At 35.0% G+C, this 144,179-nt stretch overlaps 5 protein-coding genes and 2 pseudogenes across 5 annotated transcripts in view; 1 reads left to right on the plus strand and 6 right to left on the minus strand.

Annotated features, from left to right (window-relative positions):
• Nucleotides 1-3,212: 3,212 nt before the first annotated feature.
• LOC120250569 (transcription factor bHLH70-like) lies at nt 3,213-5,008 on the minus strand. Its single transcript, XM_039259397.1, has 4 exons — nt 4,775-5,008; nt 4,300-4,710; nt 3,809-4,153; nt 3,213-3,719 (listed from the first exon to the last, which is right to left on the minus strand). The coding sequence occupies exons 1-4, from the start codon at nt 4,796-4,798 to the stop codon at nt 3,636-3,638; spliced, it is 864 nt and encodes a 287-aa protein (XP_039115331.1). The 5' UTR covers nt 4,799-5,008; the 3' UTR covers nt 3,213-3,635.
• A 516-nt stretch (nt 5,009-5,524) lies between these two features.
• On the minus strand, nt 5,525-28,695 carry LOC120284136 (aminopeptidase M1-like). The gene is made up of 15 exons (XM_039290936.1): nt 28,408-28,695; nt 28,165-28,310; nt 10,888-10,978; nt 10,664-10,780; nt 9,977-10,090; nt 8,970-9,152; nt 8,029-8,308; nt 7,836-7,957; nt 7,663-7,760; nt 6,890-7,067; nt 6,687-6,801; nt 6,544-6,611; nt 6,382-6,458; nt 6,184-6,261; nt 5,525-6,093 (listed from the first exon to the last, which is right to left on the minus strand). The coding sequence occupies exons 1-13, from the start codon at nt 28,693-28,695 to the stop codon at nt 6,384-6,386; spliced, it is 1,875 nt and encodes a 624-aa protein (XP_039146870.1). The 3' UTR covers nt 5,525-6,093; nt 6,184-6,261; nt 6,382-6,383.
• Nucleotides 28,696-30,962: 2,267 nt separating this feature from the next.
• LOC120284138 lies at nt 30,963-42,461 on the minus strand (annotated as a pseudogene).
• Nucleotides 42,462-48,976: 6,515 nt separating this feature from the next.
• LOC120284139 (uncharacterized mitochondrial protein AtMg00810-like) lies at nt 48,977-49,459 on the plus strand. The gene has a single exon (XM_039290937.1). It carries the CDS (start codon nt 48,977-48,979, stop codon nt 49,457-49,459), a length of 483 nt encoding a protein of 160 aa, XP_039146871.1.
• Nucleotides 49,460-51,202: 1,743 nt separating this feature from the next.
• LOC120284140 lies at nt 51,203-56,317 on the minus strand (annotated as a pseudogene).
• Nucleotides 56,318-133,432: 77,115 nt separating this feature from the next.
• On the minus strand, nt 133,433-135,649 carry LOC120284142 (protein FAR-RED ELONGATED HYPOCOTYL 3-like). The gene is made up of 3 exons (XM_039290938.1): nt 134,971-135,649; nt 133,858-134,572; nt 133,433-133,436 (listed from the first exon to the last, which is right to left on the minus strand). Exons 1-3 carry the CDS (start codon nt 135,647-135,649, stop codon nt 133,433-133,435), a joined length of 1,398 nt encoding a protein of 465 aa, XP_039146872.1.
• A 4,209-nt stretch (nt 135,650-139,858) lies between these two features.
• Nucleotides 139,859-144,179, minus strand: part of LOC120283888 (protein DMR6-LIKE OXYGENASE 2-like) — a 4,894-nt gene continuing 573 nt past the window's right edge. Inside the window, exons 2-4 of the mRNA XM_039290680.1 lie at nt 141,396-141,643; nt 140,974-141,295; nt 139,859-140,257 (exon numbers count right to left, since the gene is read on the minus strand). Coding sequence (XP_039146614.1) covers nt 140,015-140,257; nt 140,974-141,295; nt 141,396-141,643 — 813 coding nt within the window. The 3' untranslated portion in view covers nt 139,859-140,014. The remainder of the gene's footprint in view (nt 140,258-140,973; nt 141,296-141,395; nt 141,644-144,179) is intronic.

Raw genomic sequence — 144,179 nt, forward strand, 5'->3', positions numbered from 1 at the left:
GGTAAGGTTATCGTTGAAATATTTCATAACTCTTATCCAATTTGAATTCACCTATGTTCATGCGCCTAAATCACCTATGGGATTATGTTATGATATATATATTGATGTTTTTATTCTTTATCAAATGTTCAAGGACTTGTGTGATAGTTCAAATTTGTATACTTCAATGATACAGACTATCTGTGATTGTTTAGTCTATATGTTTTTTTTAATCATTTCCTTATTGGGTGAAGTTTGTTATTGAAATATGTTTCGTAGCCCTAAATATGATTATGTTGTTAAATATTATTGTAGTTCTTTTGCATTAAGCTTCAAATAGCAACATAATGATTTAAAATCTATATACTTCAATGATTCAAATTTATTATTTAAGTGTTCACATTACATTTTTTTTTTATAATCATTTCCAAGCTGGGTATGTTTATTATTAAAATATATTTTATTATATTTGATGTGATTATATACTATCTGTTATTGTTCTCCATAATATTCAGAATAGCAATGTATAGTTTAAATTTATTTGCTTATATCATTTAGATTTATTGCGCTAAAGTGTTCATTCTAGATTTTTTAATCACTTCTAAATAATGTATGACTTTTGTTGCAAATACTTGAAAACAAGTTTGCTTATATTACAATATTTATATGACATAATAATTGTGTATATTAGTGGGACATTGATCTTTTACCTCCAAAAACTAAATGAAAGTATAGTCTCTACCTTCAAATTAAATCACAAGAGATTATTGAAAAAATAAATCAGAGGCCAATTTGTCCAAGGTGTAAGATCATTGGCCACAATTGTGCAACATGCATCCATGGAATATGATTTAATGCATGGTTATCCGTAAAATTACTCGTGACCTAAATATTTTTTAACATCTTATTGTTGGATTTCACCCTATTTTATAGGCTCAAAGCATTTGGGAAAGAAAACAAGAAGAGAAAAGAATAGGGTTTTCTGAGCTTTGGCAAGATGATTAGGAGAAGAAACAGTATCAGATTTTGCTTAAATTTCAAGAAGCGAATCCTTACAAATTAGTTTTCTTATTAACCAGCTTTGATTTCTCATTTAGTCTCCCTTTGGTACTCTTTTGTATACTTCTATTTTGATGAGACCTAAGTTCTTCTTGATGTTATTTTGGTTATACATCTTTGATCATGATTTCTATATTGCTCATGAGCCAAGAATAGTAATTCTTGATAATATTAAACTTGTTGTGAATCCCTAGTTTATTCCTAGGGAAACAATTTAAAATTCTATTATTGATACAGTGGAAGCTTTAAGTCCCCCATGGTCCCTTGGTTTTCCTCTCAATTGTAGGGCTTTTCCATGTTAAGATTGTTATCTTGCATTTGTAGATTATTGTACTCAGTTGATTTGCTTTGTTGTTAATTTTAATTTTAAATGGCTTAAGATCCTACTTTAGCACACAAAGAAATAATCTTTCATTCCGCAATGGCTTGTAGTTGTTATGCAAACACTTATATGTATTTTATCATACCTTTTCTTTTAAAACAATGTATCAAGTGGACTTGTTGCCTTCTCTTTTTTTATTAAATTTTTTTTTTATATCTTTTATATTTTTATTTTGCACCATTACATTGCTAACTTGAACTATTGCTCATCGAATTTGATTTAGTAATAATTAGGGTTTTCAACGTGTTATTCCATACTTGGGGAAGCAACGGTTCAAATGAATAAAATCCTTTCAAGTAATTTATATAAAACATGGATTCTACTTCATAAAAATTGAAATATTATATAAGTACATTAAATTATAATTCAATGTAAAAAAAATAAATAAAAATAAAACTACTTGAATCATCCAATACAAATAATATCATGCACATCTAAAGATTTAAACTATGTAGTTTACAACATGAAGTATTAAATAAAATAAGGCTTCTATAATTTTGACATTGACATTAAACCGTTTAATACAAAAATGAAAACATCACAAAAATTAAACAGCTAAATAATGAGGCATTTGTATTTTTACTATAATATAGCAAATAAAACTGTTTAATACTATCACATGAAATGACTTGTTGGAAAAAAGATGTGATTATATGTTCAATGCAACCAAACTATATTTAATCTATTTTACCAGAAGGATTGAATTCTACCACATTCATTATAAATTACACTCAAATCAAATTAAAATTTATTCAAATAAAATTATGATAGTCAATAGTAATTTTAACAAAAATTAAGAAATAATATCACCAGATGTATGGTAGTATTTTCACAATACAAAATGTGAAATAAACCATGAACTAATTAACAAGAAAAACTATAACTATAATCTTCAATTTTGATCGAATTCTATTATTGGCAAAATATTTTAACAAATGCAAGCCAATTATCAAAATAAAAAATTTTAGGAGTTCTTGAAGATTTTTTTTGATTTTTTTTGATAAAGAGTGAATAAACCATTGATTTATTAAAAGTAAAGATTCTTGAAGATTTTTCATTGATGAGAAAACCCTAAAAACTATGACAATACTTCCAATTAACAATCTACTCAAAATGGCCACCATCATCACATTTTCAGACATCAAATATTGAAGTTGCATTAGATACTTGCTGTGCTGAGATGATAGGCTAATGGAAGAGTGGCAATGACAAAAGTAACACCAAATGCTGACAATGGGGGTATTTTGGGTATACCCTCATTGTGGCAAAGATTGGGAAAGCAACAAAAAAAGGCAGCAATGGTGGTGAAAAAAAAAATGAAAAGTTTAATAACCAATTTGAATTGAATTTGAAATTCAAAATCAATGAGGGTATTTTGGGTATACCCTATCCACTTTATTCAAATATATATATTGGATATACCAAAATAACTTTCATCAAATTTGGGGGCAAAGAAAATGAGTTTTCTGTTTATTTTTCCCAGGATAGTTTAGGAGTTTCTTGGGTTTAAATTTTTGGAGTTAGATATAAAGAGTCCACCCCTTCTTTGGCTCAAAAATAAAAAAAACATGAAGTGGTATTATTTATAAAATAAAATAGAGATATTTTAAAGTTTATATTATATAGATATATATATCAAGGCACATGCATGTCAACGTTAGGCAAGAAACTTCCCTCAATCAACCACTCAATTAAAACCGAAAAATCCAATCCATGCTGACCCATTGCATTCTTTGAGCCCCAAAAAAACAAGAAGAAGGATACATAACAATAAAAGAAGGAAGAGAGAGAGACAAAAAAAGAAAGACTAGTTGTAGGAATTTACAAGAGGCGGAAGCGTTGAAAAGTGAAAAGTGAAAAGTTAAAAAAAGAAGGAAAAAAAGAAAGAAAGAAAGAAAACAAAAACTAGTGAGTGAGAGAGCCAAGAAGCTCCCAAAAAGCAGAGCTAATTAAAAACCAAGAGGACCAGTACAACAAAACCAAAAGGAAAGCTGCTCCTGCATCTCCTGCCACCTTCACCAGTATTCCTGGACCACCACCCATTCAACCCTCCCTCTTACCCTTTACCCCCACTTTGACTCTATCTTTCTCTCTCCACTGCTCCACCTTTTCACCATCCCAACAATGTCAAACACAACCAAACAAACTCTCTCTCTCTCTCTCTCTCTCTCTCTCTCTCTCTCTCTCCAAGAGTCAGCCACACCACCCACCTTGTTCAGCTGCCATTGATGCAGCAAAACAACTGGTACACTGCTGTTGCAATCTCATCAGCTGACCCCAACCTGCACTCCTCTTCCATCTGCTCAAAACTTTCAAACCAAACCATTAGAGACAGATACTTGCCAATAACAAGAATAACAAGAGTTAATGAAGCATTTTTTTTAAGACCTTGAGGTTGAGAGAGTAGAGCACTGAAGATGAATCCATGGAGGTGACGTTGAGGTGGAGCACAGTAAGACATAACTCTTCCAGTGCTGCTACAACCTTCACCAGTTGGCCAGGTCTACGTGCACTGACTACTTTCAGATTAACATGGCCCTGTACCACTGTGGCCTCTACGTCCACCCCTGCAGCACCATTCCCACCATTGGAGAAGCTTGTGTACTGTGGAGAGATGAAGAAGCTCTCTAGTGCTTCTTCTCTTAAGCGTTTTTCTGATTGCAAGGAGAGTAGCAGCTGCTCTAGCTCCTTCACTAGATCAATGGCCCCTCCCACAACTGAAGCTTGATCACCCTGCAATAATGAAGATATATATATATATATATATATATATATATATATGTGGGTGTAAGCATTGAGAGCTAGCTAGTGATAACAAGTTCAAGAAAACAATGAATGAATGAATGAATGAATGCATGGACGCATGCATGCATGCATACACGTTGGACGTAGGAAGAAGGCATCAGGGAACGGAGAGAGGCAAGGTGGTGGTTCATGAGGCGGCGTCGGTTGCGTTCTACGGCGATGTGAGTCATGCGTTGGCTTTCAACTTCTTCGGGGCTTTTACAGCATGTTGTTGGGCGTGAGCGCTTGCGCTTCTTTCTTGAGGCGGAGGGGGTGGTGGTGTTGGTGATGCAGCTCTCTAGTGGCTGGTGCTGTTCTTGATCATCAAGCTCTTCTTTTTGTTGTATTGCACACTGGAGAAGCTCCAGGAAAGGAATGTGGTGGCTGGAAATGAGATGACTCTCATAGCTAATCTGGTTGCTGTTGTTGCTATTGGTGGTGGTGGTGCTGAGGAATGGGATTAATGGTTCCCAGTAATCAGAAGCCATGTCCACATCTCTAAGAAACTGGAAGGCAATTGCATTGTGAGAAGAAGAGAAGGACAAATGATGTGAATATCAATGGACTTACAAAGGGGGTGGCGGTACTCTCCATTGGAGCAGCGGCACAGGAGCAGGAGCAGGAGCAGGAGCAGCAAACTCAGCGAGACTAATTCACTCTTCTTTTATCTTTGATGAATTCTGCAAGGAATTGGGAAACAAAAAATGGCTGGAGATTTAAATGCACAAGAGAGGCAGAGGAACCAAAAGAACGAACAAATAAATGCTCTTTAAATGAAGTAGTAATGAGAAGAGGAATGAAGGATATACGCACCCAGCCAGCACTGTAGTAATGACTGCATAAATGAAGAAGGGTTGCTGGGAAGTGGGAAGAGAGGATTGGGTTTAGGGATTGGATTTGGAGGCTGTGTGGCTAAGTCTGGAGGGTACACTCCCCATGAATTATTGCTGCCTTGCATGTTTGTCCAGCCCTGCAGACAACCAGTTGTGGGGACTGTCTTTCTCTCTCTAGAGATGGAGAGAGAGAGAGAGAGGTAGATAATTGGGATATTTGAATAGTATTGGGCAGCTTCTCTTGCTAGTCTAAATAAAATAGGCAGCTATATGGGAAATTCAACAGTCCATCACATCGTCTGGGCAATGTATAAGAAAGACATAAGAAAAAAGGATCAAATTGGGGATATGCTGTTTGGGTCTACTGTGCAATCACTACTAGCCATGGAAAAGAGTAGCAGGTCCTCTGTACAGTCAAACAAATTCATAGAACAATGTGATTCTGGAGATATGTCTGAAGAAAGAGTACAGAATCTGCGTATTGGAAGAAAAAAAAAAACAGAAAAAAGAAGAATCATGTATTTGTCATAAGCATGATATTTCAACGTGAACTCATTGCATGGAATGCACATAAATGATTAAAAGATTCTTCCAAATTTCCTTTGAAGATCAACTACCACCAGTTTTATGTCTGTAGCATGATGCTTTCCTTCATTTATAACAGAGGAATTCAATGACTCTACTGCCAGGTTTTGCAAACAATCTTAGATTCTAATACACAGCTTATTTTCGAGAATATAATTTATGCTAGAGTTCCTCTGATTCCGGAAGGGAAATGGTCAAGAAACGAAAGGCTTACAGTACATTTACAACATGCTTTCTTCGCTTTGACAGAGTGTGATGCTTTTAATTTTCGACGAGCACATGTTCGTTAGTGTTCTTTTCAGCCAGTTCTGTAATTAGTTCCTCTAGATTTTCTTCTTTTGCCACATTCATCGCCCATTTTGCATTGATTCTTGCCTGCTCCAAACTCTGCTTTACCGTCATAGCAACCGGTGGCTTGGTGTGGACAAGGAAAAACTCTTCCATCTCATCAACTCTAATTTCACTGCAATTCTAAGAGAAAGGAATTGGAAACAAAAGGAAAGAAGCATAAGAGCTCACAATTCAATCAAACAATGTCATTTCGGATGTGCTTTTACTCACAGGAATGACAATATCCCGGATGAAGTGTGTTAGAAGAAAATGATGGCCCCATCTGTCCATGATGATCTCCCAGTTGTCCTTCATTCAGCAAGAAACACATTGTAGCGAGAGTGGGGCCAGAAGAACATATTGATGTGTTGACATGAAAAGGCAAAGGCATGATAGTTAAAATCATTAAGTTGAGAAAAAGAAGTTTACTTTCACCAACGCCATGCTATTTCACTGCCTTCCAAGCTTATCCCACGGAGTCCATAAATTATATCTTGATCGCGAATCTGTTGTGTTTTTGAAAGTTAACAATTCCATCTAGAGGCTGCAGAAAATTTGGCAGCTGTGATGTTCAACAGAGTAAATTGATACCTCAGAAGATAACAGAAAATTTAGAGCTTCAACGACAATGTCAGGGTCTGGAGAAGACGCCAATGCACCTGCCAAAAGGAAAGATAAGGCAACATTCACTCATATAATAGGCCAGCTTTTAGTGTTGGTTTGGAAAAGCTCACTCAAAATCCGTGCCTTTTCTTGAGCTACATCAGTCTCCCTATAAAGTTTCAGAAGCGATTCCAGCCATTGCTTGTCTCCAGTGTTGCCACTTCTCATAACAGCAGTATATGTGGCCTTGAAGATGATAAGAACTGAACCATGTCAGTTGCACAAGTACTGCAAAATCAATCCAATTCAATCTGAAACAAGCTATGCTTCAGACCTTTCTTGTGTCAGGAGGAAGGATTGTTATGTTTTTATCTTCCAAGAATATATTGAATCGTCTTATTGCTTCCTTTGAAGTTATTTCATGATTTAAGATTGCCAGTGCAGTCAGTACCTCACCCCTCAACATTGCAGTTTGGTGATCTTCATTTGACTTTTGCTCCCAACCCAAGTTCCTGCAAAGAAACAAAGAAGTACAAATTCAAAAACAAAGGAAATGCGGTCTTCACAGTCCATAATAGGTTGAAAACACAAGACTAACACCGGTTCTCTAATTGAAGTTATACTCATGATCTTGTTAGTATGAAGCATAATCATTTATGTAAAGTTGGCATATATAACCCCTTGCTGCATCCTGATATTGATAAACATCCTGAACGTACAGTCCTCGACACAATGATTTGGAGCTCTTTTAAAGAACAAAGAAGTTTAATCACTCACATATTTCATTTATGCTGAAATTGCTTGGTGAAAACCAAACATATTATTCATGCCTCATTCAACACAAAAGCTTAAGCCCATAGGGAGAGGCCTAGACTTATATAATATATTAGTATTTACTAACATAATCAATGTGGGACTTTAGTTACTATAATACAACTGACAATTAAATAAAATATAGTAAAAGAATTGCTAAACATTTTCCAATTAATGAGAAACCAGAAGGAAGTTAAGACTAATGAGTTGATACCAAAAACAAAAGTAACCAATGATTTTGCATAAAGTGAAGAAAATAATAGCTATCATAAAGAAAAGGTCACAATGCATTACTGGGCTGAAACTTCAAGGAGACTGATGAAATACTGCTTTAATTTGTTGAATGAGTTGCTGATAGAACAGCTTGTGAGCTTCAAAACTTCCAGTATAACCTGCTTGAAAACATACATACTATAATTCTAAGGAACTTCAAGAATGTCCTTTAAAAACTGACAAACCAAACTTACGGTAATTAGCCTAGATAACACTATGTAGTCAAGCTCGTGTTTGTACACATCCATCCAAGAAAGCAGAGAAGACAACGGTTGTTGGCCAGCCATGCAGAGAGCAAACGAATCATCCAAAACACCTGTGGTCAAGGTTTATGTGCTGAGATCAACTCTCATAGAGAAAAGTAATCAAGTCTATTAATTGACTTACCTACTGCAGATAAGCTACCGCATTTTATTCCTTCCCGTAAAAGAGCAGTAATAGTCTCATCATAATTCACTCTATAAAATCCAGTTTGCTCAACATTAACTTTAATCAATACAGTCTGATTGTCATTCTGTTTTGACAAGGGAAGAACCTCAGATAGCTCCAACTTCAACATTTTAGAGTCCAAGAGAAGCTTCTTTTGTTTATCATATGAGGCGACAAATAATGTTATTGGAACAATCCAGTAGGCATCCTCAACAGAGCCACTAAGTGAGAAGTGAGACTGCAAACAGCAGAAATCCCATTTTAGAGAACATTATACGAAGAAATAAAAACACGCAAAACAAAAGACAAATGCATTGTGGTCATTCAGTCCTTCAAAAATATCAGAAAGCTTTTCTTCATGTTCAAATACTGAACTCTACAAAAAGGGACATGATGCAGGCAATTAGTTCAGTATGCTTTAAAACAAATTTATTGGAAGTTGCTAGATTGAAATAACTTGATGTCATTCATTTATTAAAAAATGTATAATTTAGTGGAAAAGTAACAGGATTAATGAAAATGCAAGTTAATTGCACTTTGGTATTTAAATGATTCTGCATAAATTTCTTAAGCAAATCTAGGTATAAATCTCAAGGTCAGAATGTTTCAACTCTTCATTTCCATGTCTAAAACTCCTACTGGCATTTCCATGTGAGACCATCTGATTAAATGATGCCATATACTTTAAATGAAAGAGTGAATATTTAAATTATAAATGGTTATGGACACTATTTATGATGTACACTTGCATATTTACTTGCAAATCTAAACATAAGTTTTTTTATCATGCTCCAAGAACAAGCTAAATTTTCAATTACTTTTGGTTCAAAACCCTTTGAAATTTTTTAGTTGTGTAATTACAGAAATTTTGTAGAAGCAAAGCCTTTTGAATTACAAACCTGCCTAAATTCCAAGAAACCGTCGTTGAATTTTACATGGATGACAGGATAACCTTTTTGCTTAGACCAGGTTTCCATCATCATTTTGACTGATATGCCTGATTCTGCTGAAAGAACTTCCCACAATTCATCTGTTTTTGCATTTTTGCATGCATATCTTTTGATGTAAGCGGCTAAGGATTTCTAGCATGACATTCAGGTCACAAAACAAAAGTAATCAACCACAAAAGATTCTAGTTACGAAACAGAACAGAAAAAAAAATTACTTATTGATGAACTCTGAATCAAAAAAACTTCTAAAAGAGTCAGGGAAAATCAGAATAGGAGGACAACAAGTGTGAATGCATGAAGAATGTATTATATTAACTTAATTTAAGATTCTAAAGATCAATTAAAGAAAATCTTCTAGAAAATTGTCCTAAAAAAGCTATTCATGCTATTCAACATTTTTCCCACTAGTTCAGCACTTAAAACTTGGCATTCATGAAAGAATGCCCAACTAAGAACAATCAAATCAGTTCATCAACTGTGAGCATCTTTTATATTCAGGAAAAGCACTCTTTCAGCCAAAAAATAACTCACTAAGATACTAATCAAATCCTCAGTTTTCAAGGATAATACACCAATTTAAGAAGGCCCCGCAAAAAATTGTATACTAAAAGAAAAGAATAATTAGAAAAAATGATTAGACAACAAAGTTGGAAAGGGCAAAAAACCAGAGAAACTTATGTTGAAAATCTTCATTCCATGACTGGATACAAATTCCTCTTGGACAGTGTCACACATTAAACATCACATTAAACAAAATCACCAGTATCACTTGCTTTCTAAAAAGCATGCTACAATATCTCCATGGCTCTTTACCAATAAAGCAGAAGCAATCAAATAGAGTGAACTAAGGCGGTGTTTGAATAAAGAATATGGAGCGGATTAGAGTGATTAGGAAATCCATCATTTGATTTCATGCTCGCTAAAAAGTTAGTAAAATGATCACATATAAGCTATACCTGAAAAATGGCACACCCAAGATAAGCTTCTAGCATCCGAATAATGGATGATCCTTTTTTGTAGCTTATTGCATCAAATATTTCATCAACAGCACGAGCATGGGCCACATCTACCTGGAATAGGTGCATTTGGAATATAAACTCCTCCCAAAAGCTGAATAAAAAAGACTATGGCATGATTTCAATAATATGATATATCAATAACATACACAAAATATTCACCAACAAGTTTGGTATGCCAAAAATAACTGTGGGAGGGAAAGGAATTTTATACAATAAATTTGCCTTTACAGCTCAATTTTGGTGACTGCAAATACTATGGTTTATTACAATTTCTATAAAAAATTCAAAATTTTCATGAATCAATTACTATGGCAGTACCAATCACCAAAAAAAAAAAGAAAAGAAGCTTCAGTATTTGCTGCATAAATTAGTTCCTATCCCTTGGGGAACATTCTTCGTTGAACACTTTGAGGAAAGGCATGGAGGATACTCTCTGGCATCACTGAAGCCCAGTGATTGTCATAGAAATATTAAAAGCAATTATTGCTCATGTGATGATTTTGTCAAACAGCATCAGACGTCATGCTTTCCTTGAAATATAAAATTTCAAAAGTTTTACCTGTTCTTGTATCAATGAAAGCATGCTAGAAGATGTACTTCACAAACTGCAACATTTTTTAATACCTCAATTGGATGTGATTCAGTTAGGGAATCCAATTTTAGACCTCCAGCAGTTTGCTCCAGAAAAAGAGCCCATATATTCCACTCAGGAAAAAATGCATCAGCGGCTAAATAGCTCACCTAAACAATACAGATTTCAGAATGTCAATGCTAATTGATGCTCCCACAAGTCAGCATTACTATCCAAGGCTTAGCAGATATATTTGAGAATACCCATGTCGCAAAACCTTCATTAAGCCACAGGTGAGTCCACCATTCCATTGTAACAAGATTTCCAAACCACTGATGTGCCACTTCATGCGTAACAACAGTTGAAATCTAAGCAGTCCAAAACAGGATAACAGACATTAATTTAAAAGAAATACAGATGTATAAGTCAATGAATTCCAACCAATGTAAATATAAGGCTGACATCATACAAGGACCCAATTGCATAAACAATGTAGCTATAATTCTCCATCGCACTACCAGAGAAGTAGGGTATAACAACCAAATCCAACTTAGGAAGAGCATATGGTACTGAAAAGTATCTGCACTATCCCAGATGCATCAACAAGGAAACTGAAATTTCATGGATAATATTTTTCCAGAGATACACATGAAGAGGATTAACGAGGAGAAAAATAAGGGCTCAGCGTACATGGATCTGAATCTAACTTTATCATGAACTCATGTTGAAATCGGGATTTAAAATTTTGAAAGCTATATGAATTTTATGGCTCTCCTATAAATATGTACACTGCTATAGAACCATCAAGGGGGGTTATAACAGACTTGCAGAATAGGAAGTTGTTTAACTCCAGTGACAAAGATACACCCCCTCTCTCAATTGAAGTTTCTCATTCCTTGATCTTAAATAACAAAAGATCAAGTCCAAAAACTAATTTCCATTTTCATCATGTCCAGGATAAACATCTGGTCCTCTCAAATATCTTTCTATGACCAAAAAAAAAAAACATAAACGGAGAAAAGAAATCTTAGAAGCAGAAACTTACTCTTTGTTTAGCGCTAATGACCTTACAGCAACATTTAGACCAAACTTCCCCTGATCACTCTTACCAATTGGACAATAAGACAATATTTGTGCATACCATCAGATGTCAAGTCTTCAATGTAGTCAAACATCCCAACAACAACAGCTACTAAATAAGTTGACATGGTTGGTGACTCCTCAAAATACACATTTTTCACCAATCCATCAAATGTTTCTTTGGCAACTGGCATATTAGACAGAACAGTCAACTCACAAGGTACTTCCACAGTTATCTTGAAAGTAGCCTGTGAGAATCATGTCAATAAAACAAAAGCAAAAGAATTTAATTCTCATTTTAAACCATGATAAAATTCTGCAATTATAGACTAGACGAAAGAAGAAATGTGAAGAAACACACATTGATCATGTGCAAACAATCTACATGGAAGCTAATTACTCAGGACAAATCTAACAACTAATGCAGGACATTATAAGAGAATGATGACTCATTGTTCAACACACTACGGCAGCCAATGGAAAGCATCAAGATTTAGGGGTAGCAAACAAAACTGGGAGAAAATGGAACTAAGATAATAATAGGGAATACCTTAAGAGCAGGTTCATCCCCGCATGGAAAGCATCTTCTAGCTTCCACCGCTTCAAATTGTGTAACAGCCATATTTTAAAGTTTTAAATATTCATAAACTCCAATTGAGTCTCAAAATACATACAACTTATACAATTAGCTAGCTCCTTGTTACTAGACCTGGCCTTTTTCTGAAACATTGTATCATTTGCAAAAGCAATTCTAAATTTAAACTTACCAAACTATGCATAAGATAAAGGAAAAGATTTACAGCATAGTAGTGACAGCTAGAAAAATATTCAGATTAATATGGCAAATTCAGCTTATCCTAACAATGCATGGAGGAAAATCCAGTCTGAGGACCCCGGAAATGATGCAAAAATCCAAGACCATGGAGATGATGTAGGAATTGGGAAATTAAAGAGGTGAAAAATAAAGAGGTGAATGTAATAAATTGCCATTAACTCTCATAGCATGAACAAGGAATATACACAATGGATACTAGTTGAGGAAAGCAAGGTGATGCAGCAGAAATTGGAGAATATTAAGAACTTGGGACTCAAGCTCACAACAATAAATCCATTACCCTAGTAAATCACATACTTGAATGCCCTCCTAGCTGTTAGAAGAAGAAAGAGAGAGTGGAACAAGTGTACATTCCTTGAACACATTGCATGAGTGACCCTTTGGGTCTACATATAGAACATGATAAGTATACATATACGTTTATACATATATATATACATGTATACATACATATACAATACAACAATACATCTAACACCCCCCCTCAAACTCAAGGCGGATTGTACGTCTTGAGTTTGGATAACATGAATAGATGGTGATCACGTGTCTGCGTCTTGGTAAAGAAATCAGCCACCTGGACCTCTGTAGGAAGATAGTGAAGTGACACAGTCTGGGCACGTATATGGCATCGTGTGAAGTGTGCATCCACACCAATGTCTTTGGTCAGCTCATGCTTGACCGGATCGGCAGCAATCTGAAGGGCCCCAGTACTATCACAGTAAACAGGAATGGGAGAGGTGATTGATACACCAAAGTCCTATAGAATCGAACGCAGCCAGAGCACCTCCTCGACGGTAGAAGCCAACGCACGAACCTCAGCCTTAGCACTAGACTTGGCAACGGTAGCCTGTTTCTTGGTCATCCAAACAACAAGAGAAGATCCAAGAAAGATACAGTAACCAGTGACAGAGACCAGATCATCAGGACAACTGGCCCAGGTAGCATCATAATAGGCCTACAACTAAAGAGTGGATTGACGTGAGTAGAACAGACCACGGGATACAGTGCCACGAAGATATCACAATACCCGAATAAGATGAGCATAATGAACAGAAGTGGGTGCCGCAACGAACTGACTAAGGATGTGAACGGCATGGGAAATGTCTGGACGAGTGACAGCTAAGTAGACCAACCTGCCAACCAGATGTCGATAGCGGGAAGGATCAGATAAGGGAATCCCATTAGAGGCACGAAGCTGTAAATGTAACTCCATCGGTGTAGCAGTAATACGAGTATTAGTCAAACCAGAGCGAGCAAGTAGGTCGCGAGTGTAACGCTGCTGAGAAAGACGGTAACCATCAGGATGAGAAATAATCTCGATACCCAAGAAGTAACGAAGCGGACCTAAATCAGTCATCAAGAAAGTCTCACATAACTTCTGCTTCACAAGGGTAATGTGAGCAGAGTTATCACCAGTAACGATCATATCATCGACATATAGAAGAAGAATGGTCTGCCCACGAGAGGAAAAGTGAATAAAGACTGCTGGGTCATGTATGCTCGGAGTGAAACCAGCAGCCTCAACCACTGTATTGAATCGCTCAAACCAGGCCCGTGGAGCCTGTTTGAGACCATAAAAAGCACAACGAAGACGACAAACAGACCCCGAAGGCACCCGAAGGCCGGGGGGAGGAGTCATGTAAACCTTCTCCTTCAAGTCCCCATGAAGAAATACGTTCTTCACATCAAGCTGATGAAGAACCCAACCACGAACAGCAGCAACAGCAACCAAAGTGCGCACAGTGTGCATGTGGGCTACTGGGGCAAAAGTCTCCTTATAGTCGCGGCCATACTCCTGCTGAAAGCCACGAGCAACCAAACGCACTTTACAGCGCTCAAGAGACCCGTCAGAACGAGTCTTCACACGGTAGATCCAACGACAGGTGATGGGAATAGCATGAGGAGGAAGGGGAATAAGATCCCACGTATGAGTCCGAGTCAAAGCATCAAGCTCCTCTGCCATGACAGTCCTCCACTCAGGTAATCGGACTGTTTCCCGGTAAGTACCTGGCTCAAAGACATCTGAAACACTGGTGCTAGCAGAAGCGTAACGGACAGGGGGATGTAAAGTAGAGCGATCGCTTAAAGAATAAGTGTGAGAGTGTACCTCAGGAGCTGGATCGATAGTAGGAGAGGTGTCAGAAATTACTGACCGAGATGGAGGCTCTACGGGATCCCGACGGTGGTATGTGAAACGAACAGGTGGGTGAGCAAGAGGAAGCTAGGGAGGAGGGGAAGACACTGTAGGAGACTCAATAGATAAAGGAGGGGAAGACACTGTAGGAGACTCAACAGATAAAGGTGGGGAAGACACTGCAGGAGACTCAACAGATAATGGAGGAGAAGACACTGCAGGAGAGGGGTCAAGAGAGGAGTGAGAGAGAAACTCGGTAGGAGGGTTGAATGACGGAGGAGAGGAAGATACAGGAGGAGTATGCTCAGTCGAAGGGGTAAGAAAAAGGAAGGACAGAGGGACAGAGGGAGATGGGGAGTCAGTGGAAGAAGAAGAAGCATAGAAAGGTGTGGACTCATCAAACGTAACATCACGGGAGATGCGAATACGACGAGTGATAGGATCATAACAACGATAACCTTTATGCTCAAGGCTATATCCTAGAAAAACACATGAAACGGACTGAGATGTTAGATTTGTTCCCTCCCGAGGTGAGAGCAAAACAAAGCAGCGACAACCAAAAACACGAAGATGATCATTGCGGGGAGGTGTCCTATGAAGACACTCACCAGGACTACGACTATTAAGGTGAGGGGAGGGTTGAAGGTTAATGAGATAAACAGCAGTGCTGACAGTTTCAGCCCAAAAATAAGGGGGAAGAAAAGCACCAAGAAGAAGAGCAAGTGTCGTCTCTAAGATGTGACGATGCTTACGTTCAGTGACCCCGTTCTGAGGATGAGCCCCAGGACAAGATAACTGAGGCAAGGTGCCTTCAGAAGACAAAAAGGCACGAAAGGCGTGAGAGGTGTACTCACCGCCAGAGTCAGACCGAAAGGTCTTAATAGAAGTAGGAAACTGGGTGTGGATCATAGCAGAAAAAGAGCGATAGATAGACAGTAACTGACTACGATGAGACATAAGATAAAGCCAGGTGAATCGAGTATAGTCATTAATAAAAAGAGCATAATAGCGATGCCCACCTTTAGAGATAAAGGGAGCTGGACCCCAAACATCAGAATGAATGAGTTTAAAAGGAGCAGTAGTCTGAGACACACTCAAAGGATAAGGACGTTGAAGTTGCTTACCAAGTTTACAACCAAGACAGACGACATCAGAAGGAGGAGAGACAGCCCCTAAAACGCCATGACGAACAAGAGATGACAGACGAGACGGACATAAATGGCCAAGACGATAATGCCACTTATGATGAGACTGAACGACAGTATAACAGTGATGAATAGGTTTAGGTGATGATGGAAGACGAAGGGAATCCAACGCATAAACTCCATTTTGACGACGACCAGTTCCAATCACCTTCCCACTGCGATCCTGCACACGACACGAGGTACGATCAAAGACAACATGACAATCATGATCAGTAAGCTGGCTAACTGATAGAAGATTCATGGATAAACGAGGAACATGAGAGACTTTAGGAATTGAGAAGGCACTAGAAGAGAAATGACCAGTAGAGGAAGTAGGAAAAAGTGTGCCATCAGCAGTGCGAACACGGGTGACGTGAGACGGTAAATGAGAATGGTGAAGATGGGTGGCATTAGGGGTCATGTGGATAGAAACACCAGAGTCAAGAAGCCATCACTTTTGAGTAACCTGAGTGGAACTCGCATATCCAGTGGAGTCCGCCTGATCGGACTGTAGAAACTGTCGGAACATGTCTAACAATTGCTGATCTGCAGGAGACGTCGGAGTGGGAGAAGCCTGTACAAAGCGTGCCCGGGTAAAGTGAGATGTTGGAAGAAGAGGTAGAGCCGGTGAAGAATCGCCAGGGTAAGTTATTTTTTTGTTTTGTTTTTTTGTTTTTTTTGTTATTTTTTTATCACTTCTGAAAAGTGGTCACCATGGAGAAGCTTTGTCTACCCATTGTCTGCCACCTTGTTGGTAAAATAATATATATATATATATATATATTTATATAGCAGTGGGTCCCAGCATATTTGGAAGTGGGTGTGTGGAAAGATGCTTCCAATTTTGTTTGAAATTGGAAAGAGGGGAGTCTTGAATGAACAAGTAGTTGATGTTCGGGCGGCCGACGTCGGATGGCAGGTTTTTTTTTTTTTTAATCTGAGAACACTAATGAATCAAGAACTGCAGCATGTGTACGTCGGCGTGTAAGTAGCGTTGGAGATCGACAACCTCGATGATGGTGAGGGTGATGATGGTGGCCGGAGATGGTAGCCGGTAATGATGGCCTATGATGAGTGAGGGGAAGATATGTGATGTTCATATATATATATTTTTTTAAATGAATGAAAGTTAGTGATGTAGAAATCTCCCGTGGGTGAAGAAATAAAAAAAAAAGATTGCCGATGAGAAACCGAGAGATAGAGGGTCGGAGAGGAAAGGAGGTGGTCAGCGAGAGTAGGAAAGAGTGAGGACTGGCACAGCAAGAGAAAAGAGGACCAATCGGTGCAGCAAGAGAGAGACAAGGAGGGCGAAAGCAGTGCCGGTGGCCGGAAAAACCTAGGCGTCTGATACCATGTTAGAAGAAGAAAGAGAGAATGGAACAAGTGTATATTCCTTGAACACATTGCATGAGTGACCCTTTGGGTCTACATATAGAACATGATAAGTATACATATATGTCTATACATATATATACATGTATACATACATATACAATACAACAATACATCTAACACTAGCTACTTGTCATTTGTCATTTTCATAAATATATCAAATAAAAATAAGTTATTTAATTATAAATTTATCAACTAGAACAAAGTCTTTAACAAAAAAGTAAGTTATTTTTGGGACATTTATTATTTTTATTTTTTCAAAAAAATGGATAAACCACATTCATTCTTTTTAAATTTGATAGTAAAAAAATAGGGGTGGAGAAGTACAAAAGACTAGAAAGAGCAAAAGTGTCCAAGGGCGGGAATAGGAAAGATAACAAATTGAAAAAAAAAAAACAGGGGAGCTGTCATATAATCACTAGAAGTTAAAAGGTGACATTGAAGAGGTAGCTAAAAGGATGGTATGAGGGTTGGTAATGCATAGGAGACATGTTGTCACCAACAACAAGAATCCTAGCCAGTACTAGTGTTAGATGGATGGTCGCCTGAGTCGGGGTCAAGGGAAACCAAGAAATTAATGGCCCGTTTGATAATGGGTATAGAGTCATCCATATTGGCGCTTTTGGCTTCAAGGGCTGCATAGATCTAAAAGTCCCATAAAATATTTCAAGAGTGACAGTAAGAGGAGAAAGAGCTATGTAATTAAAAATGTGATTGTTACGCTCACACCAAATGTTCTAACAAATGGATATGATTAGAAAACCGATTGATCTCCAAACCTTGCAAGTAAGGTTTTTTGCCTCCAGGCAACCCACATCTCATAAATTAAGGAACATGGGTGGGAAATGTTGAAAATTTGACAAAAGTGATCCCAAATAGGCAAATACAAGAGGCAAAAAGGCAAACGATGAAGAGATGACTGACAGACTCCTTAGCGGCATGACAAAGACTATGTCAGTGTAGGAAGTTTGTTGCAATCTCTTTTAGCAAGGTAGTTAAGTGTAGAGTTTTGTTGTCCCAGATTGGTCAGATAAAGAAGATGATTTTGCATAAAAAGGGGCTTCTCCACAAAATCTAGCTAATTGGATAACTCAATCCATTATTGTTGAGAAGCAAAAGAAAGCTTTAACAGAGAAGACCTCATTGCTTTGACCTACAAAGAAAAGGTTGTTCTAGGAAGTCTATTGCAACCTCATTTAGTAAGATTGTCGAGTGTTTGGATTTGGTTGCCCCATATTAGCCAAATAAAGAGAATGATTTTGAGTGGACAGGGGCTTCTCCACAAAATCTGGCTAATTTGATACCTTAACCCACATCCACATCTCTCCTTGTGAGAAACTATATCATCAATGTTCTGGCTATCATTTCTTTTAAGTATTTGGTTGTCAACCATACCCATTACTCCATGCTTATTACCATGATAAATTTAATTTTCACACAATAACTTATCATCTCCTTGGGTCTAGTCCTCATCACCTTGGGTCTAGTCCTCATCATCATGCTTTTATATACCTCAACTGTGTAATTGACAAAGTGTGTCATGCTTACTATCACAATCTTTGTCTACCAAGATAGGGGGGTTCAATACTTTGAAAATTTTTTTACTCCACTGTGATGGCCAACAAGTTGCCAAACTTGTTCTCAACTTTCTTTCCTTACCAAAACTCATATTAAATGATAGAATAAACACAGAGAATAGAGTCAAAAAATGTTTCATTTTATTACAAACTCAACTAGTGTTTTATACAACAGAGGTCAAGGGTCTTTTTATGGCCGAAAAAGAAAATCATCTCTAACCAACTCACACCTTTTCATTAAGCTACAATGAAAACTTGCCCAAAACTGGCTTAGTCCCAAGGTCTTTTGCAAGCCTTAGCCGGACACATGTACCCACTAGCAGCACACTCACCTTGCTGAACTTGCTTAGCATTTCATCATGTTCAGACATATCTGGCCATGTCTTAACTGTATGTAAACCCTGCATGCGTAGCGCCTCAACAGTCCCTCAACTACACTTGCAAATTCAACATTGCCTTGACCACACCTCTTGGGCACTTGCATGTAGTAGTGCCTCTGCAGTCTTGGCTACAGCTCTCGGCCACTTTTGCATAATTACCTAGTGATGCCTCAACCATGGCTCTTAGTTATTTCTACATAGTGTCTCAACAAAATCTTAACCACATCTCTTGGTCACACTTGGTGAGTTTGCCAAGCCAGTCAGGGCTTTACTTGTAAGCCATTATATGTATCACATTCAATTTGACGAAACCATCTTTCAATGTTGTATCGTCCACTAATGTCACCAATAGTTCATCTCCATCTTTATCTACTTATGTTAATATACATTGTTTTATGTCCCCACTCAACAATATTGTTAGATTTTTATATTTTGTACTAGTGGACCTTATATGGAATATACATAAACTTTGGGGTCTTACACCAAAAAGTCTCAAGACTTAGTGGCTCAACCCCTATACCTATATATAAACCCATTACATTTCTATCACACAACCGATGTGGGACTCTATTTCCAACAAATATCAACCTAATCTGATTGTTTCTACTCATCAACCTTTTCTACTTCCAATTCCCAAAACATCTCCCATTATCCCTTATATATCATGTTTCCTCGCACACCCCACTCCTGTTGGATGGAGGTGGGCTCACACAATGAATAGATTATGTGGGCCAACACAATTCTAAAAACTCACACAGTCACATGCAGTGGAGAAATATTCTAAAGGATAAACTTATAGTTCACATCTCTCATTTTTGCCTCACAAACTTCGTGGAAGAGCTTTTTATATAGGCACAACTATGGTTACATTTGTCAAATATAGAGACTGTTGCACTTGTAAAACATGGGCTGCTGCACTTGCAAAATATGGACTGCTGCACATTTCTTTCATGCAAAGTGCTTCACATGATGCATGCACAACACACATGTTCATGTTTATTACTCAACAACTCCCATTCTCACGCAGGACATCATTGATATTTATTATTTCAACAACCTCCTCTCTTCCCAGTGCTCATCCCCTGTTTTTTCGTCTGTTTCTCCTTCCCTCCTTGCTATGGCAAGCGGGGGGACAGCTCCCCAGCCTCCTTCTCCCCATTCCTCCCCTCAGTCTTGGGCTTAAGTTGCTTCGTTTGGCCCTCGCTCCTTTGATTCTTCTCCTCTCCAAAACCCTCACTTGTTGGCCAAGCTTAAGAGCTCTACTTCTGAGTTTATTCGCCTAGACAATGATGTCCTTGCTCGTGGCCCTTTCAAAGTTCCAACACTCCTTGTTCGGCAAGTTTTTTGGCAAACCCCCTCCATTCGACCAAGTGAAAACTTTCCTGAAGACCAAGAGGGCGGAGTTTGGAAAAGTTTTTATCTCCGATCTCCCCAACGGGTTTTTACTGATTTGCTGCGCTTCTCATTCCATAATGCAACATCTTCTTTGTGACGACCCGTGGACTATCAATGGCATCATCCTTCAACTTTCTCCTTGGCAGTCCTTTTTTGAGCCTGCTTTCGCTAAACTCTCCATGGAGGCTGTCTAGGTCTAGTTACATAACCTTCCTATCAAACTTTGGAAAGGCGATTCGTTGGATACTATGACTGCCCATATTGGTAACTTGTTAAAAATTGATGATCTTACTATATCTCTCTCCAAGTCCAAGTTCACTCGTGTGTGCCTGGAGATCGATCTTGCTAAACCTCTGAATCGTGGCCTCTGAGTTGGGGACAACTTTCACAAGGTCTTTGTTGTTGTTCTTTATGAGAGGCTTCCCATGTTTTGTTACACCTATGGAGTTATAAGGCACGGATCCAAAGCTTGTTCTCATTCAACGTCAACCGAGGTTAATGTAGCTTCTCCACCCCGCCGCCATCAGCGGGGGTCGGCGGTCAGTTCCCACAACCTAGTGGATGTCATTGGAAGAGATACAATAATGGAGCCCGTCCGTCCTGATCCTCACGCTCTGGTCACTAAAGGTACTATTGGTGCTTCTTCGGAGGATTCGGTTTTAGGGGTATGGCTGATCATGTCTCACCGGCGGGGCCGTGGCACGGTAGCGAAACTGGCACTCGTACCAATCAAGTGATCATTGGCGTGTTAGCCGATGAAACCCCTGCCAACCACGACTCCCGAAGCACTCAACGCCGAGGTAGGGCTCCATCCCGAGGTTCTAGGTATGGGGCTCGATTCCATGAAAGGGGGGCCCATATGTCTAGTCCCATTCACACACATTACGTCAACACAGACTCAATCCTAATGGATGAGAACATGGTTGTTCATGATCCAATCGCTATTCTCTCTAACAAAGCAATTTCTTGGAAAGGATTCTTCTGATAAAGGTGGCTCTTCTGTTCAGACGATGGAAGTTCCTATGTCTTTTACTCCACCGTCTTTTGTTCCCAATAAAGGCCCGCTTGGGAACTCCACCACCGATTTTACGGTCATCCATCCTCCCTTCTCCTTCTCATCTACCTTCCATTCCTGATATCTCTCACTCTATGGCAGTGGACCGGCTCTCTACTGCTTTAGGTGGAGACCCCTCGGAGGATGGAAATAGTTAGGAGGAGGATGTTTCAGATGATTCAAATAATGATATATCTGAGGGTGAAGGACCAGATGACTCCATGACGCTTGTCCAATATTAGGAAGAAACACGCCAAGATTCTTTGATCCGGAAGGGCTCCCATGTCACATGGCCTCTTCCTTGAAGAAAGGAAGAATTGAATCTGGCGGGACTAGTTCTTGAGCCCGTACCTGCTTCTTGCCTTCACTTCATGGAAGTGTTCTTATTAATCTTTGTTTGTTTTATTTTCCTTTTAATGATTATGAATAATCCTAAAATCATGTGTTGGAATTGCAGGGAGATTTTGGCGTCCAAGACCTCCACTCGGGTTATACATTTGATTCGCTCCCATCATCCTGTGGTTGTTTGTTTGGTTGAAACTAGAGCTAATTCTAACAGAGTTGATCATTTTTGTTCTAAAATCCCTCAGAATTGGGAGTGGGCTGCCTTGTTGGCCAACGGCTTTTCTGGAGGCATCATCGTTCTATGAAACAAGGCGCTTGGTCTTGTTTCCCCTATTACCGTCTCCCGCAGAGCCCTCCATCTTATTATCTCGCCCTACCATTCCACTAATTGGATTATCTCTGTTATTTACAATTCTAATCGTTTGCATTCTCAGCGCAGGCTTTGGCTTGAGCTCTCCCACTTGGCCAATTTTAGCTTCCTTGGCTCCTCATTGGCGATTTCAATGCTATCGTTAATCGCAATGAGCACAAGGAGGGACTTTATCGCTATTACTATCGCAAAGCTTTATCATTTTCTGAATTCATTGACGCTAATAATTTGGTTGATCTTAATTTCTCAGGGTTTAACTTTACTTGGTGTAATAACCAATCAAGTGCTGCTCGTTGGTGGGCTCGTTTGGACAGGTGTTTGGTAAACTCTGATTGGACCTCTACCTTCCCGTTTTACACTCTTTCTCATCTTCCGCGGACTTTCTCTGATCATGCCCCCCTCCTCCCAACTATTTCTCCTAACTCTCCTAGTCGTAAGAATTTTTTTTGTTTTGATAATTACTGGTGTGATTATATTGGTTGTCATGATGCAATTATGGATGCTTGGGACTTCTCCTCTCGGGTAATCCCTTACATGCCTTCACCCACTTTCTTTATCATACTCGTATTAAAATTAATTCTTGGAGAAGATCTGGTCTTACTCCTCTCGACTCCGCTCTAATGGATATTGAGTCCAGTATTATTGCTCTTGAATGCTTTGATTATTTAGAGCCTCTTATCTCCTCCCAGTTGTCTGAGTGGTATTCCAGGTATGTTTCTCTTCAAAAGCAGAATTCTACTCGTTGGGCTCAACGAGCTCATATGGATTGGCTTAATAACGGTGATCATAACACTACTTTTTTTCACAACACTATCCGTTTGCGGTCACACTGCAATTCTATCACTCAAATTTTGGATACTAATGGCAACTATGTTACTGACTGATCTGATATTGAGAACAAGTTCCTCTCTTTTTATTCTAATTTGTGGACAGATAGCTCGGACACCAACTTGTTAGACATTTATAATGCTCTTCCCAATGACCTCCCGACTCTTAGTGATACTGAAGGTTTAAATCTTATTCGGGACCTCACTCGGGAAGAACTTTATGCTAATGTCTGTGAGCTTCCTTCAGGTAAGGCACCTGGCCCTAATGGTTTCAATGCAGAATTTTATCATTATTTTTGGTCAAATATTGGAGAACATTTCTTTAATGCTATAAGGTACTTCTTTTCCAATTCTGTTTTGCCGGCCTCCTGGAGCAAAACCTTCATCGCTCTTATTCCTAAGGTTAATAATCCCAGGTTTGTTTTAACTTTCATCCTATATCTCTCTGCACTGTCTATTTTAAAATTGTTTCTAAGATCCTTTCTAATCGTCTCAAAATCGTTCTTCCCAACCTCATTAGCCATGAATAAGTTGGTTTTGTCTCTGGTCGTTGCCCCTTCGATAACATCATTGCCTTACAAGAGATTGTTCATTCTTAAGAGCATGACATTAATGGCCCCTCTAGGATTTTAATGAAAATTGATATTGAGAAAGCTTATGATACTATTAGTTGGAATGCAATTCTTGCCACCTTAGCTAAGATGAATTTCCCTAGCACTTGGATTTCTTGGATTAGAACTTGCCTCAATTCAAGCTCCTTTTCTTTTTTGATCAATGGCTCACTTTCCTCCTAGATTTCCTCTTCTCGTGGTGTTAGGCAAGGTGATCCTATTTCCTCCTACCTGTTTATTTTAGTTTCCCAAAATCTTTCTTCCATGCATAACCTTGCTTTGAGAACTGATATGATTCCAGGATTCGAACCTAACCTTTCTTATAATTTTAACCACTTAATGCATGCTGATGATTTAATTCTCATTTCTCGTGCTTCTAGGAACATTAAGTTGTGTTTGAATATCTATGCCCACCTCACGGGTCAAAATGCTAATATTTCCAAGTCTGCGATTTATTTTCCTTCCTGGTTTAATGCTAAGGTCTCTAAAAGTATTTCCTCCATTCTTGGTTTCAAACTTTCTTCCTTTCCTATTAATTATCTTGGTGCCTCGATTTCTCCCAAACATCTTGGTATTTCTCACTTTAAACCCATGATTGATAAAATCTCTCGGATGTGTTCAAGATGGAAGCACTATAAACTCTCTTTAGCATCAAAATCAATTCTGATCAATTCTTCTATTCTTGTTGTGCCTATCTATTATTTCTCCACTTATCCCATCCCTGATTCCATTCTCTGGTCAATCACCAAACTTGTTAGGAATTTTTTCTGGCATAAAGATGCCAATGAAAAGGGTATTCCAGCTGTGTCTTGGAATCGTATGACTGAATCTAAACCGAGAGAGGGGGCTCGCTCTTAAGAATCTTTTACTTGCTAAACATTCTCTGAAGGCTAAATTGGTTTTCAATTATCTGAACTCTGATGATGCCATTTGGGTTAACATTGTGCAGCATAAGTATGGCCACCTTAACTTTTGGAAAGATAATGTTCCTCCTAAATGTTCTTCGTTCTTTAGGGGGTTGTGCATGACTGCGCCCATCTTGAAACTTTATTATTGGATCAAAACCATTAAACCTTTCTTGTACTTCTTTGCTTTACGATCTTTGGTGTGGTGATATCCCCATTGCTTATAAACCAACCTTCATTAACATGAATATGGACTTAAATCTTATTAATTGTGGTGATTTATTTTCTGATAGCAAATGGGATTTATTTCGCTATTCTCAGCTTTTTGGCCCCTCTGCTGAAATGATTCTTCCTAACTTGGGCCAAATTGATCTCAATTCCTCTAATATGTGGGTCTAGATTCCCAAGTCTTACAAACATAAGATCGCCTCGTCTGTTTATCATTTTTTGAATAAGAGATTTGCTGATCCTCATCTTTGGATCGGTTGGAAACTTCTCTGGTCCCTCAAAGTTATCCCTTGGGTTAAATTCTTCCTTTGGCTTACCTTCCTTGGCAGGCTTTCCACAACTGACTTCCTTCACTCTATTAATCTAGGACCTCATAGCATGTGTATTTTCTGCAACCTTGTCAAGGAATCTTCTGAACATTTATTTCATGATTGCTGCAAATCTCAGGAAGTCTGGAATTTGATATCTACTTCCACTGGTAAGCGAATTTAGTTTCCTGCAGGCTTTGCTTTTGGAAATTGGATTTCCTTATCTTCTTATTCAATGAGGACTAAAGTTATCATTGCTCTCGTGGCCTAGTTTCTTTGGAAGGCCCGTTGCAATGCCATTTTCTGAAATATCAAGCCTAATTTTTCTGCTATTGCTATTAAAGATGTTTCTTATGCCAATACTAATTTATGTGCTCTCAGGTTCTTGACTTGTAGAAAACTAATCCTTTCCAACTTTACTAGCTATGATGGACTATTCCTTTTCTTGCCTTCTTCTTGGAACGAGACTCACCAAGTTTGTAGTGGGGGGAAAGAAGGGGGGTGGGGGTGTTCTTCGTATCATCTTTTAACTACAATATTTCCATTGCAGGTTGCCTCCCCATCAACGATGAATCCTAAACTGAGGCTAATCTACTGACTTTGGTTGCTGCCTTAAACGTTGTCACTTCCCTGGCACTTCATATCAGCAACTTATTTGTTAGCAATCCAATGATTTCGACTCTCATACACTCGGGAGATCCCGTTTACTCTTGACATCTCCGCTCGTGCATCGACCGTATGAAGAACCTTCTCTCTGAAGCTAACAGGCCTTGCATCAATTCTATCCCTCATTAGTCGCTGCAAGTTGCTTTCAAGCTAGCTAGACTTGGGCGTAATCTCCATGAATTGAGTCTCTTTCATTCTAGGAGAGAGTTACCTTAATGGCTTATGAAATGTTTTTCAATCTCTGGCTTTATTTTTGTTTAATGTTTAGCAGTTTGTTTCTTTTGCTCTTTGGGTTTTATTGTTTTTTCTTCTTGTATTTCTTGTTGCTTTCTTCCTCTCTTCAATAAAGTTAGCCTCTTTGGCTTTTTTCTAAAAAAAAAAAAAACTCCCATTCTCACATTAATCCTCTTCAACTCACCCATTCTCACATCACCTTAACCTTGTACCCAAGCTGCAACTCGAACGACCCTTGTCTCTTATATAAGAAATTGCTCCCTTAATCACTACCTCATGCAATGCTCCGTCATCTTCCTTCGATCCCTTCTCCCATGTGCTTTATCAAGGCTAATCGTCACTCACATGAGTGATCTGCCATGGTTGATGAAATAAATGCTGTTTTATGTAATAGTACTTGGCAACTTTTTCCAAGCAAGTCTTATATAAACGCAGTGGGAAGCAAATGGCTCTTCTAAACAAAAAGAGCTCCTAATAATAATACTATCTCCTCACTACAAATAACGGTTCATTGGCAAGGGATTCAGTTGACAAGAGAGTATTGACTACTTTAACCCATTAGTCTTGTGATACGATCAATCATTCATGTCACTCTCACTAGCAATCCAACAAAAATTAGCAAAGTTCACGAACTAGACATCAATAATGGTTAAAGGAGGTTTGCAAGAATAAGTATACATGGAGCAACATCTAGATTTAATCAACCTTCGTCTCTCTAATATTGTTTGTCCCATACACAAGTCCCTTTATTCCCTTAGGCAAGTCTTGTGTGCTTGGTCCACTTGGCTTAGCAATTTTGTATGTGAACTTGGCTGCTAAAATAGATGCTAGTTTATTCATCTATAAATATCATTCCACCATCATATACATGTTAATCTATATTGATGATCTTAGCATCTTCTTCATTATATCATCAAACAACTTGATGCACAATTTTGCTTGAAGAATATAGATGACTTACATTACTACCTCAGCATTGAAATATTTAGAACTACTAAAAGCATGCATCTGTCACAATAATGCCATGTTTTAGATATACTTCAAGGTTCTAATCTTCCAGAGGCAAAGGGATTTAATAATCCATGAACTACTCCAAGAACTTTCATCGTAGAAAGCAAACACTTCAAGATCTATTACTATACAAATAGTTAGTGCATCGTAGACCCGACATCTAATTTACAATCCTTTGAGTCATAATACAAGCAAAGGCCCCCCAAAACTCACTAACTACAAGTAGAACATATACTATGTTACTTGTACCAAACCTCCAACTTCGGCATAAAACTTACCAGTGGATCATCCTTGACCATCTCAACTTAACGTTGATCCAATTAAGCTGGTAACCCTCATGACTCCAAGTCCCTAGCAGTTTACCTCATCTATGTTAGGGGCAATCTCATCTATTGCTCTACCAAGAAACAACTAACCATTACTTATTCCTCCATCAAAGCCGAATATAGAGATGCTGCTAATGCTACTACATAAATTGTTTGATTCCATTCTTTTCTTACTAACTTGGTGTAACCCTCAAAGCAACAATCAACAATATTATGTGGCAATATTGGCATGCATCCAACCCAGTGTTTCATGTTCAATAAAATTCATCAAAATTCATTTGTAATTCATTCAAGTGTAATCAAAGATGATGTTTTAATCATTAATTTTATATCTCCACTATCAATCAACCAGTTGATACAACAAACAAAATACCTCAACCTCCTAGATTAATTACTCTTTGGTCCAAGGCTCAAGTCCTCCAAAAAGAGCCTTTCAAGTCAAATTTAAACAAGATCGATCTTAAATATAGGATATCAATAGATAAAAGAATTTAAAATTTATAAGTAACAAAAATTAAATATACAATGTTTTACTCAAAATAAATAAATAAATAAATAAATATACAATGCTGGCATGTACATCATCAAAATTAACTCTTTCCCCATCCTCTTCTTATTCTCTCTCTCTCTATCTCTCTCTTATTCCCTTTTATTATATTATTATCTTATTATCTTGTAAATACATCGCATACCTTCTATAGAAGCCCCTCATGTGATCGTTGAGAACCCCAGAGAATCCGAGCTCCAAAACGCCGGTGCCGGAACGAAGGTTCTCATAGAAACCGATAACAAGGATCTCATCATCCTCTTCAAGGACGACAACGCCGGGGACGAGCCGCTGAAAGAAGAATGCAAGGGCACAAACGCACTTAAGCGGTCACCGAATCAAAACAGAAGCAAAGGACCAGTTGGATTAGAGGTCGGGAAGAAGGTACCTGATCGCCGGATGAGAAGGTAACGGATCCGGCGGCGATGGCGAGGTCGAGAGAGTTCAGGACGAGGAAGCGGGAAGGGCGGAGGACATCAAGAACGATGCGGACAGTGCCGGAGAAAGAGCAAGCGGCGAGATCGTCGCGTTTAGGCAGGGACGGAACCAAGGGGGGGCTAGCAGGGGCTTCAGCCCCCCCTCGGCACCGGCAGGGCTCTTTTTTGTTTGGCCGGGATCCATGAAATCGAGCAACCAGCCCCCCTTCGATCATGCAAATCCAGCCAGCAGCCCCCATCTCTCTCCCTCACACTCATTCAAAGCAGTGCATCAGGTTGAGCAGCAGCACCCATCCGGCCATCCCAAGCGGTCGAGCAAAGACCCATCCCAAGACAGGTGGTCGGCTACCAAAGCGAGGCGAAGGGAGAGGGGGAGGGTGCGGCCTCCTCTCTCTCTCTCTCTCTCTCTCTCTCGAGATCTATAAATATCTATATCTATCTATAGATCTATAAATAACTATATCTATATCTATATATAGGTTGTTGTATTTTTTTATATTTTTTTTACATATCTCTATATCTTTTTTTAGCGTTTTTTATTTTTATATTATAAAAAATATCAATTTTTTATATACAAATTAATGCCTATAATTTAAAAACATACTAATTTTTAAATAAATTAATAAAAACTTATTATTTTATGTATTGATATTTTATAAATTACTTAATATATTTTTTCAAAAAAATATGTTTTTAGTTTTTTTAGTTTTTTTACCGATTAACCTATATAATATATAAAATTATATTTTTTTAGTAAAGTTTTTTTATAAAAAAATTTATTGTTTGATGCTCATTTTAAACTATAAATTAACATATAAATAAATTTTTTTATAAATTTTGTAAAAATTTTAATAATTAATTTTTTTTACAATTCAGTCCCAGCTAATCTATAATTTACGAGTACATTTTCGCTTTCAACCACTTCATTAGCTCGACGAGACTTTCCCAATACCGCATGCCGATCCCAGAGACCTCATCGATTTAGTGAGTGTTCTCGTTTCCTTTTTATTTTTCTTATTAGTAAATTAAGGTTTAAAAATTACTTTGTTTCATTCTAGCTTCTTTAATTGTTTTAGTGACTGTGTTTATAATTATTATAGATAAATATTTTATGTTTTTTTGTGATTGTTTTAATTAAATGTCACAATATCGCATTATTTTGTATCGAATACAATTGTTATGTTGACTGAAATATTTTTTTTGACAATTTGCCCTCAGCCCCCCCCATCAATAAGTCCTGGTTCCGTCCCTGCGTTTAGGAATTGCGAAATCGGGGAGCCGAGCACAGCCCTTGAACTGGGTGGGAGATTCCATGGCGAGATGGAAGAGCACAGTTGCGGACTCTCTGAGTACTTTTTCTTGTGGAAATTTTGAGTGACGCAGTTAGGAACTTCCATTGAAACAAACAAAAAGTCCTTTTTATTTTGTCCTCATTTATAAAATTTATTTTTTTAATAATATAATATAAATATCTTTAAATTATGAAATGACGCATGTGACCTTATAGAATTTGTCGTGTATATATTATCTATGTAAAAAACTAAATTAATCATGAGATGATTTAGTGATTTATCAATTTAAATTTGTGATTAAGCATTATTTTACTATATTCAACATTTTATTATTATTATTATTATTATAGGGTGATGTACCTGTCATTTAAGTTAGTTTAAAAAAACACCTTTTGAGTGACACTAATAAGTATGAGTGAGCGTAAATAGTTATGATGTAAGTGGATTTATATGTAAGTGATTGTTTGATTTGATGTAAAAGCTTAAATTACATTTAAGTGGCTTTACATACCAATTTTTTTTAGTATTTCAATTTTAGTAAAATGTACTATAAATTAAAACGCAGTAAATTAAGTAAGTGGTATCCACACCGTCATTTGAATATCATATTTAATTATATAAATATTTAATAAAGTAAGTTGTAAAAATTAATTATAAAAATATTAAATGTTAAATATTCTTATAATTTAATATTTATATGATTAAATATTTTTATGACAAAAATATTAATTATAAAAATATTTTTAAATAAAAAAATTAAATAATATTAGAAAGACTAAAAATATTAGAAAGACTAAAAAGACAGAAAGTACACAATTGTATGGACCTGTACGGCAATTAAACCTAAAACTTTTTATGACTAAAATATTTTATAATTGAAAATATTATAACAATAATTAGTACAGTAAGTGTTTTTAAAAATTAATTATAATTTTTTTCAAGTAATAAAATTAAAGAAATATTATATATTTTTAAATTTAATAAATAATTTATTAAATTAATTAATTATTTTAACTTAAATTATTTTTTATGAAGAGTGTTAGATGATGATGATAATATAAAGGGGGAATCTCACCATCTTACTTACATAGTAACTATAGTTTTCAACTTACATAAAACCAAATAAACAAAAAAAATAAATATATCATTTCTAATTACCACAAACCAAACAATAGTGATGTAAGTTGAAATACAACATTTTCATTTCGAGACAATCAAACAACCCCTAAATGCAAAATATAACACTTTAAACTTTGAGAGATTAAATTACATAAAAGTCTAAAAAGTCTCCAACATTGCACTTATTTTTATTCTACTAAATTAACATGACAACCACAGAAAACACAGCGGATGACAGAGAGTGGAGTTTGAGTTGAATTAAAAAAGATTGATTGGATCACACACATGGATATATATATATATATATATTGGATCTAAACTTTGAACAGTCCAAGCATGACTCAAATTGCAAGTCAAGAGCCCAAAATTGATCGTAATATTCTCCATAAGTGAAGGTCTTTGTGATTCTTGGATGCTCTTCATCCACGAGCTCCCTTGCTAGTTCTATAACAGCATCATAAGATGGACAGTAAAATGTGGCCATTGAGATCCTCTCACTATCTTTGTTTACAATGGCCCTATGCAACACACTCTTGTATCTCCCATTGCTCAACACCTCCAACACATTAATTAATGTTAATTAATATGTTACAGTTTGTGATCTGAATCATATTTGATTAAATTTGATAAAGCTTATGATACAACTTATATGGATTTTTGAATTATGAAATTTTTTTTGGGAATTTATGTGGTAGGAGAAGGATTGGGTCTATAGATCCTATTTTGTAGTCCACCATTAATCCCACTAGTAACATAGGGTCTATAGATCCTATTTTATAGTCCATCACTAATCCTACTGGTAACATGGGGTAGGGAGCCTCCTTGTTGTAGATTTGTTTATAGAATTTAAGCAATCAGATTGGATGTTAGGAGTAGAAAAGTTTGTCCCTAACTAATCTAGATCAACCCGACTTGTAATTGAACTAAGACCAATTTAAACATATTTTATTATGATAAAATGTTCTTTATATTCTAACAAAAGTTTAACCACTACCTAACACAACCTTTGATAAAGTGTGGAGCTAACCCTAAAACAGTTAGGAATACTGCCAATTGGTGTTGATTTATAATAATGAAATAATTTTTCCCAAATTAAACCATCATGATTGCACTTAATTTTTAACATAGTAAATCATCTTCTCTATCATTACTTGTGGTTTTTCCCGAGTTCAGGTTTTCCACTTAAATTGGTGTTTTTATTTTATTTTCTTTCACTTATTATCATAGGTTATTTCCTTTGTATTACATTTTCAATGCAAATTTGTCCAAGGGAAAAAAGGTAATTAAACAAAGTGAAAGAACATACCTAAATCTGATTCCCAATATTAATGATCAAAGTGTTTGGCAAAGAGTTAACAGCCAGCCATTTGCCATTCCTAAGAACGTGCAAACCAGGAACATTGTCTTGCAGCAAAATAGTGATGGCATTTAGATCATTATGTCCTGGCAATCCAAAGGTCAAGTCTGGTTATGGACATGGAGGGTAATAGTTAATGGACATATGTTGTGCTTGTGTTCCCTAATGCTTTCTGCATGTACTCCTTCTTCCTTCATAAACTCTCTGAAATGGCCTCAAGTAGTTTCAATGCCAACTCCTTCACTCTCTTACAGTACTCTCCAACTATTTCTTTTCATTAAAAAAAAATATAAAAAATATCTATATATTATTTATCGTTAATTAAACAATGAAAAGGTTGATAATGTATATTATATATATATATATATATATATATATATATATATATATCACTGAAAAGAAGGAGGGTTGGAAGGCCATTGATGAATGAAGTCTTAAGTAGTCTCTCTAACCAGATATTAACTCCACATTCCTCAGAGGTTGTCAAAATAGAGTGCTCATGATGAGTACATTCTATATCATATTTTGCATATCTCCACTACACTCCTTCACTTGTCTTTTAGCGCATTTTGTCTATAAATGATGCTATTCTGGGTATGTTTGTCCTTGTTCCAGGTTTTTAGGGCTCATAACACACATGGAGTGAAATCAGGGACAAAACCAACTAATGAAGATGATAAGTGCTTGTGTATTAGTAATACGAAGTATTCTTTTCTTACGACAAGCATTACTTTTCTCAGATTTTATCGATAATACATGTGTATTTGTGTTTTTTTGTGCATGCAGGGTTGTGGAGACAAATATAGAATAAAGAAGCCAAAGTAGATTGCAAGTGCACTTAGCTAATGAAATCTTGGAGTGAACAAACGTGAAGACGCAAGTTGTGCTCAAAGACATGTGATTGTGTGCCAACCTCCATGGTGTTCAAGGAAATATGCAAATTGGAGGGGCACAAAGGCAGTCACAATTATGTGTTCCGACTTGTGTAAAGCTAGCAAGATTATCATCAAATGTGCTTTTATTTGAAGATGCAATGCAATCTACAACGTATATGCATGTCCGTTTATGTTTCCTCGATGAAAAATGTGGATTTTGGGAGTATTTTGGTGGAGTGTTGTAGCAAATCACTGTAGCATTTACTATAGCATTTACTATTTACAGGCCACAAAATCGATTTCCTGGAGATTCACACAGCGTGTCTAAATTTCACATGCTCGAGTGGATGCCCGGTTCCATCCCTATTTAAGTCATGATTTCAGCCCGATTTGAGAATCCTCTTTTCCATCTTTTGGTTATCTTTTCTCCACCTTTGGAGGCACTCGCGGCTAGGGTTTGGAGAGGCTTTGGCTAGATTTTGGAGGGGTTTACGGCCTTCAACATCACGTTTCCTTTGGAAGAGAGTTATTGGGGGAGCTTTCGTCGCCCTAGGCTTGACGAGGGGACCTTTGGAGAAGACGCAACCACTCCACAAGACCATTGACACGAACACCAAGGGGGTTTTATTAATGGATTACATATTTTTACTTTTGATTTCATTATTGATTGTATTTTGCTCTATGGAGAGCTAAACCCCTAGTAGGTATTTGGACTTGTAAACCCTAGGATGATGTTGTCTCTTTGACCTTTTATTATGCTTCCTTTAATTGATATTTTAATTGAGCTCCAATCTTGAATGCCTGTTGAGTTGATTTTCCCTTAGAGTGACACTAGGGTTGAGAATCCATTTTGGTAATCCTTGTAGATAAGTGACACACCATGAAGGTTAGACAATACTAGATTTGAGAGGGTTGGGAGGGTGAGTCGAGAGGTAGCGGAGAGTCCCCTTTCCCTTCCAGTGTAATTTATCCTACCTCAACATTCCAAGAGTTCTTTGCGGTCACAATAGAGTGAAGTGCTAAGAGACAAACTCTGCTGCGGCTTAGTTACACAAGCAACAGAGTGAAGCGTTGAAGTAATCCTTAGTATCTGGGGCTTAATTGTGATTAGGGGTCTTTCGCCTGGACCAAAGGGTTAGATCCATCTTAGGGAATAGAGTTTATCATTTGGAATCCCTAGAGCCTAAAGCAACCTAGCACAGTGTGAGGTGTCGAGATTGAGAGATTTCTCCACTGGGGCATAGTGTAGGGTTAGTTACGGTTGACCTTAAATTTTGGGACCGTGTGTTTAAGGATCTCCACAACTCATTAAGCATTAGTTAGGGAACATAATGATTGGTCTTGCACTTGAAACAATAGTCGTAGGGTGAGCAATGTCCGGGCGCCCCATTTATTGTCGATTGCCTCTCCTATCTTTTATTTGCGCCTCTTTCTTTCCTTATTTCTATTTGCATTGATTCTTATTCACATCATTATCGATTCATCTTCATTCTAGTTAAATAGCAATCTTTATGTTTCTAATCACTATTCCCTGTGGATTCGACTACCCACTCATCGGGATATTATTACTGCGACAAACCCATGCACTTGCGATCCATACGCAAAAGGGCGTTTATCAGAAGACAATTCTTCTAAGTGACCAATGCAAGCATGGGTAGAGCACAGGCGTACCGTCTCCCCATGGTTTTCTCTATCTAGGATTTTCCTGGTTGTCAGTGAGAGCACGGGCGAAGCAGGGGGGTGATTTATCCCCATGATTACTTTGGGAAAAGAATGTCCTATACTTTCAGGGAAAGTATGGTCCGCATGATCCTTTCATGGGTGTGCTCAAGCTAAGCACGGGTGGAGCATGATCGTGCTCTCCTTTGGATTCCCTCTAGATGGCACTTACCCTTTTCACTAAGAAGCTTTAAGAAGAGCACGATCTAAACACAACCGTGCTTAAACCGTGTCGAGCCCGAAAAGTCCTTTTTAATGCCTAGATTTAGGGTTTCTCAACATCTCTTGTTCGAGAGTTTTCTTCTCCAATGGAGGAACCTTCGAAAGAAGGATGATCAGCCACTACCACTCAAGCTAAGGAGGCTAAGGGTGAGTTAGAGACGTCGAAGGAGTGGAGTTGCCCATTTCATGGAGCTTTTGAAGTACATTTGAGGAGATTTTATAAAGAGGGGAAAGTCTAGATATCTCTCTTCCTTATACTTGTTATTCTCTCTCATTTGTATGAGTTCATGAGGGGCTAACCGTTCTACGGTGCCCCGGGATTGTGAACTATGTTATTTTTTATACTTTGACTACTTGAGTTTCAATGCCTATGGAGTTATATTATTTTCTTGTGTTTATTCATGTGTTTGCATAACTTGGCATGCTTGATTTGCGTAGATGATTGTATAAAACTTGGCATGTATGTATTACCGTAGTTGCGATTACCTAATGTAGTTGCAAAACTTTGCGTGTATGAAGCCGGTAGTTATACTTGTAGAACTTGGCATATTTGATAGCCGTAGATGCAACATTGCTTTTGAGCACATATAAATATCTTAGAATGTACCGTGGTAGGCATTAGACTCAAATTAGTATCTTAGGCACTTAGGAATCATCCTGGGGCATTGTCCTCTTGTTTCGACACTCAACCCTAGTTTCCTTAATTCTTCCACCCCCTTTGTTTTTATTCTTGTAGTAGTTAATACCTTTATAACCCTTTCAGTTAACTAGACATTAGGGGATCAACTAGTACTAGAATTCTAGTCCCTGAGGTTCGACAACCCTACCCTCTCGTGGGGTACCACTTTATTACTTGTAACGATCCTTGTACTTGAGGAGAGCATATCAGCTCACTAGTTTCTCTATCTAGCTTCTTCCTATTCAAAAGAGATCTTCTTCTGATCTCAACAGAGTGGGAATGGGATGACCGCCTCTGGTTCTATGGCTCCTAAACCCTTGAATGGCACCAAAATCGGCATCTCCTAGGCAAACGTTGTTAGCTCATAGAGTAAGGATGTAGAATCTGACGTCCCGCCCCACCTCTAGAAAGAGCATTTTGATAAGTTGAGAAGCTCTATCCAATGTTATGTGAAGCTTGATCAAGATCTTTTTCTCCATGCCAAAGACAACATGTAGTTACCCTCACGCCAAGTTCCTAGGAAAGGCCCTTCCATTGGATAAAGCTAAACTTGCTTTTACCCATGCATAGCGAAGTTTGGGTGGCTTTATAGTTGCTGATCTCCCTAATGGTTTTTATTATGTTTGTTGTGAAACACAAGAGATGCAAAACATACTCCTTTTGGAGGGACCTTGGACAGTATTAGGCAGAATGCTACAACTCTCGCCATGGCATGAATCTTTTCAAGCAGCATTTGAAAAACTTTCTTTAGCTGCTGTTTGGATCCAACTGTACCATTTACCTATTGAACTATAGGGGAGAGACCTCCTGGAGATGGTCACCTCTTAGTTTGGAAGAGCCCTAAAAGTTGATGGTTATACCCTTAATAGATCTAGAGCCAAATTTGCTCATATGTGTGTAGATTTAGATCTATGTCAACCTCAGCAACAAGGTAATTGGGTTCAATATGGAAACAACTATGTATTTATCTTAGCCCTCTATGAAAAACTCCCAGTCTTCTGCTATAAGTGCGGACGAGTCAGACATGGTGAAGCAAGCTGCAGCTTTACTAGTAGTCGACAACGTATATTTGTTCAATCAATGCCCCCTGTGCCAGTAGCTCAGGAGCTAATGCAAACTGGCAAGAAAATGTAGCTTGATGGGGCTACTATAGAGTAGGAAGGTGTTACTGATGGCCATGAAACTCGTTCTTAAATTCCTAAAGTGAAGAGGAGATTTCCAATGATTTTAGACCCTGGTTAAAGTATCGAATGCGGAGAGGCTTTTCCCCCGTCCATGGCCATGGTGGAGGCCGAAACTTTCCTCCGATGAAGGCCCGGGAGAACGATGTCCAGGTGCTGACACGTGGCTTGACTCCCAACACGTGTTTGACAAATCGGCCCTTTTTGCTACACATGGAGGATATGCACGGCGGGGTAGAGGGGGTCATTTTTTTTCCCAAAATTCTTCTACTCAATCAAATGCGTATCTCGATGAAAATCTATTTGTTGGATACAATCTTAAAGATGGAGGAAATTCCATTAGGGATTTGACATCCTCTCTGCAGCCGTCTGACAATTCTCCTATGGAGTTGTTGCGTTTCTTGCAGCCGCTTGTCAACACTATCACCGCCACCTGCAAACATCAATGTGGTTCTTTCCGTAATTATGATGTTGAATCTTTACTTTTTCCAACTTTATTTGGGGTAATAATATTTTTGATTTGGGTTTCATTGGCACAAACTTTATGCGGTGCAATGGGCAAAGTGGTTTAGCCCATCCGTGGTTGAGATTAGACCATTTTCTTGCTAATACTAATTGAATTTTGAGTTTTCATTCTTATTTTGTTCGATACCTTGCTAGCATCAACTCTGATCACTCCACTCCCTAATGCTTCTCTTTGCTCTTTCAAAATTTTCCAATAAAAAGAAAAATTTTCAGTTTGAAAACTTTTGGTTAGACTATGTTGGGTGTCATGATAATGTTTTAAAAGCCTAGAATATCCACTCTTCTTCCTCTCCGATCCATGCCATTGCTCACTCTATCCCTCATACTAAGGCTAATCTCATCAGATGGTGTTCCTCAGGCATAAGTACTATTGATGCTGAAATCCAGAACATTGAAAAAGAGATTAGCAATCTTGAGGACGCAGATGTTGTTTCCTTCAATCCTCATCAAACTTGTTTTCGCGCCCCTCTATAATAGACGCAATGCCCTTTTGTGCCAAAATTCCATCTATTGGGCCCAATGTGCGAAGCTTCAATGGATGAACAATGGAGATCGAAACACCAAATACTTCTATAATTTTGTTAAATTCACTAGCATAGGTACATAATCAACGCTATCGAGGACAATGCTGGTAATATCTTCACTAATCTCCCGGATATTGAAAATTGTTTTCTTGATTACTATAAAAATCTTTGGTCTTTTAAAATGTCTTTCACTTTTGATCAACGGCTTCATATCATGGCAAACGACTTTGCTACAATCTCTATGGAGGATAGGGATGCTTTGATTAAACCTGTTTCCAAGGGGGGATTTTTCGCACCCTAAAATCCATGCCTTGTAGTAAAAGTCCAGGCCCAGATGGTATGAGTGTTGATTTATTTATTTTCTATTGGAATATTATTGGTGATTCCTTTTTCAAAGCCGTCTACCATTTTTTTAATACTTTTAAAATGGCCCACTCTAGAGGTTAAACTTTTGTTGCTCTTATTCGTAAGAATGATTCTCCTGATTTTGTTACTGAGTTTTGTCCTATCTCCCTTTGTAATGTCTGTTATAAAGTTATTTATAAAATTCTTGGGAATCAGTTGAAAATTGTGATTTTAAAACTAGTTAGGCCTGAACAAAGTGGATTTCTTCTTGGACATTCTACTTTTGATAATATCATAGCCACCCAAGAGATTGCTCACTCTATCAAAAATGACTCTCTTTCCCCATCCCTATGATGATTGCGAAAATCAATATTGAAAAAACTTTTGATTTTGTTGAGTGAAAAGTTATTCTTGCTACCCTCCAGAAGATTGGTTTTCCTGAGCGTTGGATCTCATGGATTCAAGTGTCTTTCTTCTGCCTCCTTTTCTTTTCTCATTAATGGTTGCCCCACCTTTTGGATAACTTGTCATACCCCGATCCACGAGCCCATGGGATACGACAACCACTATGACAACCCGAGGAGGGATACCCATGACACTTAACTCTTGAGTTGCAGCAAGGCTAACCGAATTTTGGAATTTCCCAATCCTGGATACAAATCTTGAAATAACAATACTACACAAATTATACAAACAAAAACTCAAGGGTATGTAAGGGAAGCCTCAACAACAAGACCTGATAGTAGAGTTTAAGAACTATACTGATCACAAGTACATCTAAGTTTCCAAGAAATTAGACAAACATACAAATCATACATATAGAGTTTCAAACACACTAATGGATCCATGCTCTAATACAACATATACATGCTCAAGGATAACATACATGATCTTAGAAATGAATGAAAATAGACAGTGGATGCCCAGCACACCGCTTCACTGCCACACTACTGCCTGCAAAAGTCTGGGAAGAGGAAAGAGGGTGAGTAACCTAGGTCACTTAGTGAGTGGGTTAGCATCACTATTAAAAGAATATACATAAATACACAATATAAATAACCAAGAATAAGCTTTTACCCAAGATATAACATGACTAAAACAATATGGTATATAATAAAAAAAAACAGGTACAATAATACCAGAGATAGCATAAAAGAAGCCTTTTCTTCAAATAGGTTTTCAACAACAAATTCTCAAAGTACTAAACAAAGTTTTATAACCCATAAAACAAGTTGAACATCAAGCCAAGCTCGGATGAGTAACCTAGGTCACTCAGTGAGTGGGTTAGCATTACTCTTAAAAGAATACTCCAAAATACACAATATAAATCACCAAGAATAAGATTTTACCCAATATATAACATGATTATATGACATATTATCAAAAAAACAGGTACAATAATACTAGAGATAGCATAAAAGCAGCTTTTCTTCAAATAGGTTTCGACAACAAATTCACGAAGTACCAAACAAAGCTTTATAACCCATAAAACAAGTTGAACATCAAGCCAAGCTCTTACATAAAAATCAGAATAGTTTGGTATATATAAAAAACTATATAATATAAGTTTCAAAATCTATAAAACATAATACTCGACGTCAAATCAAATTTGTGTGAGACTACCCTCCTAAGAGCGACAGCTGGGCCTCACCCCCTCATCACAAATCAAAATAGCAATGGAAAAGATATGCAAGAGATTACTTCTCAAACACAACTGCATAAAAAACACAAACTCTTTAAAATACCCCATTCATAACCCACCCAAAAAGTATTGGTCTGAAAATTTCTCCAAACCTTTGCCATGGTCATGGCTAGGTTTAGACCATTAAGGTTCTCAAGCCATTAATGTTGACCCATCAGTTCATCGTATGGTGACTCTGGCTCCCAGGTTACCATCCAATTGGGGTTCTACACCCCTCCTAAATTAGTTGAAAAGGATCAACAGGTCTTTCGTGCAGCCTCAAAAGGCTGGCCGCTAGGATCGTTTACTGCAGTAGGGTACCATCATACAACCCAAGCAATACAAAATAACAATATGGAGTCCATAGCCAGGACAATAATCAACAATATAATAACTGCCATTTCCACATAAAGGAAATGAAGAAAGCACAAGCATATCCAAAGTTTCATAAAAGAATACAATCCACAACTCATAACACAAATGTCATCCTAAAAAGCCTTCCCTTGAACCACTATTTTTCAAGTATGAAGCATCAATAAAGAACTTTACTTCAAGATGATCAGAGCTTTGATTCAATTATTAAAATCATGAAAAACTTCAACTCAAGCAATATAATATATAAAGGTATCATTCTACTAGAATTATGAATAACAAACCCACTCATACTTAGATGATTGAGCTCCCTAATATCTAAACCTCCGCTGGCTCCTTGCCTCAAGCCAAAAGTTCACCGCCTTGCCAAAGCACCAACACAAAACAACAAACAATAGTTAAACCAAGCAAAACACAACCAATGAAACTGTAGGTTTCACTAATGACAAGTAACCCTAACTCAACTCTAGGGTTACCTCAAAACTAGGTTTCAAGGTTACTAATTAAATCCTAGAGGTTGGGCCTTCACTCTAAACCAAACAATCCAAAGAACCCACCAAGATCTACCTGTGCTACAGGAACTCCGAAAATAAGGAAGAAGAAGATCCAAGGATTACCTTAGATCAAAGCCATACAAACCAAGGCAAACACTCCATTGAAGATCCACTAATAATAAATAAGAAGAAGAACAAGAATCAAGCTCTCAATTAAGATTGCAAACAAACCCTAGATTCAACCATCCAAATAACAAACAAGGAAGGGAAGGATGGGAGTTAACCTTGAACAAAGGAAGGATCGAACTCTAAGATCCACAATCAAGCCCAAGAAATCCTCTTAAACCAGCCCTTAGACTCCAAAGAAAGGTAGAAGATGAGAGGAATAGGGGATGAGGGAGTTTGGGAGAAGAAAACAATGAAAAAAGAGTCAAAACGGGCTGGTCTGTGGCATGGTGTGCAGCCTGTACAGAGGCAGCATAGCCCCAAGAGGAGTTGTGTGGCCTGTGCACAGCCCACGCACTGCTAACATCCCTCGAAACACACCTCGAAACTCTCAGCAAGGGGCACCAAACTAAACACAAGAAGAATTCGACCAAGACATCAAATCAACAAACAAAGAAAGACCAAAGTACACCACTCTATACAAGAAAGAAAAAATGAAATACCACACTCTACCCCCCTTAAAGAAATTTTATCCTTGAAATTTCCTTCTAAGAATAGCTAATAAAGGCATGAAGTCTAACAAGCCACTCTTACCCAGCATGGCATCAAAACTTCAGCTCTCCAAGGAGATCAACTCTGCTTCTAACACAACCCCTCAACTAGAACAAGATAACCTAGAAACACTAAGTTGTCAAACAAAACAAGCAACACAAGAGCTTCACGTAGAAGGATAGACATTATACCTATAATCATATTTGGTCTGCACTCTGGTTCTTCATTGGTTAGGGCAAAAATCATAGTTTGAGATCTGGTCTGTGGCGTGTTCCTCTTGGTTGTGGAATGTTGCTAGCAGCTATGGATTTGGTAGTAATGGCCTATGTCTAAGTTATAGGCTGGGTACCCCTGGTTTAATCAGAATGGCCTGGAATAGGCATTGGAGTAAGATAGTCACGGTTTAACCCGGGCATGCTAACTTAATGTGACCCATCTAACCACACTGATAACATCTTCACGGCTCTAGACACCGCTCTTCGTGGAATCTATGACAATTCCAATACTATCTCTTAATCCCTGTTTATCCTATACCTGGCACACTACCATAAGATACTGACTCTGTTGTCCACTGGACTGGCTCAGAGGAGACCTGAAGAAACCAGTTGAAGGGGTACCCCTAAATGAACTCTTATCTTTGCTCTTCTTGGAGGGTTGACTCATTTCTATGCCTTTTCTCTTAGCCAAGTTCTCCTGGACTCGTCTGTCTTCCTGAACCAACTTTTTTGCCCAAAGAGTCAACTGTACTACCTCCTTGAAACTCTGATTTCCTGTGACTACCATCCTCTCCCGGATATTGAGATTCAACCCTAAATCTAACTTTGAACACAATACCTCCTAAGTGCTTACCAACTCCAGTACAAAGTTTGTCAAGTCCTTTCGTTTTGTCTCATATTCCGTCATCGATTTACCACCTTGATTCGGCTACATGAACTCTTGTTTCTTCTGATCCTTATATAAATAGGTGTAATACTCTTCATCAAATTCCCTCTGGAAATATGTCTAACTCAAAGAAATATAGGAACGGTCTTTCAGACTCTCCCATAAAACTCTTGCTCTGCCCTCACGCTATCTCATGGTGACCTTGCGCCTCAGCTCATCCTCTAGAAGAATATTGTCGAAAGTTGCAATCACCTTCTTTAGTCACTCCTTAGCTACCATGGCATCACTCGTGCCATCAAAAGAGCCACAACCCAATTGTCGGTCTTCCTTCAGAAGCTTGGCTAGAAACAATCTCTGATTGGATCTATTGTCCTTAATGGAGGGCTCGGGGAACTGATTGTGCCAGGGCCAGTACTGAAACAGGTGGTTGTGTAGTCAGTACAGGTGCTCTGAACATGCCCCAAAAACTCATGAAGTCCCTGAACTCCTGGTAGGTAGGTTGTCTACCCTGACTGTCCCAATAGGCCCTGAAAGCTTGCATCGCCTCTAGAGACAGAGTTAACTCAGGTATTACAGCTTGAGGATTAGGCTCTGGTGCACTTAGAGCGCACGCTGAGGCTACTACGGCAGGTTCACACCTCGACGTGGTGCCCTGCCTAGGTGGCGAGGGAGAGGAGGGTAGAGATGGCACTCCACGATATCCACTTCTCAGTAGCACAGGGGTAGGTTCAACAGTAGGAGAAACTTCTCCCCTGCGTGTTCGCAGGCTCTCTGCTGGCATTTTTACTAAAAAGGGACACCAAAACAAACTTCTGAGTCAATTCCTACATGCAACAATGCTACATGCTCAACTCTTATTAAATCCAGTAGTTACTATAGAAAACATTTGAAGACAAGAACATTGTACAACAATTAGTTTAAATTAATAGCTCTAATAGCAATACAATTTCTAGTAGCTGGGGAGTGAAGTATGGAGATCTGATCTATCCCTTATTTTTTTTCTAGTTACCCAAAATCTTTCTGCTATCTTCAACCATGTAGTCTCTCTCAATCTTGTTCCTAGCTTCAATAGAAATCTCCCTAGAAATTTCAATCACTTAATATTAGCTAATGACTTGATTTTAATTACTAAAGCCTCTAGATTGACAGCCAGAAACTGCTTACTTTGTCTGAACATATATTATGATATTATTGGCCAGAAACCCACCTTAAATAAATCGACCATTTTTCTTCCCTCCTGGTGCAACAAGAAAATCTCTAGATCCATCTCTAGGATCTTGGGCATTAAATTGGTAAGTTTCCCTTTCACTTATCAGGGTACTCCTATTTTCCCCAAAAGACTTCTTATTAATCAATTCAATTTTATCACCAATAGAGTCAAGTCTGTTATCAATTCCTCTAACCACTCATATATTTCTACTGATGGTCGGACGATCCTTTTAAATACTAGTATCTTTTCCATTCCTAATTATTATTTTTTTGTCTTCCTCATCCCTAATTCTACACTTGAAGACATTTCTAAGCTCGCTCAAAATTTCCTTTGGGGCAGGACAAGCAATTGAAGTGGCTTCCACACAATGGGCTGGAACATTACTACGTTTAGCAAGACTAAAAAGGGAGGGGGCTTTTTGGCCAAAAAAACATTTTCGTAATTTTGAATTCCGGTAATAAACTCTATATTGATATTTTTTAATAGAAATTATGGTCATTAGTCATTAGGATGTTTGGAATTGGAATAGCAATGTTAGTTCCTCATGTTTTTTTTTAAATCTTTGTAAAATTGCTGATCTTCTTAAAGCAAACATCAAAGTTTCTTCCTGCAATCCTGATAAGATTGATTTATGGAAGGACCCTTATTTAATGGAAACCTACTTTCCTAAACATGAGTCTTGACTTTGAGAATTTAAACTTTGCTAATGTTCTTTCCAATGGCTGTCTTGATCATGAGATTTTGGAAAATATTTTTGGCTCAAACTTGGACTAGAATTGGATTGAGAAAATCATTGTTGATAATTCTTCTAACAATAGATATGGGGTCCTTCCTCTTGTCATACTTCAATTGTTCCGGTTATTTATGAATATCTGAATACGACTATGGGGAGTTCTAATTCCTGGTATGGTTGGCACAACATTTGGAACTTGTCTGTTATCCCTCATGTGAAGGTTTTTGTTTGAAAATTGGCTCTCGGTAAACTCCCCACTAGAGCTTATATTTATGATATCAATGTGCGTCCTTATACGGCTTGCAAATTCCGTGGATTCTCACTTAATCTAGAATTGTAGCAAGATCTAATCCTGCTGGTTTAACTTACTTGGCTCTTTGGGTTTTGATCCTCAATTCCTTAATTCAATTAAATCTGGAGAGTGGTTGAAAGCTAAAATTGAATCTTGGGATAGGGATGTTTTTGCCAAAGCCCTTATTACAACTACTACAAGGCTTATCTAGAAAATGAGGTGCAACTTTGTCTTCAAGAACTGGTATCCTAATTATGGCAGTATCCTATCCAAAACATGGTCTCAATGCTTTGATTACTTCAAAGCTATCAAAATGCATAACATTGAGTGCTCCAATCTTATTTCTTTTCATCCTATTATAACCTTCTACACTGATGCTTCTTGGACTGACCCATTAGCATGTTGTGGATTGGGATTGATCATTGATAAAGAAGTAGTACTACCATTAAGCTTCATGAAGTTTCCCACCGCCATTGACTCTTCCTGAAGCTTCTCACCAACTCAAGCTTACTATCCTACACAATTAATCTAGAATTCTCTGTTCACTGCCTCACACCACTATAAATAAGTGTGCTTCATTGCTTAGCAAGATAAGAAAGCAAGCAAGCTTAGATAGTTGCTAGGCCAAGTTAACCACTAAGCAATTTAAGTGTGAGCTAGTTAAGAGAGTATGCAGCCATTTAGAGAGAGAAGTAGTGCATAGTGAGAGAAAATATGAGAGTGCGAGAGTGATATGTAAAATATGAGAATTATTTTGAATAATTAATAATAGAAAAAGTTACATATATTCTCTCCCCACTCAACATTTCTGGTATCAGAGCCAGGTTGCAGGAAAGATTCTACCAGATCATCGACGAGTGGCCGAGCATAAGGAGTTCACCAGTGTTGCAAGAAGTTTGCCAGTCGAAGTAAGTGAGGTACCGATATTCTACCGAGGAGGCTTGCTGGACGTCAGGTGACCCAGACACAACAATGGAGTTCACAGGTACGACTGGTGGTTTAAAGAAATTAAAAAATAATAATTACATCAATTGAAAGGCCTATATAGAGTCCTATCTACAAAGACAGGACCTATGGGAGGTCGTAGGTGGGTCGGAAACGACTCCACCAGATGTCACTTTTGAAGAAGTGGCAGATGCTGCTGGTGATTCTAAATTAAAGGAGAAGAAGGCTCTAGCGGCAGAGAAGTCAAAAGATGAGGCTCTGCGAAAGTGGCGCATCAAGGCCGGCAAGGCAATGTTTGTTCTGAGAACAGCTGTTGAAGATGAGCTGTTGGAGTATATCAGAGATGCTGCTACACCAAAAGTTGCATGGAACACTCTCACTACACTATTCTCTAAAAAGAATGATGCCTGTCTCCAACTACTTGAAAGTGAGCTGATGACAATCTCGCAAGGAAGTATGACGATTAGTCAGTAATTCACCAAAGTAAAATCACTATGCAGTGAGATTGCATAGGTCGCCCCTGAAGAGAAGATCAGTGAGCAGCGAATGAGGAGGATAATTATCAATGGCCTTAAACCTGAATAAAGTGGGTTTATGGCTGCTGTTCGAGGCTGGCTAACACAACCAACATTGTTGGAGCTGGAGAATATGCTCGCCAATCAAGAAGCATTAGCTAAGCAGATGGCTGGTGTTTCCTTGAAGCAAGAGGAGGAGGCACTCTTTAGTGGTAGGAGGAAGGGTCGATTCAACCCAAAGTAGAGACCTATAACTGAAGACAAAACAAGCAAGCAAAGCAGGTCAAGGGAAAAGACTGACCTTTCAGGGGGAGCTCACAGTCAAAGGAGTACTAGCAACTGTCCATCCAAAGGAGGTGACAGTCGAGATGATCATTGCTATAATTGTGGTTAGAAAGGGCACTATGCATGAGACTGTTGGCATAAGAAGAAAGGCCAAGGAAATGAAGCAACATCAAGAAGTATCCAAGATACCAAACATCAAGGAAGGTATGTAGTGAAGAAGAGTGAGATGTTGAAGCAGCATTTGCAGTGGTCACCACCAAAGTGGAGGAGCAAGAAGAAAAAGAGGTGGTAGCTCTGACAGCAATAACAAAGCAAAAGAAGATCAATTATGAGAATGACTGGATCATCGACTCTGGCTGCTCCAACCACATGACAGGTGACATCAAGAAATTAGAGGCACTGGAGAGGTACAAGGGGAAGCAGGTGATTGTGACAACTAATAACTCCAAGCTGCCCATCACCCACATCGGTAAGACACTCATCTTTCCACGCTTCAATTCAAATCAAATTAAGCTACAGGATGTCTATCATGTTCCTGGGATAAAGAAGAACCTGTTGTCAGTCTCACAACTGACAGCACAAGGAAACTTTGTGGTATTCGGGCCACAAGAAGTCAAGGTATACCGCAATCTACAGGCATCATGCACTCCAGTAATGGAAGGTCGCAAATTGGAGTCTATCTATGTGATGTCTGCGGAATCAGCCTATGTGGACAAGACCAGGAAGAACGAGATGTCTGATCTCTGGCATACAAGACTGGGGCATGTGAGCTACCACAAGCTAAAGTTGATGATGGAGAAGTCAATGGTCAAAGGCCTGTCCGACATAAAAGTACAAACTGACACAATATGCGCTGGGTGTCAATTCGGTAAGGCTCATCAACTTCCCTTCCAACAATCTAAATTAAGAGCTAAGGAGCCTTTGGAGTTGGTGCACTCTGACTTATTTGGCCCAGTCAAACAAGCATCTATAAGTGGTGCCAAATACATGGTGACCTTTATTGATGACTTCTCAAGGTACGTATGGGTATTTTTCATGAAAGAAAAATCTGAAGCATTCTCCAAGTTTAAAGAGTTCAAGGAGAACGTAGAGAGTGAGTTCAACAAGAAGGTACGGTGTCTTCGTACTGACAACGGAAGAGAATATCTCTCTCAAGAGTTTAATGCCTATCTAAAGGAGCATAGGATTCGAATACAACTGACCTACCCCAACACTCCACAACAAAATGGTGTTGCTGAAAGGAAGAACCGGCATATAGCAAAGATATGCAGAAGCATGCTACATGCCAAGAATGTGCCAGGGAGATTTTGGGCTGAATGCATAAGAACGGCAGCTTACATCATCAACCAGCTTCCGCAGGAGAAGATGGGATTTTTCTCTCCATTCCAAAGACTATGGAAGATCAAACCCACAGTAAGTCATTTCAAAGTCTTTGGATGTGTATGTTATGTTTTTGTACCAGATCATCTTCGTACCAAGTTTGATAAGAAGGCGGTACGATGCATCTTTGTCGGCTATGATGATGAGAGGAAAGGATGGAGATGCTATGACCCAACGTCTGGACGCATCCACACATCCAGAAATGTGGTTTTTGATGAAGCTTCAGCTTGGTGGCCTTCAACAGACTCAGTTCAACCAAATATGACGGAGACTGAGCCAATAGTAGAAGAACAGTTACAAGACCAGGCTCAAGAGGTACCAACAACAACTGAAGAAGACATAAGTCCAATATCATCAAAGCCTAAGAGCCCATGGAAGACAGGAGTTCATGGAGAAGCTGAAGAAGACCCTACATATTTACCAGAAGAAATGCCTCCAACCTTAAGAAGATCATCCAGGGTAAGACACCCTAATCCTAAGTATGCAAATGTTGCACTAATCATGGAAGTTGAAGAACCAACGTCCTATCAAGAGGAAATTAAAAGTAATAAATGGAAGAGAGCTATGGAGGAAGAGATAGCTGCTCTCAAGCAAAATCAGGCGTGGGAGTTGGTACCAAGGCCAGAAGAAGCAAAACCAATCTCGTGCAAGTGGGTGTATAAGGTGAAAACTCGAGCAGATGGAACAATTGAAAGGTATAAAGCTCGACTTGTGGCAAGAGGTTTCTCGTAACAGTATGGAATAGACTATGATGAGACATTCATCCCAATAGCAAAGATAACAACGGTGCGAGTACTATTGGCATTAGCTGCAAGCAAAGGATGGAAGCTTTGGCAGATGGATGTGAAGAATGCCTTGCTACATGGAGAGCTTGATAGAGACATCTACATGGATCAACCATAAGGATTTGAAAGCAAGGTTCATCCAGAATATGTATGCAAGCTCAAGAAGGCATTATATGGTTTGAAGCAGGCTCTAAGAGCATGGTACAGGAAAATTGCAGAATTTCTTGTACAAAGTGGCTACAGGATGACAGCATCAGACTCGAGCCTATTCGTCAAGCACACAAAAGGCAAGATGGACATAGTACTGGTGTACGTTGACGACCTCATCTTAACCGAAGATCTCACTGAAGAAATCCAGTTCATGAAAGAAAATCTTTCAATCCGGTTCTAGATGAAGGAGCTTGGAGAATTGAAGCATTTCCTAGGGCTCGAAGTTGAGAAGACAAAGGAAGGTATGTTCCTATGTCAACAAAAATATGCAAAGGATCTATTAGAAACATATGGGATGCTGGAGTGCAAGCCACTATCTACACCAATGGAGGCAAACATTAAGCTTCGTGCAGGAGAGGGGAAAGACTTAGAAGATCCAAGGATGTATCGACAATTGGTAGGTAGTCTTATCTATCTAACTCTTACTCACCCTGACTTGGCATATGCAGTTGGAGTAACAAGCCGTTATATGCAAAATCCCAAGAAGCCACACTTGGAAGCAGTATGGCGGATACTTCGATATTTAAAAGGAATTGTGGATTATGGTATTTTATACCATAAAGGTGAAGGATGCCAAGTAACTGGATACTGCGACGCTGATTACGCCGGAGATTGTGATACGAGGCGATCAACTACAGGTTACATCTTCAGTTTAGGATCATGAGCAATGTCATGGTGCAGTAAGAGGCAACCTACCGTATCTCTCTCCACCACTGAAGCTGGGTATAGAGCAGCAGCTGTGGCATCACAAGAAAGCACATGGTTGATGCAATTACCGAGAGATCTTCATCAGCCGATTGAACAAGTAACACTTTATTGTGATAACAGGTCAGCAATGTGTCTAGCAGAAAATATGATGTTCCATGCAAGGACCAAACACATTGAGGTACATTATCACTTTCTAAGAGAAAAGGTTCTGTAAGGAGAGATCCACATGAAGCTAACACCAACAGAAGACCAAATTACTGACATCTTTACAAAGGGGCTCAACACAAAGAAGTTTGACGACATGCGTACACAGCTCGGAATAGTTAGTCGATTAGCAATTTAGATAATGTCGGTGCTGAGGGGGAGTGATAAAGAAGCAACACTGCCATTAAGCTTCATGAAGTTTCCCACCGCCATTGACTCTTCCTGAAGCTTCTCACCAACTCAAGCTTACCATCCTACACAATTAATCTAGAATTCTCTGTTCACCGGTTCACACCACTATAAATAAGTGTGCTTCATTGCTTAGCAAGATAAGAAAGCAAGCAAGCTTAGATAGTTTCTAGGCCAAGTTAACCACTAAGCAATTTAAGTGTGAGCTAGTTAAGAGAGTGTGCAGCCATCTAGAGAGAGAAGTAGTGCATAGTGAGAGAAAATATGAGAGTGTGAGAGTGATATGTAAAATATGATAATTATTTTGAATAATTAATAATAGAAAAAGTTCCATATATTCTCTCTCCACTCAACAATCATTATCTTCAATTACAAATTGATTCTATTTGTAGGTGCTAAGGGAACTAAAATGGAAAATTTAACTCATTCTGAAACTTTAACCATCAACTGGGTGTTGGACCTGTGCCAAAGCAACAACTAGAAACCTGATAAAATCTACTGTGTTTGCCTTGGAGTCATTCAAATGATCAATAATTTTGAAGACTACATTGCTTGGCACTACAAGGTTGAAATTCAAATTCTCCAACAAAACTTAAAGCTATATCCAAACGTCTTACTAGAATGCATTAACCGAGAAGTCAATACTATTGTTGATGCCATGGTTCACCATGGAAGACAAAACCCTCATCTTTCCTTCTACTACTGAGGCTTGGATTGTCCGTATTGGCTAGAAGACCTTTGCTATCACCTGAATTTAGAGTTTTAATCTTAGTTCTCTAGTTACTTTTTGCTTTCTCTAGCTTTATTCTTTCTTGCAAAAAATAAAATAAAATAAAATCACAATTTTGATGGTGAGGCTCTCCACAAGCCTCACCGTCAAAATTGTGATTTTTTTTTTGGATCATCAAAGTATGCTTTCATTCTCTCACAATTTCGCAATTTGAAGTACTCTTTGCTGATTTTTAACATCTCACTCAACACTATCTCAGGTATCCCATGGTTCTTCACCTTTTTATTTCATCAAATAAATTTTTATTACAATATATTTATTTTATTTGCAGTAAACCAAACAACCCCTAAACGCAAAATATAACACTTTAAACTTGGAGAGATTAAAGTACATAAAAGTCTAAAAAGTCTCTGACATTACATTTATTTTTCTTCTACTTAATTAACAAGACAACCAAAGAAAACACAACAAATGGCAGGGAGAGGAGTTTGAGTTGAATGATAAAAGATTGATTGGATCACACACACACACACACACACACACACACACACACATATATATATATATATATTTGATCTAAACTTTGAACAAGTCCAAGCATGACTCAGCAAGTCAAAGTCCAAAATTGATCATAATATTCTCCATAAGTGAAGGTCTTTGTAATTCTTGGATGTTCTTCATCCACAAGCTCCCTTGCTGGTTCTATAACAGCATCATAAGATGGACAGTAAAATGTGGCTACTGAGATCCTCTCACTATCTTTGTTTACAATGGCCCTATGCAGCACACTCTTGTACCTCCCATTGCTCAACACCTCCAACACATTAAACAATGTGAATTATTATGTTACAGTTTATGATCCAAATCATATTTAATTAAATTTGAAAAAGCTTATGGTACAACTTATTTAATTTTTTGAATTATAAATTTTTTTTGGGAATTTGTGTGGTAGCGGAAAGATCGGGTCTATAGATCCTATTTTGTAGTGCACCACTAATCCTACTAGTAATATGAGGATAGGGAGCCTCCTTGGTATAGATTTTTTTTTTATAGAATTTAAGTGATTAGACTGCATCCGAAGAGTAGAAAAGTTAATCCATGACCCAAACTAATCTAGATCAACCTAACTTGTAATTGAACTAAGACCAATTTAAACATATTTTATTATAATAAAATATTCTTTATATTCTAACAAAAGTTTAACCACTACCTAACACAATCTTTGATAAAAGCGTGGAGCTAACCCTAAAACAGTTAGGATTAATGCTAATTGTGGTTGATTTATAATAATGAAATAACTTTTCCGAAATTAAACCATCACGATTGCACTCAATTTTTAACATAGTGAATCATCTTCTCTTTCGTTACTTGTGGTTTTTCCCGAGTTCAGGTTTTCCACTTAAATTGGTGTTTTTATTTTATTTTCTTTTGTTATTATCACAGGTTATTTCCTTCATATTACATTTTCAATGCAAATTTGTCCAGAGAAAAAAAAGGTGGTTAAACAAAGTGAGAGAACATACCTCAATCTGATTCCCAATATTAATGATCAAAGTGTTTGGCAAAGGGTTAACAGCCAGCCATTTGCCATTCCTAAGAACTTGCAAACCAGGAACAGTGTTTTGCAGCAAAATAGTGATGGCATTTGGATCTTTATGTCCTGGCAGTCCAAAGGTCAAGTCTGGCTGTGGGCATGGAGGGTAATAGTTAATGGCCATATGTTGTGCTTGTTTCCCTAATGCTTTCTCCATGTACTTCTTCTCCCTTCCTAAACTCTCTGAAATGGCCTCAAGTAGTTTCAATGCCAACTCCCTCACTCTCTTACAATACTCTCCAACTATTTCCCTTCATTAAAAAAAAAAAAGAAGACAAATATCTATATATTATTTATTGTTTATTAAACAAGGAAAAGGTTGATAATGTATTTACTGTATATATATGTATATTACTGAAAGGAATGAGGGTTAGAAGCCCATTGATAAATGAAATCTTGAAGAGGATAACAATGGAGTCTTAAGTAGTCTCTCCAACTGGCAACTTTCTCTGTTCTGACATTGAAGCTTGTGGAGAGCCTCATGGTTTTTTTTGGATCATCAGAGTATGCTTTTATTCTCTCACACTCTGGCAATTTGAAGTACTATTTGCTGATTCTTAACATCTCACTCAGCACTGTCTCAGGTATCCCATGGTTCTTCACCTGATTATTTCATCGAATAAATTTTTATTAATTACAACATATTTATTTTATTTTATTCTTTTTTTTTTTGTTAAATAAGAACTCTTAATAGGGAGCGCCATGACATACCAACTCCTTTGCTGGGTGGTTGTATTTTATATTATATTTTATTTTATTTTATATAGTTAATTTATTAAAATTAATTTGATAAAAATGTAAATATAATTCTTTACGATTTCATGAGTATGAAATAAATTAATTTGGAGTCATCACAATATCGAGCTTTATAAGGCCAGTTTAGGCATATTTTTTAATTTTTTGTTCTCTAAAAAAACTAGACAGCCACAATATCGAGCTTTATAAAGCTGGTTTAGGCATATTTTTTAGTTCTCTATTCTCAAAAAAAACTAGGCAGTCTTTTTACTTTTTATTTAAAATGAATAATTATTTAAGCATTTTTTAAATATTATTTAGTTTTACAAAACATACATAAAATTTTTTCTTTGCATTTTTAAAAGATATACAATTTTATAGACATTTAATATAATAAAAATCTAAGTTACACATCAAATGTGAATTGAGGCAGTACGATTATGATAAAAAATGGAAGAGTGGATTAAAAAAAAATATTTATTTGTTTTTAAATTTTGTAAACATTTTGTTTGATTGAATATAATAGATTATATATATATATAATTATGTATGAAAATGGAAAATAATTTTCTTAAAAAAATAAATTTAAATTATATATAATTAATGGATAAATTTGTTCCAATACTCGTATTAAAAAAATTTCATAAGCTTTTTAAAACATACAGTTAAATGGTGATGAGTCGTATGGATGTAAAAAACCATAAATAAAAAAAGCCAACTTTTGTGGTTTTTCTTAATATAAAATAAAAAACAAAATCCACCGCACTTTAAATAAAAATAAATTTTAGAAATAGCACCGATATCAAAATAACTTTTTAGGGTCTATTTGATTACAAACTGTTAAAGTACAACGTACGCAAGTGCTTGTGCTGTTTTATGATTGATGTTCATTGGGCAGTACAACATTTGTTGTGTTATTTAGTGTTTGATTTGCATAAATACTGAACAAAAATTATTAAAATTACAATAATATATTTTTACTATTCTATGTTTGTTCTGTAATAAAAAATCACAAAAATGAAAATCTAATCAAATTCCACATAAAAATGATGGTCAATAACCATAGCAACAAGTTAAAAAATCGAATTAGGATTCAATGAAATGGTGACACCGCGTAGAATTTTATCCCCCTCAAATTAGAAGTTGCCATATTAGAACTTTTTCAGTTTTTTTTGAAAAAAAAAATAATTTCTCTTTATTATCAAAACCTATAAACAGTAAACCAGTTGCAGTTTACTATTTAGGGTTTAGGGCTTAGAATTTAGGATTTATGGTAGGTTTTATAGTATTTTGGCTTAAAATTTTAGAGTTTTAGGTACGGTTTTATAATGCTTTATAATTTTAAAAATTTAGATGTTTATAAGGTTTTAATTTGAAGTTTATAGAAAAAAATAACCCGGATGATGACACAGATGCCAGGTTAGCATCCACGTCATTCAAGAAATCTATTCAGTTTGATGTGGTGATTTCTAATTGGAAGGGGATATAATCTGACATGGTGTCACCGTTTCATATAATCCTTCCCTTAAAAATAGATCCAAACACAACACAAATTTAAAAACTTTCAATCCACAACAACCAATAAACGTTCATTAACACCTTGATCTAACAAACAAACAAATATATAAATATATAGATAAATAAATAAACAAACAAAATAAATCACGCTATCACAACACCCTAATCAGTGATATACTAATATAATTTTTAATTTTAAATAAGGTCAATCTTGTCTTTAAGTAGTCCTGTACTTCGATAAAATTTTTGTACCATGGTTTTAGCGGTACAAAAAAAAATTAGAAAGTTGTGTTTTACCCATTCGGTGGTTTGTGTTATACATACACTCCATTTGTAAATCAAACACATAACAATAGAAGTTGTCTTGTGTTGTCCTATGAAATCTTGTTTATCAAATGAACCTTTAGTTTTTTTATTTATTAGTTTTATTATGAAGTTTATCTTATGACATATATATTAATTTAGGGAAATTAAACATAGACATTTTTCTTATTTAACAAACTTTGATTGAGTTCTAGAATTTTATAGGAGTATTTTTTTATTATAATTTTTTTTTTACAAAAAGTTGCCCCAATTCTTGTTCTTCCTTAGGTAAAGACAGAAACAGAATTTTAGTTTATTTTTAAATGTAAAAATCGGAAAGAGGTGATTTTTAAATTTTACTTTTCTTTGATTCGTCGGTTTTTGAAAGTGAGATACGAAGAGCCACATAAAAAGATATCTCTTCTGATTTAATTATATATATATACATAATATTCAAACTCAAAACAACTTGTTTAAATGACTCAAGTCCTTACCACATGGTCCAACCTTCATTAGTGACTTTTAACATATTTTAATTAGAGTAGGAATGATGAATAAATACTAAAAATTTAACAAATTATATTATAAAAATTCAAATAAAACACCTAGAAAAGATAGATAACTATTTTTATATCCCCACAAATGATCTTAGATGATAAAAAGATATTTTCAAACAAGTATTATTATTTTTAAAAATTATTTTTACTTTCAGATATATAAAACAACTCCGGCAAGAAGCCTAATTTATAATAATAAAATTACTTTTGAACTTTCAATTATATATATATGAAAATTAAACCATTAAAAAGAAAAAAAAAAAAAACCAACAAACATTATTTGAACTTTCGGTATAAGTTTTGAGTTTGAATTTTTGTTAATGCAAAAGAGAAAATAAAAAAATAAAGAAAAAGAAACATTGGTGGGAGAGATCTACTCCATTGTAGGGTTTTTAGTATGTAGTTCGAACTGAATTAGAATATGGGGATCTTAGAAAGACCAGTGGATTAAAGATTTAAAAATAAAAAAAAAACTATTGAAAAATATAACTTTAAAAATACCATAAAGAAGCCGTCACTCTTGCAAGCTTCACCTATGGCCTCGACAAGAAGTGAATGTTGATGGGCATCCATTTCATGAAGATCAATGAGAGGGATTGATACATCAAAGCTCTCCATTTCTAACAAGTTAGGCCTCTCAGTTTTAGGCCTCACATAAATTGAAGGTATGCAACTACTTCTCTCCCTTCTCACCATATCACTCAAAAGAAACATGCTACTAAACTCACTACTCATGCCCATGAAATCAGGGACGGAACCAAGGGGGGGCTAGCAGGGGCTTCAGCCCCCCCTCGGCACCGGCAGGGCTCTTTTTTGTTTGGCCGGATCCATGAAATCAGGCAACCAGCCCCCCCTTCAGTCATGCAAATCCAGCCAGCAGCCCCCATCTCTCTCCCTCACACTCATTCAAAGCAGTGCATCAGGTTGAGCAGCAGCACCCATCCGGCCATCCCAAGCAGGCTGAAGCAGCACCCATCCCAAGACAGTGGCTGGCTACCAAACAGAGGCGAAGGGAGAGGGGGGAGGGGGTGCGGCCTCCTCTCTCTCTCTCTCTCTCTCTCTCTCTCTCTCGAGATCTATAAATATCTATATCTATCTATAGATCTATAAATAACTATATCTATATCTATATATAGGTTGTTGTATTTTTATATTTTTTACATATCTCTATATCTTTTTTTAGCGTTTTTTATTTTTATATTATAAAAAATATCAATTTTTTATATACAAATTAATGCCTATAATTTAAAACATACTAATTTTTAAATAAATTAATAAAAACTTATTATTTTATGTATTGATATTTTATAAATTACTTAATATATTTTTTTTTCAAAAATATATGTTTTAGTTTTTAGTTTTTACCGATTAACCTATATAATATATAAAATTATATTTTTAGTAAAGTTTTTATAAAAATTTATTGTTTGATGCTCATTTTAAACTATAAATTAACATATAAATAAATTTTTATAAATTTTGTAAAATTTTAATAATTAATTTTTTTTTACAATTCGTCCCGCTAATCTATAATTTCTGGGTCTGTTTCTGCTTTCAACCACTTCATTAGCTCCGACGAGACTTTCCCAATACCGCATGCCAGTCCAGCACCTCATCGATTTAGTGAGTGTTCTCGTTTCCTTTTATTTTTCTTATTAGTAAATTAAGGTTTTAAAAATTACTGTTTTCATTCTAGACTTCTTTAATTGTTTTAGTAGTTTGTGTTTATAATTATTATAGATAAATATTTTATGTTTTTGTGATTGTTTTTAATTAAATGTCAGCGATATCGCGTTATTTTTGTATCGAATCTGATTGTTATGTTGATTTGAAATATTTTTTGACAATTTGCCCTCATTCCCCAGTGATAAGTCCTGGTTCCGTCCCTGCATGAAATCTAATTTATTGCTCATGCCTTCCGTCCATACTTCCCCTATTTATAGATATACATGAGCTTTAATATTACTATAAAATAAATAAATAAATAAATGTGAAAATTGCATTACAATTTTGCCGACCATTAAATTAAATCTTAAAAGATTCCTTCGTAAATTATATCGAAAAGACATTATTGGTGTGAAGTCAATAGACTATAAATGGTGAGGTGGCATATATGCCTATCTCCGGTTTTAAAATAAATATCACCATTTTATGGGTTTGTGATGTTTAAGGGGTGATGCCATGCCAATGACATCATCTTTTGCCTAATCATGGTTGTTTCAATGCTTGATTGATCATTATGAGCTTTGAAAGTGACTTGATTATTAATTAAAATAAATAAATAAAAGAAAGACTCCAAGAAGGCTTGGATAGTTTTCATCTACTCATTTAATATTATTTATTATATTAAACAATTTTGATTCACTTTTTTTTATTTTCAGTTTATGACTTATTCAAATGAGTTCATCTTATTTCTTTAAATAATCAAAATAATTTATTTTAAAAAGAAACAAAATAGATAGCTTAAAAATTTAAAGTGTTGTGATAATATTGGTTTTTATAATTAATAAGAATTTATTATGACAATTCTTCTTGAAAAATAGACACACACACACACACACACACACACTTATGTCATTGGTTTTATTTTATTTATATTTTTTTATCATCAATTTTATTATTTATTAATTTTAATTTTCTCTTGATTTGCTCTACTAATTTTCTGTTAAAAATTCCATTTGTTACTCTGATGATTTTTTTAATAATATTTAATAAGACAACTTTATTTTAGAAATTTTTACACGATATATTAATTAATTAATAAGATAACATCATAATAATTTAGAAAATGAACTTTTCCATTAAAAATTATGAATGAAGGCTCTGCACGTTATCTTTGGAATGTAACGTTAGGCATTGGAATCTACATAAGCATTTTCTTATTAATATTTCAGAAAAATATGTCTTTCCATTATTTATGTCACCAAATTTATGATACATTTATCATTTTTCCAAAATTTTCTAAGTTAAGAATTTTTTTTTTTTTTTGGGACAAAATATAATATATAAAATTTAGTGGCATAAATTATAAAAAATGACCATGGACTTTTGACCTATTTGTCAAAATAAATAAATAAAATATATTATAAAAAGGTAAAATTAACTATCGGTCCTGAAGGTTTCAAAGTATCGAAATCCGTTTTTCTGACATTTGAATTTCATAGACAGTCTCTCTTTTTTAATTTATTTACTTTTTATTCCTTGCACCTCACTTCGTTAGTTTTTTTAAATAATTCCAAATTTGCCTTTCAATGTTGGCAGAAAAAATCTCGCCAAGTCCTATCCAACTTTTAAAAATGTGTACGGATAACCATCACTTCAATCATTTTTTCTCATCTTTTCACTTAACTTTTGTACATGGAAATGCTACAACTTAATTAAAATATTAAACAAAAAACCGATCATGCTAATTAGAAAACTTGTATTGTATACTAAAACTCGCAATTATAAACAGTGAATTTACAAGCAAAATGCCACGATTCTAAATAGATAAATAACTTACGAGCACCATTTACTCATAGTCACCGGGATTCACAACCTCTAAAACTGCTTCCCAATGTCTGACGATGAGATATTGAGTAGAGCATTTTTTTCAAAACACTCCAAACTTCATTACGTTTACTGACAAAAGGATTGAAAAAAAATTATAAAAAAAGAGGGACTTGGTGTGAATATTAAAACTTGTAGGATTTTTTTTTTTTTGGATAACCTGATTTGAGAGGGACATTTTATTCCTTTCCTGTATACAAAATGAAGAAATTTTTTTTTTATTTTTTTTTGTTAATTATTTTTTTTTAATTTTCATTTTTCCTATTCTTCTTTTTTATTTTTTTAATGTCTCTATCAAGACACCTGGAGCTTAGTGTGTTGCTTAAAAAAACAAAAGAAAAATTGGAAAAGAGCCGGTGGAAAATAAGAATTTTGAATTTATGCATTTATAAATATAAAGAAAAGTATTTGTTTGGATTTAATAATATATATATATATATATATATATTCTTTGACTCTCTCTAGTTTATGCATAGTCCAACACCACACGCATTTCCATGAGTTTAATTTTTCAAAGCTTAAAAACTTAGAACATTTGTGAGGAAAAAAAGTTAGGCTTTAGCGTGCCTTGGACTAGTAATTAATAACTACATAATTATAAACAGAATTTGTTCAATGATAAATATTGAATAGCAAGAGATAGATAAGTCCACTAATTAACTAATTAGAAATAATTTTTAAAACTCAATGACATTAACATAAGTTATAAATAATTAATAAATAAAAATATTATCTGGTAATTTTCTACAATTAATCCATATTTTATTTCATCATACTTCTCCTTTGCCAGGTTGGTGATTTTATAAAATTATATATTATGAGAAAGTTGAATGTAATTATTTTTTTTTAAAATTTTCTGCATGGTACTATATGTTCATTAAAACCCCATTCATTTTCTAGATATTTATTAAGCTTAGAATTTCTAAATATTTGTGAGAAAAAAGTTAATCAAAATGTTTGTTCATGGGTAAAAAATGCCACTAATAGTTAATGTTACCATAGTTTTGTTCAAAATAATTTATAAATCTCAATGAAAAATTATAAATAATAATAATAATAATAATAATAAGATATTTTTACTATTAACCAATGTTTTTTTCTTCATAATCCTAACTTTCGTGTTGTTTTAAAATGCACGTGTTGTTGTTTTTTTTTCTTTTGACGTGTCAACCTTTCTCTTAATTTCTTTGGATTTACTATTAAAGCTAATTTTAAAAGCTAGTATTTCTTTAGAGAAAAGGAAAGAATAGAAAATAAGTAGAAGATTGGAGCTCATATTGGTACATTCATTGTTGTATTCTGTTAAATTTTTTTAAATTTCAAAATTCAAAAACTATTAAATATGGTTTGCACAGCAAATTGAGTTGACATATCAAAGAAAAGGATTCTTTTCGACCTTGTCTTCTATGCCGCAATTTTAGAAGTTATACACCTTGTAAACAATTTCAGTGTTTTAATTTTTTTTAAGTAACAAAAATCATTTTGATGGAAAAAAACTTATTATTGACAAAAGGGTTTGTAGCCCAGGCATTGGCCTCACTATGAAAAGTATTGATATGAAAAATTTAAGAGCCCAAGTTAAAGTCTCGTTGGACATAGTAATGATAATAGATCCTTGGTTGTAAGTATGGGTTTGTAACCTGAACCCCGTATCAACTGATGAGGACATATAAGTTGGATCATCAAATTCCCGGACCACATACATGACTCTGGCAATATGTGCCTTTGTTGCATTAATTGTTAAAAAAAAAAAATCTTGTTAGTTCTAGAGTGGTACTAGTGTGGTGATTTTCACTCAATCTCTCATGTAATTTAAGCGCACACACACTCAATGTAAAATCAAACAAGCAACAGAAATTAAGGAGACACACAGATGGTTATCCAGTTCGGCACAACTTGTCTATGACGAGAGGACCAACCTCGAAAATAAAAATCCACTAAAAGAAGGGAAGAAAGAATAGTACAACACTCACTCTCACTCTTACAATACATGAACCCTCTCTAGATTGGTCAATGCTCACTCTCACTCAAACTTACCCAAGGGTCTCTCTTCGGTGACACACCCTAAATCTCAGAGCAAAGCCTCTTATATAAATGTCTCCATATCCCAAATATAGTGCTTCTCTCTTTTAGAATCTCCGCACCTCCTAATTTAAACACCTTACAAAATTAGACATTGCAACTCCTGCTGTAACCAGGCTTGCAACGCGGCCCACCTGCTGATCATGACTGAGTTCTAACTTCTGTTGCAACGCCTCTAATCCTCCCAGTTGTGCAAGTCCAAGTCGATGTAGTCAACTCCTTCCAAGCTCTTATTGCCAGCAACTAGCTTGTCTCCTCACATCATACCAGTAGGTCCTTCTCTTGAGAGTCCCACCCACTAAGGTGTGTCTCCATCTCAACAAAGATGGTCTTCAAAGATCTTTAAAATTTTGTTTCTAAACTTGATCTCCATTCATTGAAGTTTGGTCTTCACAATCTTCAAACTTGATCTTCGTTCATCAAAGTTTGGTTCTTCAATATCTTCTAAGCAAGATCTTTATTCATCCAAGCTTGAACTTCAATTATCTCCAAATATATTTGTGTCTTCAAATAGATTTGTCCTTGAATAGCTTGTGTTTTCAAATAGTTCCACCCATATTTGGATTCCCTCCAAATCCGAATAAATCTTGAATTGTATCTAAATATGGTCTTGATGAAATCTTGCCTCCAAATGGTTGCTTGATTGATTCATTTGCCAAATATACAAGTGTCTTCCTATAGTCTTCAACTTCATATGGTTAGGATCTTGCTTGCTTGCTCTTGAAGTTGCAACCCACTTACCTTATATAGCTCCTCCAAATATAGCTTTGATCTCACAAAAATCTTCTTCATGCCTCTATACCAAGTCACCCTGTCATGTCATCAAGCTATGCCATATCATCTTGCCACATCACCATTGACGCGTGTCAAATGATACCAATCATAGAGCCAAGCTCTAACAAATCTTATTATGTTCTTTAATGTAAATTTACCAATAACTTATGTTGAGTGTGCTTAGTTATTTGGATTGGCATATATACTTATTGATGGGGATGTAAAAAGAATGTAGTTTTTCTTGAATGCTCACTTGGCCCAAATGAAGAGACATATTTTTTTTTAAAAATATTCATATGAAATGCCTTTTTGTCACCATAATTAATTAAGTATAATATTTACTTTCAAAATTATCTTTTATATTTTTTTAGTTATAAATTAATTTTTGTAATACTTAGAATTTATTAATAAAAATTTTATATTTAAAAAAATTGTTAACTATTTTATATAAAATTAAAAAAACATTTAAATGCAAAGTGTGGGGTAGATAGTGTTGTGGGGCCCTCAAATTAAATGAGATTAACAAATTTTTGATGTAGGCTCCATCTCTAAACAAACAAAGCCTAAAATCATTCCTAAATTAATTTTTGAAGATATGTACTAATGAGTAATAAAGTCAAATATTAATGAATAATTAACAAAAGTTCAGTCCTCCAACAAAAATAAACAAGTCATACAATGCCTGCTAGTCTTACAAGATAACTATACATAAGGAAGCTAAGGATGGGGACTTAGTAGCTCACACAATAAAACTAGAGGGAAACTTAAGAATAAACTGTTTAACTACATGACACTAATGGCGTTTTTGTGGCTCTCTATGTAAGATGGGTCTGCTAGCACTGGGATTTGAGAAAACCAGGCATCGAAGGACCATTATCGCATCATCGTAGGTAGTGCATGGCTTCGTTGATGGGGTTCGCATCTGTATATCTCCACCTTGAGATGTTTCTTGGTCAAATGGGAATGTGGCATTCTTCTTCATAAAGTTCATACTGATCACCACATAAGTTCTTGGCATGAGAGTGTGGACTACCGCTCTGCTTGTCTCTATAGGTTCTGAAGTTAGTTGTTCTTTTTCTTCTTCACTTTCATCTTCAATGTGTTGTTCAGCACGCTCTTGGTTGTTTTCTGGCACGGGATTCAAATAAGTTCGTTTTTGCCTCGGGAACATCCTTCTTCTATTAAACATGAAACCAAGGTGCTTTAACTAATCAAAACCATAATCAACACTAGACTGGGTTAACAATTTTAAGAGATCCTCTAAGTTATAACAATAGACAAGTTTAGATTCGATCTAGACTACTAAGATCACTAACTCATAGTCTAGCATGTTCTCTGATACTACTAAGATTTTTCACGCCCAAGACCTTGCTAACCCGAACCCAATGCGCAGACAAACCACCGCAGTCCCACAAGGCCTGGACTTAGCGGGCCTGCAAGGCCTCAAAACCTGTCTTAATAGAAATATAGACTAATTACTAAAGTATAAAATTAAACTAATATAGAAATACGCCACCATAATAAGGGGGTACAAGAATCCAAAATAAAGAATACAGGGTTTTTAGAGTCCATACAAATAAACGAAAACTACAACAACAAGGGTATCACAGCTTAAGGCAGCCTACTAGCTAGAAACAATTAAAAAAAAAGAAAGATAAATATCTATATATCATTTATTGTTAATTAAACAAGAAAAACATTGATAATGTATTTACTATATATATATATATATATATATGTATGTTATGTGTGCCTCTAATCTCACCTTTAATTAGCAAATATCTCCGGTCATATTTGCAATAGTTATTATGTTTTTCTATTATTTCACTTTAATTAGAAAGTATATTAGGGTTATATTAGCATACTTTTGCATTTTCTGTTTAGGGTTTGGTTGCTTTATATTTTATTGAAACATTAGTACTCTTCAGATTAATAGAGTTTGGATTCCCTTTGAAAAATCTCTCTCAATGTTCTCTTCCTTTTCTCCAATCCTTCCTCTAAATCCTTAACAAATTGGTACCATAGTTTTTGTCTGTGCTTCCTGCATTATCTTGGTTCTTGTTTCACACATTCAATTAGTGATTTGATAGTTTGGTTGCATCATAATGAATCCGATGATGTCGACCAAATTTGATATTGACACTACAAGAAAGTTATTTTTTAAAAACAAAATTTTTTGTTTCTAATCGGTTGCTAATTCAGTTTAGAAATGGATTTAAAACCCAATTTATCTGTTTTGAAAACCCCAGAAAATGTTCGATTTCTAAATTTAGAAATGGATTGGAAACGGAAACCAAACCGTTCATAAAGTTAATTTAAAAAAACAATATTGAAACAAATTAATCTGTTTTAATTATTTTTAAAATTTAAACCAAAAAAATAAAATAAAATAAAATTATATCCCTATAAATTGTACAAAACCCAATGTATGAATATTTTTTAAACCTAGAGTAACGACAAATAAGATAAATTCATCAATTCATTCAATAATAAATAAATGTTAATGCATATATCTTTAACACAATATAGTAACAAAATGACAAATACAACTATAAGTCAAGATCAACATCATGAACGTCAGTAAAAGGTTGTGAGTCCTCTGTGGGAAGCTGCGACCGCTGAAGTATCCTATTTTCAAAACTCATCATCATGTCCTTCATTTGACACATCATCTCCTCACGATATTGGTCCCTCTCTTGCTTCATTTTGATCAACTTTGTTAAAACTCATTGTTTTCATCTTGTACTTGGCTATGAGTCTATTAGAGCCCCACATAAGTTTTGTTAGAAAGTTGACCCATCGATGAACAACGTTGTAGTAGAAATCAAAGACTGACAACTCATCTACATTAAGGGAAAATTACAAGAACATGGAAGAAGAACTTAAGAACTCTCTGATTAAACTAAAAACATTAAAACAAACAAACAACACAGCAGTGATATAAAGTAGACCCGTTTAAATAAGCTTAGTCATCAAGTTTCGCCTAGAACTTGAACCAAACCTCTGATGATCTTGATCTCCACCACAAATTCACTCCCTCTCAGCTCACTAACGACCATAACCATATTTCAAATACCTAAACTGTCCATACTACCCTTTATTCACAACATACTCTGTAGCTTCACATAAACATTAGAACAGATACTGAATCATCCCTCAAAACATTCCCAGACTTCCATTTCCTCTGTCTCTCTTGACTTCAATGACTTCAATCAGGAGTTAACAATTTTTCCCCCTTGATTGAAGTTTATTAATTCCCAAACATTCTCTTAATTGCCAATGTTTCTGCATAGTTAAATACTTAGTCATAATATCTGCTACCTTTGTCTCTGTGTTGCAATACTCCACATTCACTTCATCATTTGCCACCAAATCACAAATGTAATGTAGATTTACATCCAGATGTTTTGTTCTACCATGCAGAGTTAGATTTTTTGCTATTGATATGCATGATTTATTATCACACCATATCTAAATTGGCCTTTCACACATCACACCACAATCAATTAAGATTTTCTTCATCCATACTCCATGACAATCTGCTTCACTCAAGGCATTATATTCAACTTCGGTTGTAGATAATGCTACTGTTACTTGTTTCTTTGAGGACTAACATACAACACCTAATCCTAAGTTAAACACAAACCCAAAAGTACTTTTCCTGTCTTGTAAATCACCACACTAGTCACTATCAACATAGCCTTCCAATTTTAATTCACATCCATTGCTCTACTGAATACCAAAGTCTTTAATTCTAGCTATGTACCTCAGAACCTGTTTAGCAGCTCAAAACTGAATTTTTGTAGGCCTAGCCATGAACCTTGAAAGCATATTTACTGCAAACACAATCTTTGGCCTGGTGTGAGTTAAATATAATAATTTTCCTACCAAACTCCTGTAGATAGTTGCATTTGTTGATTTTGAATCCTCACATAACTGCACTTTTGTACCTTGATTCATAGGAACTGAGATTGCTTTACAACTTTGCATATTAAACTGCTTCAATACATCTTCAATGTATTTCTTCTGTGACAAATGAACTCCCATTTTAGTTTGCTTCACTTAAAATCCCAAAAACTAAGCCATAAGTCCCAAATCATTCATTTCAAAATTCTTTGTCATATCTTCTTTAAACTTCTTCACCATATGCAATGATGAGCCCATATAAATCAAGTCATCCACATAAACACAAAGCAGCAAAATACCTTCATTCTTCTCAAATTTCCTGTACAATGTATATTCAGTAATGCTTCTCTGTAAACCTTGCATTGAAAATCATGTATCTAATCTACCATACCAAGCTCTTGGAGCTTGTTTAAGCCCACATAAAGCCTTTCATAACCTGTACACCCATTCTTCTTTTTCTGCAATTTCAAAGCCTCTTGGTTGAGATACATAAACTTCTTTTTCAATCTTCCCATTTAAAAATGCTGACTTTACATCCAATTGAAATACTGGCCACTTTTTATGTGCTGCAATGGACATAAAAAACCCTTACTGCATCAATTCGAGCAACAGGAGAAAACACTTCTTTATAATCAACACCATATTCTTGAGTATATCCCTTTGCAACAAGTCTAGCCTTGTACTTCTCTACTTCTCCATTGGTTTTATACTTAGTTTTATAAACCCATTTCACTCCAATCACCTTTTTCTCTGGTGGCAATTTACATAATTCCCATGTTTGATTCTTCTCAATTGATTGAATTTCATCTAACATTGCTTTTTTCCAAATGTTCTGACTTTGCTGCTTCTTCAAATGTACTAGGATCTAAAACTGTCAATGCAAAGCTACAACTTTCATAAATTTCTCTGAGAGTTCTCACCTTTTTGTGTTGGTGATTCATCTACACCGAACTCAGGTCTTTGCTCAGCATGTCTCAGTAGAGAATTTTCTGGAGAACTACTTCCAATCCTACCAATCTCCACATTTTTTGAACTGCTCTCATTTCCTGCACTGTTAGACTGCAAAGTTGTTATATTTCTCACTATCTCGACTGCAGGTGCTTTTCTTTCCTTGAGTATAATTTTTTGAACTGTAACTTCATTTCTACACCATTGTCAAATTTCATTCTCCACAAATTTTACATCCTTGCTCACAATTACTTTCCCAGTGTCAAGAATAATAATTCTGTACCCTTTGGTTTCTTTGCAATAACCTATAAACACTCCTTTCACAGGCCTATCATCCCATACTCTAACTAGGTTGATGAATAAACGCTACACATCCAAATATTCTAAGATAGGAGATACTTGGCTTCACACCAAACCACATTTCATGTGGTATCTTCTGATAAATAGCATAAATTGGTGACAAATTAGATACATAAGTAGCTATCAAAATTGCATCTACCTAGAATTTGTTTGATAATCCACCAGCATGCAACATACTTCTAGCTTTCTCTACCAAGGTTCTGTTTTTCCTCTAGACAACTCCATTGTGTTGAGGAGTATATGGAGCTATTAATTCATGCTTAATGCCATCTGATCACACAACAAATTAAAGTCCTTGGACAAATATTCTCTGCCCCTATTTGTCCTTAGGATCTTTAATTTCTTTCCTGATTGTCTTTCGACCAAAGCAAGGAAATTCTTGAAACAAGTGAGCACCTCATGTTTAAATTTCATAACATAAACCCAGCTCATTCTAGAATAATCATCTACAAATAAAAGAAAATACATGTTGCCCCCATTAGATTCATTCTGCATAGGGCCACACACATCTGCATGAACTAGGTAAAGTTTATGTTTTGCTCTCCAAGATCTACCAGTCTTGAAAGGCAATCTTTTTAATTTCCCAAACACACAATCTTCACAATGTTGTACTTTCTTTACTCTTGGAAGCCCAATTACCATGTTCTGAGCATGTAACACATGCAAACCTTTGAAATTCAAGTGTGCATATCTACTATGCCATAAATCTGCCACATCTTCATCTTTAACAACTGCATGAATCTGTTCTATGCTAGAAAACTCAATTGGAAACAAGTTTTTTCTTCTCTGAATTTCCATGAGCACACTATTAGTTTTTGCATGCTATATTCTACACCCAAACCTGTTAAAGTTCACATCACATCCGCTTTCAAGTAATTGCCCAGCAATAAGCAAATTATGTGCTAATGATGGCATAAATTGAACTCCATGAATTATTTCATCTTTCCATGATCATTAATTAAAACTAAACCCCTGCCAAGCACATCCACTTCCTTATCATCAGCCAATCTTACCTTATGTTTTAAAGTTTCATACAATTGACAAAACAATTCCTTCTGTACTGTCATATGGTTGGCAATGCTACTTTTAAACAACCAAATTGAAGAATGCCAAACATTACCAGTCTCTTTATTGTGAACCATAAATGCACTATCATAATTATTAGAATTCTGATTACCGGAAGAAGTAGACCCCTCACCGACATTTCTGCCTTGTGACCAGCAATGTGACTGATAATGACCAAATTTCTTACATTTGAAACACTGTACATTTTGTAATTCACCTCTACCAAACCTTTGTCCACCAAACTAAATCTACTAAAAGGTCTTGTGCCACGTCTCCTTGGCTGCCATGAACTGACATTAGTATCAACCTATTGTCTTAACTCATTCTGTCTGCCGAAATTGCCACACCTCTGACCATCAAATCCTCTTCCTCTTCCTCTCCAACTTCTTCCTCTACCTTTAGCATAATTCCTATCACCACTAGTTTCTCCTTTCATTACAAAAGATTTATCTACTTGCTTCTCAATAAATTGATTGAATCTGGCTTCATGTGCTTGTAAAGAACTACTCAAATCATCCAAAATTAACTTTGATATATCCCTTGCCTCTTCAATTGATGTAATTGCATGCACAAATCTGGAGGAAAAACTCCTCATTACTTTTGAAACCACATCTACATTAGTCAAATTAGTACCATACCTCTAATTTGATTGACAATCACCAAAACTCTTGTAATATAGTCTTGAATTGTTTCTTCCTAAATCATTTGTAACAAATCAAACTTTTGTCTCAATGTTTGTTGTCTCATAGAAATCATCTTTGATGTACCTTGATTTTCATTCTTGACATGGTCCCAGGCTTCTTTAGCTATATTGAATCTAACAATTCTATGGAAATTGTTTCATCTACTGCCTGTTGAAGTAAAAACAAGGCCTTGGCATCATTTTTCTCACTCTCCATCATCTTGTCTTCAGATTCCTCTTTAACTACACCCTCTTTAATGATTTTCCATAGATTTTGAGATTTGAAAAAAGTCTTTATCCTATGACTCCAATGTTCATACCCTTCACCCTTAAACACAGGCGAATTTGAGTGAGAAATTTCAGGAGTTGGTGAAGAACTTGAAGCCATTACTTTACTTCTTTTCAATCACCTATCCTGCTAACACACAGCCTTTGCACCACCACAACTACAAAATCAAAGTCACTAACACACTGAAACAGCTAACACAGCCTCATAACCTCAAATTGCACCACTACACATTACTACCAACACCATACACAACTTCACAACTTCAAATTGCTTCCATACAACACACTGTTTCCATACAACAATACACCACAATAGGACACTATAATTGAAACTGAATACACATCTTCAAAGAGCTCTAATACCATGGTTAGAAAGCTGACTCATCAATGAACAACTTTGTAGTAGAAATCAAAGATTGAAAACTCATGTACATTAAGGGAAAATTACAAGAACATGGAAGAAGAACTCAAGAACTCTCTGATTAAACTAGAAACATTAAAAAAAAAAACAAACAACACAGCCATAACATAAAGTAGAACCATTTAAACTAAGCTTAGTCACACCCATACGTGTCGCATATAGGTTCCTTAAACCGCTTAACTAGCTTTTGCCTCGAACTTAAACCAAAATAGCTGATCCTCTAATACACACCGTCCAATCCCTTTCTCATCAAGCTTCGCCTATAACTTGAACCAAACCTTTGATGATCTTGATCTCCACCACACATTCACTCCCTCTCAGCTTACCAATGACCATAACCATATTTCAAATACCTAAAATGTCCATACTACCCTTTATTCACAACATACTAGCTCTCCAGCTTCACAGAAACATCAGAACAGATACTAAATCATCCCTCAGAACACTCCAAAATTTCCATTTTCCTCTTCCTCTTTTGACTTCAATGACTTCAATCAGGAGTTAACAAGTTTTACCTTATCAACTTTTTAAAGAATGTTTTGTTGTCATTCGTGACAACAAGTCGTTTCATCTATCTCATTTTCTACGATAAGGAATGGTTACTTGCTTGAAATCCCCATCAATGAAAACCTATATTACTAAAAAGTATCCATCATTTGGATATGAACAACAAAAGATCAAAATAATCCCAAAATCATAGCTTGATATACCAAGCAACATCATAGCATACCCTCTACATAAAAATGTATTCCTTAGTTAACAATTATACTCAATGAGTTTATCACTTCTCCATCATTAGAAATAATACCAATTGAAGGTTTTGACGGAGAAATTATACAATTAAATATCAAAATAATCCTGAAATCCTAGCTTAGCATATAAGGTAACATCAGATCATACAAGGCTTAACAAACAACTACCCTGTCAATATACATCACAAACAACCATCAAACATGCCAATGAAAACCAAAAACATCAAAAACTCATCAAGAGAATGAACTGTAGAGAAAAAGAAGGAGGATTAGAGGAATACCAGTTTAATAGACAAAAGCTTCAGATCACCAAAGAGAAACCTAGCTGAAGAGAGCTGGTGCCTTTTTCCACTAACTGGAGTCTTCGAAACTCATTGACGATGTTTCGGCCATTGCAAATCTCAGAGAGGCATTTAGCAAGGTCGTTCTTAGTGATGTGGAGCTTAGCATTCTCTTAGAGAAGGTCTTCGAGCTCATCGGCGACATCTTGGAGGTGGGAGAGGAAAAGATGCTTTGACTATGGCAGAGAAGGTAAAATCTCGCAGGGAGGTTTGTGTTTGGTTCAAGCTTGCTAATTCTAGCTTGGATGAGGAACATGATACCGAAAAATTGCATGAGGAAGACAATGACTTGGAATGTCTATTGCTTGGGATAGTGGGATCATATAGAGAAAAAGGGAGAGGAAGATAGTGACTTGCATGGCAGTAACTACAGTTTTACTAATGACTCAGATGCAGAATGTATGGACACTATTGTCCATAGGGCTATTATACATGTTAGTGGAGTACCTCCAAGTCTAGAGGGAGATATTGGGATGGACTCAGAGTTTGAATTTTTTGATGATTTACATTCATGTTCTTCAACTGATGAGGATGGGCTAGACTCTGACAAGGCCAAAGAATCTGAGTTTAATGAAGATTGTGACATGAAGAATGCACAATTTAGGATTGGGATGAAGTTTAGGAGCTTTAGCCAATTTAAAGATGCAGTAAAAAATTATTGAATAAAAAACAGATATGTGATGAAGTTTCAACCAAACTCCAAGAAAAGGTGCAAAGCCATCTGCAAAAATGGTTGTCCTTTCTATCTTTGGGCTTTACCCATGATCAAGGATAGCAATAGAGTACAAATAAAGTCTGGTAGGTTGACTCATGAATGCACTAGAGACCACACTAACAGGCATGTCAATGCTAAATGGATAACAAAAGCTTATCTAGAAAAATTTAGGGCAAACCCGGCATGAAAGATTCAAGGGATTATCCAGGTGGTGAAAACTAATCAAGAGATTGAAATCAGTAGGTTGAAGGCTTATAGAGCTAACTGTTGCACTTTGATAAATTGCATACATGTTCATTTTTTAGCACAATAGCATGTTATATTTTTAATTTCATATATCTAACTGTTTTAAATTTTCATTGGTTTGTTATTACCTTGTTTAAGACTTATGGATGGCAATGAGAAGATCCAAATAGGGAGCTTATTTGACTACATGTTATAGGTGATGAGGACTCATCCAGGTTCTACCATCAATTTCAAATGTAATGCATGGGTATTTCAGGCAATGTATGTTTTCTGGCACCCCTTAAAGAAGGGTTTTTGGTAGGCTGCAGGCAGGTTATTTCACTTGATGGATGCTTCCTGAAGGGTCTATATGGTGGTCAACTTTTGACTGCAGTGGGAATAGATGCAAATAACAGCATCTACCCAGTTGCATGGGCAAATGTCAGAAAAGAAAACAAAGAAAATTGGAAGTGGTTTTTGGAGCTGCTAGCAGGGGACTTGGGAATCACAAATAGCTTACATTGGCTATTCATTAGTGACTGACAGAATGTAAATTTCCTTGTAACTTTAATTTTATGCTTGCAGTTTAGTGTTGGTGTATTCATGTTCTATTATGCCAACTAACTTATATATATATATATATATAATTTTGGTGTATGTTTCTTGCTTCTTGTTCATTTTGTGAAACTAAAAAAATGGTCAATGTGTCTATGGGTGGTGGGTACACTAGGGCTTAATTCCTGCAGTAGAGGAACTCTTCCTAATTCTTAACATAGATTTTGTGTTAGACATATCCATACAAACTTTAGGAAAACCTTCAAGGGAAAGGCTCTTAAGGATCAAGTTTGGAGTTATGCCACAGCTACAACATACTTGCATTTGAGAAGGCCATGAACAAGCTGAAAGGAATGTCCCAGGGAGCATTTCATTAAATAAAAAACATAGATCCTCATCACTGGTCCAAATCACACTTCCAACCAAAATTTAAATGTGACATTCTCCTAAACAACATGTGCGAATCCTTTAATGGGCACATTCTAAAGGCTAGGACTAAGGGAATTGTCATTATATCAATTAATGATAACAATTCAAAAAAGAAGGGATTCCATGGTGAAAATCAAAGGAAACCATTGCCCTAGGATAATCAAGGAACGAGAGAAATCCAAGCAATTAAGTTTCCTGCATACAATAACATGGTCTGGGGGGTCTCAATACAAAATTTTAGGACCTAATGGGCAGTATGTAGTTGATAATGACATAGGCAATTGTAGCTGTAGAAAGTGGCAATTAACTGGTGTGCCTTGTCCTTATGCAATTTCAGTAATATACCATAATAATGATGGACTTGAAAACTACTTGGACGAGTGCTATTTAGTGAGGACCTACTAGAACACCTACAAACATACCTTAAACCCCACCAATGGCAGGGATCATTGGCCCAAGAGTGATCAAGGGCCAATGATACCACCAGAACTAGTCAACAAGAAATTGGGCAAGAAAACCATGATGAGGAGAAGGGAAGTGGATGAAGAATGTAGAGGGTACATGCAAAGTTAGCTAGAAAGGAGTTACAATGAAATGCAGTGTTTGTGGCATTGCAAGACATAACAAAAGATACCATGGGCAGGTAATTTGCCTAGTGTTAATTTTTTATTATTCTCAATTGTGATGCGCCAACACTAAATAATTGTTATCATGATTTAATGATAGGGGAAAAATTCAAATGTGGGTGGGCAGCAGAGTGGAGACCAGAGTGAAGCAGGGTTGTAGAATCCCATGGACAACATAGACCCCAGGTTCTAGAGGAGCATTTTACATTGGTATGTTTTTTATTTTCTTTTTTTAAATTGTATCATCATCTTCCAGAGTCAATGAGGGGGTCATTTACATTATGATGATGTAATTCATAGTTGGATTCATTGGCCAAGGGTCATGACCATGTCCCCGCAACCTCACAACAACAAATATTTGAAGAAGCCTTGTCACAGGTGAGGGGTAGTGAAATTAAAATTAATTTTGATCTAAATTATATTAACTTGATCAGATTTTATTTTTATTCTTGTTAACAATAGATAATAAATGCATCTTGTGAAGGAAACTCTAGCCAAACAATTCATGCAGCTAATACTAGGAGACAGAAGTTTGATACAAGAGGAGGCAAAAGCAAAACACTATATCCTACAAAAATTGTTCCACACATGACACAGTCTGTTAAGGGAGGGAAAAAAATAGGTCAAAGTGCTGAAAGACCACTAGTGATCAAGGTTCAGTCAAGAGATAAAGATTCTAATGCTGCAAAGAAAAAGAAAATTTGTGTCCCTCCAGGAGTTACAAATATTGGGAACGACACTAGTAATGCTAGAAGACCATCTTGACAAGTTAACTTCATCCACAAGGCGAGGAGCAGGCCAATGGATCCTTTTTTTTTTTTTTTCTGATGGTAGTGTTGATGCATCATCTTTGTATAAGTCGTTAACACATTAATTTTGTATGTTGTTAACCTAAATGCTCGTAGGTTATAAACTTATTTTGTATGTCTAGACATGATTTTGTGTGTTAACAGAGAAACTAGGTAGATTATTATGTTATATAATTACAATAGCTTGACAGTGATACTGCATAAATTTGTTTCACACCATTGTCTATGATTTTTAGTGTTTAGTTATGATTTGCACTATTGAAACTAAGTGTGATTTACATTCTGTAAATTGAAACAAGTCTAACTAAGCAACTCTATAAGACAAATCTGAATTGAAATTAGTCTTTTCATTTATTTAATTTGCTCAGAATGAACAATTTGCTAAGAATAAAAGGTATGAAGTTTATTTAATTCATACTTGAGTTATCTGTGGAAAGGAAAAAAGCCATTATCATTGTCTGTCTTTGTTTTAGCATAACAAGGCATTCATTCCAAGGAGAAGAGAAAAAAAAATGGGAAAAACTTAATTCACATCCTCTCCCAAATTCATTTGACATCCTCATAAATTGCAACAATTCTAACTGATCAGTTCTGTAAGTCAAAGAAGATGAAATGAATTGGAATAAGTCTCCTCATTTATTTAATTTGCTGAGAAAGAATAAATTACTAAGGATGAAAATCTCAAGAAAAAAAATCCACTTCTTCCTCTGGCTTTGTTTGATCATACCAAGGCACACATTTTAAACAAAACTAGCCTTTTTCCATATTCAATTTTGATCATAACAACACCAGCCCTCTCGTAGCACAAGGGACAACGATGGCCGCACAGGGTTGGGTTAGGTTAGACACCCTCTTCCACAAAAGTCACCACTGTGGAACATGGAGCTTTTTCCAGATGTGCTTTTCCTCTCTGGGACTCGAAATCCTATTGGCTTCCAATGGTGTTGTTGCCTCTCCAGGGTGAATAATTAAGATGATGGCCGACGTGGGTTGTCTTATGGTGACATGGCACATCTTTTGCACTATGTGGATGACTTGGTTGATGTGGACTTGCCATCTCGGGCATATGACATGCCAACAGCATGCTGATTGAGCTTCTCTGGCGGCCACAACAATAAAAAAGGGGGGGGAACGGACGGTGACTTGCCGTTGTCATCAAATTGAAGGTAAGTGACTAATTTGATTCAAGTTAAAGATGAGTGATCAATTTGAACAAATATTAAAGTTTAGTGACTCCTCAAAAAATTTATCCTAAAAAAGACTGATGATTATAAGTGAACGGCTCTGATTTAATAGAGCCCAAGATCATCACTGCATTTTTTATTTTTTTATTTAAATTAGCAATTATTTAACGGTTATCATAAATATTCATATATTTATTTTATCTGTTTAATTTTTATCTAATAATATTTTATTATTATATAATAATAAAAAAATAATTTTATTTCTATAGAATAACATTTTATAAACATGATTTCTTGTACTATTTTTGAATAAACAAACAAGGAGCGATATCGATAGATATTTTCCAAAAAATATCATATATATTTTTCTAAAATAAAATTTCTGATAATTATTTTTTATATTACTAGAATAATAATTAGTAAAAATAAATTATTTTAGAAATTTGATAAATATATTTTTATAATATTTTGATAAATAATTAATTTTTCAATCCGTATTCTTTTACAATATTTATTAATATCTTTATAAAATATTAATTTTTAAATATGTTTCTAGTCCAGAAACCAATATTTTATAATATTTAATAATATTTAATAAAATATTAATTTTGAAATCCATTTCCATTTTCTTTCTATTAGAAACGGATATTTTAGAATATTTAATAATATTTAAATAAAATATTCATTTTTAAATTCATTCCTAGTCCTTTTTTATTAGAAAAGGATTAGAAACGGGTATTTTATAATGTTTAATAATATTTGAATAAAATATTAATTTTTGAATTCATTTCTAATCCGTGTCTATTGGAAATACATTAGAAAAAGATATTTTATAATATTTTATAATATTTAAATAAAATATTAATTTTCAAATTCGTTTCATGTTTTTTTGAGAAATGGATGTTTTACAATATTTATTAATATTTTGATAATATATTCATTTTGAAATCCGTTTCTAGTCCCTTTCTATTAGAATCGGATTGTAAATGGATCTCTTACAATATTTAACAATATTTTGATAAAATATTAATTTTTTACTCCGTTTCTAGTCCCTTTATATTAGAAACAGATAATTTATAATATTTATTAATATTTGGATAACATACCAATTATTAATTCTGTTTTTAGTCCACTTGCTATTAGCAATGGATAAGAGACTGCTATTTTTAATATCTATTAATACTTAAATAAGATGTATATTTTTTAGTCCGTTTCTAGTCCCTTTATATTAGAAATTGATTAAAAATGGATATTTCGAATATTGTAATAAATTATATTTTAAAATGTTCGTTTCTAATCCATTGTTATTAATAATAGATTGGAAATAATAAAGTATTCCGTTTTAAAATTAAAAAGGGATTTTATTCTGTTTCCAATCTATTGCAATTAAAAACGGAATAAAGTCTGTTTCTAAAATTGCATTTCTAAATTTGCACATTCTTATAGTGTGAGAATTATGATGGTACAACAAGTTTTGCCTTTGGCAAGTACAAATGATGGCTATCTTATCAAACCAATGCGTGAAGGCAGCGATATTTGGGCGTGACAAATTGGTGACCAAAGTGAAGGATAAGGATTGGGAGATGCTTGATAATAGAGTGCTCTCGACTATACAATTATGTTTGAGTGACTCGACTCTTCAAGAAATCCTGCTAGAAAGTTCAGAAGCCGGTGTGTGGAAGAAGTTAAAGGAGATCTATCTATAGAAATTGTGTCACAAACCGATTACAGTTGAAGCAATGTTTCCACTCTTTGAAAATGAGATCTATCTATAGAAATTGGTGTCACAAACCGATTACAGTTGAAGCAATGTTTCCACTCTTTGAAAATGGCTGAAGCTACATCTGTTAAGGCCCACATCTTAGATTATACCACTCTTCTTAATGAGATGGAGAAAATTATTATTAAGGTGGATGATGGGGATAAAGCCATGGTCTTATTTTGTTTTTTGCCCAAGTCATACAAGGGGTTTAAGGAGACCATTTTCCATAGTAGGGACTCATTCACCTTTGATGGTGTGAAGAGCAATTTACTAGTCAAGTCAAATATTGACAATGACTTGATAGTGGCCGATGGTAGCTATCATCAGGATGTTGGGTCATTTTTGGAAAAGGGAAGGCAAAAGGAGAGAAATTTGTATTCAAAGAAGACCTGTTCAAATTCCAAGCATAAGAATCTGACTTGCAACTATTATAAGAAGAAGGGGCACATCAAGACTGATTGTTTCAATCGTAAAATTAAACAGAGGGAATATCATAAAGGTGGTTTCTCGGGAGAGGCTAACATAGTTAAAAATGATACTGATGATGTGCTTTATGTGGCGAATGAGAGGAACAAGTTTGAGCGAAATTAGGTTATGGATATTAGGGCTTCTCAACACATAACTTCTAATCGAGAATGGTTTGCCACGTGACTCAACTAGCAGAGGAGTTCTTTTGGGCAATGATCATCTTTTTAAAGTTGCTTGTGTTGGGATAATGAAGATTAAGATGTGTGATGGGGTGATCCGTACTTTGATGAGCGTGAAGCACATCCAAGATATTACAAAGAACTTAATCTCTTTGGGTGCTCTTAAAGATGCCAGTTGTAAGTTCCAAAGTGAAGGTGGAGTCCTTAAGGTTTCTAAAGGGGCTCTCACATTGATGGAAACAGATATAGTCGGTACATTTTACAAGGCTCAACTATTATAGGCTCAGCTACCGTTACTAATTCTATCTCAGATATAGACAACACCAAACTATAGCATATGAGGTTGGGGTAAATGAGTGAATGTGGGATGATGATCTTGAATATGAGAGGTCTATTTTGTGGCTAAAGTACAGGCAAGCTGGATTTTTATGAGGATTGTGTGTTTGGCAAGTAAAAAAGACTTAGTTTTAGCACGACCATTCATAGCACGATGGATACTTTAGATTACATCTATTAAGATTTATGGGGACTTGTCGTTACATGTTTGTTAATTGATGATTTTTCAAGAAAAGTTTGGGTTTATTTCTTGAAAGAAAAGAGCCAAGTGTTTGCTTTCTAATACAGGTTTGAGTAAGGAGTTTTGGGCAGAAGCCATCAACACAGCTTGCTGGTTGACGAATCGATCTCCTCACACATCCATTGAGTGCAAGATGTCTAAAGAAGTATGGTCAAGTAAACTAACAGATTATTCGATATTGCAGATGTTGGGTTGTCCCGCTTATGCACATGTGAATGAAGGGAAGCTCGAGCCAAGGGTGAAGAAGTGTATTTTTCTTGGGTATGCTTGAAGAGTGAAAAGGTATCGCTTGTAGTGTCCAGATCCAAAGGCACCTTAACTTCTTATTTTAAGAGATGTAATATTTGATGAATCAGCTATATCACGGGAAAAGGAGCAAGTGCCTGAACAGACCATAAAGAAGGTTGAGATAACCCTAAAGAAGAGGGAGGTTGAAATTCCAGATCAAGGTGTAGATGTTAAGCCTGTTTTGGTGCATAATAATGACTCTATGATTAATGATGATTACTATGCGTCTGAGGAAGAGGGCCCAGAAAAGCAACAACCATATACTTTAGTGAGAGATCAACCTAGGGGGGAAATTCAACCACATACAAGGTATGGGTATTTGAATTTTATTTACTGTTTGGCTATGGCAGAAGAGTTGGAGTTTGGGATCCCTTAAACTATAAAGAGGCAATATCTTCATGTGATACAATGAAGTGGATTGATGCTATGGAGGAAGAGATCAAAGCTCTTCATAAGAATGACACTTTGACACTTGTTGAGCCACCAAAAGGTAAAAAAAAAAATTATTGGATGCAAGTGGGTGTTTAAGAAGAAAGACAATATTACCGGTATCCGATACAAGGTGAGATTGGTGGCTAAAGGCTATAGTCAAATAGAAGGTGTAGATTTCAATGAAGTCTTCTCACCAATGGTAAAACATACATCTATTCAAAATTTTCTTTCATTGGTTTCTATGGGAAATTTATAATTAGAGCAGCTCGATGTGAAGACTGCATTCTTGCATGGTGACCTTAAGGAGAAGATCTACATGCAATAACCCGAGGGCTTTGAGGTTTTTGGTAAAAAGAACCACTTGTGCTTGTTAAAGAAGTCATTATATGGCTTAAAACAATCAGCAAGATATTGGTATATGAGATTTGACTCTTTTATGGCAAAGGTTGGGTTTTCTAAATCCAATTATGATAGTTGTGTTTACTTTAAAAGGTTACCGGATAGGAGTTTCATATATCTACTTCTTTATGTGGATGACATACTAGTCGTGGCATCAAATAAAGAGGAGATCAAGTAGGTGAAAGATCAGTTAAGTTTTGAATTTGAGATGAAGGATTGGGGGTTGCCAATACAATTCTTGGGATGGAGATCACCAGGGATAGACCCAACGATAAGTTATATCTTCCGCAAAAGAGTTTTGTTTAGAAGATGTTAAATTAGTTCAGGATGAATGATGTGAAGCTTGTGTCTACTCCTTTTGCAACCAAATTCAAATTGTTAAGGCATTTGAGTTCAAAAACTGAGAAGGAAGAGAGCTACATGTCACAAGTTCCATATTCTAGTATGGTTGGAAGTATCATGTACTTGATGGTTTGCACTAGACCTGAAATCAGTCATGCTGTCAGGGCGGTCAGTCGTTATTTATCATGTCCTGGTAAGCTATATTGGGAGGTATTTAAGTGGATCCTTCGTTATTTGAAGGGTACTACAGATGGTTATTTGGAGTTCAGGAAGAGTGATACAAAGCTAACGGGTTATGTTGATTCGGACTTTATGGGTCATCTTGATAAGAGACAGTCTTTGACTAGTTATGTTTTCACTTTAGGTGGATGTGCAACTAGTTGGAAAGCTATCTTGCAATCCACTATTGCTTTGTCAACTACAGAAGTCGAATACATGGCTCTAACGGACGGTATTAAGTAGGCAATTTGGCTTAAAGGCTTGCTTGAAGAGATTTCGACATACTGTTAGTAAATATCCCAAAATTATATAACACCATTCGTGAAATGCGAAAGCAAGAATAAAATTTTAATATGATCTAATTGTTTAATGGCCACTCTATTGTAACTTAAAGTTTTAGAAAATTACCTCTAGATGTTTGAAAACCTTTCCTTTGATATGCCGAATTTGTCCCTTGGATTGTCGTAGATCTTTCAATGCCGAATGAAAGTCCCATGCCTTTAGAACACACGTCGGAATTGAGAAACAATCTCCTCTTATTCTCCAAATAATGGCTAGGGTTAGAGAGGGAAAGAGAGCTTGGGGATTTTTCTCACCAGAGAATCAATTGATATCCTCTAGGGTTAGGGAGGAGTCATTTATAGGGACTTCATAAAATATGATAAACATTATTCAATTATGAAATATCAAACTTCATAACATGATAAATATTATCATATGAAGTTCTATTAGAAATATGAGTGCTAATGTGACTAAAATCACTTTTGTCTTTAAGTCCTTATAATTTTGATTAATTATTCGACTCTATCAAATTTTAATCAAAATTTAAACTTAAAACAAAAACCTTAGACCAATTTACAATTTCACTCATCCCATGAAGTAAAATTATAAATTGACAATTTTACCCCTACACTCAAAACGAGACTGCTTCTTAATCCCTTTAAGTGTAACTCCCTAGGTTCGTTTTGATTGGCAATGGGGGATACCAAAGGATGTGGGTGGCACCTAGCCTTCCCTGTGACCCCACATCATAGCCCAATTGAACATAAATGAGTATATCTTATGAACTTTTCTGATTATGATTACCATATGTGTATAAACTCTTCGTTCTTATATCTCAACTGAGTGAGAGCCATGGTAATTATCCAACTCACTAAACTGGATCATACGCAAATAACTATAGTAGAATAAGATTATCAAACTATCCTTCATGTCCCACACGATTATTTTGATTGCCTTGGCTAAGGTCTTCTAATCTCATATACTTATAATCGCATAGGATACTAACTTGTTTACTTATGAGAGAACGAATATTTTCTTGGTGAACACTCACAATTGCTACTTGCCCGATATAGCGACACTTCGAGGTTAACCCTATCAAAAGGTAAACTGAGCCTAATGACTCCAGTAACAAACTAGATGCTACAAGTACATTATGATCATGATACCTAAAGTCTAAGGTCCACTCATATGATCACAACCAACAATTCCAATCATTGACAGTCGAAGACTAAACCCCATGTGATTGGGTTGTTGCGAGTCATGTTCAAATACACCAATCCCAGTGATGTATTTATGACATAGGTTCTCACTATTCCATAGTGTTCACCTAGCAATCTTTGTTAAAGTATATTCCATACAAATCCTTACGAACCTTTAACGCCCAATTAAAGATTCTCTAATTTGCCAACTATTTAAGTGTATAAGCACCAAACCCTTCTAGGACCTCCTCTTTATCCCATAAAGGGTAGAAGGTTTAACTTAATACACATGTACTATGATGTTCAAAACTAATTAAAATGCCATAACAAGATTTATATAAACATCAAAATAAATGCCTATTTAATAATAATAATAATGTCTAATACAAATCAAATACCGTAATACAAATATCCTCATTATCATTCGAGGGCATAATCCTTACAATATGGTGGTCCCACTACCATAGATTATGATAATAAAAATGCTATTCACTTACCGAAGGATTGGATGTATCATGAGAGGAGCAGGCACATTGATGTCAAATTCCATTTTGTAGATAATCTTGCCGATATGGTTATGATGAGTGTACAATGTTCATGTATTTTATGGTAATCTTTTTACACTCATTTGGCATGTATTAGAACCATATTGTAGAATGCAATGCTAAATATAGTGTGTTGTACATTAACAGTCATAGGGCAGCGCTTAAAGATGAGAGAGAGAGAGACAGAAAGAGAGAGAAAGAGAGAGCCAAAAGAAGCATTTTAAACCTTAAACAATGAAGTTGGAACTCTTTCGCATTAGAACAAGGACAAGACAAATTGGGTGGCTTACGGGCAGCTTACAGTCACCCTTACGGTCATAAGTCAATTCCAGAAGACCTTGTGAGCAGGCTTATACCCGTAAGGGGGATTCATGCCAAGTCAGAGGACCTTACGAACAAGGTTTACGCACATAAGGACCATGTATAGGAGCTTACAATCATAGTATAAGTTTGTAAGGACAGTCACAAAGAGCAGAACAGTGGAGTTTGAGGTCCAGTGTTATGGCCGTAAGATAGACCACAACACAAACAAAAGGCCTTGCGGACAGGGCTTACGGATGTAGTTTGTCCCATAAGATTCATGACCATCTTCTCCAACTCCCTTATGGCATAGGCCTTATGCCCGTAAGCAACCATAAGCAGTCGAATACAAATAAAACTTACGAGGATTTTTAGGGCATCGTCTATTCTATTCTTCTATTCTTTGGAGGTGATTCTTGGAAGCTTACAAGGATTTGACTCTGCATTCAAAGGGATTATAGATCGTAACCATCAAGCTCATCTTAGCGGCGTGCGTGGAAGCTTAGCTAGGGCTTCTCTAGTGATTCTTCATCAATGCGATTGAGAAGGGGGTTTTCATGACTTTTATGTTTTTCTCCATTATTTGTATCTTGAATTCTTTCCCTCCATTAATGGAGGGTTAATTTGTAGATATTTAGGCATAGTTGAACTCTAGGGTTTATTTTCTTGACTTTGGTTGTTGGATCTTTGATGCTCAATTGATTTCTTATTTGCAATCATATCTATTTGAGTCTAATTGCGTGATTGAATGCGTGATTGCTAACGAGGCGAAAGCCCTAGCAAACATACTTGGAATTGCTACGTGATAAGAAAAAATTGCTACCTAGCATAGACATACCGTTATTCGAGAAGATAGTGGTTACATCTCTGGTTAGGGTATTTAGGAGACTTAGGCTCCCATAATCCTTCTCAGTGGATTGATGATAATTTATGTGCTCTTTGCAATTATGTGGAGCAGATTATAGGAGAAATCACATTTTTGCTCTGTATTCAGATTAGGGGTAATCTCTCTAGGGGGAAAGATTATCTACTTAAGAGATTATCATTAGTCTACAATAAGGTTTTATACAACATTAATGCGATTGTGAGGATATCTGTATCAACTCTGCACCAATTTAGTTTCACTTCACCTGAGAAATCATAGTTTTGTATATTTCTAGAAACCTTTCAGTTTAGATAATCACTGTCCTATGTCTTATAACCCGAGATGGATGCTATGCCCAGACATTGCTTCAGAACCCACTACCGAGGAAACAGAAAGATCCAGGGAGTTTTACTATCTCTTGTAACATTGGTGAATTGGTTAATAAAAAACCTAGCGAATCTAGGTGCTAGTATTGATATGATGCCTTACACCATGTTTAGGAGAATTATAGAAGATGTTTGGTTAAGGTTGACAAATTTATTTTCACGGTAGATTTTGTGATTTTAAATGTAGATGAGGATGCTGAAGTGTCCCTCATTCTTGGTAGGCCATTCCTAGCCACCTCCCAAGCCCTCATTGATGTTAGCAATTATAGAATGATAATTAGGTTTTGGGATGAGGAAGTCATGTTTGTTTATCCGATGCAATAAAACATTCTTCTACTTTTGATAATACTTGTTATTTTTTTTTAAAAGACTGATTTAATTGTTGATGAATGTGTGGAGGAAATCTTGCACAATGAGCCTTTCGAGGAGTCATTGGATGACCCTCACATTGAAGAGACCACCCTTTTTCTTACACAACTGTGAGTGAGGAAAACATGATTAGAAAGCATTGGTGTGAAGTCACTTCTCCAAAGAAAGGCAAGAGAAAACCTTCGCCCAAGGAGGTAACCCCTAAGCCAGTCAACTAATCCGGTAAATTCCCTATATTCTCTGACATTGATTTCAGTCAGGAGGAATGTTTTTACTTTGAGCCTCCATGACATGCGCATTTCAGGTACGTCAAGCTTGTGACATTAAAAAAGAACTTTTTGTGAGGCAACCCAAGCAAGATTTTTCATATTTTGCTTAATTTGAGTCTTTAGCTATAGTTTTCTAGACTTGTTTGAGTTTGCAATAAATTGCTCGGTTTGTCATGAATTTTTATATGTTGGTTGGATGCTTGTGACCCTCAACACTCATTTTGTGTTTCTTAGGTCTTATATGTATTTGAGATTAACTGCAGGAAATAAGGAAAACTCTGCTCAATTTTCTAAGACTTTTACGGGCTACTTACGCCAGTAAGCATGGCCGTAAGCCTCAAACAAAGAGCTTTATTGGCATCTTACGCCCGTAAGCCACCCCGCAAGGGGAATTCAGAGAGTCTTACGAGCACATTTATGGGCCGCAAGTCCTGGTGAGTACAATTCAGAGGTTCCTTACAGGTGCCTTACGCCCGGAAGCAAGGCTATAAGGGTCATCCAGAGCACCTTATGGGTATACCTAGGTTCCTTACAGGCACATTACTCCCGTAAGACAGATCGTAACGGCAAGACAGAGAACCTTACGGACTACAGCTTTGAGTCTCTTACGGTCGTAACATAGGTTGTTAGCAGTAGCATGTTACATGGGGTTCAAGTTACATCAAATGGATGTCAAGAGTGATTTTCTTAATGGAGTTCTAACTGAAGAAGTATTTGTGGAGCGACCAAAAGGGTTTGAAGATCCTCAACATTCATATCATGTGTTCAAATTGAAAAGGCTCTCTATGGGTTGAAACAAGCTCCTAGAGCTTGGTATGAAAGGCTCACAAAATTTTTACTTGAGAAGGGCTACCAAAAAAGGGGAGCAGACAAAACCCTATTCATAAGGAAGTCCAAGTCAGATCTTATGCTGGCATAAATCTATGTTGATGATATCGTATTTGGTTCAACATCACAAAAGCAAGTGGATGAGTTTGTTCTTCTAATGCAAGAAGAGTTTGAGATGAGCATGGTAGGAGGACTAAACTACTTTTTGGGTTTCCAAGTCAAACAATGTAAAAAAGGAATTTTCATTTCTCAAACCAAGTATCCACAGATCTTAATGAAAAGATTTGGCTTGGAAAAGGCTTGACACATGAGAACACCCATGAGTGTAAATTAGAAATTGATAAAAGATGAGCATGGAAAAGATGTAGATCCAAGTCTCTATAGAAGCATGATTGGAAGTTTGCTCTATGTCACAGCTAGCAGGCCAGATATCTCTCTCAGTGTTGGAGTTTGTTCAAGATATCAAGCAACACCAAAGGAATCTCATTTGAAAGCTGTTAAACATATTATCAAATATGTTAATGGTACTGCAAAATATGGAATTTGGTATTTAAAAACTCCAACTCACATCTTGCAGGTTATAGTGATGCAGATTAGGCAGGAAATATTGATGATAGAAAGAGCACCTCAGAAGGATGTTTCTATCTAACAACTTGGTCACATGGTATAGCAAGAAGCAAAGTCCTATTTCATTCTCCACTATAGGGGCTGAGTACATAGCGGCAGGAAGTTGTTGCACACAGTTGTTGTGGATGAAGCAGATGCTTGAAGATTATGGCCTACAACAGGGGTTGTTGACTATATTTGTGACAACAAAATTGCAAATAATATCTCCAAGAATCTAGTCCAACATTCTCATACTAAATATATTGATCTTCGATGCCACTTTATATGAGATTTGGTATAGAACAAAACAATTGTTTTTGATTATATTGCAACAGAAAAGCAATTGGCGAATATCTTTACCAAACCCCTTAATGTTGCAAGATACGAAAAGTTGAGGGGTGATATTGGCCTTTGCCAACTTTAATCCCTATTGGGAACTACAAATGACTTGTATCTGCTACAGTTTATCAATGTCATTTGCAGCAGCAAGAAAGAGTTCTGAAGATAGGTGGAGCTGATGACCAGGACTAATGAAGATAAGGGGAACTACACAAGAAGTTGTAACACGACTTGCAACTACTAGTGAAGACTTTGGTATCAATTCAAACACAAAGGGGGAGAAGTTGAAAAGTTCAAGAGCTCCAAACCAACTGCTCTATATGGTGTATTTTTTTACATCATTTGTGCTTGATTTGTAAATTAGTGGATGTAGTGTAATCATATATTTTGTAAGCAACTAGATGATATATCAGTCTATAAAGTCATGTCCCATCCAGTGTTATACCTGGAAGTTGTAATAGTGTCAGTCTGGGAGCAAAAGCAGTGTGTCAAATTATGCCAAAGGGGGAGATTGTTAGTGTAAATACATTTTAATTGGCATAATTTAACACCAAGACAAAGTGATGTGGCAAGGAGTCTTGTATTGGAGTCAAATAGTTTGGAAAATCTTGGTGGAGCTATTTATAGTATGTGGTACAACTTTAAGACAAGATCATATCAAGACCATATTTAGAGAGATTTAATGGGAGACTAAATATGGATTGAGCTTAATTGAAGGCATGCCTATTGGTGGCATGATTGATTGAAGATCTTTCTTAGGAAGATTTGAAGGTCAAACTTGGATGAATTGAAGATCAAGTTTGGTAAGTTTCGTAAAGACACACAAAGACGTGCGCCCCTTGCGAGGGGATTGCGTAGTGAGGAATTGAGGAGGTAAGCTAGTTGCCGACAGTCGGGATCGATAGATCTGACTGCACCGACTCAGACTAAACATAACCTAAAGATTGATGGGTCTTGAGGTCGTTCGCAACGTAACAAGAACTCAGTCAAGTTAGCAGTTAGGGCTATGTTGCAAGTTGTGTTACAACAGAAGTTGCAACAACTAATTTTGGAAGGCTATAAAGTTAGTAGCTGTGGAGATTCTAAAAAATGTATGGATTATATTTGAGACATTGAGGCGTTTATAGAAGCTACCTTGCTCTGAGATTGGGTGCGACACGGAGTTAGAGAGTGTGTGCACTAGACAATCTAGAGAAGGTAGTGATCTTTATTTGTGAGGGTGAGTGACAAAGTGTTTATACTCATGTATTTTCACTTCTTTTAGTGGATTGTTTATCTCCGGGCTTGGCCCCCCAGACGTAGTCGAGAGGACGGTGAACTGGGTTATCAATTTTGTGTGTCTTCTTTTGTTTGGTTTTTGTGAGATTTCCTTGAGTGTTTGAGTGTTCTCTAATCCCACAAACCACCCTGGCGGAACTAACACATTTGTACTCTTCAGATTAATAGAGTTTGAATTCCCTTTGAGAAATCTTTCTTGATGTTGTTTTCCTCTTCTCTAATCCTTTCTCTAAATCTCGAAGAATATATATAAGACCATAGGGCTCTCTGTTATGCATACAAGTGGAGGGGAGAGCGGACCCCAAAAGATCGGCCTGATATGGAAGGTTGCCCCCACTTATATGCACACAAGGACTCCATCTCATAGCCGATATGAGACTAAAGGGGTTCTATTACATTACCCCACCGATCAAAGACTGAAGCCCTCGTTAGTCCGGATAATATGGGCGCTTGACCAACAGTACTTCACTCAGGGCACTTCACTTAGGGCCCCAGCCCTGGTCAGAATCCTCCCTGGTCAGAACCCTCTGTGGTCAGCGCACTCTTCTGAACTGACGTGGACTAGTTCTAATCGTGCCCCACACCAGCTCTCAGTGAAAGCACCAATGTTATGCACATAAGTGGAGGGGAGAGCGGACCCCAAAAAACTGGTCTGATAGGGAAAGTTGGCCCCCACTTATATGCACACAAGAGCTTCATTTCATAGCCAATGTGGGACTAAAGGGGTTCTATTACACTTCCACAAGCTTCAATGTCAAAACCGAGAAAGTTGGCAATTGAAGAGACTATCAGAGACTTCATTATTATCCTCTTCAAGACTTCATTCATAAATGGCCTTCCAACCCTCCTTCCTTTCAGTAATATATGCCAAATTTCTCAGGTTTGACATAGAAGTTTGCGGAGAGCCTCATGGTCTTTTTTTTGGATCATTAGAGAATGCTATCATTCTCTTACACTCTGGCATTTTGAAGTACTCTTCATTGATTCTTAACATCTCACTCAACACTATCTCAGGTATCCCATGGTTCTTCACTTGATTATTTCATCAAATAAAATTTTATTACAACATATTATATATATATATATTAATAGGGAGAGTCATCATATACCAACTCTCGTATTGCAGAATGGTTGAATTTTATATTTTATTTTATTTTACATAGCTAATTTTGTATAATTAACTTATATCAAATGTAAAAATAATTTTTCAAGATTTAATGGGTATGAAATAAATATTTTGGGCTTGCCACAATGTTAAGTGGTATAAGACTGGTCGAGGCCTATTTTCAATTCTCTGTTCTCTAAAAACAAGACATTCTTTTCACTTTTTATTTAAAATAAATAATTATTTAAGTATTTTTTTAAACATTATTTAGTTTATAAAAAAAATTCTTTGTTTTTTATAATAATATACAATTGTATAGACATATAATATGATAAAAATCTAAATTACACATAGAATCGGAATTGAGGCAGTACGATTAGGACATAGAATTTGAGAGAGGATTAAAAAATATATTTATTTATTTTTAAATTTTGTAAACTTTTTGTTTGCTGGAATATAATAGATTAAATCTATCTATATATAATTATGCATTAAAATGAAAAATAATTTCAAAAAATAAATTTAAATTATGTATAATTAAAGGATAAATTTGTTCCATACTTATATTAAAAATTACATAAACTTTGTAAAACATACTGTTAAAAAGTAATGCGTGGCATGGGTCTGAAAAACAATAATAAAATAATTTAAAAATGTCACTTTTTCATACTTTTCTTCATATAAAATAAGAACTTTAAATAAAAATGAAAATTTAAAAATAGCACCGATATCAAACGGGCTGTTGGTTTTTACTTTATCAATTTTATTATGAAGCTTATCTTATTACATATAGATTAATTAAGAGAATTAAACATATACATTTTTCTTATTTAATAGGCTTTGATTGAGGTCTAGAATTTTATAGGAATATTTTTTTTTATCATAATTTTTTACAAATAATTGCCCCAATCCTTGATCTTCCCTAGGTAAAGGCAGAAGCTGAATTTCAGTATATTTTTTTATTTCAATATAGTGAAGGGGTGGTTTTTTATTTTTTATTTTTATTTTTTTTATTCATCGGGTTTTTAAGGTGAGGCATTACAAGCTTTATAAAAGAGTAATTCTCTCCCAATTAAGGTTTATATATATAATATTCAAATTAGAAACAACTTGCTTAAATGGTCCAGCCTCCAATAGTGGCTTTTAACATATTTTAATTAGAGTTAGAATGATGAATAAATACTAAAAATTTAGCAAATTATATTATAAAAATTCAAATCATTTTTATATCCCACAAATGATCTTGGATGATAAAAAAAAAAAATTAAAACGAGTATTATTATTCTTAAATATTATTTTACTTTTAGATACATAAAATATTACAAGTTGTGAAATAAATAATTCTTGTAGAAAATTTTAATTTATAATAATAAAATTATTCTTAAAAAAAATAAGGGTGATAAGTGCCTGTTTCTATGGTGCGCACGTCACACAAGAGACTTATTTTTAGTGTTTCTAATCACTTAAATCAAGTGACTTTGGCTAATAAAATTATTTTTGAACTTTCAATAATATATATATATATATATATATATATATATATATATGCAAATTAAACTATTAAAAAGAAAAGAAAATAAACATTAGTATCTCGCTCGAACTTTTAGCATGATCAGTTTAAAGTTTGAGTTTTTATTTATGCAAAATAAAATAAAATAAAAATCTCGTGAGAGAGATCATTTACTTCATTATAGGACTTTTAATATTTTGCTTGGACTAGTTTAGAACGCAGGGCTCTTAAAAAGACTAGTGGATTAAAAATTTTAAAAATAAAAAAAACTATTGAAAAGAAAAACTTTAAACATACCATAAAGAATCCATCACTCTTGCAAGCTTCACCTATGGCCTTGACAACAAGTGGACGTTGATGGCCATCCATTTCATGAAGATCAATGAATGAGAGGGATTGATACATCAAAGCTCTCCATTTCTAACAAGTCAGGCCTCTCAATGTGAGGCCTCACATAACTTGAATGTATGCAACTGCTAATCTCCCTTCTCACCATATCACTCAAAAAAACCATGTTACTAAACTCACTACACATGCCCATGCAATCTAATTTATTGCTCATGCCTTCCATCCATCCTTCATCTATTTATAGATATACTCATATACATGAGCTTTACTATTATTATTACTATAAAATAAATAAATAATTACATGTGAATTGCATTAAAATTTTGCCGACCAATAATTAAATCATAAATGATTCTTCATATATTATATTGAAAAGAAAGTCAATAGACTATAAATGGTGGGGTTGTTTGTCTTTTTTTATTTTTTATTTTTTATTTTTCTGTTTTTGGATATATATGCCTATCTTCAGTTTTTAAAATAAATATCAGCATTTTATGGGTTTGTGAATTGTGATGTTAGGGGGTGATGTCATGCCAATGACATCATCTTTTTTGCCTAATCATGGTTGTTTCAATGCTTCACCATTATGGCTTTGAAGACTTGGATAGTTTTTCACCTACTCATTTAATATTATTTATTATATTAAACAATTTTGATTCACTGATTTTGTAAACAAAGTTATTATTTTTATTATTATTTTTTTATTTTTAGCTTATGACTTATGCAAATGAATTCATCTTAATTCTTTAAATAATCAAAATAAATTATTTTTTAAGAAACAAAATAGATAGCTTAAAAATTTAAAGTGTTGTGATAATATTAGTTTTTAGAAATAATAAGAATTCATTATGATAATTCTTCTTGAATATTGCGCGCGCACACACACTTATGTCATTGGTTATATTTTATTTGTATTTTTTTTTATCATCAATTTTATTTTTTATTAATTGTGATCATCTCTAGATTTCCTCTACTAATTTTCTGTTAAAAATTCTATTTGTTACTCTGATGATTTTTTTTAATAATATTTAATAAGATCACATCATAATAATTGAGAAAATGATCTTTTCCATTAGAAATTATGAATGAAGACTCTGCACTTCATCTTTGGAATGTAACCCTAAACAGTGGAATCCATATAAGCATTTTCTTATTAATATTTTAGAAAAATATGTCTTTCCATTTTTTATGTCACCAAATTTATGAATATATATATATATATATATATATATATATATATATATATATATATATATATATATATATATATATATATATATATCATTTTTCTAAAATTTTCTAAGTTAAGAAATTTCTTTTTTTTTTGGACAAAATTAAGTGTGTGTTGGACAAGTGGCATAAATTTTAAATAATCAAGAATAAAAAGAGTTATAAATTATAATCAATATCAATCAATCACCAAGAGTTTGATGGAGTCACAGATTTATTGAATATAGTATATAAAATTTAGTGGCATAAATTATAAAAAATGGCAAACAAACTTTTCACCTATTTGTCAATATATATATATATATATATTATACAAAATGAAGAAAAATTTTATTGATTTTTTTTTTTGTTAATTATTATTTTTTTCATTTTTATTTTCCCTATTCGTCTTTTTTATTTTTTATTTTTAATGTCTCTATCAAGAGTCAAGACACTTGGTGCTAGTGTGTTGCTTAAAAAAACCAAAGAAAAATTGGAAAAGTCCCGGTGGAAAACAATGAATTTTGAATTTATGCGTTTATAAAGATGAAGCAAAGTATTTGTTTGGATTTAGTAATATATATATATATATATATATATATATTTCTTTGACTTTGGGCGTTTGTCAAGAGTGAAGTGATGGAGGGGTGGAATAGGAGTGAGATAAGGAGAATTGAAATAAGAGTAAGAATGGAGAATGTGTTTGATTTGTAAAGTTTAGAATGTAATTTATTGAAAATAGAAAATTAAAAAAAATGATAAAATGACACTTATGTCCCTTATATAAATAGATACTATTGTATGTATAATAACGAGTTATTTTTAATTATATATTTTTTAAATATATAAAAAAATGTAACTAATTAATTTTCAAAATTTAAAAATTTAACTTTATAATACTACAATTTCGTTCTAATTTTTTTAATTTAAGTATTAATATCATGAATTAGGTATTTATTAATGGTGTTAATTACAAATCAAATTAAAGATACTTCCCATAAAAGAAGTTAATCATAATAATTATTTTTTTAGCACAAGAACAACAATGTAATAAAAAAGTTCAAAACAATTAAGAAAACACCTTACAAAGTATGATATATATATGTGTGTAAGGGCATATTAGTCATTTCATATCCAAGATCGCCAATATCCCCCACGTTTCTTCTAGTTGTGTGGTATTGAGAATCTCTCACATGAGTGAGTCTCACTCCCTCCACACTACTCTCCCACTTCCATTGATGCATAGCCAAACAAGGGTTTACACTCAATCCCCCCTCATTCCCAATCCACTCTTGATAACCAAACCCCCCTCCCCCCCACCACCCCCTTTGGGATGAGCACAGGGCGGGCCAGAGATGGACAGTATCTCCCCACTCACTCCCTCATCCCGGGCGGGGATTTCTCATCCCTGTCCCTGGTTGGGGAATCAGGGAGGAGGAAACCCCCACTCCTCGCGGGGGCTGGATCCCCGGCCCGGCCTCCCAACACAATTTTTTCTTTAAAAAAAATCCACTAACTAATGTTTAAATTCATGAACTTAGAATCTTAGACACCAATTAAGACCCATCTTTATTAATAACAAACATGATATTTTGTTATATATTTTTTAATATTTTATTTTTACATTTTCTACAAAAATCCAATAATCTAAGGAAAAAATCTATGAAATTAGATATTAATTGAGACTAATCATTACTAATAACAAACATGGTATTATATTATATTTATTTTTTATTTTTTTATTTTAACAAATATATATATATAACATTTTGGGGCAGGGACTCCGTGGGACGGGGAGATCACTCCCCACCCCCGCCTTGCTATAATGACTGGGAAATTTTATTCCCCCACCCCCATCCTCACAGGAAGAAAATCGGGAATTCTTCGTCCAGAATTGGGGGAATCCCCGTGAGCAGGGATGGGGAGGACTCCCCGCCTCTTAAGTTTATGCATAGTCCAACACCACACTCATTTCCATGAGTTTAAATTTTCAAAGCTTAGAAATTTAGGACATTTGTGAAAAAAAAAGTTAGGTTTTACTGTGCCTTGGACTAGTAATTAATAATTAGATAATTATATACAGAGTTTGTCCAATGATAAATATTAAATAGCAAGAGGTAGATGAGTCCACTAATTTACTAATTAGAAATAATTTATAAAACACAATGACATTAACATGAGTTATTAATAATTAATAAATAAAAATATCATCTCGTAATTTTCTACTATTAATCCATATTCTTTTTCATCATACTTCTCCTTTGCGAGGTTGGTGATGCTATAATATTATTTATTATGAGAACGTTGAATGTAATTAGTTTTTTTTTTTTTTTTAATTTTCTGCATGACACTATAGGTTAACTAAACCCCGATTTATTTTTTAGATATTTATTAAGTTTAGAAGTTCTAAATATTTTGAGGAAAAAAGTTCATCGATTGTGTGCACTGGACTAATAATAGTTAATCATTTAATTATAATTAATGTTTGTTCATGGCTAAAGAAATGGCACTAATAGTTAATGTAACCATTGTTTTGTTCAAAAAAATTTATAAAACTCAATGAAAAATTATAAATAATCAACCAAAAAAAACAAAAAAGATATTTTTACTAACTTTAGTGTTTTTTTTCTTTTGACGTGTCAAACTTTCTCTTAATTTCTTTTGATTTACTATTAAAGCTACTTTTAAAACCTAGTATTTCTTCATAGAAAAGGAAAGAATAGAAAATGAGTAGAAGATTGGAGCTCATATTGTAGATTCATTGTTGTATTCTGTTAATTTTTTTAATTAATTTTCAGAATTCAAAAACTATTAAATGTGCTTTGCTCTGCTAATTGAATTGACATCTCAAGGAAAAGGATTCTTTTTAAAATTGTTTATACACCTTGTAAAGGAATTTAGTGTTTTTAATTTTTTTAAGTAAAAAAAAATCATTTTGATGGAACAAAATTTTATTATTGGGAAAAGATTCATAGCCCAAGGGCATTGGTAAGGATGTCAATGGGGTGTAGATTTACCAAAGATACATCCTCCGGTCTTGACTTTGACTTGTTAAACATATCCCCGACCCAGTCCCTGAACCTTGGTTTAGGGAAAAAAATTTTCCTGTCCCCATCCGGGGGGGATTATTCGAGTTAGGGGATTCCTTGTCCTTGTGCATCTATTAAATACATAAAATATATTATCTTTTTAAAAACATTATTTTTATTTATTATAAATAACTTTCTAATATTATATATATATAATATTAAAATTATATATTGGGGACATGACAAGTTGGGGAAGGGATTCCCATCACAGGCCTCGTCTCTAATAGGGATTTACATCCCGCATATGCCCTAACCATATTTCTTGAATTTTAGCCTCGGCAAATTGACAACCCTATGCATTGGCTTTACTACGAATGATGTTGATGTGGAAATTTAAGGGCCTCGAATTCAAGTTCCGCTAAACACAGTGATGGTAACATATCTCTGACTGTAGATACGGGTTTATAACCTGAACCCCATATCACTAGATGAGGAAGCATAGGCTAGCTGGGCGATCAAATTCCTGGCTCCTGCGTATCCCTTCGGTAGTATGTGCTTTTGCCGCATTAATTGCCAAAAAAAAAAAACTTACTGTAAATCTAGGATTCTTTTCACTAGTGGTCACAAATGTTTGTAACTTATATTGATGTAGCCACAAATGTTTTTTTTTTGTAACCGGATGGCGACATAACTTTTCTCCGAGAGCACCTGATGTTTGGAGGCTATTTTTGGTGACTTGGCTGACATGGAGGGGATATTTTTAGCGACTTCGCTGACGTGGAGGCTGACATGTTAGCCAAGTCACTAAAAATAGACTCCAAAAAGGCCTTTATGGCCACCGGTGCTCCCGCAGAAAAAATATGTAGCCATCCGGTTAAAAAAAAACATTTGTGGCCATAGCAATATAAGTTACAAACATTTGTGAGCACCAGTGAAATGAATCCATAAATTTACCAAATAAAATATATTGGGTGTGCACCCCTTGTTAGACATGAATGAAGAGATATATAGGACATAGACATCTATTTTATGTTTGTTTTTTTAATATTCATAGGAAATGGCTTTTTTCACCATAATTAATTAAGTATAATATTTACTTTTAAAATTATATTTATAATTTTTCTAATTAATAATTAATTTGTGTAATATTTAAAATTTATTAGTAATTTTTTTTATATTTTAAAAAAAATATTACTATTTGTTTACAAATTTTTTAAAAATATTTACATGCAAAGAGTGGGATTAGATAGCGCACCACTATTGTAGGGCCCTCAAATCAAACGAGATTAACGAATTTTCCATGCAGGCACCATTTCTAGACAAACAAAGCTTAAAATCATTCCTAAAGTAATTTTTTAAGATATGTACTAATGAGTAACAACGTCAAATATTCATTCTGAATTAATTAAATTAAGCGAATGAGGTTAAATATTTATAGCAGGTTTTGTGAAGAAAATAACCTATTTGGCTCATGGCACCGAGAAGGTTAAGGTGAATATGAGGTCTTCAGCATTCCTAGAGGTGCCTATAGGAGAGGGAGGGGGACACAAAAACTCTTTCAAGAAGGTTATGCTAGGATCGGTTGTAAATAAGAACTTTCTTAAGGTGGATAGACAGGGGGTTTTTTTTTTTTTACTCATAAGGGTTTGATTGATATCTTTACTCTGGAAAGTTGGCCCAAGATTAGGCTTTTGAAAGGTTTTAGGAACCACAATTGGTAGCTATAGGAGAATGGGCTTATTAGTTATTATAAAGCTACTAGGATATTTTATATCTCATAAAGTGTAGTAGGTAAAATTGATCAGACTATGGAACTTGAGGGGTGATCTGATCTAAGTTTAGGGTGTGTTTGGTTCGGAAGTGAGGTACCGAAGTGATGAAAGTCTGAAGTGGTTACTTAAGTAGAAGTGTGGAATTCAGCTGGAGGTGTCTACTTCCATGTGTTTGGTTAAGAGGGAAATTATCACATCTGCGACCACTTCAGGTGTTTGGATGGTGGAAATGACAATCTTGAAAAGGTGACTCCACTAGTTCCTTGTGTTTGGTAACACCGAAGTGGGGTTACGATCACCACTTCGGTGAGGAGGGGTGAGCTTACCCCATGTTTGTTAGATATGACATAAATTATTTTAAAATGTTACAATATTAAAAAAAAAAATCACCCCTTACATATTTATTTAAATGTTAATTGAGTTATGAATATAAACAAGCATTTCATCAATTGGGTTAATTTAACTTTGCAACATTAAAATTTTTTTTCTTAAACTCTAAATTTAAGCTGTTTAAATTTTTTTTTATCCAAACATTAAAAGTATGGTTTATGAATATAACAAACATTTCATAAATTGGGTTAATTTAACTTTGCAATATTTACATTTTTTGTTTGTTTTTTTTTCCTTAAACTGAAAATTAAAGTTAATTAAGTTGTTTAACTTTTTTATTTCATTAATCCGAAAATTAAAGTTTAAAATGTGTTATCAATATAACAAATTTTACATAAATGGTTGTTGTCGTATAGTGAAAATATTAGTAAGTGATTCTTCTACTCTTCCGGTTTGTTACCTTTTGTTTTTTTTAAGTTTTTCCTATTGATATAATTGAAAGACCAAAAATTGAAAAATCCATAACCAGAACTTTTGATCACTGGTTGTTATGCTTGCATACAAGCAAACACCCACAAAACTTGTATTATTATAACCAAGCAGCATAAGGGTATACAGAGATCTGCAAATATACACAGTTTGTACATCATTTAGGATATCAAGCAGAGGGACACAGTCTGTACAATGTTTAGGACATACAACTCCATGAGCATGAAATTATTAACAATCTGAAATACAATATCAAAGTTTCACTACAACACCAGCTAGGATATACAACTCCACCTCCCTAGAAAGATTCATCCTTCTCCTTGGCAACACTAGCTAGGATATACAACTCTGTCATCATGAAATTCCAAGTAATCTGCAAAAAGAAATGTATATATATATATATATATATATATAGCAAAGTTACCTGAAATTCCAAGTAATCTGGGAAAAAAATATCAAAGTTTCACTGCAAACATTGAACTCATTCTCAACACAATCAGAGAACAACTGTGGAAAGAACATGGCTAGAGAATAGCAGCAGCCAAGTCCTTGTGAACAACATCCAACTCCATGAAAAAATTCAGCCTTATCCATGCCAATAACAACAACTAGGATATACAACTTCATCACCATGAAATTCCAAGTTATCATTGTAAAAAAATATCAAAGTTTCACTGCAAACATTGAAATCATTCTCAACACAGTCAGAGAACAACTGTGGAAAGAACATGGCTAGAGAATAGTAGCAACCAAGTCCTTGTGAACAACATCCACCTCCATGAAAATATTTAGCCTTATCCATGCCAACAACAGCACCTAGGATATACAACTCCATCACCATGAAATTCCAAGTTATCTGGAAAAAAATATCAAAGTTTCACTACACACATTAAACTCATTCTCAACACAGTCAGAGAACAACGGTGGAAAGAACATGGCTAGAGAACAGCAACAACCAACTCCTTGTCAACAACCTGTAACTCTGTGTAAAAGATTTCAGTAGACTATAAAAGAAATTATGATCATATGATTCATTCATAGAAAAAACAATGGCTTCGAATGCAGATGTTTTAATTGATATGCTACCTTGTCATAAATTTGTACAACATGCAGATACATGTCCTTTCAGTTCCTCAGTATTGGTGAATGAAAGCAATTTGTGTTTGCTTGGCATGGCTCAGGTGGTAGCAATAGCAACAATTAAGCACATTCATTGTCACATGTTCTTGAAAAAAAAACCGAAGGGACTAAATCCTATACAAGGTGGCTGCAATGGTGGCACTTTGTGCTGCCTGATTGCCCCGCCCTGCTTGCATAAATCAGTTAAGAAAAAATAATCTCATGGAAACTAGGTTTAAGCGAAAAAAATAAAACACTTACGAAAGCCTACAATTATGCATAAAAACAACAATGTAACACTACCTTCACACTCAAGCAAATCAGATGCACAATGGCTGCAAAAGATTGGCATCGAAGTGCCCCTCAATTTTGCCCCGCCATCGCTCCAATTTGAACTTTTGTGTCATATTAGAGAATAGTGCCTCAGTGCAATGTCACAAATTGCCTTTCATCATTGCCATCCTACATTACCCCGAAATCCAATCCACAAAAACAAAAACCAAAGGAAAGCCATGTTAGTGAGAAACAAACATATATCCAAACCATGCATAACAACATAAAGATAAGCATGTCCAGACAAAACATGAAAGCAGAAGGACAAAACATGAAATGCATGAACAGATGCAACCACAACAAGGTGTCCGATGCTATGTTCACCCATCACAAAACATGAGGCAGTCATGATGCATGCAATTGACAACCATGCAGTAAAATAACTAGTTACTAGAAGCAGGGATTAGTCAAGTGAGTCCGAAGCAGTAGTTGCTGAATCAAACCATCCTGGATAGAAAAGTTTCTATCCAATCCTTCCTCCGATCCATGTCCTTCACTATTAATCATCTTGCCTCAATCTCACGGAACTGCAAAAAATCAAACACCTGAACAAATTCCTTCTTTTAAAAAACCATCAACCTCCATAACCTTCGCATACAAGCTCTCTGTCCAGTGTGTGGGATTTTTAATGGCAGATGCCATTTCTCCCATCACAACAATGAGATCACCCATCATTGAAGGATTTTTCGAACCCCTACTTAAACATTGTGACCTTGGTGTAGATAAAGTTGCAGGGCTGCTCACTACAGGTGGGGCAGAGTTCACATCGGCATCATCATCACTTGGCTGTTCTACTGGTTCTTCATCAAAGTTGTTGTTATTCTTGCCTTCATGTTCTTTATCTCTCACTTTCTTTATCTCCGCGTACCGTGATTTCAAAGTTTGATAATGATTTTCAATGTTCTCCGCACTGAATTCAGTATTGAACCTAGAATTGACAGTGATAGCAGCAAAGACAAATGCTGCCTGTTTGAATGATTTGCCACATTTCAGCCCTTTTCGTACTTGTTCCTATAGAAGTGGGATCAAGAAGCTATCGTATTCAACCTTCCATCGCTTGTTAGGGGTACCGCACTTGTTGCTAAAAGCCTTTGATGATGACCTCTCCGTTGCACGCTCAATGCCCTCCATTGTAGCTGGAATTCTAATGAAAAATTATAACTATGTAAGATTCTTAAATCTATCTGGTGTAAACTGCTGCTTGTGCAGAACCATACACATCCATATCTCATATCATGATAATAAATGAATTATGTAAGAAAATTACGGAACAAGAGATTCATGGGAAAACAAAAGAAACTACTGTGTCATTATAAAGACAAGTGAATCATGAAAAAAGAAACCAAAGTATGACAGTGTTAAGCATGCAAAACAACAGAAGATAGAATGATATGAACATACAATGGAATTAGGATCTCAGAGAACAAGTGAATTAATGACGGAGAATACTATGAAAATAACAAGGGGAATAACAAGAGAAAATATTATAAAGCTGTAAAAGCATCAAAAAGTGGAAATAACAAGGGAAACATGAAAATAATCGGCAGGTGAAGATAAACACTTCAAGAACTGAAGACGAAAACATGTAGTAAAGACATGATAGTCTAACGTAGCAAACCCATACAGGAAAAAAAGCAGGTAAAACAAACAGGCAATCGTAAAGATGTTTGCAGGACTACAGTTAACAAGGCAAACATTTTATAATCACACAAAACCACTATAAATCATCCATATGTCATTTGCTATCTTGTCTATAAGTTCAATCCATTGGCGATTCTCTTCCCGTTGTTCTCGCTGTGACCGGCGCTGTGTTGACATGATTTGCTCATTATTTTGTGTGCTTTCTTCATGCATCAACATATCATTTGGGTCGACACCTGCTATATAGTTATGCACTATGCAACATGCAAGAACTAATTTAACCTGTGTCCTGAAAGGGAAGAAAGGGTGTGATGTAAGAATCTTGAAACAGTTTTTCAAGATTGCGAAAGCACGCTCTACACGAGACTGTAGCATCGTGTGTCGAAGGTTGAACAATTCCTTTGGATTTGTTAGCGCCCTTCCACTATCTTCTTTCAAGTGATACCTAACACCTCGATATGGTGCTATGAACCCTTGCATAGTAGTATAACCGGCGTCTACAAGATAATACTTCCCTACAATAATGACACTTGTCAATTGTTCATTCATGTAATATTTTAATTCACTAGTACTCGGTCTCCTACCTTCTATCAATTTTAATCCTTCAGGTTGTGGTCTTGTTAGTGCATCTTTTAGGACAGTGAAGTCATTTGCTGATCCCTCCCAACCTGCAAACACATAAGTGAACTGCAAATCAGGGTTCACAACAACCAACACATTCTGGGTTGGGCCTTTACGACCACGAAACTGAGGCATTTCTTGAGGTGGGACAGACGCATCAATATGCATCCCATCTAATAAACCTATACAGTCCTACATGAGAAAAGTATATGAAGGAACATGGAAGGAATGATTACGGGGAAATGATTAAATTTATGTTATATGTCAAATTTACTTACTTTGAAGAATGGATACCAATTGGGGTTACATTCAATTTCTGGGTAACAATTGGAGCTAGGGGAATGAACAAAATCATCTCGAACAGCACAAACAGCCTTGAGTATGCAATTAAAATATCGACTAATCGTTTCCCCAGATCGGACAAACTCAATTCTCATAGTCCTATTTTTTGTGTTATGACCAACAATATGTAAGAACATGGCTAACTATTCTCCATAGATATGTGCCGCGTGTCCTGAAGGAGATGCTTGTCACGCATGATCGAGGCTAGATGCATAAAAGGACCTACATCCATCCTAAGATAGCTCACGCAATAGTCACGACCACTCCTTAAAATACGCTCCATGTGTTTTTCCTAGTCAAGTCTTGAAACATGGGCGGTTCCTTACTTCTCCCTGGCCTAGAGACATGCACATCCTCAATTAGGCAGGCAACAACCACAACAACGGTAGTAAACGCGGCAACCAACGGCCTTACACGGTCACTAACAATCCAACTATCCATCTACATAATTATGAACAACGTTATTGATATGAACATGCAACTACTAACTGAATTCAGTACACACCAGTCGGGAAATTGCAAATTATATCGGGAAATAAGTCAGAAATAAAAGAAATAAAAACAACAATGACAGAACATGTTATGAAGATGGTTATAAACAAGACAACAATAGCATGCTATGTGAAGACATAAGAAATTGCATGTTATGCCAAGATATAAATCAGAAATAATTTAAACAAAGTGGAGAAATAAACACAACTAAAAAACAACAATGATAGAACATGTTATGAAGATGGTTATTAAAAAGCCAACAATAGAATGCTATGATAAGACATAACAAATTGCATGTTATGGCAAGATATAAATAAGAAATAACTGAAACAAACTGAAGAACACAACAGAAATGAAAAAACAACAATCACAAAAGAAGCTATAAAGATGGTAATTAAAAAGCCAACAATAGCATGCTATGTGAAGGCATAAGAAATTGCATGCTATGCCAAGATATAAATCAGAAACAACTAAAACAAAGTGGAGAAATAAACACAACTAAAAAAAAACAATGACAGAACATGTTATGAAGATGGGTTATTAAAAAGCCAACAATAGCATGCTATGATAAGACATAAGAAATTGCATGTTATGGCAAGCTATAAATAAGAAATAACTAAAACAAACTGGAGAACACAACATAAATGAAAACAACAATGACAGAACATGCTATGAAGATGGTAATTAAAAAGGCAACAATAGCATGCTATGATAAGACATAAGAAATTGCATGTTGTGCCAAGATATAAATCATAAATATCTGAAACAAACTGGAGAACACAACGGGAATAAAAAACAACAATGACAGAACATGATATGAAGATGGTTATAAAAAGCCAACAATAACATAATAAATTGCAAGTTTTGGCAAGATATAAATGAGAAATAACTGTAACAAACTGGGGAATAAACCATAAATGAAAACAATTGTTTTGACATGGGAACTTAGGTTCGTGTTCTCCAAGTCAAAAGTGCAATGTTCTCTGTACCAAAGGTATGAAGTTACTGGACCAGGCCAGGCCTCAAAGCTAGTGGCAAGTCGAACCGGTGACTTTATATGAACTATAAACCCTCATTCAAATTGTACAATGAAATGCTATGATTAGGAATAAGAACAAGAAATAACACAACAGACTATCTAAACAATAAAATGCTATGTTTAGCCTTCTAAGAACAAAAAATAAACCAATATGAAACAAGAAATAAATTGGTATGATATAATTATTTATGAAACAAACCAAGAGAAACAAAACCATAAAGAAATAAAAACAAGATGCTATGAATAACACAACGTAATAACTAAACAATAACATGCTATGATAAAGAATAAGAAAGAGAAATACCAAAAACAGTAAATAAACCAGAGATGAACAATAAATGGAAATAAAGCAGCAAGCAAATAAACAAGTATGATATGAACAACGCAACATAATATGCAAACAATAACATGCTATGATAAAGAATAAGAAATAAGGAATAACACAACAGACATAAACCATTATGAACATGAATGACAAATAAACAAGTATGCTATGAATAACACATCATAATATCTAAACAATAACATGCTATGATAAAGAATAAGAAATAAGAAATAATCCCATATGAAGTAAACAAGTGTACCATGAATAACACATCAGGATTTGTAAACAATGAAATGCTATGATTAGGAATAAGAACAAGAAATAAACAAATATCAAACAAGTATGTGAAATAAGTACTTATGAAACAAAGTAGTATAAAAAAGAATAAGAAACAAATATGTGAAATTGCATGTTGTGCCAAGTTATAAATCAGAAATATCTGAAACAAACTGGAGAACACAACATGAATGAAAAACAACAATTACAAACATGATATGAAGATGGTTATAAATAAGCCAACAAAAACATAATAAATTGCATGTTATGGCAAGATATAAATGAGAAATAACTGAAACAAACTGGAGAATAAACCAGAAATGAAAACAATTATTTTGACATAGGAACTTAGGTTCGTGTTCTCCAAGTCAAAAGTGCAATGTTCTCTGTACCAAAATTATGAAGTTACTGGACCAGGCCAGGCCTCAAAACCAGTGGCAAGTCGAACCGGTGACTTTATATGAACTATAAACCCTCATTCAAATTATACCATGAAATGCTATGATTAGGAATAAGAACAAGAAATAACACAGCAGACTATCTAAACAATAAAATGTTATGAGAAATAACTGAAACAAACTGGAGAATAAACCAGAAATGAAAACAATTATTTTGACATAGGAACTTAGGTTCGTGTTCTCCAAGTCAAAAGTGCAATGTTCTCTGTACCAAAGGTATGAAGTTACTGGACCAGGCCAGGCCTCAAAACCAGTGGCAAGTCGAACCGGTGACTTTATATGAACTATAAACCCTCATTCAAATTATACCATGAAATGCTATGATTAGGAATAAGAACAAGAAATAACACAGCAGACTATCTAAACAATAAAATGTTATGTTTAGCCTTCTAAGAACAAGAAATAAACCAATATTAAACAAGAAGTAAACCAATATGATATAATTATTTATGAAACAAAGCAGTATAAAAAAAAAAGAAACAAACCACAAATAAATAAACCAGTATGCTATGAATAACACAACAGAATAACTAAACAATAACAAGCTATGATAAAGAATAAGAAAGAGAAATAACAAACAGAAATAAACCTGTACGAACAATAAATGGAAATAAATCAGCAACCAAATAATTAAGTATGCTATGAACAACACAACATAATATGCAAACAATAACATGCCATGATAAGGAATAAGAAATAAGGAATAATACAACAAACATAAACCATTATGAACATGATTGACAAATAAACAAGTATGCTATGAATAACACAGCATAATATCTAAACAATAACATGCTGTGATAAGGAATAAGAAATAAGAAACAATCCCACATGAAATAAACAACTATAACATGAATAACACAGCAGGATATGTGAACAATAAAAAATGCTATGATTAGGAATAAGAACATGAAATAAACAAATATGAAACAAGAATCTAAAATAATTATTTATGAAACAAAACAGTGTAAAAACAAACCACAATGAAATAAACCAGTATGCTATGAATAACACAGCCGAATAAGTAAACAATAACATGTTATGATAAAGAATAAGAAATGAGAAATAAACAAAACAGAAAGAAACCAGTATGAACAAGAAATGGAAATAAAGCAGTAAGAAATAAACAAGTATGCTATGAATAACACAGCATAATATGTAAACATTAACATGTAATCATAAGGAATAAGAAATAAGATACAAGACAATAGAAATAAACAAGTATGAACAAAAATAAGAAATGAACAAGTATGCTATGAACAACACAAACATAATATGTAAACAATAGCATGCTATGATAATGAATAATAAATAAGGAATAACACAACGGAAATAAACAAGTATGAACAGGAATAACAAATAAACAAATATGCTATGAAGAACACAACATAATGTGTAAACAATACATGCTATGATACGGAATAAGAAATAAGAAATACAACAAAAGAAATAAACCAGTATGAATAAGAGTAAGAATTAAACAAGTACGCTATGAATAACAAATATATCTAAGAAATAATATGCAGATCTAGAAATAAGAAATAAGACATGCTATGATACTGAATAAGAAATAACCAGTATGAACAAGAAATAAACCAGTTGAACAAATATAGCTAACAAATAAACTAGTATTAAAAAATAAAACAAAGGGTTTTCTTGCAGATCTCGAAGGAAAACAAGATCGGGAGAGGAAGACCAGTGAAAACACTAGGCATGATCGTATCATCTGCAAAGCTTTAAGGGACAACATAATAAAAAACAAAAAAGGTAAAAATAGACAACCTACAAGCATAAAAAAAAGGAAAAAGGGAGAAAATATATCAAAAATAGCATGGTCGAAAAAAACCAGGTCTCACAAGTATACCTAACAAATAAACCAGTATGAAATAAAATTAAACAAGAGATTTTCTTGTAGATCTGAAAGGAAAACAATATTTCAAGAAGAAAACCACTGAAAATAAAAGGGAACAACAACATCAAAAATAGGGTAAAAACAGACAAGATACTAGCATAAAGAAAATGGAAAAAGGAAAAATATATCAACAATAGCAACAACTAACCAAAAAAATTTTAAAAAATCTTGCAGATATCTGCATCCATTTCTCGGAGGAAAGATGTCTACCGAGTTAGATCTGAAACGCTGGCGAACAAGGAAAATAGAATCAAGCCAAGAGAGGGAGGGATGGCGGTCACAGAGATACGGTGATGCTCGGGTGAAGACGACAGGGAGATCGGGAGTGGAGGAGGTGAACAATCCTAGAAGAGACTCAGAGACGAGAGGGAGAGGTCGGGAGTGGAGGAGGCGGAGAAATCCTAGAAGAGAGACGAGGGGGAAGAGAGATCGGGAGTGGAGGCGGAGAACCCTAGAAGGGAGACGAGAGGGATGAGAGATCGGGAGAGGAGGCGGAGAACCCTAGAAGAAAACCCCGGAAGTGGCCTGGGAATTGGAGAAAGGTGGGGGTGAAGTCCAATGTATCACGTGACACCACGTGAAGGAAGTGAACGACCGCAAATCCCACTTTGTGGTTTTTTCTCCCGAAGTGGCTGGGGTGAAGTGGGGGGCTTTGGAACTTGTCAAATCAATATTTCAAAGTTCACTTCGGCGAACCAAACAAGATGAAGTGCTTCGGAAGTAACCATTTCAGCCACTTCGGGTTCAAATTTGGCGAACCAAACACGCCCTTAAGGACCAATAAGAAAGTTGTTTAGAGGAATCCTTCATATGTTTTGTCTATTTCACAGCTACAAGCTATCGAGACACATGATTAGATAGGGATTAAGACATATGGGGGTTAATTATAAAGATGGTATAAAGCTAGATGATGCAATGGATGAGGATGAATTGCTTGACCCCTTCTCTTTCTTCAAAACCCTAATACAGAAGCCATATGGTTGTTTTCCTGATGGCAATATAGAGATTTCAGAAACATAGATGCATGAAGATAGCCAGTATGATGGCCCTTCAAATTATGTTATGGTTGCCCATTTTGAAGAGTAGTTAAACCCAAATAATATTAAAATTAATAATTCATGTAAATTTAGTTTTAAGGAATAGCAGAGGAGCAAGAATAGTAGCGGAGCCAGGATTTTAATCCTGAGTGGCCAAACTAGAATCAAACATATCATACAAAAAAGTCCTTTTAATATCATTTATGTTTCATATACATATATGTATGTATATATATTACTATTATATGAAAATTTATTTAAAATTTAATTAAATCTAGTATTTCATATATAAAAGCATTAATGTATGGACAAAAAAAAGGTTTAAATATTAGAATATAAAAAGAACTATTAAAAAAGAGTAAAGTTAGTAAATACAATGTCCTTTCAAAGAAAAAAAAAATCATAAGTATAGATTCTGGGTTAAAAGATTCATTAATTTCTTTCTTGATACAAACAACATCATTATCAATAAGAAATTTGTTCTTCATTTTATTGTGACGTTTTGTTTTTACAATTTTCATTATTCAAAAAGCCTTTTCAGTGGTTGTTGTTGAAATAGGGAGAGTTAATAGAAGATGTATCAATCTATTAACTAGAAAGAATACTTTCAACATTTGTGTCTATGCTAACCTTTGACAAAGTTCAAAAATTATGGACAAATTCTATAATTTCAAATGATTAAGGGCATAGAGCTTATAATGTTGCAATTAGAACTTGAAGTTTATTTTCTCCTACTCAGTGAGATTAAAAGGATAATATTTTTACCTAAGACAACAAGTATCACAAAACTTAAAGGATTTATGAGCATCCGTAGGATCCAAAGCAGAGCTAAGAGTATGAAGATCTATTACTTGTTCATTAAGTCTACAATTCAACTTAGAGAGTTGAGAATCTATAGTAGAATTAAATATATGATCAACTCAATGATATTGTTGCATATTGAATCCATTATATTGGTGATGATTGTGTTTTACTATAAAAGGAGAATTCATGTCAAGAACATCAATTTCAAACTCTACCCGTTGCCAGCCTAATACCTTATCGGTAATTAAACTCTGCTTAGTATGCTGATCAAAATTACTCATAGAACAAGGTTAAGGAATGATAAATTCAAACTAATTAGAAAATCTAAAATAAAAAAAAAATTCAAGCAAACAAGTGATTAACGAATCCAATGAAAATGTGACACCAAAAACAAGATCCTATCTCTCATAAAAAGACCACTCATTTGTGAGGCTAGGTCTTAGAGACGAGAGAGAAGCTAGTGAGGATTTCACCCATTTCGGTGTTAAATAAAATACAATTCAAACACCTTTTTTTTTATATACATATAAAATTAATATATGCAATAAATTTAGTACTTCAATAAATTAATTTATAGCATACATTATAATTTATAAGCTTCAAAATCTTGGGTGGGGTGAGCTAGGGCAAATTGGAAAAAAAGAGGGGTCGGGAGGGGAGAGGGGAGAGGAGGGAGGGGATGGAGGTTGTCATGCCTCGACCTAAAGCCAGGTATGTGGCAATTGCGATGATATCCTCAAATAGGTGATGAACAAGTTCACCACTCTAGAATATAGCTAGACTATTGATATCCTGTTAACAATTTTCTATAAAACAATAGAAAATACACGACATAGAGATTTCCCCAAGCCATCAAGATGACAAGATTTATACATGAAATAAGTTTAAGTAAGAAGAATACATAAAGTTTACACGATTAAGATAAAAAAAATGAATCTCCAAATCACTGATTGTAGGTCCCCTACTACAATACCAACAAAAGTCAACCTACATGCAGGCAATCTGAGATGCTGAAGAACTGAGCACAATAACAAGATAAGATAGGTGGGCAAGCTTGAAAAATATAAATGAGATATTATGAGTAACAAAGTTACCCAGTGAGTGGATAGGCAACCCAGATAGGCAAGAAACAAAATAAATAATTACGGATATAGCGATAAACTAGAAAACATAGTTTTTAAATTCTAAATATTGAAAGAAAATAGAACAACAACAAAAACCATAAACCAATTCTGAAGAATTGGCAAAGATTTAGCCTGAACTTAGCCATGGCCATGGCTAAGTCTAGGCCCACCAGGGCTGCTACCCTTGGCGTTGGCCACTGAGGTTACGTACGTGGTGAATCATGACATCTCAGTTCTACTGGAGGTATCCACCAGTATTCCCCATTAGGTTTTCTCAGTGCCTCCTAAATGGGTTCAAATACACCGGTTACCCATGCCACCTCTCGATAGGCTGGACCGTGAGGACCCCTACTGCAGCAGACAGAGCTCTAGGCCCCTTTCACCAATGAACTCATCATGTAATCACAAACATTATAAATACATGAAAGAAATAACTCAAATCATAATCCTCGTGTGGCACATGTACATATTCTCATTCCATATTAGCATCACACCATCAAATAATCATAAAAATTGCATATAAAATCTCAAGAGAAAACATAATAAGCAAGCCCTTGTTAAAATTGCTATAAAATAACCACTTTGAACCAAAATAGCATTTTTAAGCATATCTGACAAAATGATTCATACACATAGCTATATATATATATATATAACAAAGCTGCAACGAACTATCTTATGCAAGCATGAGAAGGTAAAGTAAAAATCCACTTACTGTCTAACCCACTACTTAGGGAAATTTAAGCAAGTTGCTCCCTTGCCAAGCTCCTTGCCTTTTGATGAAGATTCACCACCTATAAACAAAATTGACTTGGCATGAAATTTAACTCTTGTAAAATATATATGCCAAAGAAAATGCAAGTCTTAGACCTATATGGAATTAATGCATGGGATATAAGGGCTCTATTAGTAGTCTACTTTGATTAAAATCCAACCCAATCCCTAACATTTTCCTTTACCAAGCAACTTGGATCTTAGTAAACTAAAATACAATCAACTTCCACAATTTACTTTTTTGAAATTATTAGCTTTTCCTTATACAACCCTCAAATTAAAATTTCTCATTCCACACTTGGCAATAAAACCATGCTCACTACACAAAATTTTTGAGAGTTAACCAAGCACAATTCTTTACATACTATATTACATCCATGAAGCTTCATCACACATGAATTTTTATGCACTCATCATTTTCTTCTCTCAAAATACATAGTCAATTATAAGAACAACAATAGATTATAAACTTTTACATGACACCCTCTCCAATGCTAACTTAACAAGAAAGTTGGTAGCCAAATGAAACACATCATCACATTATATCAATTCTCAAGATTAAACCTCAAAATACACATAATACCCATTCCATGCCACAACATAAACAACTTTCTTTGTTAGAACTTCTGTAAGTATCACATTAAGTAACTAAAATTACTCCACTTATGTATAAATCCTCAAATTTTACATTCTCTATAAGTAAAAATTCATAGATCCATCTGCAACACTACATTCTCTTCTTACATGCATGCATTTTTCTTTCTCACGAAGGATACTCAAGCATTTAAAATCCATCCTACACAACCAAAAATTTGACACCATCCAAAAGTGGATCTTACCAGCAAGAAGTTTCTCTGGCGAACTCCAAGCTTTAACTATCTCCAAGTAAAATGATAAACACGAATCAATGATAATCAAACCACACACTGCACTCTCCAAATTTACCAAAACAAGTGCTACAGAACCTGAGGTCAAAATTTAAGAATTCTAACCTTAGGAACATGTATTTAGCTCAAATATGGTATACAACTTAGATCTCTACAATAACTCCACCACAACATTTTAAAAAATGCCATTCAAGCCAAAAAAAAATTACATTAACTCAAAGAGTTCCCCATCATGAAGTTCAATGGATTAAAACTTGACTTAAAATTCAAAACTAACAAAGATCTAACACATCCAACCAAGCTTCAATTAATTACCTAAACATTTGGAAAAAAAATCAAAGGATTATCTATTCTCCCACTCCTAGCACCTCTCTCTATCTTAGTTGAGGATAAGGGAAAGAAGATGGAAAACAAGGGTTTTAAGGGTTAATCCTGATATGTTATAGTAAACTACTACATTAATATCAGCTATAGTGCAACAATAACGGGCTGGATTAAATCTACAAAAATATGGGGCTTAACATTTAAAATATTGGGTATTACAGAGGTGGGATGGGGCATGACCTCCGGGGCCTTTATGTGGTGTAATTGAAGGAAGATTTGGCACATGAGCAAGAAAGACTTGATTGTGTGCTTATTAATTCCTAATAGTGACTAGGATATCCAGAGGCTTTCGTCACGCACTTGACGAGTACTTACTCGAGCAGTTGTACTGTTTTCCTTCAATGTTACTTGAGGATGGTTCTAGATGGCTATTCTGGTTCTAGGAAATGTGGCTATTTGATGTTGGTTCGTGAGATTTAATGGAGATGGCTTGAAGAAATATAGAAGGAGATGTGGTAGTGAAAGAAGGAACTGTGCCAGAAACACTTTGAAATTAGAATAAAATATTTGATTAATGTAATTCAAACTACTTAGATTCCTAGCTAGTAAGCAACAAATAATATTTTTGATTGCCCAGGAGATGATTCACACTATTAAGAAGTCGAGGAGTAAGAATGGCCTAGTGGTTATAAAGATTCATTTGGATAAAGCTTATAATCTTGTTAGGTGGGATTACTTAAGGAAAACTTTGATGTACCCCAAGTTAGATAAGTTTAATTATGTTTTGTGTGGATGATTATAGAAAATGCCGGTTCTTTGGAATGATGAAGTAACTAAATTTTTTATGCCTCAACAGGGTTTTTGGCAAGGTGATCCACTGTCGTCCTATTTGTTTGACCTTTATGTGGAGCGATTGGTACAAATGATTTTTCATGAGATTAATAGGGGTAGGTCAAAACCCATTTCTCTTGGACATGGAGGGCTTATTGTGTCTTATTTGTTCTTTACTGATGCCTTATTTCTTTTTAGGAGAGGAAAAAAAATTCAAACAAATGTGATAAAGACTATAATGGATTCTTTTGGTGGGCCTTCAGTTGCGAAAGTAAATTATAACAAGTCCAAGGTCTTTATTTTTCCAAAGGCGGAAACCAGTAATTCTAGAAGAGAATGTTGAGTCATGGGTTCCTTTATGAACTCTGCCATATACGTAGGATGTCTTTATTTCATGGTTGTGTTAGTAAGGCTACTTTGTAGAGGATTATTGATAAGGTGAACACAGGACTCACTAGTTGGAAGTCAAAAGTATTGAGTCCAACTAGCCGATTAACATTGGTGGGTTTGGTTACTTCGTCAATTCCTACCTACACCATATTAACTACAGGATTACCCATGAGTACGAATGTAGTGGTGGACAAGTTAAATCACCACTTTCTTTGGGATGGTGATAAGTTTAGTAGGGCTATGCACCTTATGAGGTGGAATGCAGTTTGTTATCTCGAGAAATGATGGGAGATTGGGACTCTGGAAAATGGAATTTCATAACAATGTATTCCTACTCACAAAAAAAGAAACACACACACACACAGCTTGAAGGTTCTTATTTGAGCCTAATAATTTATAGATGCAAGTTCAAAGTAAAAGTAATAGGTTACTAGAGATGTTTATGATTTTCTTCCATCATCTATTACTTTGCTTGCTTGGTCTTATTCTAGAAACAGGTTGGTAATTGTTCAAATATTAGTGTGTGTTTGGATAGCGGTAATGGAATGATAGAAAATGAAGTAATGATAGAAGGGGGGAAAGGAATGGGTAAGGGATGAAAATGAAATAAGTGTTTGGTTGGAGGGGTAATTCATTGGAAATGGGAAAAGAAAAAAGTGGGGTTGTGATAAAATTACATTTTTACCCCTTATATAAAGAAATGATAGTTATTTCTAATAGTTATTATTTATAAATAAGTATAACATAAATATTTATTTTATTATTATTAATTAATGTTTAATCCAAAAGTAATTTTAAAAAAATACTAATATTATTCTGCAATTAAAATTTATTAATGAATTTCAAATGAAATTTATTTTACATAATTATTATGTATATAATAATTACTGCATAAATTTTTATTTTATTATTATTAATTGATGTTTAACTAGAAATTAATTTGAAATAAATATTAATTTAATTCCGTACCATGTATATTTTAATTGAATTTTAAATTATATATATTCAAATATTTATTAATATAAAATAATTAAAACATAAATATTTATATTATTATTATTTAATGTTTAGCTAGAAATGATATTTATTTCAAATAATTATTATTTATAAATAATGAAAAAATAAATATTAATAGTAATTATCTCAAATAACATTTTTACATTCGGTGCTTAGAATTTTTTAATTAACTTCTAATAATCTTTATTTTAAATAATTATTATTTATAAAATGATTAAATCATAAATATATATTTCATTATTATTAATTAATGTTTAACAAGGGCATAATAGTAATTTTTATGTTTCACAAGGGCATAATAGTAATTTTGTGTTTCACAAGACATAATAGTAATTTTCATGTTTCACAAGGGCATAATAGTAATTTTGTAAGGGGAATATTTCATTACCCTGTGGGGGTTAATGGTGACCCCCCAAGGTAATGGTGACACCCCAAAAAAGGCACCCAAACACATACATGGGAATGTGTACGTAGCCCATCCAAACACACACTAGATTTTCAAGGGAATTTTGGTTAGATAAGCCCATCATGAAATATAATAATGTTACTTTCCCATCTTTAGATAAATTCAATGCTTATGTCTAAGATTATATGATCTCACCTAGTGGCCAACTCTCCCTTACAACCGAAATAATGGGGTACATCTTACATAGAGTTGGTAGTTAATTTGCAAGATACTTAATATGCGGTGATTTACTATAAATGACAAGCACACTTCTAGAACAACATATTAAGCTTTGGTTTCCCATGATATGGAAACTAAGACCTAGCATTTAGGTTGGTTATATAAGCTACACTATAAATGATATGGAATACATTCTTGGGAGATGGAATAGATCAGAAATTTTTTCCCCCTTTGATAAATTAAATGGACTATTTTAATAAAATTATATAAATCTTAAATCTATTTCTTATAATCCAAATTTACATGAGTAGGTGATTTTTGAAATACATCAAAGATAATTATTAATATATATATGTATATATATATATTATAGGGACTAGATCATAATTATAACCTTATTTGATTTGATAATAGATAAAAACAAATATATATATATATATATATATATAAAGTTTGAAGCATGTGATGTTTAAAACTTAAGGAAAGTACCAAAAAAATCCTCAATACTTTTAAGAATCCCTTTTAATCCCAAAAATGTTTGTGTTTCCTCAAGGGGTCCCTACTTTTTTGTGCAAATTTCGTTTCAGCCCAAAAGCAACTGACGGAGGCGAGGGAGGCGTTAATTGTGATGTGAAATGACCTTGTTACCCCTGTGTGCTTTGAATTAAATGCAGTTGAATTCGGAGTGGCTGATTTGACGCTTTTACCCCTGCTTTTCCTTGGGAACCGCTGGCGGCATGGCTGGGACTGTGAATCGTTGGGATTCGGGAACGAAACCTTATCTTCCAATCGTCGCATCCAATCGCCGCATCCAACCGGCGCATCCTTTCGTCTTCTTCTTATATCGGTGGAAAAAATTGAAATCATTTTTTCGCTCATTTCCTCTCTTGCAAAACCTCGTCTTCGAGATCGCCGGCGAGTTTCATCCCCAGTTTCCATTGTAGAGTTGTTCTTCGGCAAAGATCTCCGGTGATATTTTGTGGAATCTTGGCGATTTACCTTAAGGGAAAAAGGCCGCACGAAGGTGAGAAGACATATCTGATTTCAGTGGAAGAAGGGTTATCTGTGTGGCCTTCCTTATTTTCTGTGTAATGTTGTGTGATTCCTTTAATAATACCGGCATTCTTGTGTAAAGTTTGTCACTTTTCCGGTGTAGACTGTCTGGTTTGTTGTGTATACTATTATTTTTATGTCTTAGTGATTGAGTCTGTGTTTGCCTTTTTTACATAGATCAGAGGATGGCAACAATACTTGTAAACGCTCGGTGTTATCTGGGCCTAGTTGTTGAAACCATTGCAGAGTTGAAAAAACAAATAACAGGCGGCATTTTATGGACGTCACTCATGTATTGCAAGAGCGAGGGGTTCTTGATGCGGTATTGCAGTTGTACGACGCGAACCGCCAAATGTTTACGATAGGACAAAGTATGCTCCCGTTCAGAACAGAAGATGTCGCTCTCATCCTAGGCCTCAATTGCCATGGAGATACTGTCTCTTTCAACCACGAGAGGGTCCAGTCAAAATTTGAGAAGAACTTTCTGTATAAAATGCACAACCGTCACCAAGATGCAATCATACCAATGTGAAATGCTCCTCTAGAACTTGGGGGTCTATGTTGTCCATGGGATTCTGCAGCCCTGCTTCACTCTGCTCTTCACTTTGCTGCCCACCCACATTTGAATTTCTCCCCTGCCATTAAATCATGATAACAATTAAAGCATAACAATTTTTATTATTAAATAATAAAAATTAACACTAGGCAAATTACCTACCCATGGTATCTTTCGTTATATCCCGCAATGCCACAAACACTGCATCTCATTGTGTAACTCCCTTCTTGCTAACTTTGCCATTAGTGTACCCTCTACTCCCTTCTCCTCATCATGGTTTTCCTACCCAATTTCTTGTTGACTAGTTCTGGTGGTATCATTGGTCCTTGATCACTCTTGGGCTAATGATCCCTGACATTGGTGGGGTTCAAGGTATGTCTATAGGTGTCCAATTAGATCCTTACTAAATAGCACTCATCCAAGTAGTTTTTAGGTCTGTCATTATTATAGTATATTACTAAAATTGCATGAGAACAAGGTACACTAGTTAATTGCCACTTTTTATAGTTGCAATTTCCTATGTCTTTATCAACTACATACTGCCCTTTAGGTCCTCAAATTTGGTATTGAGAACCCCCAGACCATGTTATATGTAGGAAACTTAATTGATTAGATTTCTCTAGTTTCTTGATTATCCTAGGGTAGTGGTTTCCTGTGATTTTCTCCATGGAATCCCTTCTTTTTGGAATTGTTATCATTAATTAGGTTATAATCATCTCATTCATAGTGACAATTCCCTTAGTCCTAGCCTCTAGAATGTGCCCATTAAAGGATTCACACATGTTGTTTAGGAGAATGTCACATTTAAATTTTGGTTGGAAGTATGATTTGGACCGGTGGTGAGGGTCTATGTTTTTCATGTACTGAAATGCTCCCTGGGACATGGCTTTTAGTTTGTTCATGGCCTTCTCAAATGAAGGTATGTTTGTAGCTGTGGCACAACTCCAAACTTGATCCTTAAGAGCCTTTCCTTTGAAGATTTTCCTAAAGTTGGTATGGATATGTCTAACACAAAATCTATGTTTAGAATTTGTGAAGAGTTCCTCTATTGCAAGAATTAAGCCCTAGTGTACCCACCACCCATAGACACATTGACCATTTTTTTAGTTTGACAAAATGAACAAGAAGCAAGAAACAGACACCAAATATATATATATATATATATAAGTTAGTTGGCATAATAGAACATGAATACACCAACATGAAACTGCAAGCATAAAATTAATGTTACAAGGAAATTTACCTTTTGTCGGTCACTCATGAATAGCCAATGTAAGTTGTTTGTGATTCCCAAGTCCCCTGCTAGCAGCTCCAAAAACTACTTCCAATTTTCTTTGTTTTCTTTTCTGACATTTGCCCATGCAACTGGGTTGATGATGTCATTTGCATCTATTCCCACTGCATTCAAAAATTAACCCCCATATAGACCCTTTAAGAAGCATCCATCAAGTGAAATTACCTGCCTGCTGCCTGCCAAAAACCTTTCTTTAAGGGGTTCCAGGCAAACATACATTGCCTGAAACACCCTTGTATCAAATTTGAACTTGATGGTGGAACCTGGATGAGTCCTCATCATCTCTAACCTATAGTGAAATAGGCTCCCCATTTGGGTCTTCTCATTACCATCTATAAGTCTTAAAAAAGGCAATAACAAACCAATGAGAATTTAAAACAGTTAGACATATGAAATTAAAAATATAACATGCTAATGTGCTGAAAAATGAACATCTATGAAAATTACCTAAGTGCAATGCATTTTGCTCTATAGGCCTTCAACCTACTAATTTTCAATCTCTTGATTGGTTTTCACTACCTGGATAATCCCTTGAATCTTCCATGTCGGGTCTGCCCTAAATTGTTCTAGATAAGCTTTGGCTATCCATTTAGCATTGACATGCTTGTTAGTGTGGTCTCTAGTGCATTCATGAGTCAACCTACCAGACTTTATTTGTACTGTGTTGCTATCCTTGATCATGGGTAAAGCCCAGAGATAGAAAGAACAACCTTTTTTGCAAATGGCTTTGCACCTTTTCTTGGAGTTTGGTTTAAACTTCATCACATATCTATTTTTTATTCCATAATTTTTTAATGCCTCCTTAAATTGGCTGAAGCTCCTACACTTCATCCCAATCCTAAATTCTGAATTCTTCAAGTCACAATCTTCATTAAACTCAGAGTATTTAGCCTTGCCAAAGTCTAGCCCATTCTTATCAGTTGAAGAACATGAATGTAAATCATCAAAAAATTCAAACTCTAAGTCCATTCCAATATCTCCCTCTAGACTTGGAGGTAGTCCACTGATATGTATAATAGCCCTGTAGGTTTCACTAGTGTCCTTACATTCTGCATCTGAGTCATTAGTAAAGCTGTAGTGGCTGTCATGCAAGTCACTATCTTCCTTTCTCTTTTTCTCTTTATGATCCCCCCTTATCCCAAGCAATAGACATTCCAAGTCAATGTCTTCCTCATGCATTTTTTCTGTATTATGTTCCTCATCCAAGCCAGAATTAGCAAGCTTGAACCAAACACAAACCTCCATACTAGAAATTACCTTCTCTGCCATAGTCAAAGCATCCATGTCAGTTTTAATTTCTCTCAGGCCATTACTATCTGACCACCAAATGTTGCAACCATCAACATCTAGATTAAACTCCCTAGCCATACTTATTAGTTCAACTCTTGACATCTAATCATAACAGCAAAAATCCACAAAGCCAGCTAATCCTTCTACATCACCAGCAATGTAATGGATCCTTATTGTGAACAAATCAGCATTGGGTACTAAAATAAAAGATAGTCTAAGGTTATTAATATGCATAGATGTCAATAACAAGAATGAGAATAAAAGCTGAAAACTATATACTTTCTTCACAACCAAAAAAAAAACAAAAATCACACACACACACACACACCATCTAGATAGATGAACTCTCTAACATTGATTAAAATGGTTTGTAGGACACTTAAGTTTTTCATATGCACACACACACACACACAAAAACTATATCATTCAAACTGAATATCTAGATTAAGAAAATAAAGCTGAGAACTGAATATCTTCTTCTTAAACACACACACACACACACAAAACTTTATCATTCAAAGTGAATATCTAGATTGAGAAAATAAAGCTGAAAACTGAATATCTTCTTCTTAAACACACACACACACACAAAACTTTATCATTCAAACTGAATATCTAGATTGAGAAAATAAAGCTGAGAACTAAATATCTTCTTCTTAAAACACACACAAAACTATATCATTCAAACTGAATATCTAGATTGAGAAAATAAAGCTAAAAACTGAATATCTTCTTCTTAAAAGCACACATGCACACACACAAAACTATATCATTCAAACAATATAATAGCAAAGGAAAATATCACAATCTACAATTCTTAAGCTATTCATATGCATAGATGTCAATAACTGAGAATTGAAACTCTTATTCTTAAAATATATATATGTACACACACACAAAAAAAAAATCTCTCATTCAAACTATATAATAGCAAAGGAAAATATCACAATCTACAATTCTTAAGCTATTCATATGCATAGATGTCAATAATTGAGAATTGAATATCTTCTTAATGCACACACACACACACACACAAAACTATATCATTCAAACTATATAATAGCATAGGAAAATATCACAATCTATAATTCTTAAGCTATTCATATGCATAGATGTCAATAATTGAGAATTGAATATCTTCTTAATGCACACACACACACACACACACAAAACTATATCATTCAAACTATATAATAGCATTGGAAAATATCACAATCTATAATTCTTAAGCTATTCATATGCATAGATGTCAATAACTGAGAACTAAATATCTTTTTAAAACACACACACACACGCACACACACGCACGCACGCACACACGCACGCACGCACGCACACACAACTATATCAATCAAACTATATAATAGCAAAGGAAAATATCATTCAAACTAAGGCATATGAATTCTCTAACATTGCTTACAATGGACTGCAGGATACTCAAAAAATTCTAAATGAACACACACATACACATCTCCAACATTGCCATCTTTTATTATTTGTTGTGGTCTGTTGGTAACCAAACTATATCATTCAAACCAGATAATGGCAAAGAAAAATATCACACTCAACAATTATTAAGTTATTCATGTGAATAGATGTCAATAGCTGATAGATGAATTCCTTCTTGTAAAAGAAACACACCATCTAAGATATATGAACTCTCAAATTGCTTTACAATGGACTGCAAGACATTCAAATAATACTAAATGAACACACACATCTACAATTCTTAAGTTATACATGTGAATAGATGCCAATAGCTGAGAACTAAATTCCTTCTTGTTAAAAAAAAACACACCATCTAAGACATATAAACTCTCTAACATTCCTTACAATGGACTGCATGACACTCAAAAAATACTAAATGAACACACACATGTCCAACATTACATTGCCATCTTTTATTATTTTTTGTGGTCTTTTGGTCACCAAACTATATCATTCAAACCAGATAATGGCCAAGAAAAATATCACACTCTACAATTCTAGAGCTATCTTTGTTGGGGACCAAATTCGAAAAGGACAACTCCTTCATAGGAACTTTTTCAAATCAGACAACACAACAATGATTAACTATTAAATGCATATAAAAAATTGTCTCTTTTGCATAAAACCCTCAAACCACCAATAACATTATCCCTAGTTCTCACAATTAATTTACTTCAAAAGTAAAAATTAACTCCACATATACATCCTTAAGTAGTACAAAGTAGAAAACCAAGATAGATCTACATCCTGGGGTTAGGGTTTCCAAGGATAGCCTTACGGTAGTCTAGTGTTTCATCCTTGACTGTGCGTCTTACCCAATTCACTACCATCGGCTGTAATTTGGTTTTCTCTTATTGGTGGCAAACGTTGGTGACTACCGAACTGAGTTTCTCTTCATCGCTCCTCTAAGTTCTAGATCTTCCTTCTTGCTTTGGTAATAATGAAAGAGATGATTAGCTCTTCATCTAGGGCATTGCCTGTCTGCCCTCGAGAATAGAGATGTCTGTGCTAACATGGGTTATCTTGTGGTGACATGGCACTAGGTGGATGACTTGGCTAATGTAGGCTTGCTATCTAAGACATATGACATGGTAACAATGTGTTGATTGGGCTTCTCCAGTGGCCACATCAGCAAAGGGGGGACTGACTAATTTGATTCAAATTAAAGATGAGTGATCAATTTGAACAAATATTAAAATTTAGTGACTCCTCAAAAAATTTATCCTGGAAACTTCCATTGTAACAAAAAGTCCTTTTTATTTTGTCCTCATTTATAAAATTTACTTTTTTAATCATATAATATAGATATCTTTAAATTATGAAATGGTGCATGTGACCTTATAGAATTTGTCGTGTGTGTGTGTATATATACATATATATATATATATATATATATATATATATATATATATATATATATATATATATATATTTGTGTGTGTAAAGAACTAAGTTAATCATGAAGTGATTTAATGATTTATCAATTTAATTTTGTGATTAAGCTTTATTTTACTAAATTCAACATTTTATTTTTTTGTTAAATTTTTTTTATTTAAAATTGATTCAAGGAAAAGCATAACATGATCTTTTGAGTGTTATTAAGTAACGTAAGTGACTGTAAATAGCTGAGATGTAAGTGAATTTACTGTTTGATTTGATGTAAAAGCTCAAATTACATTTATGTGGATTTATATCTCAACCATATTTACAGTGTTTGAACTTCAACAAAATTTGATGTAAACTGAAATGCAGTAAATTAAGTAAGTGGTATCCACACACCATCATTTTCATCTCATATTTAAGGTCAAAATATAGAAATGGTCCCTGTATTTTGCGATTTCGGCCCTTTTAGTCCTTCTAATATAAAAGCCACCTTTTTAGTTCCTCAATTTGCACATTTTGACTTTTTGGTCCCCCCATCTAATGAACGTTGGTTCGACCGTTTGCTAGTGCTGATGTGGCATCATTAACATTAAATTAATCATTAAAACCCCAAAAAATGTAAAAAGTAATAATAAAAAATAGAATGAGGATTCGGATCCCTTTAAATCCACTATCAGCCCTTCCATCTTTCTCCAAATCTCTCTAAATCCCCTAAATCCGAGCCCACTACCCCGATGATCTCCCTCGCCGATCTCCACCCTCATGACACATTGTTTATATATAAATAAGGTAACATATGTCCTAACAGAACCCAAATCCTAAGTTAGTTAAAATTTAAATCATGGATATTTTTAGAATTAAAATTTAAATGTTCTTGATTGATTTTGGATTCTCTCTTTAAAATAAATTATTTGGTTGTCTTGGACTAGAATACCAATCCCGAGGCAGATAAAGAATGCAAATTACAAAATTACCCCTGAGAGTTTATCTTGAGGCACAAATGCAAATTACAAGATTGCCCTTGAGAATACATATCTCGAGGCACTCTCAAATCTTAGGATAGCCCAAATACGAATCCCGAGCGCTCCTAAATTTTAAATCGCCTGAGAACAGATCTCGAGACAACCCAAGAAAGTGCAAATTTTGAGGCCCCTTAACACAAATGGGTTAATTGAATTAATAAAAAATAAATAAAATTAAAAATAAAATAAAATTTTAAATTAATCAAACAAAAAATTCAAATTTTGAAAATTAAAAATAAAAATAAATAATAATAATAATAATAATAATAATAATAATAATAATAATAATAATAAAATTTTAAATTTAAAAAAAATGTTTCAAAATTTGAAAATTAAAAAAAAAATAGATTTGATCTAATCGATTTGATCCGTGTGATTCTATGGGGGTTTTGATTTTTGAAGATAAGAACGGGTAATTTTTTTAAAAGGAGGCCAAACCCAGAGAAGAGAAAAACGTGAGGGAGAGGACCGGCTAGAAAAAAAAAATGAAAAAAAAATGAGAACTCAAAGTAAAAAAAGAGAAAATTTGAAAAAAAAATAAAGAAAAATTAAAAGAAACCAGCAGAAGACGAAGCCACCGTTGCTGCTTGAGTGGCTGAGATAATGCCTCCAAGAATGCCTAATGCTTTCTTCGTTGTCTGCTGCCTTGTTCGCTACTGATGTTGCTGCCGTTGGTCGTCTGTCGCCGTCGCCGCCTATGTCGCTTGCCGTCGTCGTTGATACCACTCACCCGTCGCTATTGCTATCTTTGTTGTCATAATCGCTGCCAACTAAAAATAGAGGAAGCCGGGGACCCGAGGCCAGAAAAAATTATTAAAAAGATTTGAAGAAGGAAAAAAATGAAGAAGAAAAAAATCGGATGAGGATTATTCAAGAGAGAAGATTGAAGAAAAAGAAAAAAAGTCGAAAAAAAGAAGAAGTAGAGCGTGGACGGAACCAAGGGGGCTAGCAGGGCTTCACCCCTCAGCACCGCAGTAGGGCTCTTTTTGTTTGGCCGGATCCATGAAATCGAGCAACCAAACTCCCCTTCACTCATGCAAATCCAGCCCAAGCACCCCCATCTCTCCCTCACACTCATTCAAAGCAAGTGCATCGAGTTGAGCAAAGCAAAGCACCCATCCAGCCATCCCAAGCGGTCAGCAAAGCACCCATCCCAAGACAGTGGGTCGGCTACCAAAGCAGGCGAAGGGAGAGGGGAGGGGTGCGCCTCTCTCTCTCTCTCTCTCTCTCTCTCTCTCTCTCTCTCGAGATCTATAAATATCTATATCTATCTATAGATCTATAAATAACTATATCTATATCTATATATAGGTTGTTGTATTTTTATATTTTTTACATATCTCTATATCTTTTTTTAGCGTTTTTTATTTTTATATTATAAAAAATATCAATTTTTTATATACAAATTAATGCCTATAATTTAAAACATACTAATTTTTAAATAAATTAATAAAAACTTATTATTTTATGTATTGATATTTTATAAATTACTTAATATATTTTTTTTTCAAAAATATATGTTTTAGTTTTTAGTTTTTACCGATTAACCTATATAATATATAAAATTATATTTTTAGTAAAGTTTTTATAAAAATTTATTGTTTGATGCTCATTTTAAACTATAAATTAACATATAAATAAATTTTTATAAATTTTGTAAAATTTTAATAATTAATTTTTTTTTACAATTCGTCCCGCTAATCTATAATTTCTGGGTCTGTTTCTGCTTTCAACCACTTCATTAGCTCCGACGAGACTTTCCCAATACCGCATGCCAGTCCAGCACCTCATCGATTTAGTGAGTGTTCTCGTTTCCTTTTATTTTCTTATTAGTAAATTAAGGTTTAAAATTACTGTTTCATTCTAGCTTCTTTAATTGTTTTAGTGACTGTGTTTATAATTATTATAGATAAATATTTTATGTTTTTTTGTGATTGTTTTAATTAAATGTCACAATATCGCATTATTTTGTATCGAATACAATTGTTATGTTGACTGAAATATTTTTTTTGACAATTTGCCCTCAGCCCCCCCATCAATAAGTCCTGGTTCCGTCCCTGAGTAGAAGTAGAAGGTTTTATCTCTTCCCCCATACCACCATATATATATAGATATATATATATAAAAATAAAATAAATTGTTGCTCGCCCTCGCCGTTGCTGCCTTTGGTGCCTGCTGTTGCCTGCCATCGCTCGCTGCCGCTTGCTGTCATCATGCTGTTAATGTTGCTATGGTCGCTGTTTGTTGGTGTTGCTGCCTATAGTCGTCGTCACCGCTACCATCATCGCCATTGTCGTCGTCATCACTTCTGCTGATACCGCTGGTAGTGCCATTGCTTCTTAATGCTATTATTGCTGCTCACTATCATTGTTGCTAATATCACATTCATCAACCATCATAATTGACGAAGAAGTGAAACTCGAGGTAGCCCTGCCAGACACACCGCTGGCACTGAAAGCTACATCCAAAAGATAACACCGAACGAGAGGATCCAGCACATTGTTGATTCTGGTGACGAAGAGGAGGAGAATGACAACAATGAGTGGATGGATTTGAAGCTATCAATGGATCCCGGCGCATTGACAAGTGATTTGAAGGCCTGGGATGCAGAGAATGTGAGAGCATTAGAAGAAGCGAGGTATGTCTGGATGACGAGGCCCTCTGAGGTTTCAAGAAGCCATAGACGGCATGGGCGTTCTTTAGTTGGGTAGCGTGCCAACCTGGAAGCACACCGTGTCACGGATGATCGCCATTCTCGCAAAGCATGGCTACTGTGAGCTCGTTGATCGTCTTTTGACCAAGGTCCAATCTGAAGGAATTCTCCTCCCATTCGCTACCATTTGTTTGATCATTGACTTCTATGGGCTTTCAAAGAAGTCAGACGCAGCACGCTAACTATTTGTTATTATGCTCTTCGGTACTCCGCAAGCTGCTGAAGTCCCGAAAGGGGGATTCTGCCATGGAATTCTTGGAGGAGATGATGATGAACGGGATGATTCCAGATCTGCAGACATTCTCCGGAGACTCTTGCATAATGTATGTTCTACTAGTACCTAAAGTGGGAAAACCGACAGTAGGTAATGAGGGATTGCAACAGATTCAATCTTAATGATTGAGAAGTCAACAGCTCCGGTGCATTTCATACTTAGTACAGCTACAAGAATAATCTATCCTATCAAGCCCTAAGCAATGCTATAACCAACCACAATTCCAGATAAATGACCAAGAAAGCTAGCCTGTGGTACAATGATGGATGTGAATATAAGTGACAGCAAAGGAGCAAAACTGGTTACTCATGGAAAATACTTCAGCTTGAACTTTTGAATCAGTATATGATATACCAGATGAAGCACACTTATATGGAAAATGCGGATGTTATAAGCCTCTAGTAATGCCCGTCAACAATGGTTTCATAGCTTATCCCAATGATGGCATAGCCAATGTTGTTCTTCTGAATATAGAACCAAACTGCACTACAGCTACCTGTAATACAACTGGTTGCAGGCTTCCGCCAGATCTCAAGAAAAAGAGGTTTTCCCATCCTGTATTCTTATTGGCAAGCTACACAAACTAGTTTCAATGTTTATCCATAGAACAAAAGGTTAAGAATCCAGAAGCTAAAGAAAACTGCAATACCTCAACTGAAGATGAATCAACTAAGTTGCTGGATCTCACCCAAAACCGATCAAGAACTCCTAAGCTCTCTGATGTCCCGATACTTGAATAAAATCCAACAATAACCGCACAAGTCATAAACGACAAATCAAAATATCGCCAAAGATTTCTCCTTTTGATCTTTGATTCAATACTTTGATAGAGAAGTTGTACAACCAACAATGAAGAAGAACATGATCATATATTCTATAAAGATATTGAAAGTCCAAAACTTATAGATTTCACTCATGCATATATATATCTGTGGTTGTAAACATTTACATTACAACATTTTCTTTTATAGAAAGCACCTGTCTTTTTGGTGTTAATAAAAATAATAATAATAATAAAGAATGAAAATTAAATAAATGAAAAGCAAGGAAGGGAACCAATAATGGAGGTGGTTTAGTTCGGAAAATGAGGGCCAGCTGCAACCTGTATCTCTCTCTATAGCACACTCACGTGCATGAGTAAAAAAAAATTAAAAAATAAAAAATAAAAAAATCAATTCACATGGCTCATGATGCATGCATGAAGAAAAGGCATGCATACACATGTTTGATTTTGAAATATATATATATATATATATATATATGCATGGTTGTTGTTAAGGCCATTGATGCAATCAAGGTTGCATGAAATTAATATGGTGGGCCATATTAATATGGTGTTTTAAAAAATATATATAAATAAATAAAACCAATGAAAATACGAAAAGCATGCTATAGTCTCATGACATGCATTTAAAAAAATAAAATAAAAGGCCAAAAATTAAAAAAAATAAAATAATGAAATAATGAGAAGCATGTAAAAAAAAGAGAAAAGAAAAGAAAAAAAAACATACATACTCACGTGAATCACTTATTAAAAAAAATTATTGGAAATGAACAAAAAGTCCCTCCAAAGTTCAGGTATTCACAGAAAACTCCTACTAGTTTGGAAATGCACAGATCATCCCTCCTTTTTCGTACATATGCATTTTGGGTCCTTGCTGTTGTTAACTCCGTGAGTTTTGAGGAAAAAAGACCGAAATGCCCCTCCAGTTACATCAATGGTGTGTTACCCTCTTTCCACGTTGGGAAGTGGCGGGTTAAGCGGCCACGAATCCTGAGAGGGGAGCGATGGTTCCTATGCACGCCTTCTCTCAGTTGCCTCTGTAGATTCTGAGACTTGCCCCTTCAGATCCTGAGACTTTCACACATTGAAGACCTCTGTTCCACTAAAAGTATTGAGAAGAAGTTTGCTAGAGCTTTCCCTGGTCTTCATTGTTGTTTCCTTAACACCATCTCCATACTCTTGAATCAGCGAGCCTGAAGGTATTAATGGAAGGTTGTAGGGTTGTTTACATTGCTGTTTTGGGTTTCTAGGGTTTTGTAATTTAAGGCTTTTTAATTTTTGTTTGTTGTGTATGATCCACTCTTAAATTTGGAAAGTTGTCGCTCTATCTCGAATGGAAGATGATGTTTATGAACGTTTGGTTTTAGTTTTAGCTTTGTCTTTTTTTGCCTGTGTTGTTTACCCCTTAGATTAATTGATTTTCATTTGAGTAACTGTGTTTCCACTTATAATATCTAGTTTCCGCTTAAAAATTATTGATAGTTCATTAATGCTTTCGTCTTGGTGAAGGTATTGGATATATGGCAACCAACCTTGTAAACGGCAGGTGTTATTTGGTCTCCATAGCTGAAACGCTTGCTGAGTTAAGACAAAACATGAGTTCTAGGCATTTGAAAATCATCCGGAGTACTCTTTCGCATCGTTAATGGAAATTGAACCTGTACTACAAGAGAGGGGATTGCTCGATGCTCTGTTGTAGAGATACGATGGACGCTCCCAAAAATTTAGAATTGGTGAGAGCTTGTTGATGTTCAGGCCTGAAGATGTATCCATTATTCTTGGTCTTAGATGCGATGGGGATGCAATGGTTTTCAAGATTGCAAAGGCACATTCAGAATTTGAAAAAAAATATTTCTCATAAACCGATGAAAGACATAGGGAATCCATCAAAAAAACTCTTAGCACACTAGTCCGGAAGAGGGGAGAAGAACAAAACTTTGTGAAGATATCGTTAGTATTCATCATGGGGACCATGCTATTCCCGAACTCATCATGTTCTGCTCCCAATTGGCTTGTATACTATGTGGGCGATCTTCCCGCAATGCGGCGCTATGCATGGGCGCAAGCCACACATAAGTGGCTTATGGGTGACGTCCTGCAAACGGCTGCCAAAGTTCAAGCAAGATGCTCTGGTGAGAAAACAAACACTGGCTACTTGCGAGGATGTGATATTGCTCTAAATATTTGGATTTACGAAGTAAGTGGCACCGGCAAGAAGATGCGATTTGGTAAAACTCCTCGGATCTTGTGTTACGGGGTGAACAGTCTCAAGAAACAAGCATCCATCGGTTCATTACTATCATCAATCGAGGGGAAAGAGGTATTCATATGGGGAGTTCTCGCTTAATAATGTTTGTTTCGGTTTAAAATCGTTTTACACATATTTTATTTAGTTTTCTGCTTAAAAGTTAATGTTTTCGTTTAATATTATAAGTTCTCGCATAATAATGTTTGTTTCCATTTTAAATGTTTAGTTTACACTTAAAGTATTTCGTTTCCGCTTAATATTTAGAGTTATCACTTAATAATAAATGTTTCACTTTAAATTATAGTGTTTACACTTAAAATATCTTGTTTCGCTTAACAATTTATGTTTCCATTTAATATTACAATTTTTCACATAATAATTTATGTTTCAGTTTAAAAGATTTAGTTTAGACTTAATTTGTTATGGTTCCGGTTTGCAGATGTTGACGTCATCTTAATGCCTATTATACTTCATGGTCACTTCCATCTCCTCGTGCTCAATAAAGAAAAAAAGGAATATATTCATTATTCCTCGTCTGTCAGTCTAAAATATGATCAAGATGCCATCCGCATGGTACACAATGTTTTTATTCATTTAAACTGTTTCTAATTTCGTCGCCTTTTGGCTTGACCAATGCATGTTTTGTTGCTAGCGGGAACTATTCGACAGATGTTTAGCAATTGAATTTGGTGATACTGCCACGGAAGCTTACCTTCTCAGACACGAATGGAATTGCCCGCGACAAAAGCCGGGTATTGTCGATTGTCCAGTCTATGTCATGCGCTTCATGTAGCAAATACTCGCTGGTGAGAAACTAAAACTTCCCCAGACTGATATTCCACACTTGCGCCTATGTTTTGTGGCTCGCATATTGATGGATAGCATCGCCCGTTGTCGCCGAACTCCCGGAGACCCAAAGAACTGTTAAGATGTGTCATACTCATCATTCTCATTAACTTGACTTTTCTTCTATTTTCAGTTCTGGACATGTAGTTATTTGTCTATTACTATACAGCTTCAAACAAGAGTTGTTTGTCATGCACATATATGCGTTTTTACTTAAAAAGAACAGTTCCTAGTTAAAATTAGTTCATACTACTTAAAAGTATATCATACTAATTAAAATTAGTTGTTTTCACTTAAAAGTAGATCATACTAATTAAAATTAGTTGTTTTCACTTAAAAATAGATCATACAAATTAAAATTAGTTGTTTTCACTTAACATCATCCATTACATTACCGCTTTTGTTGTGGCAAATGGTTTTTGAACATGCAAGGTACATGTAAATAACATCCTGTAGTTAATCAGCTATTGACGCATTACAGGATCTACGGTTATGACCAGCATCATGGCAACGGATGCATCATAATTCACAAATGATTGATGCTTATGACTCTAGACGCTTCCGTCTTGGCCGACCAACTGGCCTTTTGGTGATTAGAAGGTGCATAAGTAGTTCGCGGTTGACATCATCTGGTTTGTCAACATCTAGTACTGGGAAAATGGATTCTGCATATGCTTGTCGGTAAGCGTCCACTGTGAAGTAGTCATCGACATATCGATGAATATTTGTGTCTGTCTGTAGTATTGCCGCACATGCATGTTTGCATGGAATGCCATATACCTGCCACCTACGACATGAGCATGTCCGAGCGTTCAAACTGATGCAGTAGTTCTTCTGGTTAACCACTTCGAAATGGTCACCATCGGAACGGCCAACCAATAGGTTGTGAGACTCTTCAACAAGTTCCTCAATCTTTTTATGTATGACAGGACATAGACGTCTCTCCCATCTGAGATTGTTCACGTCGATGACACAACATGCCCATCAGCTTAAACCTTTATACATAAGACAAGTAAAGAAATATTAAGCAGAAACATTAAAACTCAATCGGAAACAACATAATTTAATCATAACCGAAGTATATTAAGCAGAAACAATTACAATTAAGCGGAAAGATTAAAACTTAATCGGAAACACTATAGTTTATTCATAAACGATCGAACTTAAGCGGAAACACTTAACTTAAGCGAAAAAAATTTAAAATCAATCGGAAACACTAGAATTTAATCTTAAACGATGGGAAAATTAAGCGAAAACAATTAAAATTAAGTGAGGATATTAAAACTTAATTGGAAACACTATAATTTAATCGTAAGATGAATGATGTCTCTCCCATCTTTGAGATTGTGCGTAAACATAGCATCTTAGGCGAAAACATAGTATCTACATATAATAACTACCCAATGGATTAAGTGAGTGAAATCATGCGTACCCAATGGATAGGACCCCCGCAGGTTGTTGATGCGGTGGAAATATGCCCCTGTTGAGTGACATACTCTCCGAAAATGAATCGTTGTAGTGTACAAATTAAGCAAGATTAGATAAATTTAAGTGAAATCATGGCACTTTTATATGAAATAAGACAAATTTAAATGAAATCGGATAAATTTAAGTTAAGTTAGACAAGTTTAAACGAAATCAGAAATGTTTACGTGAAATCAGAGATATTTAAATGAATTCAAAATATTTTAAGTGGAATCAGATAACTTTAAGTGAAATAGGATAATATTAAGCCGAGGACGAAAAGAGTTTACGTAATATCAAATAATGTTAAGCGGAAACATAAAATATTAAGCGTAATCGGGAAACTTTAAGCGGAAATTTAAACTGTTCACAAAAAAGAAGGGTTTTGTTAAATTAAAATATAATAATAAAAAAAATAAAATAATGTTTGGAGATGAGGGGGATCAAACCATGTACCTCTCACATCTAAAGCGAGCGCTTTTCCATTTAGGCAAAGTAGCAAAAACTTTAAGTGATATCAGTTGATGTTAAGCGAAAACAGAATTATTTAACTAAAAACGGATAAATTTAAGTTGAAATAGATAATGTTAAATGATATCTCCAAAAATTAACCGGAAAGAGAATACAATAACTGACCACTCTATATACTAAATGAGAAATACTATTTATGAATGAGGACATAATGTAGAAGAATGAAATAAAATGACTACACATCAAGCAAACAAAGAATATTTACGATGGGAGTGAAGAACACAATGGCATGTCTACAGCATTTGCATCTGCATCAACAATAAGGTCAATGGTCGTGCTGTTTAGTATTTGATACATTTGGCACATACGCTTGAAGTCAATTTCAAAATCAATGGGACAAATAGTTCGGTTTGCATCGGGTGTGACAAACTTCACTTTCACAGTGCCAATGTCAAGCCCCCATCTTTAACATATCTCATCTAGAATTGACTCCCAAGGAGTCAACACTGTGAACTGAAGGACTCGGCCCTCCCCCCTAGACCTAGAAACTGCGCAAAAGATATCTATTGGCTGCCTGCATGAAGAAAGCATGGTCAACAATTGCATAATCACAAAAAAATAAAACCAAAATACAAAACAAGTGTGAAGAAGCTCACATGAATTGTCTTCCGAGTGAAGGAATATTCAAAGTACAAGAGTGCAAAATAAAACCAAAACAACGGGGAAGAGACAAATCTATCTATCCTGCGTAGATGGAAACAAAAAAAAAACCAACAAAAAGGATGATGGAAGAAAAAGAAGGCAGCTTGAGTTAAAGAAGTATATAAAGTTAAAACTGACAACCATACTATTTTTCAAAAAGTTGACAAGACCGGGCGCCAGCTTTCCCTCCAAATAGCAGGAAAAAATGGAATATTGCATGAAGTTAACTGACGGAGTTTCACTCAGGGACCTAACCGTCAGCAAAATAAAAAAGGAGGGACTGTTTGTCAAATTCAAATGTCAGAGGGACTTTCCGGGAAGTTTTGAAACTTTAGGGACTAAAAAATAATTTTCCCAAAAATTAATAAAATAATGATAATAATAAAAAAATAAAATAAAAAAAGGCGGGCCCACCATTAGTAAATTATGAATATGGGTTCAAGGTATATATATATGTATATAGAGGGCCGATTCTCTACACAGGTACTTAGATTTAAAATCTAAGGATGATTAATACTGGCCGTTAGATTTGATCGAACGGTTACTCTACATCCATATCTTTTTACTCCTTTATAGATGGTTATTTTAGGTTTTCCTCTGAGGTTGACGGCGACTTGGCGGTGACGACACCAAGCTTTGCACCGGTGAGAAGGGGTAACGCTGCCGAAGTCTTTCTTTCTCCTCCTACGCCTTCTTTTAACTGTCCTTGTTCTCATCCTCATCTATTCCACTCCTTCCTATCTTCTCCATCTTTGATTTTCCCCCTCCAGTAATCTCGTTCCCTCCTCGCCTCCCGGCCAAAACTCACCACCGTCTTCTCACAAGTTCCCACAAGTTCCTCTGCCTTGCTCCGTATGCCCCACCATGACATGGAAGTTATGAGTGGCTCCTGCTAGGGCCCACTTTTGCGCCGATGATGAAGCTGAAGCAGGACAAGAATGCTATTCAGAAGAATGAGGAGAAGCTTGGCAAGGTTTTGGATGTGTATAAGAGAAGGTTGGGAGAGACTCGGTTCTTGGCTGGAGATGAGTTTTCCTTTGCGGATTTATCACATTTGCCCAATTGTCATTGTATTGTTAACGCTGCTGATCAGGGTGGTTTGTTGACGGAAAGGGAGAATGTTGGGAGGTGGTGGAAGGAGATCTCATCGAGGCCATCGTGGATGAAGGTTGTTGAGATGCTGAATGCTCCAAAGGCTGGTTGAGCACTGCTTGATTGGCTGGCTGTTCTTGGTGATGGTTCTTATCTTGTTTTACTTTATGATGAAATTTGAATGTCTTGAACTGCAGAGCTTTGTGATGTTGTTGTTTGTCTTGTTTTCATGTCTCTATGAATGTTATTGTGGGAGAAGTGATCGAAGTTTCAAAGCTTGTATTTTGGCCAAATTTTGGTAGTTTATCTGAACTGTGGGATGTGATCTACTAGTGCTCATCTCGGCCGGCAGCGGTGTCAACCTCTCTGACCACACTTGTCTCCCCATCTCTTACGGCGAGAAGCTTACAAATCATGCGAACGGACCACAGTCTACCATCATGTATGATGGATGATCAAACCCCTCGGGCTTTATGAACACATTCTATTTTTCATTATATAATTGAAGAGTGGAAGAATGTAACTTCTCATTCTGACTTTTTCAGTTGAAGTTTTTTTTTTATGATGTTATGAGTTTTCATTTGAAATTTTTGCAATTTAGATTCACGTTCATTATTAACTTTCTTTGAATGTTTGTTTCTGAGAAAGAAAAGGTGCAACATTTCAATTGAGAGTGGAAAAACATTAAAAGTTTCCAAAGTGTGTATCCAATTTGGTTTATAACATTCAATTGGTAGAACATTAGAGTATACAAAGTGTATCTCAAATTTGGCTGTAGAAACAAGTTCAAATTTCTAAGCATTATAATGTATGCCTGCAAATTGCAATCATTTACCTATCTCATAAACCAATTTCTGAGCAACAAGTTGAAGTTTTTGAGCTTTAATTTATAAATAAAGTCATCCATAACATCATCAAAGTCATCTACCAATAAATTAAAGATGAATAACAAAAACTTCAGCTCAAATGAAATTTTACCTGCAATAAATTAACAACAAAAACAAAGAGAAGAACACTAAAAGGGAATAATTCACTTGTAGCATGAAATTTAAATATAACAAATGTCCACAACATCAACAAAGTCATCCAATAATAAATTAAAGATGAATAACAACAATTTCAACACAAATAAAATTGTACATGCAACAAATTAACAAGAAAACCAAAATGGAAGATTTCACTAGCTAGTAGTATGAAAATTAAATATAACAAAGGTCTACATCATAGACAAAGTCTTTCAACAAAAAATTAAAGATGAACATAATGTCCACAATCAAAGAAACATACATAGACCAGACATTCACTAATGCCATCCATATGCTTTGTCCTGGAGATCATGGTGGACCTGCATTCCCAAATAAAGAGTTTCATCAATACACAATAATGACCAATTGAAAATATGAATTAAACTAACACAACACTTCAAAGAAATTAACTTACTAAATGTGCATGTAGACATGTAATGACCATTTCCTCCACATCTACTGCAAGTTCTTTTTCTCTTAGTTAACAATTGAAGATCGATTCCAGATTTAATCCTCGTATTCACTTTTGGCCGACCCTTGCTCTTGACAGGTTTTGGATCAACAATAGTAATGTGTGTCCCACAAACATCATCTGCATATGAGAAAGCAGTCAAAGAATTATATAAAAAATATTCATTGGTACACAATAATGATCAATTGAAAATATGAATTAAATTAACACAACTCACTTTGCTCTGTGTACAAATTAAATTGTTCTTGTGCACTACACAATTCACCAACCATTGTGAAGATGTCATTTAGCTTTGGCATAATTTTCTCATATATCTCTAAGGATGATATAGACTATGCAATACGGAAACACATATTTTGTGCACTCCACTTCATCATGGGTGTAAAAGCATTGTTGCTTGTCTCAACAATCATAACACTTGACCTATATCTTGCAAGCATAGTCCAACGACGAAGAATATAATTATTGGGAATCTTGGCAACCTCTTTTTTTTTTAAATATTTTCAATATATGGCAACATAACACACCCTCCTTCTCAAACTTCTTACAAGAACATGTAGCGGTAGGCTCCCCATCTTCAATACCATTCCTCCTAAATACAACAACATGATTGCAAACTTTATATTTGGCATGATCATACCCATCACGTATGCGTTCTGCAAGCATACTGTCACTTTCACACAATTCTGCTTGGAAGATATTAAACTCAGCTCTTGTATACACTTCTCCTGCACATCTTTCAATTGGATGACCTGAAAGAAAATTAGGCATAGAGTTTAAAGTCTTGAAATCTTCATTTTCTTCATCATTTCGTCGATCACACAATGCCTTATCATACTGCATAACAAACTCATCCAATGGAGTTTGTGAATTAACAAAGCCATCAAAAAATGAGTTGATACTTTCACTGCGTTGTGTAGAGGTCATTCCGGCTGTGAATATATCTTGCCAATATAGAGAAACCCATTTGTGTCGAATTTTATACATTTTACTCAACCAATGTTTGTCATCAATGTTGTATGCTACTTTAAGTTCACCCCATCTATTCTCAAATGCTTCAATCGATACACTATTGTGCAACCAGTTGTTGTAGTCCCCCATGAAGCCCTCCTTGCTCTTCAAATCAACTAAATACTTCATTGAATTTCTTCCAATGTGCAAAGAGCAAAGTCGATGACCATAATTTGGAAACACTTTTGCAATAGCTTTCCCCATGGCCAAGTCTTGATCTGTAATAATAGTTTTTGGATGTTTTCCTAGCATACATTTGAGCCATGTTTGAAATACCCATAAAAAGCTTTCTTCTTTTTCATCTGCAATTAGAGCACAACCAAACAAAATAGATTGTTTATGATGATTGACCCCGACAAAAGGAGCAAAGGGGAAACAAAATCTATTAGTTTGATAAGTTGTATAAAAAACAACCACATCCCCAAAATCTGAATATGCCATTCTACTTCTTCCATCTGCCCAAAAAACAGATCTAGTCTGACCAAACTCATCAAGCTCCATATCAAAGAAAAAAAATCATCATTGAGTTTTTTCTCCTTGAAAAACTTAACAATAGCCATGCATTCTTGCCCAATATTATTGCTTCGAACTCCCCTCAAATGATTCGAGCAATCATCTCGGGTAATTGGTGCAGACCCCGTACTTGAGATTGTTTCATTCAATATTCGAGATATTTGGCTCGTTCCCACTCTACTCTTATGCAATGCCTCCATCAAACTTCTACATGTCTCACTAATGCGGTGATGAGACCGCATCTTCATCACCTTAGAGGGACTAGTTAGTAAATCATGGTTATGTGCATCATCAAAGGTTTTTATAGTCCATAGTTCACTTTTCATTTTTGACACTACCATCCGAGCTTGACAATTTGTCCTTGTATCTCTGCGTCTGTGAACAGTTTTGTCTAGTTGCCTTTTGTCCTTCATGTACTTGGCTCCTTCCTTATCACAAACAAAGTGTCGACATGTAATTAATTGAGACTTAGAAGAACGATTCACGTGACCTTTTCTTACCCCAAAACCATTGGATTTTGCATAATCTAAGTAAAATTGAAAGGCTTCGCCTTCATCATGGAACTCCATACCAACAAATGGGATTCTTGCCAATTTTTGTTTATCTTCATATTGTGGACTCTTTGCCAATTCTTGTCCATCTTGTGTTACCAATTCATGTCCATCTACAAGCTGCTGATTATTAATCTCTTGTATCACACCACCACCTTCTTCATGATGTTGAGATAACTCAAGCTCATTCACATCTATTTCCACGTCCTCAAATATAAAATTATCATCTTTACATATTCCATCGGTGATATTTGCCATGATATCCTATAAAGAAAAATACAACCAATATGAATATATCAAAGCATATAAACAAAATCATCATTTTCAATGAGAAAGAAAATCTTCTGGAAATAGTGAACCCATTAAATGTTCTCAAGGATTTTGCTCAACCATAGGAGCAAAATCCTCCTCTTGTTCGCAACTTTCTACACTTTAATTACATTGTTTTTATAATTTTAAATCTAGATGCTTGCTTAATAAACATCACAAATCAACTTTTTTTTCTCTAATTATGTGTCAACTTTTGTTTTAGCTTCCCTTTATTATGCAATAAATAACACCAAATAAAACATCAAAAATGCCTGATTATATATGTAGATACATAGTTTTATTTTGAATCTGAAGCCTTAATTACTGAGTTGTAAGATTCATTCATGGGTTTTATTTTGCTGATTTTCTCCTCTGTTATATTTTGGTTGTAAGTTGTGTTTATGTTGCAAGATGAAAGGGAAGCTTGGTGGCACCTGCTCAAGTTGACGGCAACTTGGCCGCGATGACTTAGCAGAGAGGGAAATGGGAAGCTTGGTGGCACCGGTTGAAGTTGACGGAGAGGAAAATGGGAAGCTTGGCGGCACCTTCGACGACCTTGCGGCGAGGAAAAAGATGAGCACAATGGGAGATCTCTACATTGGGCTTGACAGAAAAAAAAACGAGGAAAAAGACGACCTTAGGCCCGATCTCTGTGTTGAAGGCGAGGGAAAAGGGGAGCGCAGGAAGTCACGTGGTTAAAGCAGCTCCACATTAATAAGTTAACTCATCCTCAGCCATTAGATGTTAATCTAATGGTTGAGAAAGGTCATCCCTAGAATTCCATTCTAAGTACTTCCCTAGTTGACGAATTGCCATGTATATATATTTGTATTCACGTGCCTATGCATGCATATATAGGAGAATTTAAAAAAAAAATGAAAATGATGCAATGATATATGTGTATACTACATGGCCTTTGAGTCCCACTACACAAGAGATACACATGGAGTTCTCAAAATGAGGAGCATGTATACATGCATGCTCACACATCTAAAAGCCAGGATCACCATGCATATGGGCACAAAAAAATTATTATATGCATGCGCACGTGCATGAGATAAAAATTGAGAAGCATGCATACGCTCATGATAAAAAAATAAATAAAAAAAATGAGAAGTGTGCATGCTATATACTCACATGCCCTCTAAAATACATAAATAAATAAATATAACCCACTATGACAAGTGTGGATTAAAATAAATAAAAAAAGAGAAGAAGCTGGAAATGATATGCAAGCAAACAGATAGCAGAGAAATATGCACTGTATAAATGGAGAAGACTTATCCTGATAAATGCTAATTTCAAAGCAACGACAAGGGTGCTTATCACGAGGTAGTGGCTAAGTTTATCTCAAGGCGGCAATAAGATATATATTTTAAAATGACAACAAGGCATGCAACGTGATGATGATGCATTTACAGCGACATATTATAAACCAAAGTAACTAAGTCAAGATTCAAGATATGAAAAGAGTCAATAATTGGGAAATCCATATAAATTGACAATTGAACTCAATGGTCTCAGGACGTCAAAAGTAGAAGACCCAAAAAGTTTTATAAGTCAATATTTGAAAATTTATATAAATCAACAATTGAGCTCAATGGTCTCAGGACATCAAAAGTCAATGACCCAAAGAGCTTCACAAGTCAATATTTAAAAAATCTATAAAAAATCGACAATTGGACTCAATGGTCTCAGGACATCAGAGTCGAAAACCCAAAGAGTTTCACAAGTCAATATTTGAAAATTCATATAAATCGACAATTGATCTTAGCGATTTCAAGACATCAGAAGTCAAAGACCCAAAGAGTTTCACAAGTCAAGAAAGGAGTTTCACAAGCATAGAAGCCGAAGCTTATGAAAAATCAAAATCAAGCCTATGGTTCATCAACGTGGAGAAGTCATAACTTGAAATTCAAATTAAACTCAAGATGCAAATCAAATCCAAAATGCAAAAATGTCCAAGACACAAGTTCGAATACAAGTCCATAAGTCAAGATGATTTCAAATTTCTTGTATTTTCAATGAAATCCATGAATTCATATTTATTGAAATGAATGAAAATTGATTGTCATAATTTGTTTCCTTGTTCACACTTATTTCTTAATCGGAGGTTCCTACGACAATGTCCAGGGTAATTAACATTAAGGGCTTGCCCCTAATGGAAGTCATGAACCCATAATCTCTTGAAGTCATAAAAATTAAAATTTGATTTGTGATCCATTTATTTTTAAACGGTCAAATCTTAATTAAAGGTCGGGTGAAAAAAAGAAGCCCACACACATTACCCCGATGATCTTCGCCCTCATGCCCCATTGTCCCGAGGATCTTCCCCACTGATCTCTAGTGTCACGCCTCCGGCGATCGCAAAATCATCTAGGCTCCACCTTGCGTCATGTTCGTCTTCTCTAGATAGGTACTTTTGTCCTCCATTCCCTTTATGTGTATGGTATGCCACCTAGCCTAATCTAGCCAATTTATTTTGTAACTGGAGAAAACTTGATGGGCTCCACAATAGAAGAAGTTGACTTACCAATATAATAGAGCATGACAAGTGATGTTCTTACAGAAGACCCTCAGCCTTGAAAGTAGGAACTAGGTAGACTGCAGGATTTTTTTCTTTTATTTTTCTTTTTCTTTTTTTTTTCGAGAATGTGTATACTTGTTTGAGATAGAACTATCTAATACCTGATGACTTCTAATGTTTTGTTCTTTAACCGTGATATTAGAAGATATTCATGCTTATTGCAACTTTAATTATTGTTGTAGTTTATTGACTGTTGTTAACTTAATGCAATCATTCATACAACTTATTAGAATAACCTTTAGATTGACATAATTTTCATTGTCCCGTATGCTTACAACATTGTTGAAAATAAAAATAGGACACAATGCTTGGATTTAATGGCAGATGAATTTTGCCTCCACTTGTTCTAAAGCTCAGTAACAAACTTTCTCAAATCATGAAAAAAAGGTCAAAATATCAAATAAATATTAGGATATCATCTAAATGCCATACTATACAAAGAAAAAGGAGTGGTGTAAGAAAAACAAATACCTTGCCAGAGAAGCATTGGGTGATGCCATGCAGTGGCAGGCAAAGAGAGTTTCACTATCGCCAGCATCAGAGGGTGGAGACTAGCGGGGAGATTGTTGGCACACTGGGCCTGCAATTTTTTTGCTTGAGAGTTGGGGCAGTAAGACAAAGGTTGAAAACAAGAGAAGGACTGATAGTGGATTCGGATCCCTTCAAAGGGATCTGAATCATCATTCTATTATTTTATTAATATTTTTGACATTTCTGGGTTTTTTAATGATTATTTTAATGTTAATGTTGACACATCAGCGCCAGCAAACGGCCAAACCAACGTCCGTCAGACGAGGGGACCAAAAGGTCAAAAATGTGCAATTAGAGGGACTAAAAAGGCGGCTTTTAAATTAGAAGAACTAAAAGGGCAGAAATCACAAAATATAAGGGCCAATTTGTTATTTTGACCTATATTTAATTATAAAAATATTTAATAAAATAAGTTGTTCTCAAATTGATTATAAAAATACTAAATATTAAATATTTTTATAATTTAATATTTACTTGATTAAATATTTTTATGAAAAAAATATGTTTAATTGAAAATATTATATTATTTTTAAAAATTAATTATAAAAATATTTTGGAAATAATAAAATTAAATAATTATTATATTTTTTATAATTTAATATTTATATAATAATATTATATTTTTATGATTAAAATATTTTATAATTGAAAATATTATAATAATAATTAATAGAGTAAGTGTTTTTAAAAATCAATTATAAATTTTTTCAAGTATTAAAATGAAAGAAATATTATATATTTTAAAAGTTAATAAATAATTTATTAAATTAATTTTTACGAAGAGTGTTAGATGATCATGATAATGACGATGATAATGGGTAATCTCACCATCTTACTTACATAGTAACTATACTTTTCACCTTACATCAAATTAAATAAACAAAAAGTAAATGTATCATTTCTAATTATAACAAACCAAACAACAGTGATGTAAGTTGAAATACAACATTTTCATTTACATGTAATTTCACTTACAAACAACCAAACATCCTCTAAATGCAAAATATAACACTTTAAACTTTGAGAGATTAAAATACGTAAAAGTATAAAAAGTCTGCAATATTGCACTTATGTTTAATCTACTAAATTAACATGACAACCAAAGAAAACACAACGGATGGCAGAGAGAGGAGTTTGAGTTGAATGATAAAAGATTGATTGGATCACACACATGGATATATATATATATGTAGGATCTAAACTTTAAACAAATCCAAGCATGACTCAGACTGCAAGTCAAGAGTCCAAAATTGATCATAATATTCTCCATAAGTGAAGGTTTTTGTGATTCTTGGATGTTCTTCATCTATAAGCTCCCTCGCTGGTTCTATAACAGCATCATAAGATGGACAGTAAAATGTGGCTACTGAGATCCTCTCATTGTCTTTGTTTACAATGGCCCTATGCAACACACTCTTGTACCTCCCATTGCTCAACACCTCCAACACATTAAACAATGTGAATTATTATGTTGCAGTTTGTGATCCAAATCATATTTGATTAAAATTTAAAAACCTTATGTTACAACTTATATAATTTTTTGAATTATGAATTTTTTTTTTTTTTTGGGAATTTGTTTGGTAGCAAAAAGATCGGGTCTATAGATCTTATTTTGTAGTCCACCACTAATCCTACCAGTAATATGAGGGTAGGGAGCCTCCTCGGTATATATTTGTTTATAGAATTTAAGCGATCATACTGCATCTGAGGAGTAGAAAAGTTAATCCATGACCCAAACAAATCTAGATCAACCAGATTTGTAATTGAACTAAGACCAATTTAAACATATTTTATTATGATAAATTTTTATTTTATATTTTGACAAAAGTTTAACCACTACCTATCACAACCTTTGATAAAGCTTGGAGCAAACCCTAACACAATTAGCAATAGCACCAATTGTTGTTGATGTATAATAATGAAATAACTTTTCCCAAATTCAACCATCACGATTGCACTCAATTTTTAAAATAGTGAATCATCTTCTCTTTCATTACTTGTGGTTTTTCCCGAGTTCAGGTTTTCCACTTAAATTGGTATTTTTATTTTATTTTCTTTCGCTTATTATCACAGGTTATTTCCTTCATATTACATTTTCAATGCAAATTTGTTTAGAGAAAAAACATAGATAATTAAACAAAGAGAGAGAACATACCTCAATCTGATTCCCAATATTAATGATCAAAGTGTTTGGCAAAGGGTTAACAGCTAGCCATTTGCCATTCCTAAGAACTTGCAAACCAGGAATAGTGTCTTGCAGCAAAATAGTGATGGCATTTGGATCATTATGTCCTGGCAATCCAAAGGTCAAGTCTGGTTGCGGACATGGAGGATAATAGTTAATGGCCATGTGTTGTCCTTGTTTCCCTAATGCTTTCTCCATGTACTTCTTCTCCCTTCCTAAACTCTCTGAAATGGCCTCAAGTAGTTTCAATGCCAACTCCCTCACTCTCTTACAGTACTCTCCAACTATTTCCCTTCATTTAAAAAAAAGAAGATAAATGATCTATATATTATTTATTGTTAATTAAACAAGGAAAAGGTTGATAATGTATTTATTGTATATATATATATTACTGAAAGGAATAAGGGTTAGAAGGCCATTGATGAATGAAGTCTTCAAGAGGATAACAATGGAGTCTTAAGTAATCTCTCCAACTGGCAATTTTCTCAGTTTTGACATTGCAGCTTGTGGAGAGCCTCACGTTTTTTTTTGGATCATCAGAGTATGCTTTCATTCTCTCACACTCTGGCAATTTGAAGTACTCTTTGCTGATTCTTAACATCTCACTAAGCACTATATCAGGTATCCCATGGTTCTTCACCTGATTATTTCATCAAGTAAAATTTTATTAATTACGACATATTTATGCTATTTTTTATTTTTATTTTTATTTTTATTTTTTTGTTAAATAAGAACTCTTAATAAGGAGAGCCATGATATACCACCTCCCTTGTTGTAGGGTGGTTGTATTTTATATTTTATTTTATTTTATTTTATATAATTAATTTATTATTATTAATTTGATATAAATGTATATATAATTCTTTAAGATTTCATGACCATGAAATAAATTATTTGGGAGTCACCACAATATCAAGCTGTATAACGCTAGTTTAGGCATATTTTTAGTTCTCTGTTCTTTAAAAACTAGACAATCTTTTTACTTTTTAGTTAAAATTAATAATTATTTAAGCATTTTTTAAAATATTATTTAGTTTTACAAAAAATATTTAAAATTTTTTATTTGTATTTTTAAAAAATATATAATTTTATAGACATATAACATTATAAAAACTAAGTTACACATAGAATGTAAATTGAGGCAGTACGATTAGGACATAGAATTGAAGAGTGGATTAAAAAAATATTTATTTGTTTTTTAAATTTGCAAACTTTTTGTTTGATGGAATATAATAGATTAGATCTATATATATACATAATTATGTATGAAAATGGAAAATAATTTAGAAAAAATAAATTTAAATTATATATAATTAATGGATAAATGTGTTCCAATACTTGTATTCAAAGATTCCATAAGCTTTGTAAAACATACAGTTAAAAGGTAATGCGTCTTATAAATGTAAAAACCATAATTAAAAAAAACCACTTTTGCCAGTTTTCTTCATATAAAATAAAAAACAAAAACCACCACACTCTAAATGAAAATGAAATTTTAAAAATAGCACAGATATCAAAGGAAGTCTTTTAGGATATGTTTGATTACAATCTGGTAAAGTACAGCATACACAAGTGCTAGTGTTGTTCTGTGTTTTATATTCATTGGATAGTACAAAATTTGTTGTTTTATTTAGTGTATGATTTGTATAACTATGGAACAAAAAATAATAAAATTATGGTAATACCATTTTACTATTCTATACTTGCTTTACAATAATAAAAAATCACTACAATGAAAATCTAATCAAATTCCACGCAAAAATGAGGGTCAATAACCATAGCAACAAGTTTGAAAATCGAATTAGGATTCAATGAAACGGTGATACCACGTAAAATTTTATCCCCCTCAAATTAAAAGTCGCCATATGAACTTTTTCATTGTTTTTTTTTTTGAAAAAAAAAATAATTTCTCTTTATTATCAAAACCTGTAAACAACAAACCGGTTGCGGTTTTTTATTCAGGATTTAGGGCTTAGGGTTTAGGACTTAGAGTTTAGGTTTTTAGAATTTTGGGTATATGTTTTATAATATTTAGGCTTAAAATTTTAGAGTTTTAGGTAGGGTTTTATAATGGTTTATAATTTTAAAATTTTAGAGATTTATACGGTTTCCATTTGAAGTTTATAGGAAAAAAAATGAAGGGATGATAACGCAGATGCGAAGTTGACACCCACGTCATTCAAGAACCCTATTCGGTCATGTGGTGATTTTTAGTTAAAAGGGGATATACTCTAACGTGGTGTCACAGTTTCAATAATCCTTTCTCTAGGAATCAATCCAAACACAACACAATTTTAAAAACTTTCAATCAAAAACAACCAAGAAACTTTCATTAAAACCTTAATCCTAAAGGACAAACAAATATATAAATATATAGATAAATAAACAAATAATTAAATAAACAAAATAAATCATGTTATCATATCACCCTAATTTGTGATATACTAATATAATTTCTAATTTTAATTACGGACAATTTTGTCAAGTTGTCCTATACTTTGATAGATTTTTTGTACAGGGGATTTAATGGCATAAAAAAAAATTAGAAAGTTGTGTACATTTATTATGAAGTTTATCTTATGACATATATATATTAATTCAGGGAAATTAAACATGTACATTTTTCTTATTCAACAAGCTTTGATTGAGTTCTAGAATTTTTAGGAGTATTTTTTTATCATAATTTTTTTTACAAAAAAATTGCCCCAGTACTTGTTCTTCCTGAGGTAAAGATAGAAATAGAATTTTAGTACATCTTTAAATGTAAAAATAAGAAAGGGATGATTTTTAAATTTTATTTTCTTTGCTTCATCAGTTTTTGAAAGTGAGCTACTAAGAGTCTTACAAAAAGGTACCTCTTACAATTATATATTCAAACTCAAAACAATTTGTTTAAATGACCCAAGCCCTTACCACTTGGTCCAATCTCCATTAGTGACTTGTAACATATTTTGATTAGAATTAGAATGATGAATAAATACTAAAAATTTAACAAATTATATGCTAAAAGTTCAAATAAAACACCTAAGAAAGATAAATAACTATTTTTATACCCCACAAATGATCTTTGATGATAGAAAAAAATATTTTCAAACAAGTATTATTATTCTTAAAAACTACTTTTACTTTCAGATATATAAAACATTACAGGTTGTGAAATAAATAACAACTCTCTT

The sequence above is a fragment of the Dioscorea cayenensis genome, chromosome 19 (assembly GCF_009730915.1).
Source record: "Dioscorea cayenensis subsp. rotundata cultivar TDr96_F1 chromosome 19, TDr96_F1_v2_PseudoChromosome.rev07_lg8_w22 25.fasta, whole genome shotgun sequence".
NCBI classification, from domain to species: Eukaryota; Viridiplantae; Streptophyta; class Magnoliopsida; order Dioscoreales; family Dioscoreaceae; genus Dioscorea; species Dioscorea cayenensis.

Excerpts from the sequence above, each read along its gene's own strand:
- LOC120250569 (XM_039259397.1), bottom strand. The coding sequence starts at position 4,798 with ATGGAGAGTACCGCCACCCCCTTT. Across the intron at positions 4,711-4,774 it reads AGAGTACCGCCACCCCCTTT|TTTCTTAGAGATGTGGACAT; the intron begins GTAAGTCCATTG and ends ATTGCCTTCCAG. Across the intron at positions 4,154-4,299 it reads CTTCTTCCTACGTCCAACGT|GGTGATCAAGCTTCAGTTGT; the intron begins GTATGCATGCAT and ends TCATTATTGCAG.
- LOC120284136 (XM_039290936.1), bottom strand. The coding sequence starts at position 28,695 with ATGGGGGCTGCTGGCTGGATTTGCATGATCGAAGGGGGGCTGGTTGCT. Across the intron at positions 7,761-7,835 it reads TGTTATCTAGGCTAATTACC|GTTATACTGGAAGTTTTGAA; the intron begins GTAAGTTTGGTT and ends GTTTTCAAGCAG. Across the intron at positions 6,612-6,686 it reads AGAAAAGGCACGGATTTTGA|GTGCATTGGCGTCTTCTCCA; the intron begins GTGAGCTTTTCC and ends TCCTTTTGGCAG.
- LOC120284139 (XM_039290937.1), top strand. The coding sequence starts at position 48,977 with ATGAAGGAGCTTGGAGAATTGAAGCATTTCCTAGGGCTCGAAGTTGAG.
- LOC120284142 (XM_039290938.1), bottom strand. The coding sequence starts at position 135,649 with ATGGCAAATATCACCGATGGAATATGTAAAGATGATAATTTTATATTT. Across the intron at positions 134,573-134,970 it reads ATTGAATGAAACAATCTCAA|GAAAACATCCAAAAACTATT; the intron begins GTACGGGGTCTG and ends AATGTATGCTAG.